The sequence below is a fragment of the Ranitomeya imitator genome, chromosome 6 (assembly GCF_032444005.1).
Source record: "Ranitomeya imitator isolate aRanImi1 chromosome 6, aRanImi1.pri, whole genome shotgun sequence".
In the NCBI taxonomy this organism is placed as follows: domain Eukaryota; kingdom Metazoa; phylum Chordata; class Amphibia; order Anura; family Dendrobatidae; genus Ranitomeya; species Ranitomeya imitator.
The window spans coordinates 290,102,373-290,224,268 of NC_091287.1; the positions used below are offsets into that span (position 1 = coordinate 290,102,373).

At 44.4% G+C, this 121,896-nt stretch overlaps 1 protein-coding gene across 4 annotated transcripts; it reads right to left on the reverse strand.

Moving 5' to 3' along the window:
- Positions 1-34,507: 34,507 nt before the first annotated feature.
- LOC138642469 (MARVEL domain-containing protein 3-like) lies at positions 34,508-120,154 on the reverse strand. 4 transcript variants are annotated; one of them, XM_069730643.1, is made up of 5 exons: positions 120,043-120,154; positions 115,482-115,512; positions 92,760-92,993; positions 88,074-88,249; positions 34,508-38,064 (listed from the first exon to the last, which is right to left on the reverse strand). In XM_069730643.1, the coding sequence occupies exons 3-5, from the start codon at positions 92,897-92,899 to the stop codon at positions 37,388-37,390; spliced, it is 993 nt and encodes a 330-aa protein (XP_069586744.1). In that variant the 5' UTR covers positions 92,900-92,993; positions 115,482-115,512; positions 120,043-120,154; the 3' UTR covers positions 34,508-37,387. The 4 variants fall into 4 exon arrangements, with proteins under 4 accessions (XP_069586744.1, XP_069586742.1, XP_069586745.1 ...); XM_069730641.1 differs by having other exon boundaries at positions 92,760-92,996; XM_069730644.1 differs by lacking the exon at positions 115,482-115,512 and having other exon boundaries at positions 120,043-120,143.
- Between the last annotated feature and the right edge of the window lie 1,742 nt (positions 120,155-121,896).

Below are 121,896 nucleotides of genomic sequence, written 5' to 3' on the forward strand. Positions count from 1 at the left end.
CCAGGGGTACACGGGCAGCAGTGGTGTGGTCAGTGGAGGCCTAGTGGAAGGAGTGACCGCAGACAGGCATCGAAGGCCTAAAATAATAACACATGGCTGTAGGCAATTTTAAATTGGTTCCAGGGGTACACGGACAGCAGTGACCTGGTCAGTGTAGTAGTAGTTGAAAGAATGGACCGCAGACAGGCATCGAAGGCCTAAAATAAAAAAATTGGGCTGGCTGTAGGCAATTTTAAATTGGTTCCAGGGGTACACGGGCAGCAGTGGTGTGGTCAGTGGAGGCCTAGTGGAAGGAGTGACCGCAGACAGGCATCGAAGGCCTAAAATAATAACACATGGCTGTAGGCAATTTTAAATTGGTTCCAGGGGTACACGGGCAGCAGTGACCTGGTCAGTGTAGTAGTAGTTGAAAGAATGGACCGCAGACAGGCTTAGAAGGCCTAACATAACAAACTTGGGCTGGCTGTAGGCACTTTTAAATTGGTTCCAGGGGTACACGGGCAGCAGTGGTCTGGTCAGTGGAAGTCTAGTGGAAGGAGTGACCGCAGACAGGCTTCCAAGGCCTAACATAACAAACTTGGGCTGGCTGTAGGCACTTTTAAATTGGTTCCAGGGGTACACGGGCAGCAGTGGTCTGGTCAGTGGAAGTCTAGTGGAAGGAGTGACCGCAGACAGGCTTCCAAGGCCTAACATAACAAACTTGGGCTGGCTGTAGGCACTTTTAAATTGGTTCCAGGGGTACACGGGCAGCAGTGGTCTGGTCAGTGGAAGTCTAGTGGAAGGAGTGACCGCATACAGGCTTCCAAGGCCTAACATAACAAACTTGGGCTGGCTGTAGGCACTTTTAAATTGGTTCCAGGGGTACACGGGCAGCAGTGGTCTGGTCAGTGGAAGTCTAGTGGAAGGAGTGACCGCAGACAGGCTTCCAAGGCCTAACATAACAAACTTGGGCTGGCTGTAGGCACTTTTAAATTGGTTCCAGGGGTACACGGGCAGCAGTGGTCTGGTCAGTGGAAGTCTAGTGGAAGGAGTGACCGCAGACAGGCTTCCAAGGCCTAACATAACAAACTTGGGCTGGCTGTAGGCACTTTTAAATTGGTTCCAGGGGTACACGGGCAGCAGTGGTCTGGTCAGTGGAAGTCTAGTGGAAGGAGTGACCGCAGACAGGCTTCCAAGGCCTAACATAACAAACTTGGGCTGGCTGTAGGCACTTTTAAATTGGTTCCAGGGGTACACGGGCAGCAGTGGTCTGGTCAGTGGAAGTCTAGTGGAAGGAGTGACCGCAGACAGGCTTCCAAGGCCTAACATAACAAACTTGGGCTGGCTGTAGGCACTTTTAAATTGGTTCCAGGGGTACACGGGCAGCAGTGGTCTGGTCAGTGGAAGTCTAGTGGAAGGAGTGACCGCAGACAGGCTTCCAAGGCCTAACATAACAAACTTGGGCTGGCTGTAGGCACTTTTAAATTGGTTCCAGGGGTACACGGGCAGCAGTGGTCTGGTCAGTGGAAGTCTAGTGGAAGGAGTGACCGCAGACAGGCTTCGAAGGCCTAACATAACAAAATTGGGCTGGCTGTAGGCACTTTAAATTGGTTCCAGGGGTACATGGGCAGCAGTGTATGGTCAGTGGAAGTCTAGTGGAAGGAGTGACGGCAGACAGTCTTCGAAGGCCTAACATAACAAAATTGGGCTGACTGTAGGCACTTTTAAATTGGTTCCAGGGTAACACGGCCAGCAGTGGCCTGGTCAGTGTAGTAGTTGTAGAAAGAAGGGACCGCAGACAGGCTTCGAAGGCCTAACATAACAAAAATGTCAAAACAATGGTATTGTCAGTGCCAGGCATTGAAGGATGTCAGCGGCTAGACTACACATTGGTGAAGCTGTGAGAGATAATTTTGCTAGTGGTAGAGCACTGTTTGAGCTGGGGGGGGGAACTGTCTTGTGGCCGGCGGTACAGGCACAGGGCCCCTCATATTACAACGGTGTGTCTGACGTTGGGTGCGCACCACCACCGCCAGAGACACTTTATTGTACTATGAGGGACCCAGTGGCAGTGCCGTCGACCAAAAGCGGCCACACCCACCTCTTCAGACAAACAGCACTCTCAAGGGTCCAAGCGCAAAGTGGCGATAGCACGGCCCCGTGTGGGGAGTTTGGCCATTTCGTGAGGTGGAAACATGTCGTATGCTGGACAATCAGGTGAAGAAAATTACGAGATTGGAAAAGTCATTCAGAATAGTCCACAGGCAAGACCTTTTCATAGGAAAGCTAGGTGTCAGCCGGGCAGGGTGGGGCAAAAGATTTTGAAATCCAGTTGTGGTTCATTTTAATGAAGGTTAGATCATCTACATTTTGGGTAGCCAGACGAGTCCTTTTTTCTGTTAGTATTGAACCTGCAGCACTGAATACTCTTTCTGATAGGACACTAGCTGCCGGGCAAGCAAGCTCCTGCAATGCATATTCTGCCAATTCTGGCCAGGTGTCTAATTTGGATGCCCAGTAATCAAATGGGAATGACGGTTGAGGGAGAACGTCGATAAGGGATGAAAAATAGTTTGTAACCATACTGGACAAATGTTGTCTCCTGTCACTTTGAATTGATGCTGCAGTACCTGTCCTGTCTGCGGTCATAGAAAAATCACTCCACAACCTGGTCAGAAAACCCCTCTGTCCAACGCCACTTCTGATTTCTGCCCCTCTAACACCTCTGGTCTGCTGGCCCCTGGAGCTCGTGTGAGAACGATCACGGGCGCTGTGTGCAGGGAATGCCAGAAGCAAACGGTCAACAAGAGTTGATTGTTTTGTTGCTAATATTAGTTCCAAGTTCTCATGTGGCATAATATTTTGCAATTTGCCTTTATAGCGAGGATCAAGGAGGCAGGCCAACCAGTAATCGTCATCGTTCATCATTTTTGTAATGCGTGTGTCCCTTTTGAGGATACGCAAGGCATAATCCGCCATGTGGGCCAAAGTTCCCGTTGTCAAATCTGCGGTTGTGCTTGGTTGAGGGGCAGTTGCAGGCAAATCTACGTCACTTGTGTCCCTCAAAAAACCAGAACCCGGCCTTGCCACGCCACCAATTTCCCGTGCCCCCGGGAAAGCTTCCTCATTAAAAATATACTCATCCCCATCATCCTCCTCATCCTCCACCTCCTCTTCGCCCGGTACCTCGTCATGTACACTGCCCTGACCAGACAATCGCTGACTGTCATCAAGGCTTTCCTCTTCCTCTGGTGCAGACGCCTGATCCTTTATGTGCGTCAAACTTTGCATCAGCAGACGCATTAGGGGGATGCTCATGCTTATTATGGCGTTGTCTGCACTAACCAGCCGTGTGCATTCCTCAAAACACTGAAGGACTTGACACATGTCTTGAATCTTCGACCACTGCACACCTGACAACTCCATGTCTGCCATCCTACTGCCTGCCCGTGTATGTGTATCCTCCCACAAAAACATAACAGCCCGCCTCTGTTCGCACAGTCTCTGAAGCATGTGCAGTGTTGAGTTCCACCTTGTTGCAACGTCTATGATTAGGCGATGCTGGGGAAGGTTCAAAGAACGCTGATAGGTCTGCATACGGCTGGAGTGTACAGGCGAACGGCGGATATGTGCGCAAAGTCCACGCACTTTGAGGAGCAGGTCGGATAACCCCGGATAACTTTTCAGGAAGCACTGCACCACCAGGTTTAAGGTGTGAGCCAGGCAAGGAATGTGTTTCAGTTGGGAAAGGGAGATGGCAGCCATGAAATTCCTTCCGTTATCACTCACTACCTTGCCTGCCTCAAGATCTACAGTGCCCAGCCACGACTGCGTTTCTTGCTGCAAGAACTCGGACAGAACTTCCGCGGTGTGTCTATTGTCGCCCAAACACTTCATAGCCAATACAGCCTGCTGACGTATGCCAGTAGCTGCCCCATAATGGGAGACCTGGTGTGCAACAGTGGCAGGTGCGGATGGAGTGTTTGTGCGACTGCGGTCTGTGGACGAGCTCTTGCTTCTGCAGGAGGACGAGGAGGAGGAGGAGGAGGGGGTGCGAACGGCTACAGACAACTGTTTACTAGACCGTGGGCTAGGCAGAACTGTCCCAAACTTGCTGTCCCCTGTGGACCCTGAATCCACCACATTTACCCAGTGTGCCGTGATGGACACGTAACGTCCCTGGCCATGCCTACTGGTCCATGCATCTGTTGTCAGGTGCACCTTTGTGCTCACAGATTGCCTGAGTGCATGGACGATGCGCTCTTTAACATGCTGGTGGAGGGCTGGGATGGCTTTTCTGGAAAAAAAGTGTCGACTGGGTAGCTCGTAGCGTGGTACAGCGTAGTCCATCAGGTCTTTGAAAGCTTCGCTTTCAACTAACCGGTAGGGCATCATCTCTAACGAGATTAGTCTAGCTATGTGGGCGTTCAAACCCTGTGTACGCGGATGCGAGGCTAAGTATTTCCTTTTTCTAACCATAGTCTCATGTAGGGTGAGCTGGACTGGAGAGCTGGAGATCGTGGAACTAGCGGGGGTGCCGGTGGACATGGCAGACTGAGAGACGGTGGGAGATGGTATTGTTGCCGCCGGTGCCCTAGATGCAGTGTTTCCTACTACGAAACTGGTGATTCCCTGACCCTGACTGCTTTGGCCTGGCAAAGATACCTGCACAGATACAGCAGGTGGTGCGCTAAATGGTGGTCCTACACTGCCGGAAGGGATGTTGCGTTGATGACTAGCTTCATTGGCCGAGGGTGCAACAACCTTAAGGGACGTTTGGTAGTTAGTCCAAGCTTTCAAATGCATGGTGGTTAAATGTCTATGCATGCAACTAGTATTGAGACTTTTCAGATTCTGACCTCTGCTTAAGGAAGTAGAACATTTTTGACAGATGACTTTGCGCTGATCAATTGGATGTTGTTTAAAAAAATGCCAGACTGCACTCTTTCTAGCATCGGATACCTTTTCAGGCATTGCAGACTGAGCTTTAACCGGATGGCCACGCTGTCCTCCACCAGGTTTTGGCTTTGCCACGCGTTTTGGGCAAGATACGGGCCCGGCAGATGGAACCTGTGGCGATGTTGATGCCTGCTGCGGCCCCTCCTCCTCCTCTGCTTCAGAACTGCTGCCGCCTGCACCCTGTTCCCCCAATGGCTGCCAATCGGGGTCAAGAACTGGGTCATCTAATAACTCTTCTTGTACCTCCTGCGCAACTTCGTCTGTGTCACCGTGTCGTTCGGTGGTATAGCGTTCGTGATGGGGCAACATAGTCTCATCAGGGTCTGATTCTTGATCAGCACCCTGCGAGGGCAATGTTGTGGTCTGAGTCAAAGGACCAGCATAGTAGTCTGGCTGTGGCTGTGCGTCAGTGCACTCCATGTCAGATTCAATTTGTAATGGGCATGGACTGTTAACTGCTTCACTTTCTAAGCCAGGGACGGTATGTGTAAAGAGCTCCATGGAGTAACCCGTTGTGTCGCCTGCTGCATTCTTCTCTGTTGTTGTTTTTGCTGAAGAGGACAAGGAAGTGACTTGTCCCTGACCGTGAACATCCACTAACGACGCGCTGCTTTTACTTTTACCAGTTTCACGAGATGAGGCAAAAGAGCTAGAGGCTGAGTCAGCAAGATAAGCCAAAACTTGCTCTTGCTGCTCCGGCTTTAAAAGCGGTTTTCCTAATCCCAGAAAAGGGAGCGTTCGAGGCCTTGTGTAGCCGGACGACGAACCTGGCTCCACAGCTCCAGACTTAGGTGCAATATTTTTTCCCCCACGACCACCTGATGCTCCACCACTACCACTACCCTCATTACCAGCTGACAATGAACGCCCCCGGCCACGACCTCTTCCACTAGACTTCCTCATTGTTTTAAAAACGTAACCAAACTAACGTTATTTGTTGCAGTCACACAACTTACACGGTGAGCTATAACTTCAGTATGATTTAGCTACCCCTTTACAGGTTGGTGAGACCACAGCGAAAATCAGGCCCAATGTTACACACTCTTTTTTTGGTGGCTGCAAATTAGAGAGATGCCCCACACGCAGGACTGTCACTGAAGCACAAATGTTAATATTAATGTCACACTATTATTTTTTTTTTATTTTTATTTTTTTCAGGAACACTTTAGAAACCCCCCCAAAAAAAAAAAATAGATTTTTGCAGGGAGAATTTAGAAAACAAATGTAACAAACTATATGCTTTCTATGGGCCACTGAGTGAGAGATGACGCACACAGGAATCAGGAGTGGCACACAAGCCCAGAGGCCAATATTTTTCTACCAATGATTGATGGAGTTATTTTCTCTGGTAGATTTTGGAACCCAAATCAAGGAAAAAAAATGTAGGCTTTCTATGGACCACAATTGGAGAGAGAGAGAGAGAGAGATGGCACACCCAGGAGTCAAGACTGGCACACAAGCAGAAAGGCCAATATTAATCTCCCACTGTTTTTTTTGGTTGTTTTTTTTTTTTTTTTTTTCAGGGAGACTTTAGAAAAAAAAATAATAAAAAAAATATGATTTTATCAGGAAGAATTTAGAAACCAAATAAAATAAAATGATTTTTTCAGGGAGAATTTATAAAACAAATAAAACCAAAAATAGGCGTTCTATGGCCCACTGACTGAGAGATGACGCACCCAGGAGTCAAGACTGGCACACAAGCAGAAAGGCCAATATTAATCTCCCACTGTTTTTTTTGGTTGTTTTTTTTTTTTTTTTTTCAGGGAGACTTTAGAAAAAAAAATAATAAAAAAAATATGATTTTATCAGGAAGAATTTAGAAACCAAATAAAATAAAATGATTTTTTCAGGGAGAATTTATAAAACAAATAAAACCAAAAATAGGCGTTCTATGGCCCACTGACTGAGAGATGACGCACCCAGGAGTCAAGACTGGCACACAAGCAGAAAGGCCAATATTAATCTCCCACTGTTTTTTTTGGTTGTTTTTTTTTTTTTTTTTTCAGGGAGACTTTAGAAAAAAAAATAATAAAAAAAATATGATTTTATCAGGAAGAATTTAGAAACCAAATAAAATAAAATAATTTTTTCAGGGAGAATTTAGAAAACAAATAAAACCAAAAATAGGCGTTCTATGGCCCACTGACTGAGAGATGACGCACACAGGAGTCAGGAGTGGCACACAAACCCAGAGGCCAATATTTTTCTACCAATGATTGATGTAGTTATTTTCTCTGGTAGATTTTAGAACCCAAATCAAGGAAAAAAAATATAGGCTTTCTATGGACCACAATTGGAGAGAGAGAGAGAGAGAGAGAGAGAGAGAGAGAGAGATGGCACACCCAGGAGTCAAGACTGGCACACAAGCAGAAAGGCCAATATTAATCTCCCACTGTTTTTTTGGTTGTTTTTTTTTTTTTTTTTTCAGGGAGACTTTAGAAATAAAAATAATAAAAAAAATATGATTTTATCAGGAAGAATTTAGAAACCAAATAAAATAAAATGATTTTTTCAGGGAGAATTTAGAAAACAAATAAAACCAAAAATATGCGTTCTATGGCCCACTGACTGAGAGAGAGAGAGAGATGGAACGCTTAGTACTGGCACACAAGCCCAAAGGGCAATATTAATCTCCCTTTTTTTTTCCAGGGAGAATTTCTGAAACCCAAAAAAAAAATAAAATAGGCTTTCTATGGCCCACTATTTGTGAGAGAGATGGGACGCTCAGGACTGGCACAGATGGCACGCTCAGGACTGGCACAGAAGCCCAGAGGCCAATATTAATCTCCCTTTTTTTCTGGGAGAATTTATAAAACCAAAAAAATATTTAAATAGGCTTTCTATGGCCCACTATTTGTGAGAGAGATGGCACGCTCAGGACTGGCACAGATGGCACGCTCACAACTGGCACACAAGCCCAGAGGCCAATATTAATCTCCCTTTTTTCAGGGAGAATTTCTAAAACCCAAAAAAAAAATAAAATAGGCTTTCTATGGCCCACTATTTGTGAGAGAGATGGGACGCTCAGGACTGGCACAGATGGCACGCTCAGGACTGGCACAGAAGCCCAGAGGCCAATATTAATCTCCCTTTTTTTCTGGGAGAATTTATAAAACCAAAAAAATATTTAAATAGGCTTTCTATGGCCCACTATTTGTGAGAGAGATGGCACGCTCAGGACTGGCACAGATGGCACGCTCACAACTGGCACACAAGCCCAGAGGCCAATATTAATCTCCCTTTTTTCAGGGAAAATTTATAAAACAAAAAAAAAAATTAAATAGGCTTTCTATGGCCCACTATTTGTGAGAGAGATGGCACGCTCAGGGCTGGCTGGCACAGATGGCACGCTCAGGACTGGCACACAAGCCCAGAGGCCAATATTAATCTCCCTTTTTTTCTGGGAGAATTTATAAAACCAAAAAAATATTTAAATAGGCTTTCTATGGCCCACTATTTGTGAGAGAGATGGCACGCTCAGGACTGGCACAGATGGCACGCTCACAACTGGCACACAAGCCCAGAGGCCAATATTAATCTCCCTTTTTTCAGGGAAAATTTATAAAACAAAAAAAAAAATTAAATAGGCTTTCTATGGCCCACTATTTGTGAGAGAGATGGCACGCTCAGGGCTGGCACAGATGGCACGCTCAGGACTGGCACACAAGCCCAGAGGCCAATATTAATCTCCCTTTTTTTCAGGGAGAATTTATAAAACCAAAAAAAAAAATAAATAGGCTTTCTATGGCCCACTATTTGTGAGAGAGATGGCACACTCAGGACTGGCACACAAGCCCAAAGGCCAATATTAATCTCCCACTGTATTTTTATCAGGGAGAATTTATACACCCCACAAAAAAAAATACAGAAAAATGAAAAGGCTTTCTATGGCCCACTATGTGAGAGAGATGGCACACACAGGGATGGCACTCTAGCAGAAATGCCAAATTGCCAATCTTAATCTCCCACCAAAAAAAAAAAAAAAAAAAAAACAGGGAATGTCCTACAATTACTATCTCCCTGCCTGCAGTAATCTCAGCCAGGTATGGCAGGCAGCTACTATCTCCCTGCCTGCAGTAATCTCAGCCAGGTATGGCAGGCAGCAATAAGGAGTGGACTGATGCACAAATGAAATAAAAAGTGTGGACAAACAAAAAAGATAGCTGTGCAGAAAGGAAGGAACAAGAGGATTTGTGCTTTGAAAAAAGCAGTTGGTTTGCACAGCGGCGTACACACAGCAATGCAGCTATCAGGGAGCCTTCTAGGGCAGCCCAATGAGCTACAGCGCTGAGGGGAAAAAAAAAAAAAAAAAAAATTCCACTGTCCCTGCACACCGAGGGTGGTGTTGGACAGTGCAAATCGCTGCAGCACAAGCGGTTTTGTGGTTAATGGACCCTGCCTAACGCTATCCCTGCTTCTGACAAAGCGGCAGCAACCTCTCCCTAAGCTCAGATCAGCAGCAGTAAGATGGCGGTCGGCGGGAACGCCTCTTTATAGCCCCTGTGACGTCGCAGACAGCAAGCCAATCACTGCAATGCCCTTCTCTAAGATGGTGGGGACCAGGACCTATGTCATCACGCTGCCCACACTCTGCGTTTACCTTCATTGGCTGAGAAATGGCGCTTTTCGCGTCATTGAAACGCGACTTTGGCGCGAAAGTCGCGTACCGCATGGCCGACCCCGCACAGGGGTCGGATCGGGTTTCATGAAACCCCGACTTAGCCAAAAGTCGGCGACTTTTGAAAATGTTCGACCCGTTTCGCTCAACCCTAATGATCATTCATCTGAAACACAACACTTCTAGAAAATGTGAAAGATTTGGCCACTATCAGTATGCTGCAGGCTGGGTCCCAGTAACAATATAATGTTTTTGATAATTTTACAAATTTCATATAGATAAAATCTAGAGAAAAACTTGAGCATCTTGTAGTCGGGCAACAGCCAGATCGCAGTCAGTTTGATTGAGCTGCTACTATACCTTGCAAATTATTATTCAGTTCTGAGGCATGCAAAATTGCAAATGAGGCTCTGGATTATATGAATACTATAACTCAAGATCAGTAGAAGATAAGAAATGCATTATATTTGCTGGAGTCAGGATGATGTACAAAGTACTAAAGTAGGCTTTTTTTATTTTATTCTCCTAGAGAAATAGAATACATTATCAGCATTCTCTGAATCATCCTATATATTTTAATGGATGCATGCATGAATGAACACTTCTCTGCTGAGAACAGGGACTATCCTCCCCACAGTTCGGAGGTTGGTGGAGGTTCAATCACAGCACTGATCAAACTTTTATTGTGTTAGATATATATGTGTTAGCCATATCATAAAATATATTCATGGAAAAACTCTATTAAAGAGGACTTTTCACTGGATTTTTGTAATTAAAACTGAGTTTCTCCTCCATTTGTTGCTGTACCACTGGTTTTAGAACAGTTTTTCTTTTTCTTCTGTGCTCCTATTTCCTCCATTCCATAGATATGCCCTTGGTAATAATGATGCACGTTTAATCCCTTCACTACCTGCGCCACCCGTACTAGTACTGCAGATGTCGTGTCTCCCCCTTTGCACACATCTTTTCCGGTACATTTCGTGCCCACATCTTTTCCTGTACATTTCAGCTATTTTGAACAGCTGACATGTGTCCGCAACAGCCGCGGGTGGAATCGTGATCTACCCCCGACATTTTAACTTTGACAGCGGCATTTAAAGCGCATTTCCAGCATTTCCGGGAATCCCACCTGTCAGTGAGCCCATCACGTGATCGCAGGTCACCGATGGGTCGGCATGACAACCAGAGGTCTCCAGCTGAACTCTATGGTTGTCACTGCCGGAGTGCTATGAGCGCCGCCCGGTGGTCGCCACTCATAGCAAGTCAGCAATTTTGCTACATACAGGCCATCCGATCATTGCCTGTATGTAGCAGAGCCGATCGGGTTATGGCAGCTTCTAATCTCCCATGGAGACTATTGAAGCATTCCAAAGTAAAAAAGTATTTAACCCATTAATCCCATATGATGTACTATCCCGTCGAGGTGACCTGGGGCCTAATTCCCAGTGACGGGATAGTACATCATAGTCGATTGGCCGAGCTCACGGGGGGAGCACGGCCGATCGCGACCGGGTGTCAGCTGACTATCGCAGCTGACATCCGGCACTATGTGCCAGGAGCAGTCACGGACTGCTCTTGGCACATTAACCCCTGGCACACTGTGATCAAAGATAATTGCAGTGTTCTGGCGGCATAGGGAAGCATCACGCAGGGAGGGGGCTCCCTGTGTGCTTCCCTGAGACCCTTGGAGCAGCGCGATGTGATCGCGTTGCTCCGAGGGTCTCCTACCTTCCCCTCCATGCAGGCCCGGATCCAAAATGGCCACTGGGGGCCTTCCGGTTCCTGCAGGGAGGTGGCTTTCAAGCTCCTGCTCAGAGCAGGCGCCAGGAAGCCTCCCTGCAGTATCTGTGTGATCGCTGATCTGACACAGTGCATTGCACAGTGTCAGATCAGCGATCTGTTACTATAATGTGATGTCCCCCCCCTGGGGCAATGTAAAAAAAAATTCCTAAATAAATAAAAAAAAATGTTCCAATAAATACATTTCTTTATCTAAATAAAAAAACAATAAAAGTACGCATATTTAGTATCGCCGCGTCCGTAACGATCTGACTTATAAAACTGTCCAACTAGTTAACCCCTTCAGTGAACACGGTAAAAACAAAACAAAAAAAAGACGCTTTATTATCATACCGCCAAATCAAAAGTGGAATAACACGCGATCAAAAATAACATAAATAACATAATAATATAAATAACCATGGTACCGCTGAAAACGTAATCTTGTCGCGCAAAAAACGTGCCATGATACAGCATCATCAACGAAAAAATTTAAAAGTTATACTCCTCAGAATAAAGCGATGCAAAAATAATTATTTTTTTATATAAAATAGTTTTTACCGTATAAAAGCGCCAAAACATATAAAAATGATATAAATGAAGTATCACAGTAATCGTTTTGACCCGAAGAATAAAACTGCTTTATCAATCTTACTAAACGTTGAACGGTATAAGCGCCCCCCAAAAGAAATTCATGAATAGCTGGTTTTTGTTCATTCTACCTCACAAAAATTGGAATAAAAAGTGATCAAAAAATGTCACATGCCCGAAAATGGTACCAATAAAAACGTCAACTCGTCCCGCAAAAAACAAGACCTCACATGACTCTGTGGACCAAAATATGGAAAAATTCTAGCTCTCAAAATGTGGAGACGCAAAAACTATTTTTTGCAATAAAAAGTGTCTTTTAGTGTGTGACGGCTGCCAATCATAAAAATCCGCTAAAAAGCCCGCTATAAAACTAAATCAACTCCCCCTTCATCACCGCCTTAGTTAGGAAAAAAATAATAACATTTAAAATTTTTTATTTATTTCCAATTTCCCATTAGGGTTAGGGTTGGGGCTAAAGTTAGGGTTAGGGTTGGGGCTAAAGTTAGGGTTAGGGCTACAGTTAGGGTTAGGGTTGGGGTTAGGGTTGGGGCTAAAGTTAGGGTTAGGGTTGGGGCTAAATTTAGGGTTAGGGCTAAAGTTAGGGATGGGGCTAAAGTTAGGGTTAGGGTTGGGGCTAAATTTAGGGTTTGGATTACATTTATGGTTGGGATTAGGGTTGGGATTAGGGTTAGGGGTGTGGTTAGGGTTATGGTTGGGATTAGGGTTTGGGGTGTGTTTGGGTTAGGGTTTCAGTTGGAATTGGGGATCCGATCTCAATTCCAGCCAATTCAGCGTTGAAAAAGTAAAACAGTGCTCCTTCCTTTCCGAGCTCTCCCATGTGCCCAAACAGGGGTTTACCCCAACATATGGGGTATCAGCGTGCTTGGAACAAATTGGACAACAACTTTTGGGGTCCAATTTCTTCTGATACCCTTGGGAAAATACAAAACTGGGGGCTAAAAAATAATTTGTGTGGAAAAAAAAAAGAATTTTTATTTTCACGGCTCTGCGTTATAAACTGTAGTGAAACACTTGGGGGTTCAAAGTTTTCACAACACATCTAAATAAGTTGCTTAGGGGGTCTACTTTCCAAAATGGTGTCACTTGTGGGGGATTTCAATGTTTAGGCACATCAGGGGCTCTCCAAACGCGACATGGTGACCTATTTCAATTCCAGTCAATTTTGCATTGGCTCTGCCTTGCGCCCAAACAGTGGTTTACCCCTACATATGGGGTATCAGCATACTCAGGACAAATTTTACAACAACTTTTGTGGTCCAATTTCTTCTGTTACCCTTGGTAAAATAAAAAATTGGTGGCGAAAATATCATTTTTTGTGAAAATATGATTTTTTATTTTTATGGCTCTACATTATAAACTTCTGTGAAGCACTTGGTTCCAGTGAAACACCTGAAGGGTTAATAAAAAACTTCTTGAATGTGGTTTTGAGCACCTTGAGATGTGCAGTTTTTAGAATGGTGTCACACTTGGGTATTTTCCATCATATAGACCCCTCAAAGTGACTTCAAATGTGATGTGGTCCCTAAAAAAAATGGTGTTGTAAAAATGAGAAATTGCTGGTCAACTTTTAACCCTTATAACTCCCTAACAAAAAAAACTTTTTTTTACAATAGCAAGGTGACATTAACCCTTTATTACCCCATTTTCAACCACTACAAGGAAGTGGGAAGAGAGTGGCTAAGTGCCAGAATAGGCCCATCTTAGGCTGGTTTCACACTAGCGTTTTTGAACGCATGCGTTTTTACAAAAAAAAACGCATGCGTTTTTTTCCCTATATTTAACATTAAAAACGCGTGCGTTTTTTGATGTCCGCGTTTGTCCGCGTTTGTGAACGCATGCGTTTTTTAACTGCATGCGTTCACTTTCTAAAATGCAACATGTAGTATTTTGCAAAGCGTTTTTTTTTTCCAAAAAAACGCATGCGTTCACATGCGTTTTTTTTGGGAAAAAAATTGCATTGGAGTCAATGGAGACGCATGCGTTTTTTTGGACATGCGTTTGCATGCGTTTTTTTTTACGCATGCGTTTTTTTGAAGCATGCGTTTTTTTTGGCACCATAGTTAAGATAAGGTTGTCTAGACACTGATAAGGCTCCCCCATAGCTGAAGGGTTATAAAAGGAAGGCTGGGGGAAGTTTCTGGTCACTTCTCATCAGACTCCAAGGAAGACAGCACCCTGCCCGGACGCATTGTTGGACAAGACACAGAGCAATGTGAGTATATCCTTGCCAATGCATTATTCTTCAATTTTTTGGATCTACATGTCCTAATTTTTTCAATGTTTTTCTTTCAACACGCATCAGAATGTCTTCTCCGGTTTCTTCGTCTGATGATGAATTCCAGCCACGGCAATCAGAAGTGGATCACGTGAGCGAGGTAATTTATTGTTCCGTCAGCTTGGTAAGTATTGACTGTCACATCGACACGAGGCAATTATATTTTTTTTATTCTATAGAGCACTTCAACTGAGGGACAGAGAGGTACGGAGCAGCGGAGTCAAGGTCCAGGTGGAAGACGGCAGCGGGTATGTATACCAGGCAGACTGTCCTTATTTAAGTTGTCTTTCATATTTCTGCCCTTTCTAATTTTTTTTTTTTTTTTTAAATGTGGTTGAGCAAACTTAATTTTTTTTAATTAAATTTTAGGTTTCACAACGGGACGATGACCACATCGATAATGACCTGCTAATCACTCTGGTACAGGAGCGAGTCCCGTTGTGGGACAGCCGGGATCAACAGCACTCCGTCAATAGTGTTATCCGTCGTTTGTGGAGTGAGGTGGCCCAAGCTTTGTGGGATGGCTGGGAGAATTCAACGCCACGGGTCCGTAATGCATTTGGTAAGTATTGCACGATAGTGTGAAGAAACAGACCTTGGCCATGCTCTCTTGACTGTGTGTGATGACAGAAACTTTTCGTAGTTTCTGTCATCACACACAGTCACGAGAGCATGGCCAAAAGTCCTGATTCTGACCATTATATTTTATTGTTATTTCACAGTGGACAAAGTAAGAACACGTTGGCGTTCCATGAAGGACCGCTTCAACAAGGACCTGCGTGCAGAGAAGAGTGCAGCTAGTGGTTCCGGAGCAAGGCACCGGCTGTACAAGTACCACCGTGTGCTGGCCTTCCTGAGACCGGTCCTTCTCTTGAGAACGTAAGTATTTGTCACATGCCTCCGGTTGTATTGCATTGACATAATCTGTCATTTTTAATTCCATAGGATGTACCGTCTTGTTATCGTTTGGTATTAATTTTCTGTTTTATTTTTTCACAGCACACACTGCACGACTGTCGCCACAGGTTCTGGAGCGGTCCTTCAGCCGACAGCCACGGACCCGTCCCAGCCATCCAGCAGCGCAGCACCAGGTGGGTCTTCCACAGTCACTGGAGACCAGGGAGCTGGCCCATCAGGTCTTCCCCTTTCGCAGCCCTCTTTCGCTGCACCCATTTTTGCGGGCTCATCCCGGCAGCGACAGAGGGCTTCGGATAGGTCCCTCATGCCCGAGTTTTTGCACTTGAGCTCGGTTTTACACGAAGCTATCAAGGCTTTAAGTGACAAAATGGATGTGTCCCATAACCTGTTACAGTGCCGCATCCAGGATGTCGCTAAAAGCCTTGATCAAGTTAAAGCCGACCTCCAGAAGCCAGCTCATAATTTTTTTAATAAAATCCACCAGAGCATGTCGGAACACCTTAGCCCTTATCTCCAGCTGAGTGTGATGCAGGCCTGCAATGTTGCTTTGGGGCAGGCTATGCAGCAGAGTCAGAGTCGTAATGTGGCGGCATATCCAACTGTGCCGTCACTGTCCGAAGTAAACACCATTCCTACCTCTGCTGCATACCACTGCACGGCCACCTCTATTCCCTCAACAGGTGTTCTCCAGTACAGCGCCAACACGATGACGAGTGCTGTTGGACATCCCACCGCCACCACCGTGACGATCGCTGCTCCGGCTTGGACCTCCTCCGCTGACACCTCTATGACGCAGGACCCTGGCGTGGCTTATCGGCCCGGCAACCTCCCGATGCAGCAGGACCAATCCATGCAATATCGGACCGGCCCACCCCCGATGCAGCAGGACCCATCCATGCAATATCGGACCGGCCCACCCCCGATGCAGCAGGACAGAGGCCTGGCATATCTGACCGGACCCACCCCGATGCAGGAGGACCGAGGCCTGGCATATTGGACCGGACCAACCCCGATGCAGCAGGACCGAGGCGTTGCTTTCCGGGCAGGAAACCCCCCGATGCAGCAGGACACATCCATGGCGTATCGCACCGGGCACCCCATGATGCATGACCAAGCCATACGTTTCCGGGCAGGACCCACCCCGATGCACCAAGAACCATCCATGGCTTTATGTTCCCCCCCACCAGCAATGCAGCAGGACGCTGGTATGGGATTTGTTTCCCCCCCCCCCCAACGAGGCACCAGGATCCTGGGAGGGTTTTTGTTTCCCCCCCCCCAACGAGGCACCAGGACCCAGGCGGGACTTTATCTTTCCCCCCATTGGACTCAGAGATTGCCGAGCGCTCCACAATGGAGACTGACTGTGAAATTGTGGAGCCGGGTCCTGACGTGTCTCCCACCCAAAGTTTACACCCTAGCCCCAAAAGACTTCCCCCAACCCGGAAAACACAGAAAACTGGCAAAACCCATAAGAAACAGAAAACTTTGTTTATTCCTCCCCCATCACCTTCCGATGTGTCTCAACCGTGCAGTTTGTCTCAAGCCCCTCATGTTTTAAGCCCCATCCCCGAACTTCCAGACCCTTCAAGTTTTGTTGCCCATTCTCCTGCAACCTCTGCCTCCTCCACGGTGAGCCAGGCTTCAGTTCTAAATACCCCCCAGTTACGGCACTCAACCCCAAGCCGGCGTGGTTCAACCCGGCGCGGTAAAAAAAAATAAATTTGTGTTTTTCCCCAATAAAAAAAAGTTTATTTTCAACAATTATGTTTGGTTTATTGTGTCTTTCACCGCTCTAAATACACACCAATAAACTGCGTTTACACACTTTTATTCTTTTGGCCTACACATATCTCCAGTAGTATAAAATACCAGACAACATCTATATGTGTTTCTTTAGTATACAGATATGAGTTGGCCAAAAAAATAGTAGTTATTTCCATACTCTTATTTTTAATTTTTAACTGGTGTAGTGTCACTGTACAAAGAGAAAATGGTGTAAATCAAGTTCAGAACTCAACTGAACCGGTCAGATGTCAAAATAGACACCTGACCTGTTTAGTTGATTACTGACTTGTATATTCACCATATTCTATATAGCACATTATGTGACAATGTTTGTCAAACTGATGGGACAATGGTTGGCACACGCTAACTATCTATCCTCACCTTGGCAGGTGTAAGAAATTTTGAATTCATGATCATGTTTATGTTCATCATGAATTCATTATTTCTTACACTTGACTTGACGGGAATAGAGAGCGTGCCAGTCGTGACGCAATGACGTCAAGAAGATTACCAATAAAGAAATTTAAATCTGGTTACATTATAAGTATGCGTGTTTATATCATTGTTTGTAAACCAAAATAGGGAGTGCAACAGAGGTCAATTATGATTAAAAAAATCAAATTATTACCTCATCAACTATCACCCACTCCTTGTTTTGGATTACAAATTATGATATACTACTACTGCCCATCTTTGTTCAACCTTTAGAGAGGAAAAAGACAGGAGACCTGGTGAACACAAAAAAGTTTATTAATTTGAAAAATTGGTATCAGTATTTAATATTTGGTAAACATTAACATACAACAGGACATTTAAACAACATTGTCCTGCCATGAAACCCGTCCAATATCGGACACAAAATAGGCCGCAAATTGGTCACGCATAAGACCAACGGCTGCAGTTGACCTCATCGGGTGATGATGAAAATCGGGCAATGGGTGTGAAATTGGTTCATCAAGTTCAATGTGGGGTCGCTCCTTAGCCATTATATAATTGTGTAGAACCACACAGGCTTTGACCACCTCGTCCACTGTTTCCACTTTTAGATTGATGGCTGTTGCGAGAATGCGCCATTTTGCAACCAGAATGCCAAAGCTGCACTCTACGGTTCTTCTTGCCCTTGTCAGTCTGTAGTTGAATATTCTGCGAGTATGGTCCAAGTCCCTACTAGAATATGGCTTCAGGAGATTTTCACACATCTGGAAGGCCTCATCCCCAACCATAACAAATGGCAGCGGTGACCCTTGAGTGTTGGGGAGAGGCTGTGGAGGTGGGAAATTAAAATTGTTGCCATACACACGGCGGCCCATATCAGAGCTCTTGAAGGTCTGGGAATCATTGCCACGGCCAAAAGCTCCAACGTCCACGGCGATGAAGCGACACTCCGCATCCGCTATTGCCATGAGCACTATCGAAAAATATTTTTTATAATTAAAAAACTCAGATCCGGTTCTTGCAGGTTTAACAATGCGGATGTGCTTCCCATCCACCGCCCCTAAACAGTTTGGAAAATCACACACGTTCAAAAATGTTTTGGATATTTCCCGCCACATGTCCACGGTGGGTACGGGTATAAACTCCTCACGGAGTACATTCCATAACGCACGACAGGTGTCCACAACAATTCCGGACAGGGTTGAGATTCCAAGGCGGTATTGGAAGTGCAGGGAAGATAAACTCTCTCCTGTGGCCAGAAATCTAGAAGGAAAAGAAACCAAAAAAAACATTATAAAACGGCTCTTATTTTATGTTGTTTTTCAATAAGAAAAATTTTAAAAAAACAACCCAAAATACATGTCATAACCCCAAAATTTGACTATCATTGGTTTATTTTTGGAACGTACCGTAATGTCACCAACAGACGTTCCTCGGGTGGAATTGCTCTACGGAGCCGTGTGTCCTGTCGCCGTATGGAACCTTCGACACGAGACAGTAATTCACGGAAAGAATCTTGCGACATTCTGGTGTAATCCTGGAATTTCTCCGGGTTGGCATTCAGCTCCGCATACAGGGTGTGATATGCTCCGCGGGTCTCACGCACTTCAATGATGGGGTGCCTCCAAAAACGCCAACGCTGTCTCCTTCTCCATCTTTGGCGGTTTCGGTCTTGCTCCCAAGCAAAAACACAGGCAAGGAAAATCTTGAAGCTGAACTCCAGTTGGAAATTAAAGTTCGCTATTGAAAGATCCATCGTGACACCGGAAACAGTAGCAAGCTCTGAAACTTTATGTACCCCTAGGGTCTATATATTGAGTCCCAATCATGTACGCCCTCTCTAGCCCACTCTATTCTCATTGGTTGGTTATTGTAACCTTTTTTTTTTTTTTTTCCCAAAAATGCACAAAAAACGCAAACGCATGCAAAAACGCATGTAAACGCGTGTAAACGCTGCGTTTTTTTGACGCACGCGTTAAACGCGTGCGTCAAAAAACGCAGCGTTTACACGCGTTTACATGCGTTTTTGTACCATGCGTTTTTTTAAAAAAACGCATGCGTTCAAAAACGCTAGTGTGAAACCAGCTTTACAGATGTGCCTTTTCTGGGGTGACTGGGGGCAGATGTTTTTAGCCGGGGGGAGGGGCAATAACCATGGTCCCTCTCTAGGCTATTAATATCTGCCCTCAGTCACTGGCTTTCCCACTCTGGCAGAGAAAATTGCATGGGAGCCCACGCCAGTTTTTTTCCGCGATTTAACCCTCTTTTTTAACAGCTAGAGCCCCCAAATTTTGCACACACACACACACACTACTAACATTATTAGTGAGGAATATGCAAAAAAAAAGGGATATGAAATGGTTTACTGTATGTCTCATATCATGTCGGCTTTGATAAGAAGATTGAATTACCGGCTTTTATGCTATCTAGCGCTGTATGAAATATAAATATATATACCTATACTCGAGTATAAGCCGACCCCCCTAATTTTGCCACAATAAACTGGGAAAACTTATTGACTCGAGTATAAGCCTAGGGTGGAAAATGCAGCAGCTACCGGTGAATTTCAAAAATAAAAATAGATGCTCCATACCATTCATTATTGCCCCATAGATGCTCCATATAAAGCTGTGCCATATATAATGCTTCATACTATTGATTATTGCCCCATAGATTATCCATATATATCTGTGCCATATAGAATGCTCTGCACCGTTCATTATGGCCCCATAGATGCTCCATATAAAGCTGTGCCCCATATACAATGCTCTGCACTGTTCATTATGGCCAGGCTCGGACTGGCCCACCGGAGAACCGGAGGATTCTCCGGTGGGCCCAGGCACTGACACCTGCTGTGTGGGCCCCCACTGCTCCAGGGCCCCCCCCACCTCCCTCCCACCTCCCTCCCACCCTCCTTCCTTGAAGACGATACTCACCCTGCTCCAGCGATGGTTGGTCTCGGCGTCTGCAGCTCAGCTCCTCCTGCTTGAGCGGTCACGTGGTACCGCTCATTAAGGTCATGAATATGCGCATATTCATGACCTTAATTAGCGGTATCACATGACCGCTCAAGCAGGAAGAAGGTGCTGCGCCGGAAGTCGGGACAGAGCCTGGAGCCATGTCTACGCGGCCGCGCGGTGTGTGGGACAGGACAGGTGAGTCTGAGGGACGGGTCAGGTCAGGTGAGTATGAGGGACGGGGGCGGGGCGTCCTCCAGTGCGGCGCTGATAGCAGGAGATCTCCTGTGCTGTGGAGAGAGGCTGAGGAGCAGCGCAATGGTGGGGGCTCTGTACATGACAGGAGTACTCCATGGGGCTGATCTGAGGGTTGTGGGGGCACAGATAAGCGGACGTTCCTACATGGGTGCTGTACAGAGAGCAGGGTGACTTTTGAATGTGGGGAAGGAGGGGGTACTTTCACATGGGGGTCTGTGGGGAAGGAGGGGGTGCTGTCACGTGGGGGTCTTTGGGGAAGGAGGGGTGCTGTCACGCGGGGGTCTTTGGAGAAGGAGGGGGTGCTGTCAGGTGGGGGTCTGTGGGGAAGGAGGGGGTGCTGTCACGTGGGGGTCTGTGGAGAAGGAGGGGGTGCTGTCACGTGGGGGTCTTTGGGGAAGGAGGGGGTGCTGTCACGTGGGGGTCTTTCGGGAACGAGGGGGTGCTGTCAGGTGGGGGTCTGTGGGGAATAAGGGGGTGCTGTCACGTGGGGGTCTGTGGGGAAGGAGGGGGTGCTGTCACGTGGGGGTCTGTGGGGAAGGAGGGGGTGCTGTCACGTGGGGGTCTGGGGAAGGAGGGGGTGCTGTCACGTGGGGGTCTGTGGGGAAGGAGGGGGTGTCACGTGAGGGTCTGTGGGGAGGGAGGGGGTGCTGTCACGTGGGGGTCTGTGGGGAGGGAGGGGATGCTGTCACACACATGGGGGTCTGTGGGGAAGGAGGGGGTGCTGTCACACACATGGGGGGGTCTGTGGGGAAGGAGGGGGTGCTGTCACACACATGGGGGGGTCTGTGGGGAAGGAGGGGGTGCTGTCACACACATGGGGGGTCTGTGGGGAAGGAGGGGGTGCTGTCACACACATGGGGGTTCTGAAGGAGGACATAAGCCGGCGCGCCATGCAAGATGGGAGCGGGGGGGGGGGCTTGAGAGATAAGCCATGCATACAGGGGGGGATAAGATCCATGCATTCGGGGGGGAATACGAGCCATGCATTCAGGGGGGGGAATATGAGCCAAGCATAGAGGGGGGAATATGAGCCATGCATTCAGGGGGGGGGGGAATATGAGTCATGCATTCAGGGGGGGAATATGAGCCATGCATACAGGAGGGGGGGGTCATTATACAGCATTGAGCATCATGTGGGATCATTATACAGTATTGAGCATCATCTGTGGCCATTATACAGTATTGAGCATCATGTGTGGCCATTATACAGTGTTGAGCATCATGTGGGGCCATTGTACAGTATTGAGCATCATGTGTGGCCGTTATACAGTATTGAGCATCATGTGTGGCCAATGGACATTATACAGTATGGAGCATCATGTGTGGCCGTTTTACAGTATGGAGCATCATGTGTGGCCGTTATACAGTATGGAGCATCATGTGTGGCCGTTATACAGTATGGAGCATCATGTGTGGCCGTTATACAGTATGGAGCATCATGTGTGGCCGTTATACAGTATGGAGCATCATTTGTGGCCATTATACAGTATTGAGCATCATGTGGGATCATTATACAATATGGAGAACTGTGTGTGGCCGTTATACAGTATGGAGCGCTATGTGTGGCCATTATACAGTATGGAGCACTGTGTGGCCATTATACAGTATGGAGCATCATGTGTGTGGCCATTATACAGTATTGAGCATTATGTGTGGCCATATTTTTTTTTGTTTATAATTATTGTATATAAAACAGTGTGATCAGCAGTGCTAAATGGGTGTGGTTGGGACGTGGATATGGGTGTGACTAGTTGTGAAATGGGTGTGGTAAGAGGCGTGGCCCAAAATTTGCCGCGGCGCACTAAGCGCGCCGCAAACTTTATACCTCCTTCCCTTCTTCAACAGTTGGGAGGTATGGTACCACATTTGCCACATCACGGCAAGTGCCGCAAATCCCATAGGGAATGAATGAGGCCGAACGCAGTATTGCTGTAAGTGATCCGTTACGCGGCAGATGCAGAAAAACTGCCCGATCTACTGCAAAAGGCGACTTTCACATCAGCGATTCTTGCCAAAGTCTATGCCGATACTCACCAAAGGGGGAGGCAGCACTAAAAGTACCTAGGGCAGCAGAAACTCTAAATAATGCCCTTGGGGGCTACATTCTATTCTGTGGGGGGACTGCATTATACTCAGGGTACTACATTATATTATGGGGGGCTACATCATACTATATGAGGGGGCTACAGTATACTCTATGGGGGGGGCTGCATTATATTCTGTGGTGGAACTGCATTCTCTCAGGGGACTACATTATATTCTGTGGTGGGTTGCACTATACTATATGAGGTGGGCTGCATTATACCCTATGGGGGTGCTACATTATATTCTATGGTGGGGACTGTCATACCTGAAGGGGTTGCATTATATTTTGTGGGGTGCTGCATTATATTCTATGAGAGGGGACCGCATTATATTTTATGAGGGGGCTACATTATATTCTGTGAGGGGGCTACCCCAACCCTTGCTACATTATTAAGACGTGAACTACCTTATATTATACCCTGATATTAGCGCTTTTTACCGCACAATTGGTGGTCTTGTATCTATTTCTATGTAGCTACATAGTGGGCCCCAAGAATGATTTTCTCTGGTGGGCCCAAGGTGCTCCAGTCCGACGCTGATTATGGCCCTATAGATGCTCCTTATAAAGCTGTGCCATATATGCTCTGCACCGTTCATTATGGCCCCATAGATGCTCCATATAAAGCTGTGCCATATATGCTCTGCACCGTTCATTATGGCCCCATAGATGCTCATTATAAAGCTGTGCCCTATATGCTCTGCACCGTTCAGTTTGGCCCCATAGATGCTCCTTATAAAGCTGTGCCATATATGCTCTGCACCGTTCATTATGGCCCCATAGATGCTCATAATAAAGCTGTGCCCTATATGCTCTGCACCGTTCAGTTTGGCCCCATAGACGCTCATTATAAAGCTGTGCCCTATATGCTCTGCACCGTTCAGTTTGGCCCCATAGACACTCATTATAAAGCTGTGCCCTATATGCTCTGCACCGTTCAGTTTGGCCCCATAGACGCTCATTAAAAAGCTGTGCCCTATATGCTCTGCACCGTTCAGTTTGGCCCCATAGACGCTCATTATAAAGCTGTGCCCTATATGCTCTGCACTGTTCAGTTTGGCCCCATAGATGCTCATTATAAAGCTGCCCCATATAGAATGCTCTGCACCGTTCAGTTTGGCCCCATAGATGCTCCACATAAATCTGTGCCATATATAACGCTGCTGCTGCTGCAATAAAAAAAACAAAACACATACTCACCTTTCTTGCTTGCAGCTCTTCAGCGTCCGGTCCCGGCGTCTCTCCGCACTGACTGATCAGGCAGAGGGCGCCGCGCACACTATATGCGTCATCGCGCCCTCTGACCTACACAGTCAGAGCAGAGAGACGCCGGGACCGGACACCGGGAAGATGGAGCGGCGCCCGGCGTGTGGATCGTGGACAGGTAAATATGACATACTTACCTGCTCCCGGCATCCCTGGCTCCTTCTCCTGGACAGCTGGTCTCCGGGTGCTGCAGCTTCTTCCTCTATCAGCGGTCACCGTTACCGCTGATTAGAGAAATGAATATGCGGCTCCACCCCTATGGGAGTGGAGTCTATATTCATAAGTTTCATGAGCGGTCCCACGTGACCGCTGTACAGGGGAAAAGCTGCGGCACCCGAAGACCGTGGGACAGGCAGGGGGAGCGTCAGGATCGCCGGGACTAGGTAAGTATGCCTCAGACCTCTCCCCCCATCACCCGCCGACCCTGCCACAGACCGTGACTCGAGTATAAGCCGAGAGGGGCACTTTCAGCCCAAAAATTTGGGCTGAAAATCTCAGCTTATACTCGAGTATATACGGTATATATATACAGTATATGTGTCTCACTGACATATATATATATACAGGGTGGAGCGCGGTAATTTGCTGATTTGGGAATGAAATAAAAAAATTATGATCATTAGAAAAATTTATTTTATATTTTAATTATACTGAACAGTAATGGAATTTTTAAATTACATGGTTTTAAATAGTGTATCTGGCAAATGTCGACCTTCGCTATCCACACACTGCTGCATACGTTTTCTGAAATTTTCATGAACTCTAGCAAGCATGTCCACTGGTATTCTGCCAATTTCAGCTTCAATATTGTTCCTTAGGTCTTCCAAGGTGTTGGGACGGTTGATATACACCTTAGACTTCAGGTAACCCCAAAGGAAAAAATCGCATGGGGCTAAATCTGGTGAGCGTGCTGGCCAGTTCACATCTCCCCTCAAAGAGATAAGCTGTCCAGGAAACATTTGCCTCAAACAATTCATGGTAACCCTCGCTGTGTGTGCAGTGGCACCATCCTGTTGGAACCATGTATCCTCTAGTTCCATTGCCTCAAGAGCCGGCTGAAAATAATCCTGTATCATAGACAAGTACCGTTCGGAGTTCACAGTTATGGCACGACCATTATCCTGAAAAAAGTAAGGACCAATGATGCCTACTCGTGATCTGGCGCACCACACAGTGACGCAGTCTGAATGCAGAGGTCTCTCGTGAACTTCTCTGGGGTTTGTTTCACTCCAGTAACGCATATTTTGTTTGTTTACACACCCACTGAGGTGAAAATGTGCCTCACCATGCATTCACCAAATTTACAATTGATTGCCATCCAGGAACACGTCCGCGTGGAGGAACAGCGAATTGTAAACGAAAAGCACGCTGCACTGCAATGATCGAGTGGGCATTTGAAAAATACGCTTCAACACAAAATGACCTCTCCTCACGTGTCCACTGCATGATGGCAACTGAAAGGCAGAGGAATACAAATCTCCCATCAGCCACTGTAAGCCACACCCACTCTCCCCTCTCTTCGACCGACAGTGTATATACATACACACACACACACTGTATAGACTGTATATATGTTTTCAGGAATATTTGAGCCGATGGATCCATTATATGTCCAGTTTCAAAGGTTGCGAAAAAAAACGCAGTACGGATGCCATACGGATTGTATACGGAGGATGACATGCGTAAAATATGCAGCCACACTGTTGTGAATTCTGTGATCGAACTCCCTCCTGTGGTCATGAATGGTACTTCGGCGAATTCTGTCCATGGACTCCCTCTGGTGGCTGTGAGTGGAGCTGCTGCTTCTGAGGTTCCTTCCACAGGTGACGGAATTTATTCTTTGGCTGGCTGTTCTATTTAACTCCACTCAGATTGTTACTCCATGCCAGCTGTCAATGTTCTTGTACTGGTTCAGTTCGCTCTTGGATCTTTCTGGTGACCTGTCTACTCCAGCAGAAGCTAAGTCCCTGCTAGTTAATTATTTGTTCATTGTTTTCTTGTCCAGCTTGCTATAATGATTTTGCTTTGCTAGCTGAAAGCTCTGGGATGCAGAGTGGCACCTCCGCACCGTGAGTCAGTGCGGAGGTCTTTTTGCACACTCTGCGTGGTCTTTTGTAGTTTTTTGTGCTGACCGCAAAGATACCTTTCCTATCCTCTGTCTGTTTAGTAAGTCGGGCCTCCCTTTGCTGTAACCTATTTCATTTCTGTGTTTGTGACTTTATCTTAACTCATAGTCAATATATGTGGGGTGCTGCCTTTTCCTTTGGGGAATTTCTCTGAGGCAAGGTAGGCTTTATTTTCTATTTCTAGGGCTAGTTAGCTCTTAGGCTGTGAAGAGGCGTCTAGGCCGAGTTAGGTACGCTCCACGGCTATTTCTAGTTGTGTGATAGGATTAGGGGTTGCGGTCAGCAGAGTTCCCACTTCCCAGAGCTTGTCCTGTGAGAGTTTAACCATCAGGTCGTTCCGTGTGCTCCTAACCACCAGGTCCATAACAGTACAGCTGGCCCAAAGTATTAATGTATCTCAATAGAGGGATAAGAGAAGTTCTGAGACCATTTTTTTTCTCTGCAGTGTGTTTTGTCTTTCTTTTCCCCTTAACCTCTGGGTGGTTCAGGACACAGGTGTAGATATGGACATTCAAGGTCTGTCCTCTTGTGTGGATCATCTCACTGCAAGGGTACAAAACATTCAAGATTTTGTGGTTCAGAATCCGATGTTAGAGCCTAGAATTCCAATTCCTGATTTGTTTTCTGGGGATAGATCTAAGTTCCTGAATTTCAAAAATAATTGTAAACTGTTTCTAGCTTTGAAACCCCGCTCCTCTGGTGACCCCGTTCAACAGGTAAAAATCATTATTTCTTTGTTGCGTGGTGACCCTCAAGACTGGGCATTTTCCCTTGCGCCAGGAGATCCTGCATTGTGTGATGTAGATGCGTTTTTTCTGGCGCTTGGATTGCTTTATGATGAACCTAATTCTGTGGATCAGGCAGAGAAAATCTTGCTGGCTTTGTGTCAGGGTCAGGATGAAGCGGAGGTGTACTGTCAGAAGTTTAGAAAGTGGTCTGTGCTTACTCAGTGGAATGAGGGTGCCCTGGCGGCAATTTTCAGAAAGGGTCTTTCTGAAGCCCTTAAGGATGTCATGGTGGGATTTCCCACACCTGCTGGTCTGAATGAGTCTATGTCTTTGGCCATTCAGATAGATCGGCGTTTGCGTGAGCTCAAAGCTGTGCACCATTTGGCGGTATTCTCTGAGCATAGGCCTGAGCCTATGCAGTGTGATAGGACTTTGACCAGAGCTGAACGGCAAGAACACAGACGTCGGAATGGCCTGTGTTTTTACTGTGGTGATTCCACTCATGCTATCTCCGATTGTCCTAAGCGCACTAAGCGGTTCGCTAGGTCTGCCACCATTGGTACGGTACAGTCTAAATATCTTTTGTCCGTTACTCTGATTTGCTCTCTGTCGTCCTATTCTGTTATGGCATTTGTGGATTCAGGCGCTGCCCTGAATTTGATGGACTTGGAGTTTGCCAGGCGCTGTGGTTTTTTCTTGGAGCCCTTTCAGCATCCTATTCCATTGAGAGGAATTGATGCTACGCCTTTGGCCAAGAATAAGCCTCAGTACTGGACCCAATTGACCATGTGCATGGCTCCTGCACATCAGGAGGATATTCGCTTTTTGGTGTTGCATAATCTGCATGATGTGGTCGTTTTGGGGTTGCCATGGCTACAGGTCCATAATCCAGTATTGGATTGGAAATCTATGTCTGTGTCCGGCTGGGGTTCTCAGGGGGTACATGGTGATGTTCCATTGCTGTCAATTTCGCCTTCCACTCCTTCTGAAGTCCCTGAGTTTTTGTCAGATTACCGGGATGTATTTGAAGAGCCCAAATCCGGTGCCCTACCTCCTCATAGGGATTGCGATTGTGCTATTAATTTGATTCCTGGTAGTAAGTTTCCTAAGGACCGACTGTTTAATTTATCTGTGCCAGAGCTTGCCGCTATGCGGAGTTATATAAAGGAATCCTTGGAGAAAGGTCATATTCACCCGTCGTCATCACCGTTGGGAGCAGGGTTATTTTTTGTAGCCAAGAAGGATGGCTCTTTGAGACCTTGTATTGATTACCGCCTTCTTAATAAGATCACAGTCAAATTTCAGTACCCTTTGCCGCTGCTGTCTGATTTGTTTGCTCGGATTAAGGGGGCTAGTTGGTTCACCAAGATAGATCTTCGAGGGGCGTATAATCTTGTGTGAATTAAACAGGGCGATGAATGGAAAACAGCATTTAATACGCCCGAGGGCCATTTTGAGTACCTGGTTATGCCATTCGGGCTTTCTAATGCTCCATCTGTGTTTCAGTACTTTATGCATGACATCTTCTGAGAGTACCTGGATAGATTCATGATTGTATATTTGGATGATATTTTGGTCTTTTCGGATGATTGGGAGTCTCATGTGAAGCAGGTCAGAATGGTGTTCCAGGTCCTTCGTGCGAATTCCTTGTTTGTGAAGGGGTCGAAATGTCTCTTTGGAGTTCAGAAAGTTTCATTTTTGGGTTTCATTTTTTCCCCTTCTACTATCGAGATGGACCCTGTTAAAGTTCAGGCAATTTATGATTGGACTCAGCCGACATTTGTGAAGAGCCTGCAGAAGTTCCTGGGCTTTGCTAATTTTTACCGTCGCTTCATCGCTAATTTTTCTAGGGTTGCTAAACCGTTGACTGATTTGACCAAGAAAGGTGCTGATGTGGTCAATTGATCCTCTGCGGCGGTAGAGGCTTTTCAGGAGTTGAAGCGTCGTTTTTCTTCTGCCCCTGTGTTGTGCCAGCCAGATGTTTCACTCCCGTTTCAGGTCGAGGTTGATGCTTCTGAGGTTGGAGCAGGGGCTGTTTTGTCGCAAAGAAGTTCTGATGGCTCGGTGATGAAACCATGTGCCTTCTTTTCTAGAAAATTCTCGCTTGCTGAGCGCAATTATGATGTAGGCAATCGAGAGTTGTTGGCCATGAAGTGGGCATTCGAGGAGTGGCGACATTGGCTTGAAAGAGCCAAGCATCGTGTGGTGGTCTTGACGGATCACAAGAATTTGACTTATCTCGAGTCTGCCAAACGGTTGAATCCTAGACAGGCTCGATGGTCGCTGTTTTTCTCCCGTTTTAATTTTGTGGTTTCGTACCTTCCGGGCTCTAAGAATGTGAAGGCTGATGCCCTGTCAAGGAGTTTTGTGCCTGACTCTCCGGGTGTTCCTGAGCCGGCGGGTATTCTCAAAGAGGGGGTGATTTTGTCTGCCATCTCCCCTGATTTGCGGCGGGTGCTGTAGAAGTTTCAGGCTGATAGACCTGACCGTTGTCCAGCGGAGAAACTGTTTGTCCCTGATAGATGGACTAGTAGAGTTATCTCTGAGGTTCATTGTTCGGTGTTGGCTGGTCATCCTGGAATCTTTGGTACCAGAGATTTGGTGGCTAGATCTTTTTGCTGGCCTTTTTTGTCACGGGATGTGCGTTCTTTTGTGCAGTCCTGTGGGACTTGTGCTCGTGCTAAGCCCTGCTGTTCTCGTGCCAGTGGGTTGCTTTTGCCCTTGCCGGTCCCGAAGAGGCCCTGGACGCATATTTAAATGGATTTTATTTCAGATCTCCCTGTCTCTCAAAGGATGTCAGTCATTTGGGTGGTTTGTGATCGCTTCTCTAAGATGGTCCATTTGGTACCCTTGTCTAAATTGCCTTCCTCCTCTGATTTGGTGCCATTGTTTTTCCAGCTTGTGGTTCGTTTGCATGGCATTCCGGAGAACATCGTCTCGGACAGAGGTTCCCAGTTTGTTTCGAGGTTTTGGCGGTCCTTTTGTGCTAAGATGGGCATTGATTCGTAGTTTTCTTCGGCTTTCCATCCTCGTTTCTCTTCAGGGCAGGTTGAGCCTTCGGACTGTCCTGGTGTGGATACTGTGGTGGACAGGTTGCAGCAGATTTGGACTCATGTGGTGGACAATTTGACATTGTCCCAGGAGAGGGCTCAACGTTTCGCTAATCGCCGGCGTTGTGTTGGTCCCCGACTTCGTGTTGGGGATTTGGTTTGGTTGTCATCTCGTTATTTTCCAATGAAGGTTTCCTCTCCTAAGTTTAAGCCTCGTTTCATTGGTCCGTATAAGATTTCGGAAGTTCTCAATCCTGTGTCATTTCGTTTGTCCCTTCCAGCTTCTTTTGCCATCCATAATGTGTTCCATAGGTCGTTATTGCGGAGATACGTGGCGCCTATGGTTCCCCCCGTTGATCCTCCTGCCCCGGTGTTGGTCGAGGGGGAGTTGGAGTATGTGGTGGCGAAAATTTTGGATTCTCGCATTTCGAGATGGAAACTCCAGTACCTGGTCAAGTGGAAGGGTTATGGTCTGGAAGATAATTCCTGGGTTTTTGCCTCTGATGTTCATGCTGCCGATCTAGTTTGTGCCTTTCATTTGGCTCGTCCTGATCGGCCTGGGGGCTCTGGTGAGGGTTCGGTGACCCCTCCTCAAGGGGGGGTACTGTTGTGAATTCTGTGATCGAACTCCCTCCTGTGGTCATGAATGGTACTTCAGGGAATTCTGTCCATGGACTCCCTCTGGTGGCTGTGAGTGGAGCTGCTGCTTCTGAGGTTCCTTCCACAGGTGACGGAATTTATTCTTTGGCTGGCTGCTCTATTTAACTCCACTCAGATCGTTACTCCATGCCAGCTGTCAATGTTCTTGTACTGGTTCAGTTCGCTCTTGGATCTTTCTGGTGACCTGTCTACTCCAGCAGAAGCTAAGTCCCTGCTAGTTAATTATTTGTTCATTGTTTTCTTGTCCAGCTTGCTATAATGATTTTGCTTTGCTAGCTGGAAGCTCTGGGATGCAGAGTGGCACCTCCGCACCGTGAGTCGGTGCGGAGGTCTTTTTGCACACTCTGCGTGGTCTTTTGTAGTTTTTTGTGCTGACCGCAAAGATACCTTTCCTATCCTCTGTCTGTTTAGTAAGTCGGGCCTCCCTTTGCTGTAACCTGTTTCATTTCTGTGTTTGTGACTTCATCTTAACTCACAGTCAATATATGTGGGGTGCTGCCTTTTCCTTTGGGGAATTTCTCTGAGGCAAGGTAGGCTTTATTTTCAATTTCTAGGGCTAGTTAGCTCTTAGGCTGTGAAGAGGCATCTAGGCCGAGTTAGGTACGCTCCACGGCTATTTCTAGTTGTGTGATAGGATTAGGGGTTGCGGTCAGCAGAGTTCCCACTTCCCAGAGCTTGTCCTGTGAGAGTTTAACCATCAGGTCGTTCCGGGTGCTCCTAACCACCAGGTCCGTAACACCACACCCTGCCTATGGATGACATACGAATCACTGTTTTGGGATCATTTCTGCATATTACGCCTGTAAAAAATGGACCGTTTTTCCATACGCTGAGTGTGAATCCGGCCTAAGTCAGAAATTAATTTAGTACTGCATGGAGGTGTGGTACAGTCTGAAGCATTCTTTCATACACAGGCCAGGTTTCTTGGGGCATGTGTCGCATTGATAAATGGTTTTCTTGCGTATTTCTCTTTTGTAACACATTCGGCACCTCTTTTGCGACTTACCTTTTTTCCACTTTGAGGGATCTCCCCCGGGAAATATTGACCTGGTACGAAGCAAGCAACTTCAGTTACAGAAGTACTGGGGCTCTCTCCTTCATGATCTCCAAAGATTAACGCCTTGATCACTACCTCCTGGAACTGAAGGTACTACATATCGGTATGGCCTGCACATCGTGACAGCAGGAAAGCGTTGAGCATTGCCATCTGTACGATGTGCATGGCCAGCTTCTTGTACCACACCTTGGCCTTTCTCAAAGCACTGTACGGTTGGAGGAGTTGATCAGAGAGATAAACGCCCCCCATGTTTTTGTTGTACCCCAGTACACAGTCCGGTTTGCAGACCTGTGCAGAGGTACCTCGTACAGTGCCAAGGGTGTTGCCATCACCATGTATGGTGGTCAAGAAAAAGACATCCTTCTTGTCCTTGTACTTGACCACCAGAAGGTGGTCGCTACATTGGCTCTGCTGTCACCCCTTCTGAGCATCTGCGCAATTAGTGTTTTCGGGAAGCCTCTCTGATTTTTGCGGACAGTACCGCAGGCTTCAGTACCTCGTGCAGAGAGGGATTTTAAGAGTGGGATGCTGGTATAAAAGTTATCCACGTAGAGGTGATAATATTTATCCAGCAGTGGGTGCACCAAATCCTACACAATTTCCCACTCACTCTCAGGACAGGGGAGCATTGAGGGGTTTCAGTCCGAGTGTCCTTCCCTTCATAAACTCTAAACCTGTGGGTGTACCTTGAGGTACTCTCACACAGCTTATAGAGTTTAATTCCGTACCTGGCCTTCTTACTGGGCAGGTATTGATGGAATTTGAGCCTCCCCTTGAAATTAATTAAGGACTCATCCACGCATATGTCCCTTTGGTGCACATACATTTCAGCAAACATTTTGTTGAAGTGTTCGATAACCGGCCGAACTTTGAACAGATGGTCAAAGTTGGGGTCATCTCGAGGAGGACTCCGTGCATTATCGGTTTAATGCAGGAATTTGTGGATGGCCTCAAAACGTGTCCGGACCATGACCATTCGGCACGTTAGAGTGTTGTATAAAATATCAACACTCTAATATTGCCGAAGTTCTGGCTTCTTCAAGCCCCAAAACTCTATAATTTCAACTGCGTCTACAGGAGAGCAGTTAGAAAATAATGAATCGGGGTTTTGTGCCAAAAATTAATGAACATACAAATTAATTTGGCCCACCACAAGGTTACCAAAATCCTCAGAGAAAAATACTTTGAAAAAGTCTAGTTCTGTGAGGCTGGTGGTGTCAAACTTGATTCCTGATTGTGCCAGAAAATCAGGAATCAGTAGCTCATAATTTTTTGGGGGGCTAGGTCCATACAGGGTCAGGTATAGGAGGCGCTGGTTCATCTTCTGTTCTGGGACATCTGCGTGGCGGTTCAGCAGCACCTGAGGAGGAGGAGGAAGAGGAAGACAAATCTGAAAAATAAAGAAATGTGGGATCCTCGTCCTCGCTATCAGTGTCAGAAGCAAGGAAAGGATATGCCTCCTCCATTGAATAGCGCTTTTGGGACGAATGGGATAAGTGGGACGACATTTTTTTCTTTTGTGTATGTGGTGATTATGTCAGTACTTTATTTAACTGTTTGTGTGTGTGTGTGAGATAGTGTTTGGTGTAAACTCTGTTTGAAAAGAAAAAGCTAAAAGAAAAAAAGCAGCAACCAGGAAAAAAGAAAAAGTCAGTGAAAAGTGTAAAACAGCAGACACGAGCTCTAATGAGTGAACTGCGTCACTAATCAAAGCTCGGCGGCTGCTGGATGTGCGTACGGCGGTGGCGAAAAAGAAAAGTGTCTGAAACAGCAGGCACAAACTCTAGTGAGTGAACTGTGTCATTAATCAAAGCTCGGTGGCTGCTGGATGTGCGCATGGGGGTGGTACAAAAGTGGGGTGAAAAAGAAAAGTGGAAAACAGCGAGCATGAGTGCTAATCTGTGAACTGCGTCACCAGTCAATGCTCGGCGGCTGCTGATTGTGCGCACGGGGGTGGCGCAAAGGGAGGGAGGGGGTAAAAAGAGGGGGGAGCGAGGAATAGGGGGAAGGAGGAAAGAGGGGGATTGGGGTGGATGAGGAGAGATCGGGCAGGGATCAGGGATCAAAACACACTTGTCTTTTTTCTTTCTTCTGTCTTGTCTTCATTCTTCTCTGTTCTTTGTTCTTCTTTCTTCAGCATTGAGGGATTGTGGTGTCACAAGCTTCTGTGGCACCACAAGGCCCAGCACAGCAGCAGATCCTGTAGAGTGATTGCTAGTGTGAGGACCTGCAGCACGACAGCATAGACAGGTCACAGAGTGGTCACACCGCTGCTGTGCCCTGTCATTCGTGCGATTGATGACATCGATCGCACCAATCAGGGCTGGCCCTGGTGACTCTGGCTTTCCCAGGCAACGGCCTAGGATCGGTGCTTTCACAGCTCCGATCCTATGCAGGTCACAGCCAGGTCACACCGCGGCTGTGCCCTGTGATTGGCGCGATTGATGTAATCGATCTCGCCAATCAGAGTGGGTTCAGCGATGGCTGGCGTTGACAGGCACCAGCCTAGGATCGGTGCTTCTGGAGCACTGTTCGTAGGCTGGGACATCAGAGTTTTAGGCTAGGTTTCTAGCCATCTCTTAAACACTGAGAAAAGCTGCAATTGGCTGTTCAGAAATGGACAGCCAATCACAGCGATCGTGGTTGCTGGAGGGCAGCGACACCCCCCCAGGTTGACGGCACCATCTACCCAGAGGTAAGTTGGCACCAGAATTTGAATGTGATCACCGCAACTTCGGTCACAGTCTCGCATTTAAAAAAATGACGTAATATTCTTTCCATGGTCAAATAGGCCCAGGTCACGTGGATGGAATATTGCATCCAATGGCAGAAAGGGGTAAAATAAGCTCTAGGAGGCAGATTCTCATGCAGATCATTTTCTGCTCTCTAATCCTGAACTGCTCCTTTGCTTAAAAGAAAAATGTGGACTTATCTTGAATAAGAGATCGGATCACAGGTATCAAGGTATCATTTTATTCAGCTTCCTATGACCTACATGCCCATATAGACTGCTTAGGAGGGTGTTGATCCTACTGACATGTTCCCTTTAAATTAAAAGAAATCCTGTGAAAGTCCCTCTTTAAGGCTTTATCTATGTAACAACCAGCAATAAAATGGTTTGCAGAAATTAGTAGAGCCACAAAGTACATATTTTTAATAATAATAATATAGATGTAGTCATCTAGACTCTAGAACTCTTGGTTAGAAGAACAGTGTTACTGCATTAAAAAAAAGATAACATTTTATTTTAATATCAGTTTCCACAACAATATAAAGAAACATAGAAAACTATACAACATTAGTGTATATACAGAAGATGTACTTACTTATGAACATTGTTTGGATTATCAAAGAATAGCCGTAAAAGCTCACTGAGGTTTTCCACAAACCATGCCTTTTGGAATATTTTTTCCCGTATGTTGTATAACAAGATATATTTACAGTTGAATCCTTACTCATTGGATAGCACCCTCTTATAATTCACAGATGTCTCTGCTGGTCTAATATTCAAGATTTAGTTTTAATGATGCCAATGACTTTGGAGAAAATGATTAAGGAGTAACTATTAATGCTGTTATAGAATTGGATTTTGGTTTCTTTGAAGCTATCTTTCTTTCTGGCCTCATTGTTGACCTCCGTTCACAGGATTCTTTAAGTGGAATATATCATTTTACCCTGGTTGCCCTTACTTTGCATAGTAACATAGTAACATAGTAACATAGTTAGTAAGGCCGAAAAAAGACATTTGTCCATCCAGTTCAGGCTATACCATCCAGTTCAGCCTATAGCATCCAGTTCAGCCTATATGCCTATATGCCTATTCAGCCTATATGCATATATGCATGACTCTCACAGCTACATAGAGAGCTTCCATTATTAATGATATATTCGGGATTCCCAATACATCATTTATTATTTTTACTGCTTGAGATACATTTTTAGCTACAGAAATGTATTCTGTCACATTAGAATGCCTCAATTGCTATGATAAGCCACCTATTGTACACTGAGGGTGGGATCAGATCCTATACTGAGAGGTTAGTAAAGTAGTTACTGCCGATAATAAAGTAAATCATTTTTATTTTCCTCATGATATTTGGTAAACCCCATGTTCAAAAAGATCTCTATGTACTGAACGTACAAAATCTATGACAATAACTCAATAATAACCAGTTAAAACAGATATGTCAGGACTCACATATTGCCCTATGTGAGGAAACCGAAATTGCTACAAATAATGCAGTTTAAAGGGGTTTTCCATTACTTAGAATAGATAGTAAATAACAGATATTTGGGGTCAGACACCCAGCATCCCCATGGTTTAGCTATTTGCAAGTTTGGCCATATCCAAACAGGGAACAGAGCTGAAACAGCACGGCCCCATGCTCTATGTAGTGCCCACAGTCAGTTATTCACATCAATAGGAGCTGATCTATGCTACAAAATAAAGCCACTATATGGTGTACTGAGCACTGCACATCAGCTCTGTAGACTGTTTACAGACTAGCAGCAAATACTGCAGCTCATCAGGAAGGGTGACTGATGCTCGACCTCCACTGATCTGGCATTGATGAGCTATTCTAACAATAGATTATACTTAGTAATGGACAACCCCTTTAAATAGGTCTGTCATCAAATTATACAATGCAAACTGCATAGCTTATTAAAGGGCTTGTCCACTACTAGGACAACCCCTTCTCAATCTGAGTGTTTGGCCTTGTTAAAACTAAAACACTTATACTCACCTCCCGTGCAGGCGCTGTTCCAGCCGTGTCGGCACTCGCGTTCCCGGGGCTCATTTAAGGTTATGATAATGACGTGAGCCCTGCGCCCAATCAGTGCTGGCGTCACTGTCCCCGCCTTCAGGCATACAAGTAAGCAAGAGGAAGTGGCCGCTCACTTCCTGCTAATTACTTATACATCTAAAGGCGGGGACAGTGACGCCAGTGCTGATTGGGCGCAGGGCTCATGTGATGTAACCCCACGTAAGCCCCAGGAATGTGCATGCAGACACCGCAGGGAATGGTGCCCACAAGCAAGAGGAGTAGAAGCTTTTTTATTTTAACGGGCCCAAAGATGGAGAATGAGACAGGTTCACTTTAAGCTATAGACTGTAAAATTCTCAATCTTGGACTTGCTTCACAAAAGTAGCAAGTCTGGAGGGAGATAATAATTAACAGTATGTATGTAGGAGAGACCACCCTCCTGACTTGTTAGATAAGAAAAAAAGTCCAGGAGCCAAAATTTTAATGAGTATTTTTGTATCTGCTTTTACATGAAAAGTAATCTTCAGGTCTTCTTCAAATGAATGAACAAGGAAGGAAGTGTCAAATCAGATCGATTGCCTTCTTGATTGAAGAATGCAATTCACCTGCTTCTGATTATTTATACTCTTTCAGTGCTTTATTAATGATTTATTCTATTGTTTATTGTTAAAAGACAAACCAATAAAATAGTTGTGAACCAAAAAGTAGGCAAACCTCCTAGTAATGTCAATATTCAGCATAAAGATTCACATGACCCTAGTCTAGCGGCCACATCGATAGTTTGTGGCCTCAAGACTAGCACAATGCAAACCTCTAGTGATTAGTAGGCCCCGGTACATCGTTATGTTATTGCGTGACAGACACATAATAATGTGGAAGCTGACAAATCAGAAGAAACCCCACAGATTCCACAGGAGGTAGGAGATTTCCAGTGCTCTGGCTCATTGGCCACCGATTATTGGCATGGCCACTAGGTCAGGGACCTGAAATATTTTTGCTCCACTCTAATCAATATATATTTTACTTTGGATGACAATGAAAAACTCTTTTTTTTCGATAATCCTTATCTATATTTATACTATTGTGCTAGGAAGAAAGTTAAGGTCCTCTTCCCTGTGTGGCCTTCGTTGGTTGTCATTGATAGATGTAGGTGTATATTCATGAGACAGGTGTTTCATCCTGAAGTCTCGTACAGTTCTGATGTACATTGCACACAAGATTGCGCTTGGAAGGTACACGCATGCAGCGATAAGGCCAAAAATCGAGACAGCAGCGTCCCCTCCTTGTACTTCACAGTTCATCCAGGTATAACCCCGACCTGCATATAAGCGCTCCCTAGTTTTACAAATGTCAGTAGAATTGACTTTCTTGATGAAGTAAAGGTATAAAGCAATTCCTACAATGTAACCCACACAGCCCAAAACATCAAATATAAACTCCACAAGAAGTAATTTTATAGATACCCTATGGATGGGCTTACCCCCAAGAATCAAAAATACTATTGTTAAGGCGCAAAACGACAAGCTGAAGGCAACTCCTCCGTACACTCCTGGGGCTCTCAGTTGGCTGTATTGCAGGTCCACATCTCTCACTTGCTGCAGTTCTGTGCCTTCGAATGGACTGTATGCTGAATCAATGCTGAAGGAGCCAAAACCGGCAGCAGACGTGTAACCGCTCAGAACCGCGTATGACGCAACCACGCAGATCAGTACCAAGATCCCCGCTACTATTTCCACAAACTGCAGGACTCCTTCCAAAAAAAAAACACAGAAACACATTAATGTTGAATGTAGAACATAAATGGTCATTATTAGCTTTTTAGGTATTCAGTGTTTGAAAAATCATAAGAAATTTTGCCATCATAATATTTCATAAACTTTGTTACATGCAAATGGAAAATTCAGTAGGAATATGGGGTTTGTTAAGTAATCAAATAATCAACTTTTTTGGCAAAAGTAACAGAATCTTATGAAGGCTTGTGAGATTTTATGCCTAAAAATATTTTAATATCTTACTTGATATTTTGTGATAAATTGTCAAACGCAAATAGAATCAACCGTTAGGTATGTAAGATTTCAGGGCCCGTGAACCAGCAAAATTTTGCTACATGAGATACCTTCAATTATATTGGCTGTCCAGTAACCCACATATACAATGGTCCAATGGAATTAATTGCAGTATATTTCCCAAAAAACTTTTGGAGTCCACTGAAATTATTACAGTATGCCAACCAATTAGATAAGGTATTTAGAATTTAGGACCCAAATAGAAAATAAAGAACAAAAGTTTGTGTAGACAGCATTAATAGAGGTGTAAATGTTAGTGAGGGCCCCAAATTTTATAGTGTTCAAAGAGCCACAGGAATGTCACAAAATAAAATTATTTATAACTACAAATTGGCACTTTTTACCTTTGGGGCTTATTCACACTCTGCGTTTATTTCCAAGGCATTTTTAAAGGATATAAAACACTACACTACACTGTACCAACAAAGTGAATAAAAAATCTGAAATCTCCTGCACATGCTACTTATTTTTGCCTTGTGGACCATGAAAGTGTTTTTTTGCAAAAATACAGTATGTCAATTCTTTCAGCATTTTTGCAACATTTTCCAAATGAATAGGAAAAACACACAACGTATCAAACACATGTCAAAAGTGTGTATATTTTCCACAGTATTTTTCCTGCCAATACTTTTGTTGCAGAAAAAACTGCTTCAAATACTCATGTGTACACACCTTTCTTGCTCCTCTCCGCAGCACCTTCTTTGATTGTAGGCTCTCAGGAGGGATTTCACTCTGTGTAGCACTGTGTGTTCATGTTCTTTTGTTTTTGCAATGTATGGTTTTCTTCATTTACTGCTTCCCTTGTTTGTATAGCACATTGCAATGTGTTGGTGCCGTATACACTCCTCAATATTGAAATTGCAATAGCATGAAGGAAAAGTGTTGGTATTCTAGAAATCACCGGATTGATAGGCATGTTAATTATACACAAATAATGAAAAAATTAAAGCAAAATTTTCAAAATGTCATTATCTATTCAGCATCAAGTATGAGCACCATGTACAGTAATACACTCACTTACACAACATGGCATGGTGCAAAAAAGGTTAATAATGGTTGTGGCAATGTTCTGCCACGCTCAATGCACTCGGGTAGCAAATAATCAAGATCCGCTGCTGGCAGTTGCCTTCGCAATTGTAAATAAATGACGTCACTAGGGTTGAGCGACTTTTACTTTTTTAGGGTCGAGTCGGGTTTCGCGAAACCCGACTATCTCAAAAGTCGAGTCGAGTGAAATCGGCCGACTATGGCGAAAAGTCGGGGATCGACCGAAACACGAAACCCAATGCAAAGTCAATGGGAATTTTTTTTATTTTTCTCTCTCTCTCTCTCTTCTCTCTCTCCCCTCCGTCCCTGAACAGAAAAGCTGGTGTTACACATTGCAAATCGCTACAGTGAGAAGATGGCGATAGGCGTCCACGCCCCTAAGACCTATGTCATCACTCTGCCCACGCTCCTTCATTGGTTGAAAAAATGGCGCCAAACGCGTCATACGAAACGCGACTTTGGCGCGAAGATCGTCGACCGCATGGCCGATCACACACTAGGGTCGGGTTTCATGAAACCCGACTTTGCCAAAAGTCGGCGACTTTTGAATTTGTCCGATCCGTTTCGCTCAAGCCTAGACGTCACTGATGTGCTCAAAGTGAGACAAGTCTGGAGACACTGCAAGTCACGGCAGTACGTTTAGACCACACAAGCTGCTCACAGTAGCCCGAGCAATGTGTGGCCTGGCCTTGTTTTGAAAAACAGCTCCTGTGACACTTTGGAGAAATGTCCATATCTTTGGTTCCAAATCAATGTAAGTCAGGACTGTTAGTGTACCTGAAGTGAAGACTAGAAAAGTCTGGCTACTGTATATTATGCCACTCCACACCATAATCCAGGTGGATCTTGATGATTTGCATGCCGATTCAGGGTGACAGAACCTTTCTCAGACAACCATTAATAACGGGATTAACATAGTAACATAGATAGTAAGGCCGAAAAAAGACACTTGCCCATCCAGTTCAGCCTATATTCCATCATAATAAATCCCCAGATCTACTTCCTTCTACAGAACCTAATAACTGTAAGATACAATATTGTTATGCTCCAGGAACTGGATTGATAGCATGCCAATGTGTGTGTATTTCTGTGAATTGCACTAATGCTCGATACTGAATAAATCAAGACATTTTGGAAGTTTTTTTTCCCATTTCTTCATTTGAATAGCATTGCCATGTCTTTCGATTTTATGATTTCCATAATTTTATGAATTTTCCTTGTTGGTGTTTCAATTTCAATGTTGAAAAGTGTAAATAATATTGGAAGGTATAACTGCTGCTATGCCCTCCTTCCAACCACCTAAGGTTTCACATGTGCCTTTTATAGGACATACATCACGTTGTGTGCATACAGTAGATCACTGAACAATTAACATGACATATATATATATATATATATATATATATATATATATATATAATTTTTTACTAAAATACAAAGGAGATGTGTCATCTTAACGTTATGCCTTTTAGAGATCATTTCATCTTCAACTTTCTTAGCTGTTTACAATAATAGTAATTTTGAACAAGGGTGCCCAAACTTTTGCATGCCGCTGTAATTGTAAAATATGTAAGCCATTTTATAGTTGATAGTGAATATTGAAGCAAGGTTATGACGTTCAGATGACACAGGTGCAAGGGGATCCCTTGACGGGAACAGGTAATTAAGGAGAACTATCTGAAGGATCGCAGACCAGGCAGGGCTGACAGAGGAATTTTGGGATAACAGATTTTAGGCTGGTGGAGATAACCTCACTTTTAGCCTTAGCTTGAACAAAAAGGTAAGTGGCTTGCTTTGAGCTCCTTTGTTTTATTGCATTTTTAAATATTGTTTTATTTTTAGTATGAACAGGTCCTACAGTTATCAAAGACATTTTTGGAGTTGAGATAAATTTTTGAATGTAACACATTGTCTTAGGTCACTGGACGGTTGTGGCAACACATCCAAATTAATATCGGTCAGATGGATGATGCTATACATGCCATGTCTCCTATCTATATAATGGTAAAATCGCAATGGGAAGCATGACAGTAATATCTCTCGACTGGGACCTTCAGGGGTGAACATATTGTGGAAGTTGGGGATCCCATAAGTTTCTAATAGAACTAGCCACATCCCTGACAAGCCCTGTTATGAGTCAAAGAAGGGGAAGTATGTGGGCATGACTTGTGTTAACAAAAGCAAATGCCAAACTATGATCAATATCAGATATGAAAGAACAAAAGTCTTCCAGACATGAATCATAAATTATATAATCTTTATTTAAATTCACAATTAAAACACTTCATAAAAAAAGTTATTGGAGATGAAGACAAGCCATGCAGAAATGGAAAAAGCAAAGCACTAGACAAATAATTGACACCTATGTCTGGAGATAATAAATATTATCTGAATCAGAATATAAGATAACATGTGTATGTGCCTTTTGGAATGAGTATAAAAAGAATATTACCAAGATAGCACCAATTAATAAATAAAGTGCAAAAATAATGCACCCCTTCTGAGGAAGATTAGTATCGAAACGCGCGTCAAGGGGTACACTGGACTATTTTTGAACTTCAGGTATGACTGCCCCTAGCTTTCACCGGTTTACGTTTTTCATGCAGATTATTTGGTCTTAAAGCTATGGTGTGAACTATGTGTTCCTGATTTGCTCTTTGGCTTGTTTATTTACTTTGCAAACCACACTTGTGAGTTATTATGCTTAAAACGAGTTAATCAGGAATGAATTCTAAGTGTCTGGAGTTTTCTAATTCATTAATTCATTCATATTTTTAGTGTCTCACATCATTTCATATAGCACAATTATTTTTGCTCATATTTGTCTAATATGTCCATGCTTAATTATTGGGACATCTTTTATATGATGAATATTAGTCCTGGGAGGCACAGCGCACCGTGGTTCTGTACCGTTACCCCCCAAAAACGAAGAGCTTCCCTTTATAAGAGACAGAGCCAACCATGCGGCATCAAGTTTAGTATATTTGCTATATTTATCTTTTTTTATTTTATGCAATTGTTTATACAGTATTGTTTTGTCCATTTTGTAACATCTTTGTATATGTTACTGTAAAAGTCAGAAGGACGGTAAAACCTAGGATTTACCGGCCAATCTGGACATTCACCGAGGCCGTCGGTAAAAGCTCAAAATGAAAAGTAAAATTGGACTTTTACCGGTGAAGTCTTGGTAAATGTTAACATTTCTCAACAGCGTTGGTAAAAGTCAGATGTATTCCATATAAACGAACGATTTTGGACTATTACCTGGGCGAATTGGTAAATCTTTACATTTACCAGCATGTGTTGGTAAATGTAGCTTTGAGTCACAGAATTCTGACTCTGACCAGCAGATGATGGTGGGAACACTGATACCCTAAGATTCATAGGACGTTCTCTTTTGCATATTTTAGTGTGGGGTTAGTGGTTGTATGTTAGTGGGAAGTGGGCACTTTTTGCATGATCGGAACAATAATCATAGGATAGTCAGGATTGACATCTGTATATATAGAACATACATGCGTTACAGGGTAGCAGATACCTTACAGGGTAACCAAGAAAAGTGGTCCGCAAGGACCGAGAAAGAACGACCAAACAGTCAATATAAACAAATTTAGAAAAAACTTTATTAATATTAAAAAAGTGTAGGACAAAAAGAGACAGGTGGAAGCAAGTGCCGCATGGTGTACACATCTGCTTCACCGATGCGTAAACCACCATAGGCACGCGGCACCAGGGGAGAAAAGCATCTGCATACGAGTATAAATCAATCACTATAATAAAGCTGAGAACTACCGCATACACATATGGCCAGTATCTATAGTACTAATAACAATCAGTGCTTAAGGTGAACAGAGATCACATAGAAAATGAACATGCTCCTCAAGCTGGCATGTACACACACTCTGTACACCAAATATCAGCACCGCAACTGAAGCAATGTGTAAATAAAGGCCATGGTGCGGCGCTTACCTCAAAGATGCAGAGCAGAGCAGCCTCCCCCGGGACCGTGCGCCCTCCCCGACGCGCGTTTCGGCAACAAACCTTCTTCAGGGGGCTCGGTGGAGAGACGCCAGGCTCAAGTTTAAATAGTCCCTCAACCCGGAAGTGACCATGGTAACACCGGAAGACCATCCCGGCAACCATGGCAACAATCACACACTCTGTCTTCACCGCAACCAAGGCGCGTAAAGTCAGCCGGCAGATAATCAGTAGCGATCACAATAATCGGTCCCCAGGGAGCCCGCCATGCACCATGCCGTCCGCCCAGCCACCACAGGGCCCTGTGGCGCCAGGAGGCGGACGCGCTACCAGGCAGGCGCCCAGCGGCACCAATAAAGGAGCGCGCGTGCGCACTACAACAGTTATTAGTACTATAGATACTGGCCATATGTGTTTGCGGTAGTTCTCAGCTTTATTATAGTGATTGATTTATACTCGTATGCAGATGCTTTTCTCCCCTGGTGCCGCGTGCCTATGGTGGTTTACGCATCGGTGAAGCAGATGTGTACACCATGCGGCACTTGCTTCCACCTGTCTCTTTTTGTCCTACACTTTTTTAATATTAATAAAGTTTTTTCTAAATTTGTTTATATTGACTGTTTGGTCGTTCTTTCTCGGTCCTTGCGGACCACTTTTCTTGGTTATGACGTCTAGCGACTAGCCTTCGTTATAGTTCCTCCCTTGTTTTGGGCTCAGCATATAAATGGTATTACCATCTGGTATGTTTTATCATATATAGGACTATACAATGCTGAGATTTGTTGTGCTTTTTGCTCATTACCTTACAGGGTAGCAGATTTTGTTCATTGTTATTACCATATTTTCCCCAGTTAGTCTTATTACATTTATAAAAACTTTGAACACTGTGTCCTCCATTTCCTCGCCCGCGGTGGCTTTTTATTACACCCTTCTCAGCTACATTTACCAAGAAGCAGTGGTAAATGTGCACATTTACCAACAGCGCTTGGTGAAAGTCAGATGTTCCATCTTCACACCAGATATTTCTGACTTTTACCAACGCTGTTGAGAAATGTTAACATTTACCAAGACTTCACCGGTAAAAGTACAATTTTACTTTTCATTTTGAGCTTTTACCGACGACCTCGGTGAATGTCCAGATTGACCAGTAAATCCTAGGTTTTACCGTCCTTCTGACTTTTACAGTAACATATATATTCAGTGCATTGCAATCGGATGTGTATATACCATACGCTCACTGTGAGTTCTCCTATAGCAGCCGTGATATCGTCAATCACTTGTCAGTCAATTGCTCAATTGTCCTGATGAATGGATGATGCCGACTGTGTCTCCTGAAATTGGTGGTAGCGGTTGGATCTGTGTTATTTTCCCTGGTTTGAACTTGACAATTTTAATTTGTTAAAGTGAAAATAATAACCAAACCACTAAAAAAATACAAAATACTGTACATGTCTGACATTTAAAAAAAAAATAAAAAATCAGTGATTAATATAGCCACCTGTCTCTTAAATAACAGTCATAAGTCTTCCATCCTTGGAGTAATGTTTTCACTCTCCATAAATCTACCATTTAAGAAGGGCCCAAAAGTTCTCAATAGGGCTTAAGTCAGGTGAGGAAGGGGGCCATGTCATTATTCTTTAATCATTAAGGCCATTACCATCAAGCCCTGCATTGGAGTACTTCTATGTATTCGTTGGATAAAAATTATGGTTATCTTAAAACATGAAAACTATTTCCTGTACCACTGTTTGAAGAATGTGTCTTTTAAAAACTGGCAGTAGGTTTGGAAGTTGATATAGAGACCATCTTCAACATGAAAAGGTCCAACTAGCTCATCTTTAAAACATGGTCCAAAGTCAAACTAAATTTAATTCTAAATCTCTATATATTTAGTGCCATAATCTAAGCTATTGTCTAATAAAATTGTATTAAAAATTATCCACTCTTGCCTAGCTACACTATAACTGCTATTCTTCTTCTTTACATGTTGGGATACTCAAGCAAAGCGGCAGCAGTGCTGGAGCTAGCAGCTAAAGTCACTGTCACATCCGCTGCCTCCACCCTTAAACGGCAACATAGCGGTGTCAGAATACCCGGCATGCAGCAGACTAGTGCCGCCCCCTCTAGTGACTTCACTGATCTCCTGTATGTTGGGTATTCTGACACTGCTCTGTTGCCGGCTGATTATTACTGATCTGAGCCGACAACAGAGCGGATGCTGTAACTGTGCAGATAACACAGTGCACCTGTTAGGGAGGGACAGAGCAGGGACGAGAACAGCCCCTGAAATGAGTGTCACTGATGACGCTTTGTTTCACAGAGGGGGCAGATGCTGGAGCAGTGACCGCAGTCTCTGTCCATTGCTCTGAGGACGCTTCATTTGATGATCCCAGCATGCACAGGGATTCTCAAACGAACCATCATTGTTACGCTCACGCCCTGACTGGTGGGCGTGAGCTCGGGGGTTTTGTGGCCCCACTGTGCCACAAACCAGACTACCCTGGAAGGGGCGTGACTATGACAGCTGCCTGGGTTTTCACTGGAGCCTCTGATGGTGAGGACAGGCTTGTGCAGCAGGCAGCTGCCAGGTGCTACTCCAGGGTGGTGTCTGGCTGTGGCTGCTGATCTCACTTGGGAGACAGGAACACCAGGATTGGTGCGGGCATTAGGCAGGACTGGCAGAAGAGCACGGCTGGAACACAGACGAGTAGGCTGGCACGGCTGAGACAGGGCTGGCAGAGACACGGCAGAGAACACAGGGCTGGCAGAGACACGGCAGGAAACAGGACTGGCTAGGACAGCAGGAACACAGGACTGGAAGCAGTGGCGTAGGAAGGAGGGTGCGGGGGGGCGGTCCGCCCCGGGCGGCACAATGCGGGGGGCGGCCGGCGCTGCAGAAGAAAAAAAAAAAAAAAAAGACGCCCCTTTAAATCTTCGGGCGGCGCCGTCCGCCGCCACGACCAGGGCCAGCTCCCCCCACCACCGGACCCCGCCCCCCGCTCTATACTCACCTCTCCTGGTTCCTGCGGCGCCGGCAGCTGCAGCGTCCTCTGACTCTGCGACGTCTCAGAGCAGAGGGCGCGATGACGTCACTACTGTGCGCGCCGCTCTGCCTCTCTGTCCTGAGCGTCGCAGAGCCGGAGAGACGCTGACTGCACCGGACCTGCGCTAGGAACGGGAGAGGTGAGGATTTTACTTTTTTTTTTTTTTTTTCTTTATGTCTGACTGTCTGGGGCTGGGGCAATCCTGGAGACCATGGGGCAGATTGCTGGACACACTGGGGCAATACATGAGACCATGGGGCAGATTGCTGGACACACTGGGGCAATACATGAGACCATGGGGCAGATTGCTGGACACACTGGGGCAATACAGGAGACTATGGGGCAGATTGCTGGACACACTGGGGCAATACAGGAGACCATGGGGCAGATTGCTGGACACACTGGGGCAATACTGGAGACCATGGGGCAGAATGCTGGACACACTGGGGCAATACAGGAGACCATGTGGCAGAATGCTGGACACACTGGGGCAATACAGGAGACCATGGGGCAGATTGCTGGACACACTGGGGCAATACTGGAGACCATGGGGCAGAATGCTGGACACACTGGGGCAATACTGGAGACCATGGGGCAGAATGCTGGACACACTGGGGCAATACAGGAGACTATGGGGCAGATTGCTGGACACACTGAATACTGGAGACCATGGGGCAGATTTCAGGACACATTGAGGCAATGCTGGAGACCCTGGGCAGACTTCTGGACATACTGGGGCAATACTGGAGACCATGGGGCAGATTGCTGGACACACCGGGGCAATACTGGAGACCATGGGGCAGAATGCTGGACACACTGGGGCAATACAGGAGACCATGGGGCAGATTGCTGGACACACTGGGGCAATACTGGAGACCATGGGGCAGATTGCTGGACACACTGGGGCAATACTGGAGACCATGGGGCAGAATGCTGGACACACTGGGGCAATACAGGAGACCATGTGGCAGAATGCTGGACACACTGGGGCAATACAGGAGACCATGGGGCAGATTGCTGGACACACTGGGGCAATACTGGAGACCATGGGGCAGAATGCTGGACACACTGGGGAAATACTGGAGACCATGGGGCAGAATGCTGGACACACTGGGGCAATACAGGAGACTATGGGGCAGATTGCTGGACACACTGAATACTGGAGACCATGGGGCAGATTTCAGGACACATTGAGGCAATGCTGGAGACCCTGGGCAGACTTCTGGACATACTGGGGCAATACTGGAGACCATGGGGCAGATTGCTGGACACACCGGGGCAATACTGGAGACCATGGGGCAGAATGCTGGACACACTGGGGCAATACAGGAGACCATGGGGCAGATTGCTGGACACACTGGGGCAATACTGGAGACCCTGGGGCAGATTTCTGGACACATTGAGGCAATGCTGGAGACCCTGGGGCAGACTTCTGGACACACTGGGGCAATGCTGGACACTGGGGCAGATTGCTGGACACACTGGGGGTAATATGCTGGATACACTGGGGCAATGCTGGACACTGGGGGTAATATGCTGGACACACTAGGGCAGACTGCTGGACACACTGGGGAAAGGCTGGACACTGGGGCAGATTGCTGGACACACTGGGGGCAGTGCTGGACATACTGGGGCAGATTGCTGGACACACTGGGGGTAATATGCTGGACACACTGGGGCAGATTGCTGGACAACATGGGGGTAATATGCTGGACACACTGGGGCAGATTGCTGGACAACATGGGGGTAATATGCTGGACACACTGGGGGCAGGACTTGAGGCATGGGCAGAATGTAGATACGGGGCATGATTGGAGACACGGGGCAGGATTGGATCATGGGGCAGGACGGATACGATGGAGGCTGGTGGGGCAGGATGGGGAGATCATATGGGGTAGAATGGATACTCATGAGGGCAGGATGCGAGAACATATGGCTGGAGCCAGGAATGAGAAACGGGGCCAGGGTGGGGAATATTATTACCATAGGGGCTAATTAAGGGATATTATTACTGCAGTGATGTATTTATTTTATTTTTTGAGTGTACTGTTTTAAATGGGGGGGCGGTCCTGTTACTGTGCAGAGTGACACTATATCACCTTTTTTTCTTCATGTGATGTAATGTAGAAGTTGTGAAAAATTAAGTAATGTGTTCTGCAAGCGGAGCTCGAGATAACTGTTATTTCCTGCAGAAACGAGTCCTGGCTGGAAGGAATGATGGCGGTCTGTGCTGGATGAAAGATGAAGGACTTCACCTAGAGACGTCACTGGTGAGTCAGTGTTACCTATACACTGACACTATACACTGTATACTATATAGAGGTCCTGTGTATAATGTCACCAGTGATCTCTGTATTACCTCTACACAGACACTGCATACTAAGTACAGATCTCCTGTGAATACTGGCACTTATGGTGATAGTATTGTGTTTTTTTTTTATTACTGATCAGTATTGTAGTATTCAGTCACTATGTGGTGGTAATATGTGGTCTGGAAATGGTGTTGTGGTATTTGTCCCTTGTATGTAGTATTATTCGGTCACTATGTGGCCTGGTCATGGTGTGGTGGTATTAAGTCACAGGTGTGGCATGTGGGGGTGACACCATTAGGCCCAGTTTAACTTCTACAAAACAGGAAAACCGTTTTTGGTAACCTTTGTGTGTATTGAGCCGGGGGGGGGGGGGCGCCAAACTCGGGAACAGCCCCGGGCGGCAAAAGCTCTAGCTACGCCTCTGACTGGAAGGCAGGGCAGGAACGGCAGGACTGACACGAACACAGGATTGGGAGGCACGGCAGAGAACACAGGACTGGTTGATGTGGTATATGAAGGAACAGGTAAGGGCCTGTTCACACTGGACGTGCAGGTACAGATATGTAGTTTGGAACACAGGGCTAGCTAGGACGGCAGGAGACACAGGACTAGCTGATGAGATATTAGAATCAGGCTGCACTCAGATGACACCCGAGTGCAGTCCAATTGTGAGTGAGATGAAGGAACAGGTAGGGATATATAGTTTGGAGGAACAGGTAGGGACCTGTTCACACAGGAGAGGAGTGAAAGACTGCAGATAGGAATGGAAAAGCAGCAAGCGGTAGCGTAGCGACAAAAGCTGAGCAGAGCCACAAAGAATGTGGAGAGAAGCTGCAGCAAGAGATACTGCAGAAGCTAAGCAAAGTGGAACCGCAAGGATTGCAGAGAGGAACTGCAGCAAGAGGTTTCTGCAGCAACGGGAGCGGAGCAGAGCAAGACGGAGCAGAACCGCAGAAGTGCGGAGCAGCGGCAAAGCCACCAAGATGCAGAGCAGGCAGAGCCGCAAGAGTGCGGAGTGCAAGCAGACCGAGAACACAAGGAAAGACACAGCAGGGAAGGAAGCCACACACAAGGAGACCGAGAAAAGACTAAGTACAGACAAGGCAATGGAACAAGACTGTGCTGTTCCATGTATATTCCTCAGTTTCCATGTATGTTGTTATATTTTACTCTGCTGCCACCCAATGGCCTTTTTCTGTATGGCAGCTTGTTTTTCATGTATTTCTTGTGGGCATGTCTTACATCCGGTTCAGGGGTCAAATCTTCTCTTCCTCTGGCAGCCATTTCCAGTTTACTTTCTGTTGTGAGAGGACGTGCTTTTCAACTGGGCTTGGGAAGGCATCAGTCTTTCGACCACTCTCTCATGCTGCTCACACTTGCAGACACATTTGGTGCTACATCTTACTGTACCCTGTCTACCCTGCATTTCTGGAGAAGTTCTGTATTACCAGTTATACGCTGTATGTCCAGATCTACAAAATAAACAAGTCTGGATTACAAAATCCCTGGAGTGCATCATCTCTTCAGATGCTGAGCAGCATTGGTCCTGTCTGCCTCATATCGAGGAAATACGAAGGTACGTTTCTCTCTCACAAACACTTATTAATCAACCACACCTCCATTCGCCTCATGTGGGGACAGAACAGTCGAAAGACTGCCTTGAAGCCCGGCCAGAATCACCCTTATATCACTATTCACGTGCCCGCTCTCTGCCCGCTCACATACTGCAGCCCTGCTCTGCTAAGAAATCTCCTGCAGCATCACCTCAGACTGCATTGTACATAAAGACTCTGTGTATTATACCACACTGCTGCAGATCGTCGGACCACAGAACCCCACAATTCTCCAACAACACCTTGGGAATCTTATCAGGGGGTCGCAACTAAGCTGCACCACAATTTCCAGCCCCCAATTCAAAGGTTCAGTTTCTTAAAGGGACAGCGCACCTTAAATCAAAATGGCCGAAAAGGACCTTACGCAGTTCCCCAATGCTGAAACAGAGCAAATACAACCTGATACTGTCCATTATGAAGATCAGGACGCAGAGCCTGCTTCTGCAGCAGACCCAGATGCACGACCAGTACGTTCCATCAAGCCAACATTAAAGGTCCTCGAGAATTACCATTCCACAAGGGATGAGTTCAATGACAACCTTAATGACCTATGGGAACGAGTCACCTCCCTTATGTCAAGCGTCCAACGCCACAAAAAATGATGCAGCGGGTTTACAGGACACTATAAGACAGCTAGACGTGGCCCACGGCAGATACAAGAGACTGTCCGCGAAGTATGCTGCCTTCCTAAAAGAATCTAAAATCGACGAAGCCCTATCAGAGTTAAGCAAGGCAGATTCCACAGACAGAGAAAGGGCCGCCGCCGTGCAAGACGCCAAAGATAAAGCGGAGCTTCGTATCACCCATCTGCAAGAAACTAGATCGCACAGGTCAGCCTCGTCTAAACACTCTGCTCGGTCATACAAATCATCCTGCTCAAGAACTTCAGCCCTCAGCGACAGAATCCTAGAGGCCCGTTTAAATGCAGAGCGGTCCAAACTAAGACGTTCATACACCGAAAAGAAAGCAGAAGCAGAGGCTCGAGCAAAGATTCTTCAAACAGAAGCAGAAGCGAAGAGAGCAGAAGCAGAGGCTCGAGCAAAGATTCTTCAAACAGAAGCAGAGGCTCAAGCAAGGATTCTTCAAACAGAAGCAGAAGCGAAGAGAGCAGAAGCAGAGGCTCGAGCAAAGATTCTTCAAACAGAAATGGAGGAAGAAATTGCATTAGCCGAAGTAAAAATACTCGAGCAAGCATTGAAGCAAAACCTCGACCCAATTTGCCTGCCACCACAGGAAGAAGACGACCCAGCTATTCGTACCAGAGACTACGTACAGAAACAGATACCTGCAGCGCACACCTTCTCCAGTGACGTTCAACCCAACATTGCGGAAACGTCCAAGTCAGCCCAACCTATGGTGCCAGTATCGCCCACAGCCCCTACAGAGACCCAAGACCAACGCCGTGATGTACCCCCTCAGGAGCAATCATCATCGCAAGACGACCACAAGGCACACTCCAGCCCGCCTCCACAGTTCAAGCAGCAGTCATCGGAATCTCTAGAGGTTAAACCACAGCTCAACCCTGCAGCGACATCATTCTACCCGGGAACAATTCACCCTTCCACGCCACACAGCTTATACGCCCGAGGGGCACCACAAGCTAATATGGTAACAAGGAGTGAAGGATCAGACATGTCCGAGTTTGCCAGGTTCATGGTGAGCAGGGAGCTAATCAGCACTAGCCTCTCAAAATTCGACGACCGTGCAGAGAACTACAGAGCCTGGAAAGCAACCTTCAAGGCCGCCATTGCTGATCTCAACCTATCCGCGGAGCAGGAGCTCGACCTCATGGTAAAATGGTTGGGTCCTGAATCCACAAACCGTATCAAGAGTCTTAGGACCGTCTATGTGGGGCAAGCTGAAGCAGGTCTCGCTGCGGCCTGGCAGAGACTTGAAAGAACCTACGGCAGCGCTGAAGCCATAGAAAAGTCCCTATTCAAGAGACTGCAGAACGTTCCAAGGATCAACCTTAAGGAAGCCCACAAGCTTCTGGATTTAAGTGACCTGCTTATGGAGCTGGAACTTGCTAAAAGAGACCCTCGTCTGTCTGGACTGTGCTACCTGGACACTGCCCACGGGGTGAACCCGATCATCTCAAAGCTGCCACACAGTCTGCAAGAGAAGTGGGCAGTGTGCGTCTCCAGGTATAAAAGGTCACATGACGTCACCTTTCCTCCGTTCATTCAGTTCTGCAAGTTCATTGACGAACAAGCCCAAATGAGGAACGACCCTAGCCTCGACTTCCTGGAGTCTAACACTGCAGCTCCAGCAACACCTTCATCAAGGTATGAAAGCGTCGCACATAGACGCAAGGACTCAAGGAACAGTGTAAGCATCAGAAAGACTAACCTGCCATCACCTGCAGTACCTGCCGACAAGCAGTACACTATTCCGTCGAGGGATAAGTCTTTCAATCGTGAGTGTCCCATTCACAAAAAACCACACTCACTGAACAAATGTAGAGGCTTCAGGTCCAAAACCATGCAGGAGCGCAAGAAAATCCTCAACGAACTTGGGGTATGTTTCAAGTGCTGCGCTTCATCAGAACACATGGCCAAGGACTGTAAATCTGCCATTAAGTGTGAAGAGTGTCATAGCGACAGACACCCATCAGCCTTGCACCCAGGCTCAGCCACCAGCGATCCAGCAGTCGCAGTTACCTCTGGTCCCGCTACAAACCATGGCGGGGAGCCACAGAATCACGCCAAGTCCACCACAGCTGTGTCCTGCTCATGCTCAGAGGTATGTGGGGAGAATCAAAGTGCTAAATGCTGTGCCAGGATATGCCTAATCAGAGTCTATCCAGAAGGGCAACCAGAGAAGGCTGTAAAAATGTATGCCATCATTGACGATCAGAGCAATCGATCCCTAGCTGGACCTAAGTTCTTTGAAGCCTTTAGAATCAAGGGACCAGCAACGCCCTACACTCTGAATACTTGCTCGGGGCGCATAGAGACTAGCGGCAGAAGAGCACAAGGTTTCATCGCTTCTCCTGTCAATGAAGACGTAGAAATACCCCTACCTACGCTAATTGAATGCGATCAAATACCAGACCAAAGGGATGAGATCCCTACCCCGGAAGCTGCTTTCCACCAACCACACTTAAGGCACCTAGCCAGCGTTATCCCACCTTTGGACACAGATGCTGAAATCCTACTTCTGCTCGGCAGAGACAATTTGAGGATACATAAGGTCCGCCAACAGTGTAATGGTCCTGACTACGCCCCCTACGCCCAGAGACTTGACTTGGGGTGGGTAGTCATAGGAAATGTATGCTTGGACCAAACAGGAGTCCATTCCTTTAAGACGTACGTACGCCGAGACGGGCGCACTACCTTCTGCAAACCATGTCCTCATCACTATGAGGTGAAGGAAAAGCTTCCAGATTCTGTACAGCTGCCTGATGTTATCCCTTCTCCCTATGCAGACGACTTGGGAAAATTGGTGTTTCATACCACTAAGGATGACAACAAAGTAGCCCCATCTATGGAAGACAAGGAATTTGTCAGGATAATGGACAATGAGTTCCTTAAGGACGAAACCAATCACTGGGTTTTCCCCTTACCCTTCCGAGCTACCAGGGTAAGGCTCCCGAACAATCGTGAACAAGCCTTGTCCAGATTTAACTCTCTCCAGCACACGCTAAGCAATAAACCGGAGATGAAAGAACACATTGTCACCTTTATGGGCAAAATATTCCATAACAACCATGCGGAGCCAACGTCTCCCTTAAAGGAAAATGAGGAGTGCTGGTACCTACCCTCATTTGGAGTATATCACCCGAAGAAACCTAAACAAATTAGAGTTGTCTTTGATTCAAGCGCCAAACATCAAGGCGTATCTCTCAATGATGTCCTCCTCACAGGTCCTAATCTGATAAACAACTTAGTAGGAGTGTTGATGAGGTTCAGGAAAGAGCCCATTGCCATCACCGCCGACATTGAACAGATGTTCCACTGTTTCATAGTCCGAGAGGACCACAGGAATTTCCTCAGGTTCCTGTGGTACAAGGACAATGACCCCAGCAAAGAGATGGTGGAGTATCGCATGCGGGTGCACGTATTCGGGAACAGCCCTTCACCCGCTGTGGCAACATATGGCCTGCGGAGAACCGCACAAGAAGGAGAGTCCGAGTATGGAACAGACGCCAGAGACTTTGTAGAGAAAGACTTCTACGTAGATGATGGACTAAAATCTCTACCTACAGAAGAAGCTGCAATCGACCTACTCAAAAGGACCCAACATATGCTGTACCGAGCTAAGCTTAGACTGCACAAAACTGCTTCAAACAGCCCGGCTGTCATGAGAGCCTTTGAGTCAAGCGACCACGCACCTGGATTCAAGGACATAGACCTGGGACCAGACCGTCCGCCTGTGCAGAGAAGCTTAGGCCTGAGGTGGAACCTGTCAGCCGACACCTTCGGATTCCAAATCAACTGTGCAGACAAACCATTCACTAAACGTGGTGTCCTGTGGTAAATAGCCTGTATGACCCACTGGGATTCGTAGCACCAATTACCATACAAGGTAAATCCCTTCTGAGACAGCTGTCCGAAACTGTCAAGGACTGGGATACCCCTCTACCTCCTGATAAGGAACCAAAATGGGAAACCTGGAAGCAGTCTTTGTGTGCCTTGGATAAAATCCATATAACGAGATGCTACGCTGGAATCTCACTTGCTGCTAGCACCAGGACGGAACTCCATGTGTTCTTGGATGCATCCACGGAGGCCATTGCAGCTGTTGTCTACCTGAAGGTAACGGGATCTGACAATCAAGATCATGTTGGGTTCGTTTTCGGCAAAGCTAAGTTGGCTCCCAAGCCTGACCACATTATTCCCAGGCTGGAACTCTGTGGGGCTGTGCTTGCAGTAGAACTCGCAGACTTTATTCAGCATGAGCTGGACACTCACATAGATGACGTACAATACTACAGTGACAGTAAAGTTGTCTTAGGTTACATCTACAACCAAACAAGGCGCTTCTACGTGTACGTCAGTAACCGCATTGAGAGAATAAGAAGGTCTTCCAAACCTGAACAGTGGCACTATATCCCATCTGAACTTAATCCAGCCGACCATGCCACTAGACCTATGTCTATAAATTCCTTTGCTAACTCTTCTTGGCTTTCAGGTCCAAAGTTTCTGCTGGAACAGAAGGGAAGTGAATGTGTTCAGGAAGTCTTCAGCATCCAGGATCCGGACGATGATCCAGAAGTCCGCTCCGAGGTCAGTGCTCTGGCCACGAACGCTAAACCAACCTCCTCCCTCGGTTGCCAGTGCTTCAAACGCTTCTCCAATTGGATGAAACTCATTAAGACTATTGCAAGGTTAGTCCACATTGCGAGATCTTATCACAAGCCACATGGAGACAAAGACTGTCATGGTTGGCACGTCTGCCAAAAAATACTCACTATCGAGGACATTCCGGTAGGATAAACTATGAACAGAACACTGCACTACTATTTGTCCATTGGATTACAGTGGGTCAGAGATAGTTTGGCCTAGTGCGGCTTCTCTGATCCGAAGATGGGTTTTCCATTGGATTATCTCAGGAACTGACTTAATGTCTTGTTTAAAGTTATTATTGCATTACATGCATGTTTGGTTTCACTTTCTAGGTTGTTGGACTTTTTAAGGACATTGATATAGTGAAATCCCTTACGGAATTTCAGACGGGGAGTGTGCTGTTCCATGTATATTCCTCAGTTTCCATGTATGTTGTTATATTTTACTCTGCTGCCACCCAATGGCCTTTTTCTGTATGGCAGCTTGTTTTTCATGTATTTCTTGTGGGCATGTCTTACATCCGGTTCAGGGGTCAAATCTTCTCTTCCTCTGGCAGCCATTTCCAGTTTACTTTCTGTTGTGAGAGGACGTGCTTTTGAACTGGGCTTAGGAAGGCATCAGTCTTTCGACCACTCTCTCATGCTGCTCACACTTGCAGACACACTTGGTGCTACATCTTACTGTACCCTGTCTACCCTGCATTTCTGGAGAAGTTCTGTATTACCAGTTATACGCTGTATGTCCAGATCTACAAAATAAACAAGTCTGGATTACACAATCCCTGGAGTGCATCATCTCTCTGGACGCTGAGCAGCATTGGTCCTGTCTGCCTCACATCGAAGAAATACGGAGGTACGTTTCTCTCTCACAACACTTATTAATCAACCACACCTCCATTCGCCTCATGTGGGGACAGAACAAAGACACAAGGACAAAGACACAGGGACAAAGACACAGGGACCAGGATATTCTGCCTCCTGGAGGGCGGACAAAGATAAAGGCAAATGCACAGAGAAAAGCCTCCAGAGAGGGAGCAACACAGAGCTAGACCTGGCAAACTCAGAAGCAAAACACTAACTGAGCAAACACATTGCACAGGCCCAGTCCACAGGGTGGAGCTGCACTATAAACAGGAGGCCTCTTGGTAATTGGTCAGGAACTGATTGGACAGGTGCACCTGATACCTATAAGAACCAGAGAGTTCAGGCGCCGGCCCCCTATACACACAGCCATGAAGCATGCAGAGAGCAAAGACACAGACTATGGAGCTGGCCAGAAACAGAAACCACATCATGGCCTGGAGCAGTGGGTAAGATTGTGTGAGAGATGTGAGGCCATACCGTGATGCCAGCAGAGTTGTTACAATCATCACACAGGAGATAGGAAAAATAATAGAATATCAGTTAGCTATTGTAGTTAGGGAACAGGAGAGAATTTTTAATACAAGTATATTAGAAAATAGCTTAGGCTATGGCACTAACTAGATAGGGATTTAGTTTGACTTCGGACCACCACTTTAATAATAACAGCCCACCCCCACCTTGCTGGCATCTGAGTCGAAGTGGAGGTCTGTGCTCATTCTGATCCATCCATGTAGTCCAACAGAAGTCACTCATCTTATCAGTCCATGAAACCTTTGAAAAATCTGTCTTCAGATATTTCTTGGCCCAGTTTTGATGTTTCAGTTTCTGTGTCTTGTTCAGCGGTGGTCAGGTTTCGGCCTTCCTTACTTTGGCCATATGTCTCAGTGCTGAACACCTTGTTCTTCTGGCTACTCCCGGGAGGTTGCAGTTCTGAGATATGATGGAATAGGAGGATAATGGCTTCCTGGTCACTTCATGTTTGATTCTCCTCTAATCTTTGTCAGTTAAGGTTCGTATCTTTTTCTAAAAAGAGACCCTGTTGATGGTTCTGTGATCACACCCCAACATCTTAGCAATTTCTAGAGTGCTGTATCCCTCTGTAAGACCTGTAGAAATTTTTTTACTTTTCAGAGTCAGATAAATCTCTTTTTTGGTCCAATTTGCCTGAGGAAAACAAGCTGCGTAATAATTCTGCACACCCTAATAAAGGGTGGATATATTCTTAGGCCACAACCTCACTAATGATACTTATACACATCATTGCTTCAAGCCAGTATGTTTATACAGTTTGGTGTCAGAAAATCTGCATAAAGTGATGATATGGTTAAAATACTCACTCGCCTAATAATTTTGCACACAGTGTACTAAGAGGGAAAATGAAATAACATAACTGGAAAATGCCTCTTAGCAATAATCCTGAGAGGTACTGCTGCGGTGGCGAGTCACAGTGCTGTTACCATACCCTCTGCACCTCAACCAACATCCTGCTGCACATGTGAATATAGCCCTAACTGTTACTCATGGAACAGTGGGCGCCGGGTGGGCTAACAGAGAGCTCACTGTGACTAGTCACCACTGCAGCACTGCCCAGATGACTATTGGTGAGCACCAAAAACCGATTTCCAAACTTTACTTTATCCCTCCTAGTAGATCACCAATTACAACATGGGCATGTTTACAAAGAGTCCCGTAATATCATGTGAGCGGTTTCTTTCCAGACAGAGAGCCTTTCAATTTTAATATAATTTCAATTACAATTACTCTTCTGCCATCCTTATTACCATTCCCTGGCCAATGCCAATATCACATTATTACCGAGATTAAGGTCTGACTCAGCAATAATATGAGCATTTCCATTTTCTGGCTCCTCTGTCAAATTATTATTTCAACACAAGTAGTGCTGAAAAATGTATGAGACTAAGAACCTTTAGGCTCTGTTCACAATTTAACATTTTGATAGTTTATAACCCAAAAACAGGAAAAAAAAAAACGAAGAAAATCTTAATACCATATAAGACTGCATTCACACTTGTATGATGCCTGTCGTTATTGCTAATGGCAAAAATAGTGCAGAAACCTTAACAGCGCCCTACTAGACTGCTCTTTATAAGTCAATTGGACCCACAAAGATCCATTTGTAAGCAGGATAAACAGAGCAATCGTGGCTCCACCAGAGGTAGAGTCAAGAATCACAAGAAATGATTGACTGAAAAACAGAAAGGACAACAGTTTTCGACGCAAATGCTCCAAAGCATGTGAAATTGAATATTGGGGGAATTACCAATGGAACTACCTATCCAATTTACAAGTATTCACCCTTACACACCATTTTACAGTTTGCAAATACTAAAATCTTTTTTGCAAACACTGTATTTAACATTACTAACCTTCTACTAATCGCTTTATAGCAATAGGGTAAACCCACAAATCCTAAAGTGGGGTTTCAAGTGTCTAGTTGGTCACTATGGATGCAGAAAAGTGTCCAGTTTGCCACTTTCTACATAATTTACATAACATAGGGTGTTTTCTACAAAGCATGGTTTATGGGTCAGTGTTAGCAGTTGTAAAAATGTAATTACTGTATTGTGTTAGTTACTCACACATGTACAGAAGTAACATGATAAAATGTTATCCTGCAGCTTCCACTAGAGGGAGCTCACTGCAAGATATTTATACAGCTCCCATTGAGCTCAATAATAAAGGACTATGCAGGAAGCTTCCACCAAGGACATCATGGAAATATACGAGTTATTATCCAACCTATATAATATCCCACAGCTACACTTTTATGCTGAAGTTCGCCAATATTCCTTGCCTATTCAGTCTCTTTTTAAAGCTTGTTCAGGTGAATTGCATTCTGGAAATTGTAGTTTATAGGCCACGTTCACACACTCAGTATTTTACATCAGTATTTGTAAGCTAAAACCAGGAGTGGAACAATTACAGAAAAAGTGTAATAGAAACACGTCACCACTTCTGCATATTTTTTGCACACTCCTTATTTTGGTTTACAAATACTGATGTAAAATTTTAAACATGTGAACACAGCCTTATACTAAGTATTATACAGTAATGTGACGTAGTGAAAAACAACAACCATCTGAACTGCAGCCCAAGCTCTGGATTATAATGTAGACTGTCTCACAGGACCAGTACAACTATAGGGATGTAATATATTTACAGCTACTCAATTTCCTATGTGACCTATATTTTCATTCCCCATCGTTGTCTTCTTATGACCGTAGCTCCTCAGATATTTGGGCATCACTACACATGATCTCCTCATGTCCCTCTTGAAACTTTCAGGGCATGTGGCCAGAATCAATAAATAGAAATGTAAAAAGCTCCTTGGAGTGTCCGAGTATGGGATGACTTGTCTTCTGGGACCTGCCATGATGGAAGGAAGGAGGATCAGCATGAGGATTATGTGGTACAGACTCTTGGCTACTGAGACTGGACCATGCGGAAGACAGGGTCATGCTGGGAAACATACTGGAAGCGTTATCTGCCATCCAACCGACCACCTGTTCACACTGTCCTGGCTTCATGAGTGGTGTCCCACACCCTCCCTGCAAAGTGGGACAGGAAGCTAGGTCTCATGGATGAGCGTGCTTGGTGGGCTCCCACAGCAGGCAGTTTCACTTGTCCCACGGCTTCAGCCTCTGCGTGCACCATCAGCAGCACATTCATTTCACCGTCCTTTACTGCATGCTTTGCGCATTTTAAATTGGATATATAATACATGACTGCAAAATTTCCACTATTGATAAAGAAAAAAAAATGTATCCCTGAAAAGGACTTTTATTTTTAAGCTGCAGCAGCAGTACACCTATAGAAGAAGGACTGTAAGGCAATATACTCTGCCAGTATTCCTCTAATCTAAAACTATCCGTCCTGCACCAGCTATCCCTACACTGAATGCAGGTAACATTGGTTTGACTATAGAAAAGGACAGTAAGTAGCCCTGAAATTAATGTAACACTGCCTAAATGCGTGCTCTAATCTAAGTTATCCCTCCTAGATCAACTCTCTGTGAACTGTTTCCAGAGGACAGTGTGCCAAGCATCATGTCACCGGGTCTTACATACAGTGGGGCAAAAAAGTATTTAGTCAGTCAGCAATAGTGCAAGTTCCACCACTTAAAAAGATGAGAGGCGTCTGTAATTTACATCATAAGTAGACCTCAACTATGGGAGACAAACTGAGAAAAAAAATCCAGAAAATCACATTGTCTGTTTTTTTTATCATTTTTTTTGCATATTATGGTGGAAAATAAGTATTTGGTCAGAAACAAACAATCAAGATTTCTGGCTCTCACAGACCTGTAACTTCTTCTTTAAGAGTCTCCTCTTTCCTCCACTCATTACCTGTAGTAATGGCACCTGTTTAAACTTGTTATCAGTATAAAAAGACACCTGTGCACACCCTCAAACAGTCTGACTCCAAACTCCACTATGGTGAAGACCAAAGAGCTGTCAAAGGACACCAGAAACAAAATTGTAGCCCTGGGAAGACTGAATCTGCAATAGTCAACCAGCTTGGAGTGAAGAAATCAACAGTGGGAGCAATAATTAGAAAATGGAAGACATACAAGACCACTGATAATCTCCCTCAATCTGGGGCTCCACGCAAAATCCCACCCCGTGGGGTCAGAATTATCACAGGAACGGTGAGCAAAAATCCCAGAACCACGCGGGGGGACCTAGTGAATGAACTGCAGAGAGCTGGGACCAATGTAACAAGGCCTACCATAAGTAACACAATACGCCACCATGGACTCAGATCCTGCAGTGTCAGACGTGTCCCACTGCTTAAGCCAGTACATGTCCGGGCCCGTCTGAAGTTTGCTAGAGAGCATTTGGATGATCCAGAGGAGTTTTGGGAGAATGTCCTATGGTCTGATGAAACCAAACTGGAACTGTTTGGTAGAAACACAACTTGTCGTGTTTGGAGGAAAAAGAATACTGAGTTGCATCCATCAAACACCATACCTACTGTAAAGCATGGTGGTGGAAACATCATGCTTTGGGGCTGTTTCTCTGCAAAGGGGCCAGGACGACTGATCCGGGTACATGAAAGAATGAATGGGGCCATGTATCGTGAGATTTTGAGTGCAAACCTCCTTCCATCAGCAAGGGCATTGAAGATGAAACGTGGCTGGGTCTTTCAACATGACAATGATCCAAAGCACACCACCAGGGCAACGAAGGAGTGGCTTCGTAAGAAGCATTTCAAGATCCTGAGGTGGCCTAGCCAGTCTCCAGATCTCAACCCTATAGAAAACCTTTGGAGGGAGTTGAAAGTCCGTGTTGCCAAGCGAAAAGCCAAAAACATCACTGCTCTAGAGGAGATCTGCATGGAGGAATGGGCCAACATACCAACAACAGTGTGTGGCAACCTTGTGAAGACTTACAGAAAACGTTTGACCTCTGTCATTGCCAACAAAGGATATATTACAAAGTATTGAGATGAAATTTTGTTTCTGACCAAATACTTATTTTCCACCATAATATGCAAATAAAATGTTAAAAAAACAGACAATGTGATTTTCTGGATTTTTTTTTCTCAGTTTGTCTCCCATAGTTGAGGTCTACCTATGATGTAAATTACAGACGCCTCTCATCTTTTTAAGTGGTGGAACTTGCACTATTGCTGACTGACTAAATACTTTTTTGCCCCACTGTATGTGGCCGTCCAATCACAGTAATGCCAGCAGCAAACAGGGCTACGGGATTACAGTGTATGGCAGGCAATCCCCACATGTTTATTGGCTGTCTAACATGCGCCAAACATGTGGGACAGGGACTTGAGCATTGCGCTCCATCACCTGCGATACTCTATCGAGTAATGAACGTATCTGAGCACTCTGATGCTCAAACGAGTATCGTCAGGCATGCTCACTGATCACTAGTGACAATGTGTTGATCCCTGGGGGTCTGACTAATGGGACCCCCATTAATCAGCAGAATTTTATCCCTGTTAGATAGAGCAGCAGTGGGCATGTGTGATCCGCACTCTATCCATTCATCATCGGTCTCCCACGCACTGCGCACACATTTTTCTGGTAGCTCTACAGAGAATCAGTGGAGCAGTCATCGGGTATGTGACCTGCCATTCTAATTGGACTGGGGGAAAAAAAGTTTCCCGTTGGTGATAAAAATTCTCCATTCTGCTGATCATTGTAGGTCCCAGTGATCATGCACCCACCGATCAGTAAATGTTATCTACCTGATAGGTGATAACTTGTTTTCCATGGTAACTCCTTTCAGGCAAGAATTAATCTAACACTTTACACCAGAAAATTGGTGCATAAAAGTAGCACATTTTTGCACAACAATAATTATTATTGTTTTTGGTTCTATAATTGTTCTCTTGTTTCTACAAGACTGGGGAGTCCTCCACTCCTCTGTGGGTCATTTGCATTGTAGCTGTTCCATCCTGCATGTCCACATGGATATTTTCTCTCTGAACCCTGCTTCTACAGGTACTATACAGATGATCAGGTTTTTAAATACATCAGATAGGGATTATATGCATTAGTTAGGACTGCTCTATATGGGTATACCTTGACGATTGGTGGAGCAGCTTAATATACATTTTTTTTTGCAAAAAAAGTATCAACTAAATACCGTTTTTTTCCATCTTTTGACAAGCACTTGCTTATTACTGTGATTTTTTTTTTATAACAGAGTATTTTGACCTCACTGTGCTCTTTATGTGTCTTCAACAATTATTATGCCAGCTGTGACACCATTCTGAAAATTAGGTGGAGCTTAGAGGGAAAGTCATGGCGGTTCAGACTCACTATAATTTATTATAACTAAAGCAAACTGAAAAATGTGCAATGTTAGGATATATAAACAGAACAGAAAAGTGAGCACCTCTCAGAATCCCCCTCTATAAGCACAAACATGACCTTTCTGTGTGTTACGTGCTTGGCCTGTCACCTGAACGCCTACCTTTCTACATCTTTCCTGCAGCAACTACTGTACAACAGGGAGGAGATCTTATCATTTGCATCACGTGTAGGGATTTGTGTAAGACTAGACTTTCATTATTACAGAGAATGAAATAAGGAGAGCTGGGAACACGTGGATTAAAAACAGTTTAATAAAACAGAACATAACTTTACAAAATACAAAAAGAAAATAAACTGCTTAAAGCTATAGATTTTAATTTAAATTTAAAAAATAAATACCCATACAATGGCTGCAATACAATGCAATAAAGAAATAGCTTGCATATATAGGAGGTAATAAGTGTATGAAAAATACTGAGAAGTGAAAACTATGAGGTCACGTCAAGACACTTGTTCTGAATTTTAGCTGAAGTATAGCAAGTACAAATCTTCTTAAAGAGAATCTGTCAGTAGGATCAGCCCTCCTAAGCTGACTATATGGGTATGTGTCAAAATTCAGAAGTGAAGGACAGCATCCAATCCGGGTGAAAAAGAAATAAACACTTTATTGTGCCTTAAATGCGACGTTTCAACCCCATTGGGGTCTTTATCAAGACCCCAATGGGGTTGAAACGTCGCATTTAAGGCACAATAAAGTGTTTATTTCTTTTTCACCCAGATTGGATGCTGTCCTTCACTTCTGAATTTTGGTATGTACTCCTCCACTTGGATCCTGTGGAGTTAGGACGAGCACCACTATATACCACGGAGTGCTGTCTGCCGCTATTTTGTTGTTTGGACTATATGGGTATGTGTGTCATAGGAAGATGAATAAAATTATATCTTGATATATGCGATATGATGTGTTAGTGTAGCGCCCCAGAGTCCTGGTCGTTGCAGTAATGTCGTTCTTCCACAGGGGGAGCGATGTTACGTCTGATGGCACCAAAGGAGTTCACCCTGCCAGGTATCACAGCCACACATACACTTCACACCCGGCCACGAGGGGGAGCAAAAGGTTCTATCTATTAGGCCACTCCTCACACTTGGGTAAAACTGGGGGTTAGTTAGGAAGTCAGACAGTTGGAGACAGAGAAAGAAGCTGGCTGGAGGGAGAAGGAGAAGGAGCCAGGAGGAGAGGAGAGACTGGGCTCGGCCCAGGAAAGGGAAAGAAGAACACGGAGCTGCGCCTGCAACCCATGCGGCAGCCTCCTAAGAAAGGACAAGAGAGGAAGTGTGCCGTAGTGAGTGAGCACAGAAGTCATAGCAACAGGAGTAAAACAACAGTGGGAGACCAGCTAGAAGCAGGCTGCCTCCCACTGAGCGCAGATCCGGTGGTCGGAACACCGAGGGAGTAATAGACTCTACGCTTTACTTCAGAGACCGGCAGGGCAGTCGATTCCAAGTTGGCTGTCCGACCTAAGAACCTAAGCAGACAAGGTGGCAACGTGGAGGAGGGGCGACGCTAGAGTCCCTATAAAATAGCCTCAGGCCACCACCGTCATACGGGTTTGTCCTATCCATCTGGGGGACAGAGAGAGAGGAGTAACAAGAGTGAGGACCTTATGGTAGCTATTGCAAGTAAGGACCTACTACGTTACTGTGCGGAAGGGGAAGGCTACTGATTTCCACCTGGATAAGGGGACTCTGGAATTGCCATCAGACCGGCCGGACTCTGCCTACCCTGTCATCTGGCACTCTGGACTGTGGATGCTGAAGCCTTCAGTAAAGGTAAAGAGACTGCACCCATTGTGTCCTCGTTATTCACCGTGCCTTGCACCATCCACCATCACCATCTACACCAGGGGCGTCAAACTGCATTCCTCGAGGGCTGCAAACAGGTCATGCTTTCAGGATTTCCTTGTACTGCACAGGTGATAATTTAATCAACTACACAAATAATGAGTTGGTGATTAAATTATCACCTGTGCAGTACAAGGAAATCCTGAAAACATGACCTGTTTGCAGCCCTCGAGGAATGCAGTTTGACACCCCTGATCTACACTTCTGGGAAGCCCTGGGGATATACTTCACCTGTGGGAAGGTATACAGTACCATCTAGCTGCCATTCCATCACCCCAGCAGACCCCTAAGCAGCGTCGGTCACTCTGACCGAATACCACAGGTGGCGTCACGAACACTACCGTTATCTACAAACTCCATCCTTTTATTGGGCGCCCCTCATAGGGCCATGGTCCGGGTCGGGCCCCCGTGACATCCCAGCTGAGGGGACTGAAGGACCTGGTACCGAGTACCCCATTGCCCTTACGTGGGGGCGATCCATTATTCCAGAGACATCCACGGGTTTCTTATACTGTAAATAAAGTGTTAAGATGTCTGGGCGGGACATAGATTTTCCCGGGAGTCTGCCTCCAGAGCTCATTTTAATGCTTAGCGATGCCTCTATATGTAAATGCATCCTTTTGCTGCAATTTTGACATGAAAACTTGGGTGTGTGCAGATCACCACTGTCCTCACTTCCCCGAAGCTCTCCAGACAGACTCTTGAGTACGTCTGTTATGATAGGCAATTCAGTATCACAATGGACATGGAGGTCAGAGCACATACAGTGATCTGACAATAACCCAAAATAATAGAACGAGCTCTGAGACGTGGGAACTCTGCAGACCGCAATCCCTGATCCTCTCCAAACACAACTAGAGGCAGCCGTGGATTGCGCCTAACGCTCCCTATGCAACTCGGCACAGCCTGAGAAACTAACTAGCCTGAAGATAGAAAAAATAAGCCTACCTTGCCTCAGAGAAATACCCCAAAGGAAAAGGCAGCCCCCCACATATAATGACTGTGAGTAAGATGAAAAGACAAACGTAGGGATGAAATAGATTCAGCAAAGTGAGGCCCGATATTCTAGACAGAACGAGGATAGGAAAGATAACTTTGCGATCTACACAAAACCCTAAAGAAAACCACGCAAAGGGGCAAAAAGACCCTCCGTACCGAACTAACGGCACGGAGGTACACCCTTTGCGTCCCAGAGCTTCCAGCAAAACAAATAGACAAGCTGGACAGAAAAAATAGCAACAAATAGCAAAGAAGCACTTAGCTATGCAGAGCAGCAGGCCACAGGAATGATCCAGAGAAACACAAGTCCAACACTGGAACATTGACAGGAAGCATGAATCAAAGCATTAGGTGGGGTTAAGTAGAGAAGCACCTAACGACCTCACCAGATCACCTGAGGGAGGAAACTCAGAAGCAGCAGTACCAGTTTCCTCCACAAACGGAAGCTCCCAGAGAGAATCAGCCGAAGTACCACTTGTGACCACAGGAGGGAGCTCTGCCACAGAATTCACAACATACGTCTCAGTCCCATCCAGAGATTTTAATACTTAATTTACATATTAAAAAAAAACATGTATTTCTCTGAATAAGACAGATAATGGAATCACAAATATCTTTGTATCATTTTTATTCAGCTTCACCTGCATGACCATATAGACGGAGGGTCCAGCCTACTGACAGATTCCATTTAAAAGTGCTGATCAGTAGTCATCAATGATTAAATGGTTCAACTGGGTGAGTTCTTTACTCGTTTAGCTGAAACTATCTACCCTATTGACATCAGTTTAGAAAAGTTAATTAAAATGAACCTAAATACCTTGAATAAGCCTGTTTCTGCTAGCTTATATTGACAATGTTGCATTGTGATAAGCGCTGTCCTTGCCTACTATGGAAGTAAAGTGCATGGAGGGTCCTTGGCATATTATAGCTTCTGAAATATCCTAGGAAACAATGAATGCTGTGTTTTGTACCTGGAAATTCCTTGCACTAATTTACGAATTTGGCTAATTTCCTATATGTGATGGGATGTATCGCCACACTGGGCAGCTCATCCTCTTCATATGCAAAAAGTGGAAGCCATATTTTTTGTTTACAAAATTTGCTGAAGACCATACCTTTGCTTTGTTTTTTTTACCATTGCCTGTGTGATAGCAAACATGGCATAAATGAAGAAGATTTAAAATGAATCTGTCTGTTCTCCTCACATCGAAATTAATATAGAAAAACATGAAACATTTCCAGTTCATCTCTAAGATCCTCTGTTATTCCTCTGGGCGCTACCATTTCCGTTGTTGAAGGGGCGTGTCCCAACAAAAGTTCACACTGTCAACACTGATTGGACAGTGTCAGGCAATGTAAGAACACCCCCCAAACTGGTGACACCCAGTTGTAAACTTATTTATTAATTTCTAGTGGAAATAATAAAGTTACAACACATCAAATAATAGATCCTCCAGAACTGTGAGAGTATAAGAGATACAAATATTTACTAAAATAGACATGTCAGAAGACCACTATGCTAAATCTATAAAGAACTTTAAGAATTCTGAAGAAAGATGCCAATTTTAGCAATGCATTACAAGCCATAACATTGCAGGCGTTCAAAATATTCCCTTACTATTCCCATCTCCCTAAAATCAGGAAAACTATTACATTAAAAGGGAATCTGTCATCACTAGGTTTCTGCTAGGTAATCTGAGGACAGCATGACATAGGGGTTAAAATTCTGAATTCAGCGATGTGTTACTTACTGAGCTGTTTTTTATTACCAGGAGGTTATCACTGCCCAGACTAGCTCCTTCCTGCAAAGTGGTCTGACCACGCCTCCTCCTTTGTAAGCAGTTCACAGTCAGGGCTGACATTTAGGGCAGGCAGACTAGGCAACTTTATTATATACTATGGGGTGGCTGCATTATACAATATGGGGTGGCTGCATTATATTCTATGGTCTGGATGCATTATATTCTATGGGGTGGCTGCATTATACTATATGAGGTGGAAGCTGCATTATATTCTATGGAGTGGCTACATTATACTATATGGAGCTGCATTATATTCTATGAGGTGGCTGCATTATACTATATGGGGGCTGCATTATATGTTATGGGTTGGCCTCATTATACTATATGGGGTGGCTGGATTATACCATATAAGGGGACTGCATTATACCTTATGGGATGGCTGCATTATATTCTACGGGGTGGCTACATTATACCATATGGGGGCTGCATTATATTCTACGGGGTGGCTGCATTATACTATATGGGGGCTGCATTATATTATATGGTGTGGATGCATTATATTATCATGGGGCAGCTGCATTATACTATATGGGTGGGGATACATTATATTCTATGGAGTGGCTACATTATACTATATGGATTATACCATATGGGGTGGCTGCATTACACCATATGGGGTGGCTGCATTATATTATATGGGGCAGCTGCATTATACTTTATAGGGTGGCTGCATTATACTCTATGGGGTGGCTGCATTATACTCTATGGTGTGGCTGCATTTCATTCTATGGAGTGGCTGCATTATACTCTATGGGGGCTGCATTATACTCTATGGGGGCTGCATTATACTCTATGGAGGCTGTATTATACTGTATGGGGGCTGCATTATATTCTATGGTATGGATGCATTATATTCTATGGGGCTTCTGCATTATACTATATGGGGTGGGGCTGCATTATATTCTATGGAGTGGCTACATTATACTATAAGGAGCTGCATTATATTCTATGAGGTGGCTGCATTATACTATATGGGGCTGCATTATACTATGTGGGATGGCTGCATTATATTTTTTGGGGCGGCTGCATTATATTCTATGGGGTGGCTGCATTATGCTATATGGGGTGGCTGCATTATATTCTATGGTGCGGCTGCATTATATTTTATGGTGCAGCTGCATTATATTCTATGGGGCGGCTGCATTATACTCTATGGGGGCTACTTTATGGAGGGCTGCATTATATTCTATGGGGTGGCTGCATTATACCCTACGGGGTGGCTGCATTATATTCTATGATGTGGCTGCATTATATTCTATGGGGCGGCTGCATCATACTATATGGGGTAGCTGCATTATACTATTTGGGGTGGCTGCATTATACTCTATGGGGGGCTGCATTATACTCAAGGACTATGGGGTGCAAAATGCTATATGAGGGACAGCATGCTACTCTATTGGACTATGGGCAGTGAATTATACAGTACTCTATATACTATATTGGACCTACATTGTACTGTATTTAGGACTATGAGGAATGCATTATACTATTTGAAGAACAATAGGATGTATTATACTATGGGGAGTGCATTATACTACATGGAGGACTATGGGGGTGCATTATACTATATGGAGGACTATGGGGTGCATTATGCAATATGGATACTATGGTGCACATTATACTATATGAAGGACTATGGGTTGTGCATTATTCAATATGGAGGACTGTAGTGCACATTATACTACAGCTCTGACAAAAATTAAGAGACCTCTGCAAAATGTTGTCTGATTTTTCTCTTTATAGGTACATTTTTGAGTATAATGTAAATTGTTCTTTTAGTCCATAAACTTCTGACAACATGTCTCCGAATTTCCAAGCAATAAATTTAGTATTTTTTTCCCGAAAAGGAGAAATGGTCAAAATAAAAAAAAAACAAAAACCAGGGCTTTCAGACCTTAAATAATGCAAAAAAACCAAAACAAGTTCATAATAATTTAGAAACAACAATACTAATGTTTTAACTCAGGAAGAGTTCAGAAATCAACATTCTGTGGAATAACCATGATTTTTAATCACAGCTTTCATGCGTCTTGGCATGCTTTCCACCAGTCTTTCACACTGCTCCTGGCGCAACAATTTAAGCAGTTCTTCTTTGTTTGATGGCTTGTGACTATCCATCTTCCTCTTGATTACATTCCAGAGGTTTTCAATGGGGTTCAGGTCTGGAGTTTGGGCTGCCCATGGCACGGTTTTGATGTGGTGGTCTATTGATTTTTGCCAGAGCTGTATATGGAGGACTATGGCATGCATTATACTATGTGGAGGACTATGGGATGTGCAATATACTGTGTGGAGCACTATATGAGGTGGAAGCTGCATTATATTCTATGGAGTGGCTGCATTATACTATATGGGGGCTGCATTATATTTTATGGGTTGGCTGCATTATACTATATGGGGTGGCTGGATTATACCATATGGGGTGGCTGCATTATACCATATGGGGTGGCTGCATTATACCATATGGGGTGGCTGCATTATATTCTATGGGGTGGCTTCATTATACTATATGGGGGCTGCATTATATTCTATGGTATGGTATTATACTGCATGGAGTACTATGAGGTGTGTATTATTCTGTATTAAGTGTGTATTATACTGTATGGAGCACTATGGCGTGTGTATTGTACGGTGTGGAGGATTGAGGGGTGTGTATTATACTATATGGAGCACTATACAGTGTATATTATACTATATCAAGGACTATGGGGTGTGCATTATTCTGTATGGAGGACTATGTGGTGTGTATTATACTATATGGAGTACTATGGAGTGTGTGTTATACAATATGGAGGACTATGGAGAGAACTATGAGGACTATGTGGAGAACTATGGGGTGCAAAATCCTCCCTATTCATCTAGTGACTGGATAGCTTATGCCGGAACAAAAATCATTGTTCTCAGCAGCACATCGCCCAGTGAAAATTGCAGATATGCTGCTGATAACATGATACTGTATGGGGACAGATTGATCTCCTAGTGATCATTCTGTCTCCATCACTGTTCCTCAGCCGCTGTAAAGAGGCTGGGAAACATGCGTCGAATTACTTCAAACATGCTTGTTTAGCGGCCTGAACTCAGGGCATGTAAATACAACCGAAATGTTTGTGTGATGGTGCAATATGTGAGCATTTGGGGACCTATTTTAAACTTTTGCCTATGGCCCCACTTTGTCTAAAAATGGTCCTGCTCACTGTCAATAGACAACGTACATAGAAAGCTGTTGAGTGGGTGGGGTCAGCTTTCTGAGCTCTGCTACATGTTACATCTAAAAACTCTTGATTGTGTCTCAATTGCAGCACCCAGTAAACTAAGTGACACATCGCTGGAATCTTATTTTATACATTAGGCTGCTCTCAGGTGAGGTGGCAAAATCCTGCTGACAGATTCCCTTTAAAAAAAGGAAACTGAATAAGACTGTTGTTGTCAGATCAGTTTCTAAACGGATCCCTTAGAGTTAATTAGGAGCGTGTTGACTTTCTCAGGGAGACATGGTAGTAATAGCACTGTAGACTATGCTATACTTGCTCTCCAAAAGCAGTACCAACCCAAGGAATAGGAGGGCAGTGTGTGAACAGAGCCTAAGGTCAATTTGTGACAAACTGAAATTCTGATGTGATTTTCTGACCTTTGCCATATCATTTATGTTATAGCTATGAATAAACTTTTTATGGTTTTGATACATTTATGCTACATGTCTGTGGCAGTTATATGTGTGTCCTTCGTAGGTAATTTAAGTGCCTAAAGGTACCTTCACACTGAACAACATTACAACGATAACGATAGCGATCCGTGACGTTGCAGCGTCCTGGATAGCGATATCGTTGTGTTTGACACGCAACAGCGATCTGGATCCTGCTGTGACATCATTGGTCGGAGCTAGAAGGCCAGAACTTTATTTCGTCGCTGGATCACCCGCTGACATCGCTGGATCGGCGTGTGTGACGCCGATCCAGCGATGTGTTCACTGGTAACTAGGGTAAATATCGGGTTACTAAGCGCAGGGCTGCGCTTAGTAACCCGATATTTACCCTGGTTACCATTGTAAATGTAAAAAAAAAAAAAAACACTACATACTTACATTCCGGTGTCTGTCACGTCCCTCGCCGTCAGCTTCCCGCACTGACTGTGAGCGCCGGCCTTAAAGCACAGTGGTGATGTCACTGCTGTGCTCTGCTTTACGGCTGGCCGGCGCTCACAGTCAGTGCGGGAAGCTGACGGCGAGGGACGTGACAGACACCGGAATGTAAGTATGAAGTATTTTTTTTTTACATTTACAATGGTAACCAGGGTAAATATCGGGTTACTAAGCGCGGCCCTGCGCTTAGTAACCCGATGTTTACCCTGGTTACCCGGGGACTCCGGCATCGTTGGTCGCAGGAGAGCTGTCTGTGTGACAACTCTCCAGCGACCACACAAGGACTTTCCAACGATCACGGCCAGGTCGTATCGCTGGTCGTGATCGTTGGAAAGTTGCTGGGTGTGACGGTACCTTTAGAATCTAAAAGTTGAGGTAATCAATACAGTAACAAAAATAAAAGTTATAATGAAGCTAAATGAAGATTCCACTGGGAATGTTCTCTCTTGGCTTATTACTCTCACTTGTGAGATTTTGGAGTTCTGAATCTTTTTCTCCCGTTTTGTTAACAGACTCTGGGTTTGGGGTATCGGTGTTAATTTTCGCTTTTCTCAATATAAGGCCTACAAACACTGCGCTGGCAATGTACAGCACAACCAGTATCACAGCGAACACACACACAGCCATCTCTGTGCCCATGATGTCACAGGTGACGGAGGTGTAGCCGCGCCGATGGTACAGAGCCTCTCGTTGCTTGCACACCTCTGTAGCATTGATCTGTTTGATGAAGTGAATATATAGCGCAACACATATTATATACGTAACAGCAGACAATACATTAAACACTTCCTCCATCAGCAAAAGCTTCATGTTGCGGGCAGTGCCAGACATGCAACTGACAGCCAGGCACGACAGCGTTAGAGTCAGCAGCAGAAGACTAATGGCAGCAGCAGCATAAATAGTGGGAAGCTTCATGCGGTTGTACTGCACATCTAACTGTGTCACCTGATTCACTTCATCCCCCAAAAATCCACTCATGCTATAGCCCATGCTATAATATGTAGTGCTGCCAAATCCCCCAAGGCTTGAAAAGCCGGCTGATGCGCTTTGAGTGGCAGAGGCACATATCAAGACCAGCAGGTTTAGAAGAATCTCCACCAGCTGCATGAGACCTGTGAAAAGCCAGAGCAATGGAGCCAATTAAAGAGGAATTCACAGGCAAAAGTCAATGATATTCTAAATAAAATTATCCTGAAGTAAGAGTGTATGCGGTACATGGTCAAACTGACTAAATCATATTGGAAAACATACTTTGCGGACATGGCCATGCCATGCTTTCATACGGCAATAAATGGTCATGCCATGCTTTCATACGGCAATAAATGGTCATGCCATGCTTTCATACGGCAATAAATGGCCATGCCATGCTTTCATACGGCAATAAATGGCCATACAATTTTACCTGCAGAATCATGCATCCATTGGCCACCGTTTGCGGGTGTCGTAGAAGTGGCCATACCATGAAAACCCAGCCTAAGGGCCCATTCTTTTTTTGCGTATGAGTGCTATCAGAGTTTTTCACGGATAGCACTCGTGCCTATAATAGTGAATTGAACTGTTCACGTCTGAGTTTTTAACATCCATGTCAGATCAAAATCACAATGCAAGTCTATGGGTCAGTGAAAAAAAAAATATATAAATTGAGCAGCACTCGGATGCCATTAAAAAAATGTTTTTTTTTTCACGGATGAGAAAAAACTGAAGAAATTCAGACAACACTGATACAACTCTTACCGAAAACACTGAAACTTCTGTCAGTTTTTATCGTATGTGAAAAAAATGACATTTTGTATGAGCCCAAATATATGTAATATATTGAGAAAGTCTAGTCTCCGTCCTCCTGCTTGCTTCATGTGGATGACTCGTCCCTGTGTGGATGATGCAGTGTGGCGTCATCCACGTGAAGCAAGCAGGAGGACGGCTTCGCAAGAAGATGGGAAACGCCGATACAAGAAGAGCGACACCCCTTGGACCAGACCGCCCCGCAGGTGAGTATAATAAAAGTCATTTTTCTTCACTTACAGGTCGGGTTGGGGGTTAACTACAACATTATAGAATGCTATATATCAGCCCTGAAAGGGGGTGGCCGTAACTCATATTGGCCAAACCTGGTGACCAGTTCCCTTTAATGACTAACATTCTGTGCAACTGCGATAGAGTCCCACCATTCGGGTACAGGTAGTATGTTTGCCCATGTAGCTTTCATTTTTACAGAATCCAAATTGCATATGACAGAACTGTCACCATCACTAATGATCTGTTTCACACATATTTCATCACTTCAAATTTGTCAGATATCCATTTTTAGATTTTAACATGCTATAAAATTGTAACTGGCAAACAGCAACTAAAGCCTAACGGAAAACAATTTGGCATCATTGGTTTTGCATCTTTTTTCTGGAGTAATAAGGCTTCTAATAATGAACTTATTCGCACTTTGTTCATTATTTAATTTGTGCTTTTAAGGTTTACTTTACTCAGTTTTGTCTGTTTTCCCTAACATTAGAAGATACTGATTAGATATTAGAAAAAACTTTTTGACAGTGAGGGTGATCAATGAGTGAAACAGGCTGCCACGAGAGGTGGCGAATAGGCTTGAGCGAAACGGATCGGACAAATTCAAAAGTCGCCGACATTTGGCAAAGTCGGGTTTCATGAAACCCGACCCTAGTGTGGGATCGGCCATGCGGTCGGCGATCTTCGCGCCAAAGTCGCGTTTCGTATGACGCGTTTGGCACCATTTTTTCAGCCAATGATGGAGCGTGGGCAGAGTGGTGACATAGGTGTTAGGGGCGTGGAAAGAGAGAGAGAGAGAGAGAGAGAGAAAGAGAAAAAAAAAAGGATAGATTTGCCATTGACTTTGCATTGGGTTTCGTGTTTCGGTCAATCCCCGACTTTTCGCCATAATCGGCCGATTTCACTCGACTCGACTTTTGAGATAGTCGGGTTTCGCGAAACCCGACTCGACCCTAAAAAACTAAAAGTCTTCAAGCAGAGGCTGGATAGATATGTCTGTGAGATGGTTTAGTGAATCCTGGCATTGAGCAGGGGGTTGGACGTGATGACCCTTGAGGTCCCTTCCAACTCTAACATTCTATGATGCTATGATGCTACTATGTTTCAGCCTACTTTATCATTTGCAACTTTTTGAAATGTTGCAACATTTTTGCGCAACTGTATTTCAGTACCCTAGTGAGGTACAAAATCTGTCTACTTTTTTCCGCATAATTGAAGACTAGTGTGCAACTATTTGAAGCTTATTGGCTTTTTCTGTAAAAAAGATACGAAAAGCAAAAAAATAAACACATATTTGAATTTTCACCAATTCATCAAACATTGTACTTCATTATGATGAATTTGATGTAAAATCCACCAGCTTGAAAATAAATACTAGACAAAAAGATAATTAAAAAATATATAATTAAAAAAATATATTAATTGGGGTTTAAGGTTCTTTTTACCTTAGTGTCATCACATTCATATATGACAGAGATGTAATTTATTAGATTGAATTAGATCTTTAAGAAACATATATGACTCCCTGGACTTACTACAAAACACATCACATTTCTGTCCGTTTTGTGGACATGTTTTGGCAAGAAATGTGCTTCACCACTAGTGGAACTTCTGACAGAAAACATTTGAAGGTAATTTGTCCCCAGGTTTTATCCTCCTAATCCGAGAGCATCATAATGTAGAGACAGAGACCCTGATTCCAGTGATATGTCGCTTACTGTGGTGCTTGATAAACTCACTGTTTTCTCATCAGGAGCTTATCACTAGAGAACTAGTAAACCTCCTTCCTCGTGAGTACGGTGATTATGCACAGTCTAGACAGAAAGCTGCTAAATGTGGTGTGGGCAGGGTGATACAGAGCTCAGCATTCACAGAATTGCTAAAGCTGCGGGAGATAAAACCGTGATTTTATGAAAATGGAAACAAGCAGCCCAATAAGTAATACATCGTTGGAATCACAGTCTCGGCCCCTACATCATGCTGCTCCCAGATGAGATAGCGAAAACCGGGTGAAAGATTTGATATAATGCTACCCGTGCCACTCTCTCCCATGCCAGTCTATATAGTGATTTGAACACATTTGGCACTTTTATACTGAACCAGTGAGTGCCACCACTTTCTTCAGTTTTCATTAATCTATGGGGCTGTGCACGTCTGTGTTTTCAGGCCATGTGTCCGTGTCACCCTTGTCATCCACACATACACATGTCCGTTTAATGTGCTGGACATATTGTCAATTACATCCTTGTGTCATCCGTGTGACAAGTACTGGAATAGAATGCAGAATAGAAATTACAGATTTTTACTTATTAGAGATGTGCATAGATATCCATGAGATATATCATTTGTGCCTTGTATGTGTAGCTTACTGAAAATGGGTTAACTTAATAAATCAATAAAAATGACGTGGGGTCAACCTGGTAACCAGCAAAGGTAAAGCAGACAGCTGTGAGCGGATATTGACAGCCTGGGAAGGTCCATTGTTATTGTGCCCTTCCCAGCCTAAAAATACCAGACCACAACCGTACCAGCAGTGGCGTATCACATGAGATTCTCCAATTCTGGCGCTTCGCCTTTGCTCTTCCCAATTGCCCTGGTGCGGTAGCAATCGGGGAAACGGGGTTGGGGTTGATCTCAGCTGTGAATTGTCCAAAAACACAGCTGGATTCAAGCCCTGGTGTTGGTAAAAGAGGGGTGTCTATTACCCAGTAATAATAATAAAAGAAAAAGAAAAATCACACACAAAAATGGTGAGTATTTATTTAAATAAAGTGAGTTTTTTGTGTGTGTTTTTATTACCGGGTTAGCAATGGGGGGGTCCTCTCATTTGCCTGCTGTTCAATAGCATTTACATGTTTTAATATTGACTAATTAAATTTTGGATTTTATCCCACAGAGCTGGAACATTCTAAGGTTTTTTCATTGCTGTTCACGTCTCATACGGATGGAGTTCTGTGCGCCTGCCACAGTTGTCGGGTGAGCTGGCTTTATATCTCACGGATTTCTATTTGTCCATCTATATCTTTGCACATCTTTAACACCTAAAAGTCTGTAATTTTTTTCTCATTCTATTCCGCTATGTGTCACACGGATATCACATAGATGGTCAACAGAAAAAACACTCGGATAGAAAAAACAAACCATATCAACCATACGTTTTTTTTAAGCAGATGTGTGAAGGGGGCCTAAAGGAACTTGCGTATTTTAACTTGTTTTTCTTAGGGACTTCTGACATAAAGTACAAACATATTGTAGATAATATTAATCTCTTCCGGGAGATCTTTTTAAAAAAAGTAAGTCTAACAGAGAATGATGAAAATTAAAATGTATCATAGGTAAAATAAATCTACTTTCCAATTAAAGCAGTGGGTGAGGACCTTGATTCCGAAACGACTTTATAAATGCCATGTCCAGAACTCATTGTTCCAGAAGTGCATAGTTTTCCCAATAGAGGGATTTAAAATTCCCCTTAATGTTCTTTTGTTTCAGAAAGGCTTTCTATAAAGTAAAATAATAAAATCAATTAACTTTACCATAACAATGGAAAGCATAGTTAATGCTTCAGACTTGAAGAACAAAGAAGACTGTGGAAGAGCAGATGGAAATTCGAGATTACGGACAACAATGTGTATGTGTTTTATTAACCCTGATGAAACCTTCCTCATTTTATCACCACTTACATATAATTCTGTCTCTCTAGTTTTCAATGTTTACCGCAATTAGAGGGCGAAACAATGACGCTACATTTGAGCCCTATTGTTTTGAATAGTGGTTAATAACTTGTAAAATGTGTGGTCCCATATTGAAGCAATAAGATAAATGTGTTTTGCATTGTTTGCACAATGGTCTGGATTCAGTTGCCTTCAGTGGATTTTCTGCGGTATGTCTACAACACCAGCACAACTCCTGCAACTCTACATTTATTAATTCTGAGAAAAAAAGAATGAAGACCAAACATTTCAATCTTGTTGAATTTAACAGTCATGCCCAGACCCTTTTACTATATATGCCTGATTATTTCTGCAATAACAGTTTATTATATTTTTGAAAGCAAAGCTCTTCAATTTCCTTTTGTTTTTTTGTTTTTTTTTTAAGAAAAAGAAGATTATAAAATAATTGTCAATGGAAATGCAGATCCATGTACATTCAGCATTAATTCGTGGATATTAAAAGTAGAGTTTTTATTTCCTTGCCTCAGCTATATTTGGGTCCACTCACAAAAGGCCTCAAGCCCACCCTTCACTTGACAGGTGAAAAATATGTTTAACCAGATGGCCCAAGTATCTGCCCAGATTCTACCTGGTAACTTATGCCTCAGGATTTAATACGGCCGTCTGCCGGCATCTCTATCCGCTGAACCACTGGAGATCCAGTTGCTAATTATCCATTTGCTATTTGGCCTATCCTATCACTCTGCAGGGGCTTCTATATAAGCCTCACTGCATCCTCTGTTCCCTGCTGGTGATATCTTACAACTACCCAAGTTGGTGGTAATGGAGTAGTCCTTATTTGTGACAGTCAGTTGGTGTTTACTCTAGGAGATATCCACATAGTTTTGATAGTGTGTATATTTCCCTATTCTCTCCAATTTGGTTGGTCACTCCTACTGTTCCCTCGTTTTCTACTTTGTTGTTTCATGAGCGTTTTTGTATGATTGGTTTGTGCTATGCTGTTCTCGTCAGTTCTATACCTCCCTGGGTGGGGTAAGAATTAGTTCACTGTGCATTCAGGAGCATAGTAAGGTTGGAGACCCAGGCCTCTCTACCTTGAAGAGTACCCCTGGGACAGGGATAGTTAGGGTTCCAGCTCCATGGACAGTTGCAGGTCCCTCCCCATTAATTCAAACTGACACATTGCAACAGTAACAATACCAGTCTTACACATACCTGTGTTTGCAACAAGGGAGAACTATCCAGATAATACGTACAAAAAATATCCTTGTTTTCTCCTATATTGGGGGGTTGGTCTATCAAAAAGAGCATCAGCATCAAATTGTTCGTGAATCTCACAGAAAATGGTTAAACTCTAAAAAAATTATGTATATGGCAAGTTGAAGGCAATATTGTGGGGAAAACAATGCCTGAGGGGCATAGGTTTAACTTTCTCTATCGTATTTAATAACTCATGTTGACTGCCACGTAACCCTATATGAGAATATGTCTTCACCATTCATTACATTTCCTGATCCTCTGTTACAGACATTGCACGCTCACATACATTGATTAACCATAACATTAACTGCACCTTCCAAATATTGTATCGTCCCCCTTGAACAGCAAAAGACTCATTCCACACAGGTTTGATTATTTTCAGATCTAAGGAATTTGGAAGACAAGTCATCAACTTGAACTCTGTCGTTATTGTCAAGCCATTCTTTAGTAAATTTTGCAGTGTGGCAGGGACTATCGTCCTGCACTGGAAATTCCATTGTAAAAAAAGGACACTTTGCCCAATTGTTCTGTTTCCAAAACATCAATATTAGAAACAGATGTAATATCTATTATATATACCTCCTATTGACAGAAAAATTGTTATTCATTTCGTCTTGCAGTAGCTATAATGTGGCTGTTAGGTTGCAGCAGCAAGGACTGTAAGGCAATAATCCCTGACTAGATGCCTCTAATATGTTTTCCCTACTCCAACAGCTAAAGAATAGAATCTATTTAAACTAGCATTGAAAGGACTTTTGCTTGTACATGGCAGCACCAACTGTAAAACAATGAAACCTGCCTAAATGCCTCTAATACACTATTCCTACTCCAGTAGCTAACCCTACACGAATTGCAGCTAAGAGTGGTATTATTATAGAATTGAATCTATTTGAATAAGCCCTAAAAAGGACTGATGGTGGGGCGTGGCCTGAACGTCCATGTGAGCGGACGGGTGATAGAGCGCTCCCGCTGCTAACGCTGACATTATCCTTATAAGCCGCAGCTGAGCGGCGATTCAAGGCGCTTACCGGCTGCAGGAGAGTCCCGGGAGTGCGGCGGTGTATAGAGGCGGCCCCGAGGTCAATGAGTATGACCAGGAGAAGGCAAAGAGATGCATGAGCCGGCGAGGCTGGGATTAGCCAAGATGGCGCCGACGCCAGAGAGAAGGCGGAGAAGGACAACGCGGCATGCCAGAAGAGAATGGCGGCAGCGGCAAAGCTCCAGCAGTTTGCTAGAGTGGAGGCCGCAGGGAACTCAGGAAAAGCAGAGGAGGACGCCGGAGCAGACACAGACACAGAAGGAGAGGAGGAAAGCCCAACAGAGGAGCAGGAGGTACAACAGGGGAGCAGGGATGGTGACATGGCGGTGGTAGTAGGGGGATCTGAAGATAAGGAGTCAGGAGCAGAGCCCACCCTTAGAGATGTCTTTGCATTGGTATCATCATGCAAGCAATCCCTGACCCAGCAGATACAGGAGGTCAAGGGGGATACAGCCCAGATAAATGCAGCCCTGCAGAAGATTGACAAACGTGTGGGGGCTGTGGAGGAAAGAGTGAGCACGGCAGAAGACCATATAGTGCAGCTGCAGAAAGCGGAGAGGAAGTTTACTCAAGCAATATCGGAGCTGGCTGCAAAAAATGAGGATCTGGAGAATAGGTCCAGAAGAAATAACATTCGTATAGTGGGTGTCCCTGAAAAAACTGAGGGGAGGAATCCCACGGAGTATATTGAAAGCTGGCTCCTTGAGACTTTTGGTGATGCAGCACTGACAAAAGTATTTGCGGTAGAAAGAGCCCACAGGGTCCCACCGAAACCACCTGTCCCTGGAGCAAGTCCCCGTACCATGCTTGCCAAAATCCTAAACTACAGAGATAGAGACACTATCCTGAGGAAGGCTAGAGACATGACGGATCTGACAATTGGAGGTCAAAGAGTTGCTATTTACCCTGACTATTCCGCCCTGGTACAGAAACAGCGGATGATGTTCACGGGTATCAAGAGACGGCTGAGAGAACTGGGAGTGCAATACTCCATGATGTTTCCGGCACGACTGAGAGTGGTAGCATAGGATAAGATTCATTTTTTCCAGACGCCGGAGGACGCTACCCAGTGGATAGATCTTAACGCTAAAAAGCTTAAAGGGAAAGGAGATTGAAAATGTGGGGTGGGTTAGTCGGGAGGTATTTTAATTCTTGCAAAAAGGAGAAAAAGAGTTTGACTGACAGTACATTGATAATTGAAATGTGCAGGTTGGAGGGTGGAGCTGGGTATTATTCAGGGAATGCACTGGGAGTGCTGATACGGCGGAGAAGTACGAGGGAGGAAGGGTGTGCAGAGTACTAAAAGTTTATTTAGTTTCCTGTAGTTGTAATGTAATACAGGTTGAATTATATTGTTCTTCTAAGACTTGCGCCGAATTCTGTTATAAATGGTAGCGGGAGGCGGAAGGAGAAGGTTGTGTTAACAAGAGTGTTCGCAATGGGTGATGGTGCCCCACTCTTGAAAAGAGGCAGAATGTATAGTATTGGGGGGTGTGGGGGAGGGGGGGAGGTGGGGGAAGGGTGGGGAGGGAAGTTAGACAGCTCAGAACCAGAAGTAACGACATAATTAAAGATGATGAGTCATATAATAGGGGACCGCTTTAAGATATTAAGTTGGAATGTGAGAGGTCTGGCGGATAAGTCAAGAAGAGCTGCGAGCTTGCAGTATGCGAAGGATCAGCGGGCTTCTATGATATGCTTGTTAGAGACGCACTTGATACAGGAGAAAGTGGATGTACTGAATAGACGATGGATACAGAAGGGGTATCACTCTACCTTTTCGACGTACTCAAGAGGGGTGTCAGTATTGGTGCCGATGGGAGTGCAGTATGAAGAGGTGAAAGTATGCGTGGATGCTGAGGGTCAGTATGTGGTGATACAATGTATATTGTATGGAGTGAGATTGTGTGTTGCGGCAATGTATATTCCACCTCCATATTCAAGTAAGAAGATCAGGGAGGTGTTGGAGAAGGTGGAACGATGGGAACCACTACCACTCTTAATTATTGGGGATTTGAACAATATCTGTGACGACTTTTGGGATAAAAATAAGAACACCCAGAACAGGTCGGAGGGGCACACTACAACATTTGGTACCTATGTGCGTGAAATAGGCATGATTGATTTATGAAGAGTTAGACATGTTGGGGAGAGAGGGTACTCGTGCTACTCGCCGGCTCATGCTACGCTATCCAGAATTGATATGGCGCTGGGTAACCGCCTGTTGGATACAATGGTGGGAGAGGTGCGTTATCTGTCGAGGGCCCTTTCGGATCACAGTCCAATTGAGGTGGAGGTTAGGTTGTTGGGGACACGGACCGCAAGTGGGAGAGAATGGAAGATCCATCCTAACTGGTTACAGAGCATTGACTTGGAGGGTATAGGGAAGGAGGTGACAGAATTCTTTGCTTTAAATGATGGGAGTGCAGATGCTTTAACTGTTTGGGATGCAATGAAAGCGTACCTGAGAGGGTTATTATTTAGAGACATTAGTAGGTGTAAGAGGAGGACAAGGGAGGCGGAGAGGGTGGCGATGGAGGAGCTGAAAGCCGCAGAGGATGAGATGGTAGTGCTGGGGACTTCCGAAGCAGAGAAAAAGTTGAGAACAGCGCAAAATTGTATGGAAAAGATTCTGCTGGGAAAAGCTGAAAGGAAGCGGGAGTTTCAGAGGGTGACTTATTTTCAGGAGGGAGAAACAGTGGGTCACATGCTATCGGTGGTAGTCGCGGCTCAGCGTAGTACCTCGTATGTGCACTCGTTGGTTTCAGATGGGGGGAGCAGGGTATCTGAAACACCTGAAGTTATAAAGGTCTTTGCGGACTTCTACGCGGACTTATATTCCTCGAGGGTCAATGAGTCAGCCGGAGATACGGAGACTTTCCTTGAGAGTCTGGGTCTTCCGAAATTGAGTGAGGAGGATAGGGTGAGCCTAGATGCCCCTATCACCGAGGAGGAACTGAGTCGGGCGCTGAAGTCTATGGCCAACGGGAAGGCACCTGGGGTTGATGGGTTACCAGCTGAAATCTATAAAAGTTTGGAGGAAGTGCTGATTCCTAGATTAAAGTTAGTACTGGAGGAGGCTGGACGCCAAGGGTATCTCCCAGCATCTATGAGGGAGGCCACTATAGTGGTTATTCCGAAGGAGGATAAGGATCTGGGGAAGCCTGAGTCATATCGGCCAATCTCTCTGTTAACCATCGATGTCAAGCTCTTGGCCAAGGTGTTAGCTTCCCGTCTGTCCAGTGTCATTACTAATCTTGTACATCCGGATCAGTCTGGTTTTATGCCTGACAGATCTACAGCGGTTAATCTGCGGAGGTTGCATATGAACCTGCAGCTGAAGTCTGACAACTGTGGCCGAAGGGTTATTGCGTCCTTGGATGCCCATAAGGCGTTTGACAGTGTGGAGTGGGGATATCTTTGGCGGGTGTTGAAGTGTATGGGTATTGGTCCGCAATTTGTGGCGTGGACTCAACTGTTATATTCACTACCAACAGCTAGAATTAGAGTGAATGGGGAACTCTCTCAGCCTATAAAGTTGGCCAGAGGTACGAGGCAGGGTTGCCCACTGTCGCCCCTTCTGTTTGCCTTAGCTGTGGAGCCACTGGCCGCCAAGATACGACAATCGGATGAGGTCCCTGGGTTCAGATATGGGAGTGTTGAGGAGAAGATCGCGCTATATGCAGATGACAGCTTACTGTTCCTGGCGGACCCGGATGAAGCTTTGAATGGGGCTATCGAGATCATTGGGAAATTTGGAGACTCGTCGGGATTGAGGATAAATTGGGATAAATCGGTCCTCTTTGAGGTGGATGGGGTGGAGGAGAGCAGAAGTGAGCCATTGGGAGAGGGGCGGCTTAAGGTGGCATCCCTTTTCAAATACCTGGGAATATGGATCTCGATGCCAGTTACAGAGTTTTTGTATAGGAATTTGACACCTCTCATGGGCGCCCTTAAAGCAAAAGTGGATGCGTGGAATAAATTGCACCTATCGGTGGTGGGTAGGGTTAATCTCATTAAAATGGTTCTGATGCCCAAATTACTTTACGTCCTACATAATGCGCCAGTTTGGATTCCACGTGGGAAATTCCGGCAGATTAGTGCTCTTTTTAGAAGTCTGATATGGGGGAGGCGGTACCCACGTATTCGCCTGGAGACGCTTCAGCGACCCAAGGAAGATGGAGGATTGGCTTTACCCAATCCGGAGTTATATTTTCTTGCAGCCCAGAGCCAGCATTTGAAGGGCTGGGCGCGGGAGGCGTCTGCCAGTGCGGTACAGCAATTGATGGAGAGGGTGACGGACCGACGACCGGTGGTGCAGTGTCTGGAGGATGGCTCCTTGAAAGTATTGGGGAAATTATACCCAACTATGCTTTTGATACATAAATTATGGACCAGACTGCGACAGATTCGGGGGGTTACGGGGCTGACTAAATTTACACCGATATGGCTTAATAATAATTTGGTTGAGTTTGCGGCCCTTGGAGTGCTGGCGGAGTGGCAGGCCAAAGGAATCCACTTGGTGGCTCAGATAGTTCAACAACGAGGATTAAAGTCCTTTTCGCAGCTGCAAGGGGAGTTTGGATTGAGACCGACTGGGGAGTATCAATATGCTCAGATGAAACATGCTTTTAAAGCTCAAAACAAGGGCGGTGGTATTGAGATCCAGGAGGACATAGTTCTTGAATACGCATGTGGGGAAGGATCCACAAGGGGAGTCATTACCACCCTTTATAAGGACCTTCTACATGCATATTTGCTAGACTTCCCCCTAAAAGCGAGAGCGAAATGGGAAAGAGATTTAGGCCCAATGGAGGATGAAACCTGGGAGTCGGTGTTGGAGTGGGTTCCACGAGTGTCACTGAGCGAGCCGTATAGACTATCGCAGCTGTACATCTTGCACAGAGTCTATAAATCACCGGAAGTGTTGTGCAGAGCGGGGTTGCGGGCTGACTCTGAATGCCAGAGATGTAGGACTGAGAATGCAGGAATATATCACATGATGTGGACATGTCCAAGACTGGTTGCTTTCTGGTTGGTGGTAATGAGCCGTGTGGAAGGGGCGTATAAATGCAGAGTGCCGAGAGATCCGATGGTGTGCCTACTGGGATATGTGGAGGAAATTAGAGTGGATAACATCTGGAAGATAGCAATAGCTAGGCTATTATATATGGCAAGGAAGGTAATAGCAAGGAACTGGATCAAGGAGGAACCGCCTACAAGGGGGGAATTTCTGAAATATGTTAAACATGGTCTCAATTTGGAAAAGGGGGTCTACAAAAGACGTGGGAAAATAGAAACGTTTGACAAAATGTGGTCTCCGTGGCTCGAGCTAGGATGAGTAGTTATGGGAAATGGCAGGATGAGGGCCTCTGAAAGGAAGAGAGTGCCAAAGGAACAAGCGGACATAAGTGAGTCAAATGGCTCAAAGAACCATCAATACTGGTAACAAAAGTATAAATGGCTATGAGCTGTCAGGGGAGGGGGAGGTTTGGGTTTTGTTGAGATTGTTGGGGATTTGGAAAATGTAAAAATTTTGTAAAATAATGGAAAAATGCATAAATTGTATTGTTCATAGTCGACTTTAATAAAAACCTATTTAAAAAAAAAAAAAAGGACTGATGGTTTAATGATGCACCAGCAGGTACTGTAACGCCATAACACACTGTCCCTTCTGCAGTAGAAACTCTCCTTACACTATTTCCAGGTACAATACGCTGAACATGGCGTCACTCGGTATTAAAGAGACCCATGCGGCTGGCCAATCACAGTAATGCCAGTCTCCAACTTAGCTATGGCGTTAGCGTGATTGGTAGGCAATCCCCACATGTTTAGCAGCTGAAAATCAGCCACAAAACATGCGGGGAGGTGGAATCGAGCATGGTGCCTGGGTACTAAGCATCTCGAGCACCAGGATGATCGATTGAGTGCCGAGCACACTCACCCATCACTTAATATAACCCATTTTTACCAACCAACCTCATATGCATTTAATTTCCAGTTTACAATCAGCAACTTCTAAATATTTTGTTGGGCTGATTCTATCCTATCTCCATACTCTTTATTGTACTCAAATGCATTCTTACTTAGACAATAGGACTAACTGCTGCTCACCTGTCAGCATTCAGTTAAGGTATCGTCACATTTAGCGACGCTGCAGCGATCTAGACAACGATCCCGATCGCTGCAGCGTCGCTGTGTGGTCGCTGGAGAGCTGTCACACAGACAGCTCTCCAGCGACCAACTATGTGAAGTCCCCTGGTAACCAGGGTAAACATCGGGTTACTAAGCGCAGGGCCGCGCTTAGTAACCTGATGTTTACCCTGGTTACCAGCGTAAACGTAAAAAAAAACAAACACTACATACTTACATTCCGGTGTCTGTCCCCCGTCGCTGTGCTTCTCTGCACTGACTGTGAGCGCCAGCCGGAAAGCACAGCGGTGACGTCACCGATGTGCTCTGCTTTCCGGTCGGCGCTTACACAGTGCAGAGAAGCACAGCGTCGGGGGACAGACACCGGAATATAAGTATGTAGTGTTTTTTTTTTTTTAACGTTTACGCTGATAACCAGGGTAAACATCGGGTTACTAAGCGCGGCCCTGCACTTAGTAACCCGATGTTTACCCTGGTTACCAGTGAAGACATCGCTGAATCGGCGTCACACAAGCCGATTCAGCGATGTCTGCGGGAGTCCAGCGACGAAATAAAGTTCTGGACTTTCTGCTCCGACCAACGATGTCACAGCAGGATCCTGATCGCTGCTGCTTGTCAAACTGAACGATATCGCTAGCCAGGATGCTGCAACGTCACGGATCGCTAGCGATATCGTTGAGTGTGAAGGTACCTTTACTGCTACAGGCTTTGCATTCAGTCCTTCTGTTTGGCTTGTGTTGTTTTCTCACAATTGCTGATCTCCAAAGAAATTCAGGGCAGCATTTTTGCTTCTGTTCACCCCAATACTTCACTCACTGTTTGCAAAATTAGGCGACTTATATTGTGTGTCTTGTGCTAACAGTCTGGTACTGCCTGAATGCTCTCATTCAACTTCAGCAATATCAGTGTATTAGCCACTTTAAACACTATTCACATTGGAAACCATGAATTTTCCATGACTCTATGGGATCAAAAGGACTGTATTGACTTTACAAAGTGGTCCAACAGATTTCCATTGAGGTCATGTGATTTTGAAGATAAGAATACGTTACACTATTTTTGCTTTCAAAAGTGATGGAAAACCCCAACTGACCTCTCAACAAAATGCCCTTGCTTAATTGTGAAAATAGCATAATATAAAATGTTCTACTAAATGTAGCAACCAGATGAATTTCATTGAAATTATTAATTTAAAAAACCCATTAGTTCCTATCACAGTAAAAATACCATATCAGTTAATGACTGATCTGAAATTTTGAGAGACCACAATGTTCAATGATGGATGTGTTTGGTTAGCCAATACCACAGTCATGTCTGAAGACGATGACTTAGTCCGATTTCATGCATGAAACAATCACTGTCCGAGTATAATTCCTGGACCGCCTGCAGTACTCTAACATAAACCCAACACCCTAATCATGTATATGCTTATGAGGCTGTTGAGTTAGCATCAGTACACCCTCAGCCAATTTGGACATCATGGGCTGTACTTAGACCGTGAATGCTGGACTTGTGAAACTGGCCTTACGTTTAGGGTAAGGGGTAAGTCTTTTAAATGTGCAATTTACTATCGTGTTAGTAAAATAACTTCAAAAGTTGATCTTGCTTAAACTGAGGACTTTTACATTGGTGCACTATCACTTTATGACAATTTACTTAAGAGGACCACAATGGAGTTGTATATACCTAGAGTCTCACAATCATTCACAAATAATACCACGGGTACAACCTTGTGCATCAAAATAGTTGCTTTTAAAATAATGACATACCTCTTCTTGAACAAAGATTGGAGCACTTTTCTGAGAAGCTCCGCTTCTGTGAGGGCCGCCTATGACTAGGAGGACTGTACTGTTGAAAAGATCCTTTACTTTGTCTTGAAGGATATTCAGACATGATGATGGGCGGATGTGAATGTTGACTTCTTACTGGTCCCTGTGAAGACAATCTGCAGAAAACAAAGTATTGTAAAATGTTTAGCTACTACTTGGGATCGTGAGAAGTTCTTCCACTACTTTCATATATCTACCGCTTCCACAACAACTGGCTTCATAGCAAAAGCAGTACTAAAGCACAATACCTTCTTTTGGTGAGATTCACTTTACTCTTAGCTTCCTTTCCTCCTTTCATATGGTGGTAGCCTTCTCAACCCTCTCTTTTAAATGGAATCTGTCATTAGGCTTCTGTTGCCCATATGAGAGCTGCATGATGTAGGTGCAGAGATTCTAGAGTTGTATCACTTACTGGGCTGCTTGCTGCAGTTTTGATAAAATCACTGTTTTACCTGTTGCAGATCAACCAGTTCTCTGGATGCTGAGCTCTGTTTTAACCCAGTCCACATTGCTTATTGACAGCTTGCTGTGTACACTGCAGAGACGAGGTGCTCCTGAATACAAGGACTACATGGAAGCTGGTTTATTTGAGTGATAATCTCCCACTGATAAAACAGTGATTTTATCAAAACTATGGCACACAGCCCACTAAGTGACATCACTGGAATCAGGGCCTCTATATATTATACTGCTCTCAGTTTAGGTGTCAAAAACTTAGTGACAGATTCCTTTTAATACATCCTGTCATATAGTGCAAATATCCTCTAACTTGTGTATTAGAAATGGTATATTTGTGTGGACAATTATAGGAGTCAAATTCTTAACCCCTTCACGACATGTGCCGTAATAGTACAGCGCATGTCGTGTCGCTCCCTCTGATGTGTGCTCCGGCTCTGAGCCCACTTCTTTCCCGGCACATGTCAGCTGTTTTGAACAGCTGACATGTGCCCAGATGAACTGCGGGTGGAATCGCGATACACTCACGGCAATTAACCCGTTAAATGCCGTTGTCATACTCTGACAGTGGCATTTAACATGCACTTCAGGCAATTGCGCCGGAAATCCATCACAGGTCACCAATGGGTTGGCATTTTGTTACACCACTTCTGGCTTTTATAACAGCTTGCAGTCTCTGTGGCATGGACTTAATGAGTGCCAAACAGTACTCTTCATCAATCTGGCTCCATCTTTCTCTGATTGCTGTTGCCAGATCAGCTTTGTAGATTGGCGCCTTGTCATGGACCATTTTCTTCAACTTCCACCAAAGATTTTCAATTGGATTGAGATCCGGACTATTTGCAGGCCATGACATTGACCTTATGTGTCTTTTTTCAAGGAATGTTTTCACAGTTTTTGCTCTATGGCAGGATGCATTATCATCTTGAAAATTATTTCATCATCCGCAAACATCCTTTCAATTGATGGGATAAGAAAAGTGTCCAAAATATCAATATAAACTGGTGCATTTATTGAAGATGTAATGACAGCCATCTCCCCAGTGCCTTTACCTGACATGCAGCCCCATATCATCAATGACTGTGGAAATTTGCATGTTCTCTTCAGGCAGTCATCTTTATAAATCTCATTGGAACGGCACCAAGCAAAAGTTCCAGCATCATCACCTTGTCCAATGCAGATTCGTGATACATCACTGACTATGACTTTCATCCAGTCATCCACAGTCCACGATTGAGTTTCCTTAGCACATTGTAACCTTGTCTTATTCTGTTTAGGTGTTAACGATGGCTTTCGCTTAGCTTTTCCTTTAGGTGGTTTCTTACAGTTCGGTCACAGACATTGACTCCAGTTTCCACCCATTCGTTCCTCATTTGTTTTGTTGTGCATTTCCTGTTTTGGAGACATATTGCTTTAAGTTTCTGGTCTTGACGCTTTGATGTCTTCCTTGGTCTACCAGTATGTTTGCCTTTAACAGCCTTCCCATGTGGTTTGTATTTGATCCAGATTTTAGACACAACTGACTGTGAACAACCAACATCTTTTGCAACATTGCGTGATGATTTTCCCTCTTTTAAGAGTTTGATAATCCTCTCTTTTGTTTCAATTGACATCTCTCGTGTTGGAGCCATGATTCATGTCAGTCCACTTGGTGCAACAGCTCTCCAAGGTGTGATCACTCCTTTTTAGATACAGACTAATGATTAGATCTAATTTGATGCAGGTGTTAGTTTTGGGAATTAAAATTTACAGGGTGATTCCATAATTTTTTCCCTCATAATTGAGTGACTCCATAAATTTTCCCATATGCTTGGTTTAAAAAATTAACTATTACTGACTGCCACATTTTTTTATCTTGATTTCTTTTAGTGTTTATTAAAGCAGGAAGTTGCCATTTGAAATGACTTTAGTTTTGTGCCATGTCTGTGATCTGCTTTTTTTCTACAAAATTATTCCCCCACCATGACCTTGGAATTTTCCATTTTTCCGTGTTCGTTTTTCGCTCCCCTCCTTCCCAGAGCCATAACTTTTTATTTTTCCGTCAATATGGCCGTGTGAGGGCTTATTTTTTGTGAAACAAGTTGTACTTTTGAACGACATCGTTGGTTTTAGCATGTTGTATACTAGAAAACGGGAAAAAAATTCCAAGTGCGGTGAAATTGCAAAAAAAGTGCAATCCCACACTTGTTTTTTGTTTGGCTTTTTTGCTAGGTTCACTAAATGTGGTGAAAAAAATTCCAAAGTTTGCTAAAAAAAAAAAAAAAAAAAAAAAAATTGCTCCATTTTTCATGACCAGCGGTCGGTTGAAGGCTTATTTTTTGTGTGCCAAGCTAGCGTTTTTAATGATACCATTTTGGTGCAGATACGTTCTTTTGATCACCCTTTATTGCATTTTAATGCAGTGTCGTGGCCACCAAAAAAACGTAATTCTGGCGTTTCAAATTTTTTTCTCGCTACGCCGTTTAGCGATCAGGTTAATTTTCTTTTTTAGTTGATAGATCGGGCGATTCTGAACGCGGCGATACCAAATATGTGTAGGTTTGATTTTTTTAATTGATTTATTTTGAATGGGGCGAAAGTGGGGTGATTTAAACTTTTATATATTTTTTATTTTTTTCACTCTTGCCATGCTTCAATAGCCTCCATAGGAGGCTAGAAGCTGGCACAACTCGATCGCCTCTGCTACATAGCAGCGATCATCAGATCGCTGCTATGTAGCTGAATTGTAGGTGTGCTATGAGCGCCGATTACAGGGTGGCGCTCACAGCTAGCCGGGATCAGTAACGATAGAGGTCTCAAGGACCTCTATGGTTATCATTCTGATGTATCGCTGACCCAAGATTGCCTTGCGCAGGCGTGTAATACGGAGGACATAGAATGAACTTAAATCCAATATTGCGGCCAGCATGCAGCCAGCGGGTAAGGAAAGGGTGAATCAAACACCCGAAAACTCCGCCCATATGACCAAAAACTGGTCCCGCCAAATTCAGGTGACAGGTTCCCTTTAAACAACTGAATGAACATCCTCCAAGGACGGTGATTACATAATTTTTGCCAGGGGTTGCAGCAAGTCAGTAATTCTGCTACATACAGGCGTTCTGATCATTGCCGATCGGGTTTTAGCAGCTTCTAGTCTCCCATAGAGACTATTAAAGCATGCCAAAAGTAAAAAAAAGTTTTAAAAATATTAAAAAAATAAAAAAATATGAAAGTTCAAGTCATCCCCCCTTTCACCACATTCAAAATAAAACAATAAAAAAAAAAATCAAACATATTTTTTATCGCCACATTCATAATCGCCCGATCTATCAATATAAAAAATAATTAACCTGATCACTAAACAGCGTAGTGAGAAAAAAGTCAAAATGACAGAATTACATTTTTTTGGTTGCCGCAACATTGAATTAAAATGCAATAACGGGCGATCAAAAGATCATATCGACACCAAAATAGTATAATTAAAAATGTCAGATTGGCACGCAAAAATTAAGCCCTCACTCAACTCGAGATCTGGAAATATGGAAGCGCTATGGGTTTCGGATAATGACGCAAATTTTTCTTTTTTTTAAACAAACTTTGGATTTTTTTCACCACTTAAAAAAAAAACCTAGACATGTTTGGCGTCTATAAACTCATAATGATCTGGAGAATCATAATGACAGGTTAGTTATAGCATTTGGTGGACATGGTAAAAAAAAAAATCCAAAAACCTGTTGTGGAATTGGACTTTTTTTTTGCAATTTCACAGCACTTGGAATTTTTTCCCGATTTCGAGTACGCAATATGGTAAAACCAATGGTGTCGTTCAAAAGTACAACTCGTCCCGCAAAAAACAAGCCCTCACATGTCTATATTGACGGAAAAATAAAAAAAAGATATAGCTCTGGGAAGAAGGGAAGCGAAAAACAGAAACGGAAATGGCCTGCGGCGCGAAGGGGTTAATACAATACAGGATTAATCAAGCTCAAGCACCACTCATGATTTCACAGAAGCCAAGGATTTTGTGTTTGTTTTTTTTAAGAACAAGCACAAATTTACATATCCTACAAACTTTATTCTAACATCGTGTTTAATAAAATATATGATCCACATAGAAACATATTAAAGCAAAATCCTGTCCATGGCCATAAATACCACATCCTATTAATCCAATGACTCTAAACTCTGTACCTGTCTTGTGATCTCCTGTCTCTCCTTTCTCCATGCCGTTGGCCATTGGAGCTGGACCGTTCTCTTCTTTGTCCGTCATTGTATGATCTTTGAGAAGGTGGGTTCCTATCACTAGTTACATGTCTTTGAGAGTGAGACATTGTCGTTCACAGGAATGCACAGGACCAGCTCACAGAACAGCAGTCACAGTCCTTTCAGCGCTGAGTTGAGAATGACATATCTTATGAGATACATCTGCTGAACAACAATTAGCAAAAACATAAATTAATACCATGTGTATGGCTTTGTTTCACGTCACATGGTTCTTGTAATATATTTCTTTTTTTCATTAGCGCCATCCACATAGTTACAATAAAACTATTTCATATTTATATGACCAAGACGACCTATATATTTATGTGATACGTATTCCTTATAGAAATACACCATAACATAAGTAATATAATGTTACTATCCGTGGTTATTCAAATTAAAGGTTTAATTTTATTAATATATATATACGAGGGGCGATCCAAAAGTAATGATAATCGGTTATTTCTATTGCACACAGAAATTAAAATAAAATGTTTTCTTCTCTCTTAGGTACCCACTAGTCCAGGAAAAAAAAATTACTTAAATAGACCACGATTCCCGGGAGCTACATTCATTTGAATATAAACTGCCGAGGAGTGAACATCAAAATGGAAAAAAACGAGCTCAGAGCGGTCATCAAATACCTCTGCTTGAAAAAAGTGACTACCAAAGACATACACAGCGACTTGGTGGAAACATTGGGGGACTCTTCTCCTCCATATTCCACAGTTGCACGCTGGGCCAAGGAATTTAAGCTGGGAAGAACATCGACGGAAAATAACCATCATGAAGGACGCCCATCCACGTCCCTCAATGAAGAAAACGTGAAAAAAGTTGAAGAAGTTGTATTGGCAGATCGAAGAGAGGGTCAAGATCAAGAATTTTTTTCGAAGGGAATTCTGAGGTTAGAAAAGAGATGGACTAAATGTATAGACTTGTTAGGAGACTATGTAGAAAAATACATTTATTTTTTTACTATATTCATTGTGTTTTGTATTGATTATCATTACTTTTGGATCGCCCCTCGTATATAGAATAAAATATATTAAAATTAGTGAGAAGCTGTGCACCAAAGAAAGTTCAAGGAAAAAAACAAATGGGGAGTCGGTATAATAATACTAGTGTTGTGTCCTCCAGAATTACATATGTAATACATAGCAAAAAAAAGAAACTTTCAGCATATAAATACGGGTAATAAATACAGTTATATGAAAACGTTTGGGCACCCCTATTAATCTTAATGTTTTATAAAAATTGTTTTTTTGCAACAGCCATTTCAGTTTCATATATCTAATAACTGTTGGACACAGTAATGTTTCTGCCTTGAAATGAGGTTTATTGTACTAACAGAAAATGTGCAATCTGCATTCAAACAAAATTTGACAGGTGCATAAGTATGGGCACCCCACCAGAAAAGTGACATTAATATTTAGTAGATCCTCCTTTTGCAAAAATAACAGCCTCTAGTCGCTTCCTGCAGCTTTTAATGAGTTCCTGGATCCTGGATGAAGGTATTTTTGACCATTCCTCTTTTCAAAACAATTCCAGTTCAGTTAAGTTTGATGGTCGCCGAGCATGGACAGCCCTCTTCAAATGATCCCACAGATGTTCAATGATATTCAGGTCAGGGGACTGGGATAGCTATTCCAGAACAGTGTAATTGTTCCTCTGCATGAATGCCTGAGTAGATTTGGAGCGGTGTTTTGGATCATTGTCTTACTGAAAGATCCATCCGCTGCGTAACCTCAACTTTGTCACTGATTCATGAACATTATTGTCAAGAATCTGCTGATACTGAGAGGAATCCATGCGTCCCTCAACTTTAACAAGATTCCCGGTGATGGCATTGGCCACACAGCCCCAAAGCATGATGGAACCTCCACCGGATGTTACTGTGGGTAGCAAGTGTTTTTCTTGGAGTGCTTTGTTTTTTGGCCGCCATGCATAACGCCTTTTTGTATGACCAAACAACTCAATCTTGGTTTCATCAGTCCACAGGACCTTCTTCCAAAAAGAAGTTGGCTTCTCCAAATGTGCTTTTGCATACCTCAGCCGACACTATTTGTGGCATGCTTGCAGAAACGGCTTGTTTTGCATCTCTCCCATACAGCTTCTCCTTGTGCAAAGTGCCTTGTATAGTTGACCGATGCACAGTGACACCATATGCAGCAAGTTGATGCTGCAGCTCTCTGGAGGTGGTCTGAGCATTGTCCTTGACTGATCTCACCATTCTTCTTCTCTGCCTTTCTGATGTTTTTCTTGGCCTGCCACTTCTGGCCTCAACAAGAACTGTACCTGTGTTCTTCCATTTCCTTACTATGTTCCTCACAGTGCAAATTGACAGGTTAAATCTCTGAGACAGCTTTTTGTATCCTTCCCCTGAACAACTATGTTGAATAATCTTTGTTTTCAGATCATTAGACAGTTGTTTGGAGGAGCCCATGATGCCCATGATGCCACTCTTCAGAGGAGATTCAAACAGGAGAACAACTTGCAAGTAGCCACTTTAAGTAGCTTTTCTCATCATTGCATACACCTGGCTATGAAGTTCAAAGCTCAATGAGATTAGAAAACCCAAAAAAGTGCTTTAGTAAGTCAGTAAAAAGTAGGTAGGCGTATTTAAAACAAGAAAATGATAAGGGTGCCCATACTTATGCACCTGTCAAATTTTGTTTGAATGCAGGTTGCACATTTTCTGTTAGTACAATAAACCTCATTTCAAGGCAGAAACATTACTGTGTCCAACAGTTATTAGATATATGAAACTGAAATAGCTGTTGCAAAAAAACCAATTTTTATAAAACATTAAGCTTAAGATTAATAGGGGTGCCCAAACTTTTTCATATAACTGTAGGTAATAGAACACAGATTAATAATTGGATATAGTGAAACAAATCTTAGCTGCTATTCAGTAATAAATATTCCATAAAGAGAACAACAAAGGCATAGAAAACCCCAAGACTCCGTCATACGTTTCGCTCAGTAGCTTTCTCAAGACTCCTTGGCAGATGTGTTTCACTATATAAAATGATTTATCCATGTTCTATTACTTATTTATTACGTGTATTTATATGCTGAAAACTTCTTTTTTGCTATGTACTATATATGTAGTTTTAGAGAATACATTATTATTGTTATTATTATTATTATTATACCCATTCCCCATACATTTTTTCCCATGAACTTTCTTTGGTGCACAGCTCCCCACTAATTTGAATATACATGTATGTATTAATGAAATTATACCTGTCATTAAAAATCTTATTGATATTGTGGTTATTCACTTCGTTTTTAGGTTATTTAGTATTCCCTATGTTACCGATTGCTTATTCCAACACATTTTCAGATAAATATGCTTATGTACATCAAAAATAAAAAGAAGTAATTTTTGAAATGGTCTTTTTTGAGTTGTTAACCCTCATTTATATATTTTTTTAAATAAAGAAAAACAATAAAATGCAAATCAAGAACCATCAGTGATTGTTTTGTATTAATATTTATCAGACAGAATATATGATCTATTGGAAACACGCTTCATTGATAAAATATACCGTAATTTAACTTTGTGGAAACAGATGCTCAAGAGTTTTGTGTCTCCATGATTACACACTACATGCAAGCTCTTGACTATAGTCTGGTCCTGCAGTTATTAGTTACATCTTACCCACCCTGCTGTAATATCTGTATCTAAAAAAGGGGCAGATAGATCACCTCTATGCCGTGTAATGATATAGTGGCACTAGGCAAGCTGGCAGCTGGTGTCGACTTTCAACAGATTACTTATATCCAGAAAAGAATTTAACATTCTCTTTAATTCCCATGGAGGGGATTTAATCTTTCTGTGGTCTGGGCGACTCTTGATCCAAGGATGATCAAAAAAGTACACTAAGTTCTGAGATCTGTACCTTAGTAGTTCTAAGATTCAAGTTCATATTTAGACTCTCCCACAAAGAAAAATCAAAAGGAACCAAATATTTAAGATCCTTAAGAAAAACGAACACAGGCTGGCCCAAACATTTAAAAAAGGCATTCCAAGTCCTCAGCTGAATCCTAGAGGTAATCTTCCTGCTTGTTGAGGGGGTAGAAATACCCTGGTCCGACCAAACCCTACTTTATAATTTTGACAGTCTCTCTTCAAGTTTCATGATGCAAGGTGGGGCATTTCCACTATTGTGTAAAAGTCAGGACCCTGAGATAGAAGAACTTTCCTGACAGGGATAACCCATGGATCTGAAATGCAGGGTTTCTTCTCTCCTAACATCGGTATGACATGTATATGCAATCCATCTGCCATTCGTTTATTTACAGCAGCTTTTACAAACAGTAATCCTCTGTCATTTCAAGCTAGTTTACTAACTAATAAAACAATCTTAGATATAGATAGATAGATGTCATTGATATATATAATCATTGCAGTGTGTGTAGCATACTCTACATGTATTTAGCTAATTACTAAATAAAGGAAAATGGTGTGGGTTTTTTCTTACCCAGCCGAAGGAAAGGCAACAGCTGGGGGCTGATGTTTATAGTCTGGGAAGGGGTAATAAACATGGAGCTTCCCAGGCTATTAATATCAGCTCACAGTTGTCTACCTAACCTTTAATGGTTATTAAGGGGTGACTAAAAAAAAAGACATTTAGTCCCCCTATAATTAATAAAATGCAAATGCTTGGCAGACAGCTGCAGGCTGTAATTAATAGCCTAGGAAGGGGCCATATATTGGTCCTCTCCCAGGGTAAGAACATCAGCCCTCAGCTCAAGAAACGACACATCCATTAGCCTCCGCTCTTCCCACTTGTCCTGGTGTGGTGGCAAGTGGGGTTATAGTATTGGGGTTGGTTAGCTTTGTAAAGTCAGCTAACATCACGCCCAGAGATTAGTAATGGAGAGGCTTCTATCAGACGCCCCCATTACTAATCCCATAGTCAAATGAAATAAAGACACACACAGAATAAAGTACTTTAATTGAAATAAAGACATAGACTCCTTTATTTCATATAAACACTCCCCTCCCTCTTTTATCCAGTTATTACTGTAAAGTAAAAAAAATAATGAAACAATATTTCTCACCTGTCTGCAGATAATCCCTATGTGATACTGTTCCACGAAGAACTCCAGCTCTGCTACATCCGGATGGTTTGTTGAGTGGTGGCATGCTACGACCACTCAGCAAGTCAGCCAGAACACACAGAAACGAACGTGATTACGCTCCTGCAGTGCCTTGCGCTGACATGAGTAAGGTCACCGGAGTTCATAGCCGATGAACCCTTGTCACCTTGCTGATGTCACCACTCCCATCGTGAAAATTTTCTTGTGCTTTAGCCGTATACTTTGGGTTATTGTCTTGTTGGAAGGTGTACCTCCGTCCCAGTCTCAAATCACTGACATACTGAAGCAGGTTTTGATGAAGAATATCCCTGTATTTTGCACCATCCATATTCACCTCGACTTGGACCATTCAACCTGTCCCTGCTGCCCAAAAATATCCACAGAAGATGATGCTGCCACCAGAAAGTTTCACTATGGGGATGGTGTTCTTAGGGTGATGATCTGTATTGGTTTGGCACCAGACATAGCATTAACCTTGCTGGCCAAAAAGTTCAAGTTTGGTCTCTCCTGTCCAAAGCACCTTCCTTCATATATTTGGGGAGTCTCACACGTTTTTTTGGCAAAAACAAAATGATCCTTACAATTTGTGTGTGTAGTAAAGCCTTTTTTTCTGCCCACTCTTCCATAAAGGACTCCACTATGGAGTGTATGGCTTATTGTGGTCATATGGATAGAAATTCTAGTATCTGCTTGGGAACTCTGCAGCTACTTCAGGGTTACCTCTAATCTCTGTGCTGCTTCTCTGATTAATGCAGTCCTTGACTGGACTGAGAGTTTTGGTGGACAGCCCTCGTCAGGTTTGTTGTGGTACTATGTTCTTAAGATGTGTATATACTGACAGACCATGTGACACTAACATTACACACAGGTGCAATTCCTTTCACTAAGCATGCGACTTATAAAAGTAGCTGCTTGCAACAGAAATTTTTAAGGGCTTCATACTAAAAGTGATGAATACATATGCACATGTCTTTTTTTGTTATTTGATCCCATAAATTTAATTTATGCCAATATTTTTCTCACTAGTAGTGATGAGCGAACACTAAAATCCTTACGTGCTCATTAATTGAAACAAGCAGGTCAGATGCTATGACGGGCTCAATAATGCAGCTGAGTTGTTATGCCTCTCCACAGGTAGAGCTTGGTCCCCAGGGCAGTTAGTGGTGTGGGTGGCAATGTTACTAGTGACAGGTAGAAGAGCAGAGTAGATGATGCCGGAAAGAAATGGAAGGACACAGCTTGTTGCAGTTCTCACGGTTTTACTCAGGCCGCCGTCACACATGCGAGTTTTACGGACGTAAGAGCGCAGAATCTACGTCCGTAAAACTCGCAAAAAATACGGCACAATTATTCTCTATGCCCCTGCTCCTATTTGCCGTATTTTACTGATCAGTATTATACGGCTTTCTACGGCCGTACAAAATCGCAGCATGCTGCGTTTGTCACCGTACTGCGCAAGAAATACGCCAATGAAAGTCTATGGAAGCGTGAAAAATACGGATTACACACGGACAAGCAGTGTGACTTGCGAGAAATACGCAGCGCTGTTAGAGAGAAAAGCCGGTAATTCAGTGCGGTGTACAGTAAAATCACACTGACAGCTTACAGTAGAATAGGTAGAATAAATGTGTACACATAGAATAGGTATATATATATATATATATATATATATATGTCAGTGAGACACATATATGTATATATATTAATATTTATTCCAGCGCTAGACAGCTTGAAAGCCGGTAATTCAATTACCGGCTTTTTCCTTCTCCTTCCTAAAACCCGACATGATTTGAGACATGGTTTACATACAGTAAACCATGTCTTCTCTCCATTTTTTTTGCAGATTCCACACTACTAATGTCAGTAGTGTGTATCTGCAAAATTTGGCCGTTCTAGCTCTTAAAATAAAGGGTTAAATGGCGGAAAAAATTGGCGTGGGCTCCCGCGCAATTTTCTCCGCCAGAGTAGTAAAGCCAGTGACTGAGGGCAGATATTAATAGCCTGGAGAGGGTCCACGGTTATTGGCCCCCCCCTGGCTAAAAATATCTGCCCCCAGCCACCCCAGAAAAGGCACATCTGGAAGATGCGCCTATTCTGGCACTTGGCCACTCTCTTCCCATTCCCGTGTAGCGGTGGGATATGGGGTAATGAAGGGTTAATGCCACCTTGCTATTGTAAGGTGACATTAAGCCTAATTAATAATGGAGAGGCGTCAATTATGACACCTATCCATTATTAATCCAATACTAGTAAAGGGTTAAATAAAACACAAACACATTTTTTAAAATTATTTTAATGAAATAAAAACAATGGTTGTTGCAGTATTTTATTCAACGCCCAATCCAGTCACTGAAGACCCTCGTTCTGTGAGTAAAAAAACATAATAAACCAACAATATACTTACCCTCCGCAGATCTGTAACGTCCAACGATGTAAATCCTTCTGAAGGGGTTAAAACATTTTGCAGCAAGGAGCTGTGCTAATGCAGGCTGCTCCTCGCTGCAAAACCCCAGGGAATGAGGCTAAAAATAGATCAATGATCTATATTTAGCTTTATTTGCGGTGAGGCGCCCTCTGCTGGCTGTTCATAGATCGTGGGAAATTACCTAGAAAGCTCCCTGGCTTTCTAGGTAATTTCCCACGATCTATGAACAGCCAGCAGAGGGCGCCTCACCGCAAATAAAGCTAAATATAGATCATTGATCTATTTTTAGCCTCATTCCCTGGGGTTTTGCAGCGAGGAGCAGCCTGCATTAGCACAGCTCCTTGCTGCAAAATGTTTTAACCCCTTCAGAAGGATTTACATCGTTGGACGTTACAGATCTGCGGAGGGTAAGTATATTGTTGGTTTATTATGTTTTTTTACTCACAGAACGAGGGTCTTCAGTGACTGGATTGGGCGTTGAATAAAATACTGCAACAACCATTGTTTTTATTTCATTAAAATAATTTTAAAAAATGTGTTTGTGTTTTATTTAACCCTTTACTAGTATTGGATTAATAATGGATAGGTGTCATAATTGACGCCTCTCCATTATTAATTAGGCTTAATGTCACCTTACAATAGCAAGGTGGCATTAACCCTTCATTACCCCATATCCCACCGCTACACGGGAATGGGAAGAGAGTGGCCAAGTGCCAGAATAGGCGCATCTTCCAGATGTGCCTTTTCTGGGGTGGCTGGGGGCAGATATTTTTAGCCAGGGGGGGGCCAATAACCGTGGACCCTCTCCAGGCTATTAATATCTGCCCTCAGTCACTGGCTTTACTACTCTGGCGGAGAAAATTGCGCGGGAGCCCACGCCAATTTTTTCCGCCATTTAACCCTTTATTTTAAGAGCTAGAACGGCCAAATTTTGCAGATACACACTACTGACATTAGTAGTGTGGAATCTGCAAAAAAAATGGAGAGAAGACATGGTTTACTGTATGTAAAACATGTCTCAAATCATGTCGGGTTTTAGGAAGGAGAAGGAAAAAGCCGGTAATTGAATTACCGGCTTTCAAGCTGTATAGCGCTGGAATAAATATTAATATATATACATATATGTGTCTCACTGACATATATATATATATATACCTATTCTATGTGTACACATTTATTCTACCTATTCTACTGTAAGCTGTCAGTGTGATTTTACTGTACACCGCACTGAATTACCGGCTTTTCTCTCTAATATATGTGTCTACTGACACATTATATATATATATATATATATATATATATATATATATATATATATATATATAGACAGTATATATATATTTTCTTTTCTTTTTGGGACACATGGATCACTTCTATAGCGGTATGTTGGTTTTGCTAGCCTGCGAGAAAACCACGCAGTACGGATGCCATACGGATTACATACGGAGGATGCCATGCGCAAAAAACGCTGACACACCCTGCCTACGGAGGAGCTACGGACCACTTTTTTCGGGACTTTTCAGCGTATTACGGCCGTAATATACGGACCGTATTGTTTTACGCTGTGTGTGACGCCGGCCTCACAGTTCAGGCTCCCCAGACGGGGTGCTGTGTCCTCCAGGTGTGAAGTCCAGATAACTCTCCGTCAAGTTGGTCACTTGTCCAGAACTCCTCTTTTATATATGCCTCTCCTGGCCATCTTTCTGTGCAGGCTATCTCCTCTCCTGCCCTGCGCTTGCCACGCAGTGTACCAAGCCGGTGAATGCGGGTCTTGTTGGGCGACGTACTCTGTCCCCTAGACCCTCCGTGTCCACCTTTTCGGCGAGTAGGTGCAAATGTGGCTGCTGCACCTACAGTCACAGCAGCCTCCGGATTGCTAGCTGTAGCCTGAAGTTTTCCCACCAGTTCAGGGGCCGGTTCCACCACTGCAGCTTGGTTCCGACACAGGTCAGCCTGGATACGGGTCCCACAGGTGGCTTCCGCACTACATTTCCAACTTATTTCCTCCACTATATATGAACAATATTAATGTCCTAAGGACTTAGCGTCTCAGTAATGTCTTCAGCAGATAATCGCTGATTTGAGGGCAATAATGACATCAGCAGTTAATGTCTTAAACACAGGTTGTAATGTAACAAAATAGTTAAAAAGCCAAGGCGGGTGTGGGGTGAATACTTTTGCAAGACACTGTATAGTGAAGACTCTAGATTCCATAGAAAGAAGGCCCTCAAACATATGGTACTGGACCAACAGCTCCTTGTTTTCTCTTCCACTTGCATAGTGGCTCTTATACTCAGGCTATGTGCACATGTTGCGGATTGGGATGCAGAATTTTCTGCACAAAATCCGCATCTCCTGGCAGAAAACGCAGGTGCAGATTTTACGCTTTTTTATGTGGATTTTGTGCTTTTTTGTTGCGGATTTGATGTGGATTTTGTGCGGATTTCATGCGTTTTTTACCACTGCGGATTTCTATAATGAAAGGGTGCAAAAACGCTGCAGATCCACAGAAAAGAAGTGACATGCTACTTCTTTTGATCCGCAGCGTTTTACATGCGGAGTTTTCCGCACCATTACCACAGCATTTTTTTCCTATTGATTTCCATTGTACTGTAAATCACTTTGCGGATCTGCAGTGTTTCTGCGTGGAAAAAACGCTAAATCCGCATCGCGTGCACATAGCCTAAGGGATCAATTTTCCAGCCTGGAGTAAAGGTCTCCCTGAACCTTCCTCCTGTGAGGAGGAGTCAGACACCTAAAATACTTTAGCATTCTAATCAGTCTCAGAAACATTCTTCCCCAATGAATCTGACAGGTAAACTAGTACTAGACCACGTTCTTGAGAAAGTACAGAGAAGAGCGCTTTTAAATTCCTCTATAGAATCACAAAATTCAGCTTTAACAATCTCCTTAAAATTCTGAAGGAGTGATAGTAATTAGGGTTGAGCGAAACGGGTCGAACATTTTCAAAAGTCGCCGACTTTTGGCGAAGTCGAGTTTCATGAAACCCGATCCGACCCCTGTGCGTGGTCGGCCATGCGGTACGCGACTTTCGCGCCAAAGTCGCGTTTCAATGACGCGAAAAGCGCCATTTCTCAGCCAATGAAGGTAAACGCAGAGTGTGGGCAGCGTGATGACATAGGTCCTGGTCCCCACCATCTTAGAGAAGGGCATTGCAGTGATTGGCTTGCTGTCTGCGGCGTCACAGGGGCTATAAAGGGGAGTTCCCGCCGACCGCCATGTTACTGCTGCTGATCTGAGCTTAGGGAGAGGTTGCTGCCGCTTCGTCAGAAGCAGGGATAGCGTTAGGCAGGGTCCATTAACCACAAAACCGCTTGTGCTGTAGCGATTTCCACTGCCCAACACCACCTTCGGTGTGCAGGGACAGTGGAAGCTCCTTTTTTTTTTTTTTTCCTCAGCGCTGTAGCTCATTGGGCTGCCCTAGAAGGCTCCCTGATAGCTGCATTGCTGTGTGTACGCCGCTGTGCAAACCAACTGCTTTTTTCAAAGCACAAATCCTCTTGTTCCTTCCTTTCTGCACAGCTATCTTGTTTGTTTGTCCACACTTTTTATTTAATTTGTGCATCAGTCCACTCCTTATTGCTGCCTGCCATACCTGGCTGAGATTACTGCAGGGAGATAGTAATTGAAGGACAGTTCCTTTTTTTTTTTTGTGGGAGATTAAGATTGACATTTCTGCTAGAGTGCCATCTCTGTCTGTGTCATCTCTCACTCAGTGGGCCATAGAAAGCCTATTTATTTTTTTGCTTGATTTGGGTTCCAAAATCTACCAGAAAAAATCACAACATCAATCAGTGGGAGAAAAATATTGGCCTCAGGGCTTGTGTGCCACTCCTTACTCCTGTGTGTGCCATCTCTCACTCAGTGGGCCATAGAAAGCCTATTAATTTTTTTGCTTGATTTGGGTTCTAAATTCTACCTGAAAAAATCAATAAATCAATCAGTGGGAGATTAATATTGGCCTTTGGGCTTGTGTGCCAGTCCTAAGCGTGCCATCTCTCTCTCTATCAGATAGTGGGCCATAGAAAGCCTATTTTTTTATTATTTTATTGGGTTTATAAATTTTCCCTGGAAAAAAAAAAAAGTGGGAGATTAATATTGGCCTCTGGGCTTGTGTGCCAGTCCTGAGCGTGCCATCTCTCTCACAAATAGTGGGCCATAGAAAGCCTATTTATTTTTTTGGTTGATTTGGGTTCATAATTCTACCTGAAAAAATCAATCAATCAATCAGTGGGAGATTAATATTGGCCTTTGGGCTTGTGTGCCAGTCCTAAGCGTGCCATCTCTCTCTCTCAGATAGTGGGCCATAGAAAGCCTATTTATTATTATTTTTTTTATTGGGTTTATAAATTTTCCCTGGAAAAAAAAAATGGGAGATTAATATTGGCCTCTGGGCTTGTGTGCCAGTCCTGAGCGTGCCATCTCTCTCACAAATAGTGGGCCATAGAAAGCCTATTTATTTTTTTGGTTGATTTGGGTTCATAATTCTACCTGAAAAAATCAATCAATCAATCAGAGGGAGAAAAATATTGGCCTCAGGGCTTGTGTGCCACTCCTTACTCCTGTGTGTGCCATCTCTCACTCAGTGGGCCATAGAAAGCCTATTAATTTTTTTGCTTGATTTGGGTTCTAAATTCTACCTGAAAAAATCATTAAATCAATCAGTGGGAGATTAATATTGGCCTTTGGGCTTGTGTGCCAGTCCTAAGCGTGCCATCTCTCTCTCTCTCAGATAGTGGGCCATAGAAAGCCTATTTTTTTATTATTTTATTGGGTTTATAAATTTTCCCTGGAAAAAAAAAAAAGTGGGAGATTAATATTGGCCTCTGGGCTTGTGTGCCAGTCCAGAGCGTGCCATCTCTCTCACAAATAGTGGGCCATAGAAAGCCTATTTATTTTTTTGGTTGATTTGGGTTCATAATTCTACCTGAAAAAATCAATCAATCAATCAATCAGTGGGAGATTAATATTGGCCTTTGGGCTTGTGTGCCAGTCCTAAGCGTGCCATCTCTCTCTCTCAGATAGTGGGCCATAGAAAGCCTATTTATTATTATTTTTTTATTGGGTTTATAAATTTTCCCTGGAAAAAAAAAAAAATGGGAGATTAATATTGGCCTCTGGGCTTGTGTGCCAGTCCTGAGCGTGCCATCTCTCTCACAAATAGTGGGCCATAGAAAGCCTATTAATTTTTTTGCTTGATTTGGGTTCCAAAATCTACCAAAAAAAATCACTAAATCAATCAGTGGGAGATTAATATTGGCCTCTGAGCTTGTGTGCCACTCCTGACTCCTGTGAGTGTCATCTGTCACTCAGTGGGCCCTAGAAAGCCTATTTTTTGTTTTATTTGTTTTCTAAATTCTCCCTGAAAAAATCATTTTATTTTCTTTGGTTTCTAAATTATTCCTGAAAAAAATCATTTTTTTTGTATTTTTTTTTCTCTAAAGTCTCCCTGAAAAAAAAAAAAAAAAAAAATCTGTGGGAGATTCATATTGCCCCTTCTGCTTTTGTGCCAGTCTTGACTCCTGGGTGTGCCATCTCTCTCTCTCTCCCCAATTGTGGGCCATAGAAAGCCTATTAATTTTTTTGCTTGATTTGGGTTCCAAAATCTACCAAAAAAAATAACAATCAATCAGTGGGAGATTAATATTGGCCTCTGGGCTTGTGTGCCACTCCTGACTCCTGTGTGCGTCATCTGTCACTCAGTGGGCCCTAGAAAGCCTATTTTTTGTTTTATTTGTTTTCTAAATTCTCCCTGAAACAATCATTTTATTTTCTTTGGTTTCTAAATTATTCCTGAAAAAAAATCATTTTTTTTGTATTTTTTTTTCTCTCAAGTCTCCCTGAAAAAAAAAAAAAAAAAAAAATCCGTGGGAGATTCATATTGCCCCTTCTGCTTGTGTGCCAGTCTTGACTCCTGGGTGTGCCATCTCTCTCTCTCTCCCCAATTGTGGGCCATAGAAAGCCTATTAATTTTTTTGCTTGATTTGGGTTCCAAAATCTACCAAAAAAAATAACTAAATCAATCGGTGGGAGATTAATATTGGCCTCTGGGCTTGTGTGCCACTCCTGACACCTGTGTGCGTCCTCTCTCACTCAGTGGGCCCTACAAAGCCTTTTTTTTTTTTTTTCCTAAATTCTCCCTGAAACAATCATTTCATTTTATTTGTTTTATAAATTCTTCTGTAAAAAATAAATTTTTTTTAATTTTTTTTTTTTCTGAAGTCCCCCTTTTAAAAAAAGCAAACACAAATCAGTGGGAGATAAATATTTACATTTGCGCTTCAGTGACAGTCCTGCGTGTGTGCCATCTCAGAGTGTGTAACATTGTGGCTGATTTTCGTTGTGGTCTCACCCACCTGTAAAGGGGTAGCTAAATCATACTGAAGTTATAGCTCACCGTGTAAGTTGTGTGACAGCAACAAATACCGTTCGTTTGGTAACGTTTTTAAAACAATGAGGAAGTCTGGTGGAAGAGGTCGTGGCCGGGGGCGTTCATTGTCAGCTGGTAATGAGGGTAGTGGTAGTGGTGGAGCATCAGGTGGTCGTGGGAAAAAAAATATTGCACCTAAGTCTGGAGCTGTGGAGCCAGGTTCGTCGTCTGGCTACACAAGGCCTCGAACCCTCCCTTTTCTGGGAGTAGGAAAACCGCTTTTAAAGCCGGAGCATCAAGAGCAAGTTTTGGCTTATCTTGCTGACTCAGCCTCTAGCTCTTTTGCCTCCTCTCGTGAAACTGGTAAAAGTAAAAGCAGCGCGTCGTTAGTGGATGTTCACGGTCAGGGACAAGTCGCTTCCTTGTCCTCTTCAGCAAAAACAACAACAGAGAAGAATGCAGCAGGCGACACAACGGGTTACTCCATGGAGCTCTTTACACATACCGTCCCTGGCTTAGAAAGTGAAGCAGTTAACAGTCCATGCCCATTACATGTTGAATCTGACATGGAGTGCACTGATGCACAGCCACAGCCAGACTACTATGCTGGTCCTTTGACTCAGACCACAACATTGCCCTCGCAGGGTGCTGATCAAGAATCAGACCCTGATGAGACTATGTTGCCCCATCACGAACGCTATACCACCGACCGACACGGTGACACAGACGAAGTTGCACACGAGCTACAAGAAGAGGTAATAGATGACCCAGTTCTTGACCCCGATTGGCAGCCATTGGGGGAACAGGGTGCAGGCGGCAGCAGTTCTGAAGCGGAGGAGGAGGGGCCGCAGCAGGCATCAACATCGCAACAGGTTCCATCTGCCGGGCCCGTATCTTGGCCAAAACGCGTGGTAAAGTCAAAACCTGTTGGAGGACAGCGTGGCCATCCGGTTAAAGCTCAGTCTGCAATGCCTGAAAAGGTATCCGATGCTAGAAAGAGTGCAGTCTGGCATTTTTTTAAACAACATCCAATTGATCAGCACAAAGTAATCTGTCAAAAATGTTCAACTACCTTAAGCAGAGGGCAGAATCTGAAAAGTCTCAATACAAGTTGCATGCATAGACATTTAACCACCATGCATTTGCAAGCTTGGACTAACTACCAAACGTCCCTTAAGGTTGTAGCACCCTCGGCCAATGAAGCTACTCATCAACGCAACATCCCTTCCGGCAGTGTAGGGCCACCATTTTCTGCACCACCTGCAGTATCTGTGCAGGTTTCTTTGCCAGGCCAAAGCAGTCAGGGTCAGGGAATCTCCAGTTTCGTAGTAGGAAACACTGCATCTAGGGCACCGGCGGCAACAATACCATCTCCCACCGTCTCTCAGTCTGCCATGTCCACCGGCACCCCCGCTAGTTCCACGATCTCCAGCTCTCCAGTCCAGCTCACCCTACATGAGACTATGGTTAGAAAAAGGAAGTACTTAGCCTCGCATCCGCGTACACAGGGTTTGAACGCCCACATAGCTAGACTAATCTCGTTAGAGATGATGCCCTACCGGTTAGTTGAAAGCGAAGCTTTCAAAGACCTGATGGACTACGCTGTACCACGCTACGAGCTACCCAGTCGACACTTTTTTTCCAGAAAAGCCATCCCAGCCCTCCACCAGCATGTTAAAGAGCGCATCGTCCATGCACTCAGGCAATCTGTGAGCACATAGGAGCACCTGACAACAGATGCATGGACCAGTAGGCATGGCCAGGGACGTTACGTGTCCATCACGGCACACTGGGTAAATGTGGTGGATTCAGGGTCCACAGGGGACAGCAAGTTTGGGACAGTTCTGCCTAGCCCACGGTCTAGGAAACAGTTGGCTGTAGCCGTTCGCACCCCCTCCTCCTCCTCCTCGTCCTCCTGCAGAAGCGAGAGCTCGTCCACAGACCGCAGTCGCACAACCACTCCATCCGCAGCTGCCACTGTTGCACACCAGGTCTCCCATTATGGGGCAGCTACTGGCAAACGTCAGCAGGCTGTATTGGCTATGAAGTGTTTGGGCGACAACAGACACACCGCGGAAGTTCTGTCCGAGTTCTTGCAGCAAGAAACGCAGTTGTGGCTGGGCACTGTAGATCTTGAGGCAGGCAAGGTAGTGAGTGATAACGGAAGGAATTTCATGGCTGCCATCTCCCTTTCCCAACTGAAACACATTCCTTGCCTGGCTCACACCTTAAACCTGGTGGTGCAGTGCTTCCTGAAAAGTTATCCGGGGTTATCCGACCTGCTCCTCAAAGTGCGTGCACTTTGCGCACATATCCGCCGTTCGCCTGTACACTCCAGCCGTATGCAGACCTATCAGCGTTCTTTGAACCTTCCCCAGCATCGCCTAATCATAGACGTTGTTACAAGGTGGAACTCAACACTGCACATGCTTCAGAGACTGTGCGAACAGAGGCGGGCTGTTATGTTTTTGTGGGAGGATACACATACACGGGCAGGCAGTAGGATGGCAGACATGGAGTTGTCAGGTGTGCAGTGGTCGAAGATTCAAGACGTGTCAAGTCCTTCTGTGTTTTGAGGAATGCACACGGCTGGTTAGTGCAGACAACGCCATAATAAGCATGAGCATCCCCCTAATGTGTCTGCTGATGCAAAGTTTGACGCACATAAAGGATCAGGCGTCTGCACCAGAGGAATATGAAAGCCTTGATGACAGTCAGCCATTGTCTGGTCAGGGCAGTGTACAGGACGAGGTAGCGGGCGAAGAGGAGGTGGAGGATGAGGAGGATGATGGGGATGAGTATATTTTTAATGAGGAAGCTTTCCCGGGGTCATTGGAAATTGGTGGCGTGGCAAGGGCGGGTTCTGGTTTTTTGAGGGACACAAGTGACGTAGATTTGCCTGCAACTGCCCGTCAACCAAGCACAACCGCAGATTTGACAACTGGAACTTTGGCCCACATGGCGGATTATGCCTTGCGTATCCTCAAAAGGGACACACGCATTACAAAAATGATGAACGATGACGATTACTGGTTGGCCTGCCTCCTTGATCCTCGCTATAAAGGCAAATTGCAAAATATTATGCCACATGAGAACTTGGAACTAATATTAGCAACAAAACAATCAACTCTTGTTGACCGTTTGCTTCTGGCATTCCCTGCACACAGCGCCCGTGATCGTTCTCACACGAGCTCCAGGGACCAGCAGACCAGAGGTGTTAGAGGGGCAGAAATCAGAAGTGGCGTTGGCCAGAGGGGTTTTCTGACCAGGTTGTGGAGTGATTTTGCTATGACCGCAGACAGGACAGGTACTGCAGCATCAATTCAAAGTGACAGGAGACAACATTTGTCCAGTATGGTTACAAACTATTTTTCATCCCTTATCGACGTTCTCCCTCAACCGTCATTCCCATCTGATTACTGGGCATCCAAATTAGACACCTGGCCAGAATTGGCAGAATATGCATTGCAGGAGCTTGCTTGCCCGGCAGCTAGTGTCCTATCATAAAGAGTATTCAGTGCTGCAGGTTCAATACTAACTGAAAAAAGGACTCGTCTGGCTACCCAAAATGTAGATGATCTAACCTTCATTAAAATGAACCACAACTGGATTTCGAAATCTTTTGCCCCACCTTGCCCGGCTGACACCTAACTTTCCTATGAAAAGGTCTTGCCTGTGGACTCTTCTGAATGACTTTTCCAATCTCGTAATTTTCTGCACCTGATTGTCCAGCATACGACATGTTTACTCCTAACAAAATGGCCAAACTCCCCACACGGGGCCGTGGTATCGCCACTTTGCGCCAGCACCCGTGAGAGTGCTGTTTGTCTGAAGAGGTGGGTGTGCCCGCTTTTGGTCGACGGCACTGCCACTGGGTCCCTCATAGTACAATAAAGTGTCTCTGGCGGTGGTGGTGCGCACCCAACGTCAGACACACCATTGTAATATGAGGGGCCCTGGGCCTGTACCGCCGGCCACAAGACAGTTCCCCCCCCCCAGCTCAAACAGTGCTCTACCACTAGCAAAATTATCTCTCACAGCTTCACCAATGTTTAGTCTATGCGCTGACATCCTTCAATGCCTGGCACTGACAATACCATTGTTTTGACATTTTTGTTATGTTAGGCCTTCGAAGCCTGTCTGCGGTCCGTTCTTTCTACAACTACTACACTGACCAGGCCACTGCTGGCCGTGTTCCCCTGGAACCAATTTAAACTTGCCTACAGCCAGCCCAATTTTGTTATGTTAGGCCTTCTTAGCCTGTCTGCCGTCACTCCTTCCACTAGACTTCCACTGACCAGACCACTGTTGCCCGTGTACCCCTGGAACCAATTTTAAATTGCCAACAGCCAAATGTTATTATGTTAGGCCTTTGATGCCTGTCTGCCGTCACTCCTTCCACTAGACTTCCACTGACCAGACCACTGTTGCCCGTGTACCCCTGGAACCAATTTTAAATTGCCAACAGCCCAATGTTATGATGTTAGGCCTTTGATGCCTGTCTGCCGTCACTCCTTCCACTAGGCCTCCACTGACCTGTCTACTGCTGCCCGTGTTCCCATGGAACCAATTGTAAATTGCCTACAGCCAGCCCATTTTATTACGTTAGGCCTTCGAAGCCTGTCTGCGGTCCCTCCTTCCACTAGGCCTCCACTTACCTGTCTACTGCTGCCCGTGTTCCCCTGGAACCAATTTTAAATTGCCTACAGGCAGCCCAATTTATTATATTAGGCCTTCGAAGCCTGTCTGCGGTCCCTCCTTCCACTAGGCCTCCACTTACCTGTCTACTGCTGCCCGTGTTCCCCTGGAACCAATTTTAAATTGCCTACAGCCAGCCCATTTTATTATGTTAGGCCTTCGAAGCCTGTCTGCGGTCCCTCCTTCCACTAGGCCTCCACTGACCTGTCTACTGCTGCCCGTGTTCCCCTGGAACCAATTTTAAATTGCCTACAGCCAGCCCATTTTATTATGTTAGGCCTTCGAAGCCTGTCTGCGGTCCCTCCTTCCACTAGGCCTCCACTTACCTGTCTACTGCTGCCCGTGTTCCCCTGGAACCAATTTTAAATTGCCTACAGGCAGCCCAATTTATTATGTTAGGGCTTCGAAGCCTGTCTGCGGTCCCTCCTTCCACTAGGCCTCCACTGACCTGTCTACTGCTGCCCGTGTTCCCCTGGAACCAATTTTAAACTGCCTACAGGCAGCCCAATTTATTATGTTAGGGCTTCGAAGCCTGTCTGCGGTCCCTCCTTCCACTAGGCCTCCACTGACCTGTCTACTGCTGCCCGTGTACCCCTTGAACCAACATCATAAAAAAAAAAAAAAAGTATTTTGCTTATAAAAAAGAAAATACTGGCGAGATATCAAATGCAGACATTTTAACATTAAAAACAAACACACAACTAAAATCTGGTACAGTACTAAAAATGGCCACCAGCTACAATTACTTTATCCTGCAAGTATTTAACTGAAAGGTTTTTTAAATTGAAAACACAGATATGGCATCCACCGAGTGTTGTCCTGTCGCGTCTTCTTTATATTATTGCCGAGAAGATGCAAAACAATGAAAATAATAAAATCATTAATTACCAAAATAATAGAGAAAGTCAACACCACATTGCAAATAAACATTCATTCCAAATAAAGAAGCAGGGCGCGTCCGAGGGTGAGTATATACCTAATAAGAATATAATCACCCTCGGACGCGCAATGCTTATTTCCAACAGCCTTCCTTCCTAAGAATCAGCCCTTCCGTGGTGTAGAGAGACGTTGTGTTACACTTCAAGGTGTTCCCCAGGTTGTCTTTCCTGAGCTTCGATCTTCCGGCTCTCGTTTAGTAGTTCTTGGAAACTACACTACATTAGGCCTTCAAATTGGGTATGGGGTGTAGAGAGAGGGTGTGTTACACTCCAAGGTGTTCCCCAGGTTGCTTTTCCTGAGCTTCGATCTTCCGGCTCTCGTTTAGTAGTTGTTGGAAACTACGCTGCATTAGGCCTTCAAATTGGGTATGGGGTGTAGAGAGAGGGTGTGTTACACTCCAAGGTGTTCCCCAGGTTGCCTTTCCTGAGCTTCGATCTTCCGGCTCTCGTTTAGTAGTTCTTGGAAACTACACTGCATTAGGCCTTCAAATTGGGTATGGGGTGTAGAGAGAGGGTGTGTTACACTCCAAGGTGTTCCCCAGGTTGCCTTTCCTGAGCTTCGATCTTCATGCTCTCGTTTAGTAGTTGTCGGAAACTACGCTGCATTAGGCCTACAAATTGGGTATGGGGTGTAGAGAGAGGGTTTGTTACACTCCAAGGTGTTCCCCAGGTTGCTTTTCCTGAGCTTCGATCTTCCAGCTCTCGTTTAGTAGTTGTTGGAAACTACGCTGCATTAGGCCTTCAAATTGGGTATGGGGTGTAGAGAGAGGGTGTGTTACACTCCAAGGTGTTCCCCAGGTTGCCTTTCCTGAGCTTCGATCTTCCGGCTCTCGTTTAGTAGTTCTTGGAAACTACACTGCATTAGGCCTTCAAATTGGGTATGGGGTGTAGAGAGAGGGTGTGTTACACTCCAAGGTGTTCCCCAGGTTGCCTTTCCTGAGCTTCGATCTTCCGGCTCTCGTTTAGTAGTTCTTGGAAACTACACTGCATTAGGCCTACAAATTGGGTATGGGGTGGAGAGAGATGGTGTGTTACACTCCAAGGTGTTCCCCAGGTTTCCTTGCCATTGCTTCGGTCTTCCGACTCTCGTTTAGTAGTTGTAGAAAAGTACACTGCATTAGGCCTACAAAATGGGTATGGGGTGGAGAGAGATGGTGTGTTACACTCCAAGGTGTTCCCCAGGTTGCCTTTCCTGAGCTTCTATCTTCAGGCTCTCATTAAATTGTGGTTAAATGGAACAACTGCATTTGGCGTACTAGTTGGTTTGGGGCCTACTATCGGTGTCTGCCACTCCTTGCTGTTCTCCTGGTTTCCTGTCCTGAAATTCCATTTTCAGGCTCTCGTTAAGTAGTTGTTAATGTTAGACTGCATTTGGCCTACTAGTTGGGTTGGGGCCTACTATCGGTGTCTGCCACTCCTTGCTGTTCTCCTCCACTGAACAAAGCTGTGCCGCCTGTTTACTACGGTTGCCAATTTTGAACTGCATTTCGACTACTTACTGATTTGGCCCTACTCTCTGTGTCAGCCTCTCATTCCAGTTGTCCTCCACTGCAATGCCCCCTGGTTATTCCTGTGTTACCAATTTTGAACTGCATTTAGCCCACTTTATTCTTTGGGCCTATATCTGTGTTTCCACTTCATCGTGCCCATTGCCCAGCCAGTGATAGATGAGTCTGCTGGTACATTGACCCATAACGCAACATTCCCCGTGCATGCTACACAACAACATTGTGACCCTGCTGAAAGTCAGGTTGCTCTTCCCGCATACCATACCACCTTACACGGGGACAAAGAGGAAGGTGCAGATGAAAGTGCAGGTTCCTTCATCAGGTGGGGGGAGGAATACTAGTTGGCGACGTCACTGGCACAGGGCCTCTCATAGTACGCAAAAGTGTTGCTGCCGGTGGGAGGCGCCCCCGCCGTGCAAACACACCGCTGTACTTTGAGGGGCCCTGTGCCAGTGCCAATGCCAACAAGTGGGCCCCCCCTGCTTGCTCAGGATCACAGCACTTGCAAAGTTGAAATACTTACCTCTCCCTGCTCCACTGCCGTGACGTGGTCCAGATTTCCTGGGCCCACTAATTACTTGAACCAGCCCTACCCCACACAACTTTAGCCAAATGACCCCCAATTTCAAATGCCTTCCAATTATTATAAGGTAAATTACGCTTGACAAGCTTCATTAAGAAGAATGGATGGTTTTGACATTAAAATGGGCACTCTAGGTGTTTTCCTGGCCCCCACTCACTGCCGACTATGCTGCCCCATTGACTTGCATTGGGTTTCGTGTTTCGGTCGATCCCGACTTTTCGCCATAATCGGCCGATTTCACTCGACCCGACTTTTGAGATAGTCGGGTTTTGCGAAACCCGGCTCGACTCTAAAAAGGTCAAGGTCGCTCAACTCTAATAGTAATCTTTGTGGAATGACCTTACCCACACACATCAGACATAAAGGTTTGGTGTAGGAGTTAGGTAGCTTCTTCCTGCCCACTGCACATTCCTTATATTTAGATTTGTGAGTGGTATTCCTCAGGGTAACCTTATTACTCAAGCTGCAGTCATAGCTGTCTGTATTTTCAGTGTTAAGAATTCTCTCTGTCATTGTGCTTGGTTATAGGAGAGAAGGAACACTTCATTACAAAACAACAAATGTGAGCTGGCTGGTTTCTCTCTAAGGCTATGTGCACACATTGCGGATTTTGATGCGGATCGGCAGCGTTTTCTGGACGAGCAGAATTGCATCAAATCCGCAGCATACTGCACAAACAATGTTAGTCAATGTGAAATTGAGAATTGTTGTGCACATGCTGCAGAAAAAAAAGTGCGGATTTGCGGCATTTTATTTTCTGCAGCATGTCAATGCTTTTTGCGGATCTGAAGCGTTTCTGCACCCATTGACTTTCATTGTGTCAGGCCAATCCGCCGCAACTACTAGTCCCATCTGACTATGCCTGCTGCAGTGACAGCTAGCCGGATGATGGGACAGTAGTAGTTCCATCATCCGGTTACTGTGTTCAAGTGTTAAAAAAAAAGAAAACACATACAGTAGACACATATAGACATACAGAAAATACAGTACATACTCACCATACAGCTAGTCACTGAAGCCCTTGATCACCTGTAAAAAAATAATAAAAGTAATAAAACAGCAGTATACTCCCTGATCCCATGTAATCCATTTAATAACTAGTGTCCCACATCGGCAGATGTGACCGCTCTCCAGGGGCTCTGGTGATACAATGACAGCAGGTATCCTGCCACATTGTATGACTCCACCGCTGTGAGTCCATAGTTCATACTGTCAATTGCGGCACTGCTGCATGGGAAAATTTTCGCGCATCAGTGCCAGTAAAGTGAGAGCCCATTGAACCTGTCAGTGTGTCAATGGAAGCCTATAGAGCAATTCAAAGGTGGCATCAACCCCCAACTATTACCCCATATGCCACTGCTACAGGGCAGTGGGAAGAGGGAGGCTAAGTGCTGGAATTGGCACATCTTAGAGATGCACCATTTCTGGGACGGCTGGTGTTTGTAGCTGGGGGGGCAAATATCCATGGCCCCTTCCTAGGCTATGAATAGCAGCCCGCAGCTGTCTGCATAGCCTTTTCTGGCTATTAATTATAGTGGCACCCCACGTTGTTATTTTTGGGGCCCCCCCTATTTTAATAGACAGTAAATGCTACATATATAGCTGTGAACTGATACTCATAGCCTGGGAAGACCCCTCGGTATTAACCCCCTCCTAGGCTATAAACATCGGCCTCCAGTCGCTGGTTTTCCCTATCTGGCACAGAAAATTGCGTGGGAGCCCATGCCATTTTTAAAAAAAAAATTAAACAGTTATTGCGTTTAAGGCCGGGGTCACACTTGCGAGAAAGTCGCACGAGTCTCGCACCTCAATACCCGACACTGACGCCGGCACTCGGACCGCAGTGTGCGGCTGCATGTATTTCTATGCAGCTGAACGCTCCTGTCCCGAGTGCCAGGTATTGAAGTGCGAGACTCGTGCGACTTTCTTGCAAGTGTGACCCCGACATGAAGCAGTGTGTGTATGTATGTGCGTGTGTGTGTGTGTGTGTCTTTGTTTAACTCTTTATGTACCATTTTGTTATGTTTATTACTAAACATCGGGCTTGGTATTATCTATTTATCTATCTATCATCTACCTATCATCTATGGATTTATCTATCTATAGATCTGTCCACCTATCTTTCTGTGTGTGTGTAAACATTATTCTTCAATGGAGTATTTAAATGAAGATGTTGGACAATTAATGACATCACAGTACTTTTTTTGTTAAATAATAGATCTTTAGTTAGCTTACAAAAATGCACACAAAAAAGCATGAAAATCTGCATAAAAAGCACATCAAATACACGTGGATTTTCACCTAAGTTTTCTGCCAAGATATGCAGAATCTGCTCAGAAAATTCCACAGGCAAATCAGCAACGTGTGCACATACCCTAAAGGGTCAGAACAGAATGATTGTTCAAATTAAGTCCCGCTGCTTGGTGCTTCATGGTGGGGCCAATCATATACACACCTTCCCACCTGCTTGTTGAGCCTCCATCTCCACCCCCTTCTTATTTTATTGACAACTTTAGCTTCATATAGAGCAAAACAAGAGTAGAAATAAATGGAAAATAAGCAGGTGGTAAGGTGTATATTTGAGCAGGTACTGTGTGTCTTTGAATAGTCGTTCTGTGCTGACAGCGTTCCTTTAAATAAGCCGGACTTGTACCTCCTGACTCCTTCTCTCATCAACATTTCTGCTTTAAAGGGGTTGTCTACTACTAGGACAACCCCTTCTTGATTGAAATGTTTGGCCCGATAAAATAAAAAACCTACACTCACCTCCCGTGCCAGCACTCGCGGTTTTGGGGCTCTCTTGCGGTTGTTGTGACATGTGACCCTGGCACCCAATCAGCACCAGCGTCACTGTTCACAGCTTTGGACAAATCAAACATGAAGAGGAAGTCCAGACTGCAGTTGCTCTCTTCACCTTCATGTTCAATTCGACTGGAGTCGGGAGCAGTGACGCCAGCGCTGATTGAGCGAGTATGGAAGGTGAGTGTAAGCTGACATATTTTATCAGGGCCAAGCGTCGGGTATGAGAATAGGTTGTCCAAGTAGTGGCCAACTTCTTTAAGGCTGACAGTCCGAAGAAAAGACAGCACACTGTCCAATAGGAACCCTCACTGAGTATCAAGGACAACCTCATCACATAAGCAGCCTCACCTTCCATCCACAAGTGGTACAACTAACCCCAAGCCAGGATACCACTTCTACAAAGAAGGAGAGGAAGAGGAGAATCATCCACCGCAGTCTGTATGACAGCTGCAGGGCAAGAAGAGCCCACTAGAGCCAGACAGGAATCCAACTTTCAGGATGAAAAAAGAAAATGAGCAGCCAAACTTTCAACAGCTATTAGGGGACCATCCTCAACCCATTAAAGATGTGGAGGGGATAGAGGTCTTGTAGCAACAATACATTTGCCCTACCTCTGTTCTTAGACATGAAATAGTAGCTGGGGCATTAACCCTTTAAAGGGTTCCTGGAGAAAATTAGTTCCTGCTTCCTATCTGAATAAGGAAGTCTCTCTAGTTGGGGCTCTCATGGGTATAAGGGAAATACCGTAATTATTTTTCAGTTATTATTGATTTTGACTTGTCAAATAAAAAACAGACAGTAGATTGTGATTGGTCCATTTTAAGGGTATATTTACATGTACAAGTAGAGGTGTGGAAGAAGGCAGAAAAACTACTGCCTTGAAAAAGTTTCAACAACTGTTCCTATGGAGAACTGTGTATATAAGGCCAGTCTCACACGTCCAGATAATTCCGGTACCGGAAAAATCGGTACCGGAATTATCCGTGTCCGTGTGCTCACGTTGAACATCAGTGTGGCACACGTGCGGCAGCCGTGTGCCACCCGTGTGCTGACTGAGGACCACACGGACCATGCAGGAGACAGCGCTAGAGATAAGCGCTGTCCCCTGCGTGCGGTGCTGAACCCGGTATTCATCCCTTTTCTCCAGCAGCGTTTGCTGGAAAGAAGGAATGAATAAGCCGCATAAGGTGGAGCCGCACATTCATCACTGTAATGTGCGGCACCACGTGACCGCTCATACAGGACAAGCAGCGACGCTGAGAGGATGCAAGCGCCGAGGGAGCTGGGTAAGTATTTTAATGCCAGCGTGTGGGTGCACAGGGGGTGGGAGGGGGCAAATTACCGGCAACTTTATTTAAAAAAAAAAAAAAAAAAAAAAGATTATTCATTCCTTCTTTCCAGCAAACGCTGCTGGAGAGAAGAAATGAATGGGACTTCAGCACCACACGCGGGAGGGACAACGCTTACAGTAGCGCTGTCTCCTGCACGGCACACGGACAACATCCGTGTGCGGTACATGTTTGACTTTAATGGGTCCGTGTGATCCGTGCGCTCCCACAAACACTGACATGTCTCCGTTTTTTCCAAACGGACACACGGTCCGTGAAAACACGCTGACATGTGCAGAGACATATTGATTTTAATGTGTCTACGTGAGTCAGTGTCTCCGGTACGTGAGGAAACTGTCACCTCACGTACCGGAGCCACTGACGTGTGAAACCGGCCTAATACAGCAAGTAAAATACAAAATTACAATTATTCCTTGTGTTTTATTTAAAGTAAATAAGGAAAACCTCAACAAAACTGCAACTAATAAAACTTAATTTTAATTAGCACTGCTTGAATGGGATTTCCTAAACTTCTATTTGCAGCAGTCTACCCCTAATATGTGATTACACAGTGGTAAAAGCTCACATTTTACAATATGGTGCACCCCAAATCTACACTAGAAGGTGACTTTTATCATAAGCTGTATTCATTTTTGGATCAAAGAAGCAATGGTTTCCGAATAGCGTCTACATAAAAATAATAGAGATGTGTAACATCTACTACACATTGGAATTACTATTTTATTACATGTGGTTTATTTTATTTTCAAAACCAATAATATTAGAGCAAAAACACAATGGAAATAATGTCAGCATATTCCCATGTTCTTGACAAACAGGAACCATTAAAGATGCAAAAATGACATTTTGTAGATAAAAAATTTAGTAAAAACTTTACTAATACTAAAGAAAAGTTGAAAGTATCCTATTCACACTATTATACTCTCATTCTTGAATTCTTCAGCAGAAGGAATAAGGAAAACTTGGGGAAACCTTGGGAAAGCAGAAAGGAATGTGCCTGTGGAAAAGTATGCACTTGTAGGAAACGTTCTAATAAGGCGTGAGACAGGACAGCGATAGTGACACCTGAAATATCAGCACAGATGAATAAAGTTGTAAAAAGTAGGAAACTGCGGTCTGCTTAAATTAGAGAACTGTAATGAAATAATAAGTGTTGTCAATCTCCAGCTCCTGCAAAAGCTGCTGTACGTGTCCCAGTCTTGGGAATTGCGCACTTTAATATCACTACTATGACGTTTAGCAATAAAATCACTAGGCAAAACAATTACAAGACAATCTGTTCACACGGTCTTACTAATTAAAACATTTTATCAGCTCATTACCTTCACTTTCACAGATTACCCGGGTCCCTAGATCCCATACACTTGTAACAAATTTATATATAAAATATTTCAATGTAATAACTTACCATACTCAATACAGTATCTTGTATAAGTATTTCAATGTGCGCAGGTTGTTATCACATTGAGATCTCTGAGCTCAGAGAAGAGTTTCAGGAGAACAGGTGGGACTGGTCTGGCAACTACAGCTCAGGAGGTTGGAACTGGATAGTTTACCATTAGAAGTGACACAAGCACCACCTTCAACACACCTAGTTTCTGGCAAAGGGGCTCTTGGGTGATAATATCAGTTTCTTCTGAGTTTATTGAATTCAGATACGTCAGTACAAATATATATCACATTCACAGGTGTGTGTGTGTTACCTTATACTTCTAGAAACTAACATACAAAGTGCATGCATATATATCTGATCCCGTCCACCTGATCTGTCCAGACATGCACCACTGATCTTGTAATTCTTCCTGAAGCCTAATTCACACATACATGGAAAAAATGGGACCGGTGTCATCAGTGATTTGCATCAGTGTGTCATCAGTGTTTTTCACTGATGGATAAATAAATAAATGGCAACGCTTCTCCTATCATTTGCAGTGTTAAAGAGTACCCAATGGTGAGCCGAGATATACTGAATCCCGCCACCAGATCAATCCGCGACAGCGCCGCCTGCAGCTAGGATGGCGCCTGTGCAAAACTTAAATCAGGAAGAAGATAAAGACACCAGAGGCAGCAGAGGGGCCATGTCAGAGTTGAAAACCCTATCCACAGTCCTGCCCATGAAAAGTTTAGGGATCCAAAAAGTCTAATGCTGATTTAACAAAAAACAGGCTGCATATTTCTATATTGAAGGAATCTATCAAATCAATATGACAGCACCTTTATGGCTCTACCTTTAGTTTAACATACATAATCGTGATGACAGGTTTTCTTTAAATACGTACAGCACCTGGATGGTACACTCAGGGTCGTACTGGCCCACCTGGGAACCGGTGGGCTCAGGCACTGACAGCTGCTGGCATATTGGCCAGCAGCTGTCTAGGGCCACCACTGCTCCAGGGCCCATGAGTCAAGGGGGACCCTCCCCGTGCCAGAGAGCAGCAGCTGGAGACACTAGCCTGTGGCCGCTGCTAAAGAGAAATGAATATTTATGTTTCCTCACGCCCCCATGGGCGTGGAGAGGAGTGAATACCATTTCATTTTAATAGCAGGCAGCATTAGCCGCAGGCTGAGGTTAACACTGCCCACCAGTGCTGCTGCATCGGGGCCCCGGAGGTGGGCCCCTAAAAGGCGGCAGACACTGATTGTGATCCCTGCAGCTTGGGACCGGAGCACAGCTGCAGGGATCCAACACCATCCTCCTTCCTGCCCAGGCCGGCACTGCGTGTGTGTGTGTCTGCCTGCCTGCATGTGTGTATATGGTGCAGTGTGGTACTTTGTGTGTGTGTGTGATAGAGTGGTGCGGTGCTGTATGTGTGACAGTGGAGTGTGTGTGTGTATTGGAGATATTGGAGATTGGCAATGATGTGGGTGATGGGGTGGTGGGGGAGAAGGCAATGATAGTGGTGGTGGGGGGAGGCAATGATGATGGTGGTGCTGGCAATGATGATGGTGGGGGAGGCAATGATGATGGTGGGGGAGGCAATGATGATGGTAGTGGGGAGAAGGCAATGATGGTGGTGAGAGAGAAGGCAATGATGGTGGTGAGAGAGAAGGCAATGATGGTGGTAGGGGGAGGCAATGATGGTGGTGGTGGGGAGGCAATGATGATGGTAGTGAGGGAGGCAATGATGGAGGTGGTGGAATGGGCAATGATGGGGTAGTGGGGAGAAGGCAATGATGGTGGTGAGGAGGGGGAGGCGATGATGGTGGTGGGAGGCAATGATGGAGGTAGTGGAATGTGCAATGATGGAGTGGTGGGGGAGAA

Excerpts from the sequence above, each read along its gene's own strand:
- LOC138642469 (XM_069730643.1), bottom strand. The coding sequence starts at position 92,899 with ATGTCTCACTCTCAAAGACATGTAACTAGTGATAGGAACCCACCTTCT. Across the intron at positions 88,250-92,759 it reads GACAGGAGATCACAAGACAG|ATTGTCTTCACAGGGACCAG; the intron begins GTACAGAGTTTA and ends TGTTTTCTGCAG. Across the intron at positions 38,065-88,073 it reads CAATCTTTGTTCAAGAAGAG|GAGTCCTGCAGTTTGTGGAA; the intron begins GTATGTCATTAT and ends TTTTTTTGGAAG.